We start from the raw sequence: 144,179 nt of genomic DNA, 5'->3' as shown, positions 1-144,179 counted from the left end.
AGTTTGGCTTCTATCTATTTGGGAAATAAGACTGTGTCATACTCTGCTGTCTCCGACTTCCTGAATTATGACTGATTTCTTAGTAATAATTCTGAGTTATTGCTCGGTTTATAAGCTCTCTCTGCCATCAAAATCTCTATTTGGCTTTTCTGATCTAACAGATACTTGCTTCCATGTCTCTTCAAAACCTGACCCAGCCTGGGCCCCTTTCCTCAAGAGTGCTCCTTTCCCATTATCTCTTTGGAACTCGACCTCTTTCTCTGAACAAATGAGTCACGTTTATCTCTAAACCTTACCTTTCAACTCTTTTTTCTTTTTTTTTTTGGCCTATGTTTGGGGCCTCTGGAAATATGAGCCTGGGGAAAAGAAAAACAAATACCCTGAACTTTTCCTTCCTCAGAATGCCTTGGCTATTACCCTTTCTGCGTCTCTGCAGCAGACACAAAGCCCCCACATCCATTTCACCTAGATCCCTCTCCCAGAGCTCTTTTATTCCAAAGTAGAGTGAAGAATTTATAGTCATCTGGTGAATTCCAACACTGTATTTCAATTTTTTAAATAGAAATTTTACTGCTTGATATTTTTGTGAGGCTTATCTTATTATCAATAATATGAATTATATCACTAATATTGACCAGTATCAGCTGATTATTTATATGTGCTAGTAGGCAGCTAAGTTTATAGACCCAGTTATGTGAGACATCTAAATTTATCAAATAACAATTACCCCCTCATTTTAGTCAATATTGTATTTTATGAGCCATGTTGCAGACAGTCAATAAAGCATGTTTAGGATCATGGTCCTTGGACCAGAGATCTGGGTTCAATTTTGTGTCTGCCAAGTGTACAAGTATGACTTGGCATAAATTATTAAACATTGGTTTATCCAACAAATATTTTTGAAAACATATGTCATTTATTTTTCAATGATTTTTTATTGAATTTATTGGGATGACATTGGTTAATAAAACCATACATATTTCAAGTATACAATTCTATAACACATCATCTGCACACTGAACCATGTGCTCACCACCCAAGTAAATTTTTAAAGTAATTTTAAAATTTAAAATTATTTGTTGAATGTATGTATTTCAGAACCAAATCCATACCATGAATCAAAAAAAAAAAAAATATCCAACTCATAGAGTTATTGTGAAGAATGAACAAGACATATATGCAAAAAACTTAGCTTAGTACTTGGCACATTCCAGTAGTCAATAAACTGTGTCTATCCTCCCCTCGTCCAGCACTTATTAAGCTGCTAACTTGTGGCTTCCTGGGGCCAGAAGTCGGCCATGAGCTCATGCTTCATGTAGGACAATATTTTATGACAATTTCTAGAATTAAACTGGCTAGGGTAGAAATGAAGTCATAATCAAATGAAAAATTATAGTTTAGATATATACTCAATCAATTTTAAAACAACTTCTAAATATTTACACTTTTTCATTTTATTTCCCAGAGAAAATCATTGTGGTTAATCATGGGCCTGATTCTCTCCTTTCAGATAAAATTTAAAAGGTAAAGGCACCGAGGATGGGAATAACTATTGGCTAGTCCCACGGTTTACATTCTCAAAACACAATAGAAGAAGAGGGCTGTATGCTTAGAAAATTTTGAGAAGAGTAGCTCAGGAGCATACAATAAATGCTGCTTCATAATGATATTAGGCATCTCTAATATGTCAAAGAACAAAGATAAGGAAGCAGTTTTTTTTCTTTTTTCTCCTTAATTATAATTGTTAAAATCAGGTCCAAACACCTAAACACCGAATTCAAATTTCCAGCCTGCTTTTCATATTTTTCTATATTTTCCCATGCAACACATCCAGGCTGGACCACTTGTTCCTCTGCGAATGTATTATACAAGTTGATTTTTGTAAAACATGCAAATGACGCACTATGTCAGGATTTCCCCCCCCCACCCCACCCGAGCTCTTTGTTAACATTCCACTCATCTTTCAAAGTTTAGGTCAAGGCCTGCAACCCCTTCTTTTCCATTTCTCCTCAGCAACCTTGCTGTTCATATTCCCATAGCAGTTAGGGCTGCATCTCTAGTATGGCATTTATTTGAGTCTGTCTTTTCTTATGATTTCTTAAATGGAAAATCTGAGTAGTGTATAACATTTATAGAAATGAAGTCATTGGTTAATTTCCCCACAAAGAAAACAAGTGCACTGTGTTGAGTATTTTTTCCTACCTCAGTCTCTCTATGGATATCCTATGTCTATAGCTGTGCTTTGCAATTTGGTACCTACTATGTACATACAGTTATTCACCTCTTGAAACATGGCTAGTCTGCATTGAAGTGCACTGTACGCATAAAATACAATACTGTATTTCAAAGACAATATAAAAATTTCAAAATATCTTTGTGACCTAGGGACATGGACAACAGGGTAGGAATTGACTGTGGGAATGTGTTATGGGCTGGGCAGAGGAGGGCAAAGGGGGGAAAATTGGGACCACTGTTGTAGAATAACAATAGAAATGATTTAATAAAAAAGAAAGAAAAAATTCAAAACATCTTAATAATTTTTGATGACACAATGCTAATATATTGGATATAGTAGGTTAAACGAGCATATTATTAAAATTAGTTTTACTAGTTTCATAGTACCTTTTTAAATTGTGGCTACTAAAAAAATTTAAGACTTCATACGTGCCTCATTGAGTTGCATTACATTTCTAAAGGACCATTCTGGCCTAAATTAAAGTCGAGTTGAAGGGTGGAGATAGCACAAATGCTGGCGGAATGGAGGCAGCTGGGCTTTTCCTTTGTATTCGGCTGCAGCCATCACGCCTGAGAGGCTCCAGTTCGACAGGGTGAAAAGCCGGAGCTGAAGATGGAAGCCACGGAAGGTGTCCCATGGGAAGTTTCTGGTTCCTTTGGAGACTGAGTTGCTGCCACCATGGCTGCCTCAGATGGCAGCCAGATGAGGACTGTAGCTGGGGCCATGACTGTGATTCCTGGTGACTTCCACAGACCTCTTACATTTGGTGCTGGGCCTTTGAGGCTGGAACAGTAATCTCATTCTATTAACAGTTTTCTGTATGCTCATTAGACTGTAAGATTCTTGAGGAAGTCCTGTGTCTTACCATCTCAATTTTCTATTTCACACTAAGTTAACACAAAGTGTTTAATATGTATACAAGACATTTCAAACTATTTGCTGAATCAAATTGGAATTACTTCTTAGTTCAAAGCTTTTCATGGGACTATATTCTTAATTGTTCTTTATTCACTGCTACACTTTTTAAGAAAATAAGCAAGCAGGGCCCTTTATTTAGCTCCCCAGCAAGTCTCAAAATGGACAGACTCCTGTCACAAAGTTCAGTTCCATGGTGTGTTTAATGTTAATTGGCGACTTTGCAATTAATATCGTTATTATTTGTGTGTATTGAAGTCATTATTATTGTTTCTCAGCCTTTTGGCTAAGATCACGTGAAGTCATTGTTACACCAATTTTTCACAACCCTAATTAAGAATACTTTTTACATATTACGATCCATAATAATAATAACAGGTATATTTGACTGTCTTAGTTACTGAACAATAAATCATTTTGTCTCAGTCTTGTGCACCTACTCTTTTTTTTCTTGAATCTTCTTACACAGACATTGGTAAATTCACATATTTATTGGTGTTATTGAGCATCTACTCTATAAGGCTCCGTGAGGACTTAGAGATACACAGGGCATATTCTCCATCTTCAAGCTGTTTACTCTCTCACAGGGGAGTTAAACACACAACTTCAGTATGCACAGTGTGTCAAAATTCATGACTGTCAGATTGCCCAGGAAAGAACGATCTCTTCTACTTGAGATCAAAGTAAATATCATTGTTGAGATGACATGTGAACTGAATCTGAGATGGTAAGTGGAATTTGGGTAAGTGGAGAAGGTGAAGAGGGCATTTGTTGGCAGAGAGAAGAACATGAAATATGGCATACTTTTAGAACGATGACATTAAACTCTTTGAGGTGAGCAACAATTTTGAGGGCTTTTTCTCTTTGTAAATAAAAATAGTATTTGCTTTGTTAGGCACTAGAAAAGTACTAAAAACTGTTGTAAACGTGTGTTATGTGGTCAAAGCACTACTTCAGTAAGATAATGTAAAGTTGTTGAAATTTACTTAAGGAAACTTGAGAAGCTATTTTACAGGGGAGTGGTGTTAGGAGGATGAAATAAACATTTGGGGGAAACATGAAAACTGCTACCTGGAAAAAATTCACATCATTTAGAAAATGATTTTGATACTGGTGAAGTGGAGAACAAAGAGAAGATTATAAACAGAGATCTGAGACATAAACTAACCAGTGAAAAAATAGTTTTTTATTTTTAAATGCAGCCATCTATCCAAACTTTTATTAACACTAATTTTACCTTTAGTAGCAAACCTCTCTCTCCTTTTCCTTTTGCTTTTTAGGTTTTTTGTAAAATGGTTGTCTTCATTTATTATTTCTATTATTTCTCTTCCCATATATTTCAAAATCTGGTTTCCATCATGACTACGCCATCAAAATGTTTTAGGTAGAGTCTTTGATGATCTCTCTGTGACTTAATAAGAAAGATACTTTCTATTTCTTTTCTTCCTTGACCTCATTGACCTCATTGAGAATGATAGTTAATCCACCCTTTTGAATTCTCTGCTATCTTGGTTTCTGTGATACTACTATCTCTTTGTCTCATTCCTACACATCTGGCTCTTTGGAGAACAATGCTTTCTTAATTTGTCTCACACATGTTCATGTTCCCTAAGCTGTTTTCAGCCATTGTATATATTATTCTACCCTGTATTCTCATGGTTTCAACCATCACTTCTAATGCTTTTGGACAAGTATTTATTGAGCACCTATCTTTGCCAGGCATGTGTTGATGCCCTGTATCACCATCTCAGACTCAGCTCTTTTTTTTCTGAGCACCATATCCCTGATGCCCAGATGACCATCTGCTTTCTTGAGTTAATCTCCTGATTGTCTCCCACGCCCTACAAAGATAGCATTCTCCATTCTGATGCTCTTCTCCCTCTTTCTTCTTTACTAGTGAATGATAACATCATTCATCCAGCCCTAGCTAGGTAGGCGAGTTGATTGGAGGGTAGTCGCCATCCCGTACACCAAAATGTTGTGGATTTAATTCCTGGTAAAGGCACATACCTGGATTGTGCGTTTGATCCCCTGTTGGGGTGTATAGTTGGGGCAACCAGTGGATGTTTCTCTCTCACATTGATGTTCCTCTCTCTCTAAAATCAATATACATATCCTCAGGTGAGGATTAAAAAGTATACATATAAAAAATCATTCATCCAGTTGACCCAGTTAGAATCTCTGGAGCCTAGCTTGACTCTACATTTAAATAGATGACAACATAAACAATTACTAGTGGCCATAGACCAGATGTTTTTCTTTCATGACAAGGAGTTAAATAATCCGTGAAGAGAAAGAGGAGTAGAAGGAAGGAAGAAAAATTGTAAGTAGAAACCTTTTAAATTAGAAATAATCATTTTCTGTAGAATTGACTAAAGTATAATAATGGAGATTAAACATTGAGATTGAAGTGAATTACAGAAAAGTGTTACATTTTTGCTTGTCTGACTTCATTGTTTAAAGTTATGACTTAAATTACAATATACTTATTTTTTCATTAAATTTATTGGGTGATATTGGTTAATAAAATTATATAGGTTTCATGTGTACAATTCTATGATGCGTCATCTGTATATTATATTGTGTGCCAACCACCCAAAGTCAAATCTCCCATCACTGTATATTTGGCCCCAGTTACTATTTACTATCTCCCTACCCCCCTTCCCTCTGGTAACCACCATGTTGTCTGTGTCTATTAATTTTTTTGTTTGTTTTTATTGTTTGTTTATTTGTTGCTTTCAGTTTTATATTCCACATATGAGTGAAATCATATGGTTCTTGACTTTTTCTGTCGGACTTATTTCACTTAGCCTGATATTTTTAAGTTCCATCCATGTTGTTACAAATGGCAGTATTTCATCTTTTCGTATGGCTGAGGAGTATTCCATTGTATATATGCACTACATTTCTTTTTTCCAGTCATCTATCGAAGGACACTTTGGTTCTTTCCATGTCTTGGCTACAGTGAATCATGCTGCTAAGGACATATGTATGCATATTATCTTTGTAAATAAATGTTTTCAAATTTTTCAGGTAGCTACCCAGAAAAGGGGATGCTGGCTTGTATGGTAATTTAGTTTTTTGAGGAACCTCCATAATATTTTCCACAATGATTGTGCTGCTTTGCATTCCACCAGCAGTGAGTGAGGGTACCTTTTCCCCCCACAACTTTTCCATCACTTGCTATTACTTGTCTTGTTGATAATAGCCATTCTAACAGGTGTAAAGTGGTATCTAATATACTTCTGAATATGTTTCAGATGTTTCTCATAACACTTAGGATAAGGTCTCAAAATGTGAGATAGGACCCTTTACAACCTGTGTTATACTTCCCTCTCCAGCTTTATCCCTGTAGTCAACCTTTGCATCCTGCCCTTAAATAGACATGCTTTTTCTGACCTCTAGGGCTCTATATTTGATCTTAAACTTTCCTAGAAGATCCCTTAGCCAGTATTCCTTTGGTAATTCCCATTAAGTAACTTATAATCATTTACAGAATATCTATAAACATGTGCCTAGCATTATCTAGCACTGAAGTCACAAAGATGAAAAAGCAAAAACCTGTACTTTCAAGGAGCGTGTTACCTTTTGAGGTTCAGCAAAAAAGATAAGTGTATTATTGATAGAGAGGATATCAATAGAGACACATAATTGGTGGTGTCTCTGGAATTGAGGGAAAGGTCTTGATAGACTGATTTGAAGAGGTGAATATATGACAGGAGCCCATAGTATTTTTCCAAGTTTTAATGATCAGAAAGTTTTCTTTTTTTCCTGCATATACAAAGGGAAGGAGAATCAGGACCACATATTCAAGAGAAGAAAAATTATCACAGGTTAATGTTGTTATATATTGTAACTACAGTTTCAAATGCTTTTGGAATATATCATAAAAGTCAAGAATGGGAAATTTATTTTATACTATAATGAGGATATCAGAATTGATATATTAGAAAACCATTCCAGCTAAAGTGGTAAAGACAAAATCTTAATACTAGCAGTTGACACATGCATAGTGATAAAATGGTGGATGTTTGGATAGGAGAGAGATATAATACAGGTAATAATTTGCCAATGATTGGTGGGTAAAAACAGAGTTTATATTATATTCAGATCAAAATATATTTGTTAAAAATGCATATTTGTCAGATGACTAGCAATAATACATGGCAGAAAACAGTAAAAAAGAGTACTGGAGACTGATCTTCGGCAAAATAGAATGATATGGAATCCTTGCAAGTGTAAAATATTGGAGAGATTCAAGGTAACTTTTCATGTGGCATAAAGGAGAAAAAGAAAATAAATGGGGATACAGAGTCATATTGAGGTAGAAAGGGAATTAATTTAAAGTTTCTTAAATGGTCTCAATAAATTATAGAATCAGCCGAAGGTGGGTAAAGCGAGTATAGAAGTGGTGTAGGAGATTGAGATGGTGTATTTAATACCTTTTCTTAATGTAAAGACATTCAATACAGAGCCAGCAAGGTAGTAGTAATGATATATGACTTGTGATGTAGTCCTGAGGGCCCAGCTGATAGAGCATGACTCTGTGAACAGCCGTAGAGAACGTGGTCAGCTGGGATGCCCTGAGGAAAGAGCTTGTTTAGAAGGGAGGCACTGAATTAAGGACTAATTTGGACTATGATGAGTAAGTGAACAATGAGTGAATGGATTGAGAAATACAGTATAAAGATCCGTGGTAAATATATGAATAAAAACCAGGTTAGTAACTGTGAGGGTGACAGTAAAAAACACAAAATGACAGTTATAGTTAGTGAAAAGAGGGTGCCTTTGTTATTTGGTGAGTATTTTTCCACATTTTTGTTCCTCTAATGGTCCATATGAAAGTAGTATCATTAGATTCTCAGTGATTCCAAGACTTCTAGAGTTCATAAGTCAATAAAATTTCAAATTTTTCTGAGGTAAATTTGTCAGAAAAAAATTTTATCTTTGACAGTGAAAAACAATAAAAAAAGAACTGTCATTTGCTATCACTATAATATGCTAACATAAAATGCATTTAAATATAAATAAGCAGGAATGGCAGAATCTCAGTATAAAGAAAAAGAAAATATTTCCCAAGAAAACACAGCAGGAAATTATATTAATGTTTGAATTTAAATTCATATACACATGCAAATGTGTATATAGCCATCTATCTATCTTTATTGTTGTATCATTATTTCTGTAACCTATTTTTGCTTATTTTCTCATAAAAGCTTTGCCTTGGACTGATAACTAGAATTTGGGTCCTAAAGAAGTAGGTTTTCATCTGAATTCTGAAGGAAGAGACTTAATTTAAGTGTGTAGATATATTCCAGAAGAGTATCCCAGGTAGAAAAAACAGCAGTGTAAAAGCCCAATAGCAAGAGTGAGTATGGCAAGTTTGAGGAACTGAAAGAAGATGAATGTTACTGAAAGGTGAAGACTGGCATAAGATGAAGATGCAAAATCAACATTAAAAGGGATTGGGAGGTGAAATAGTCTGCTCATCTCTTCCACAATTAACAACCTTTTCTGACCATCCTGGGAATTTGAACGGTGAGGAGGTAGAGGGTGTACTTGGTTGAATAGTGTCCTCAAATATTGTTTACCCAGAATATAAGAATGTCTCTTTATTTGGAAATAGGGTCCTTGTAGATGTAATTAGTTAAGGTCGGATGATCTTGGTTTAGGGTAGGTCCTAAATCCAATATGACTGGTATCCTTATTAGAAGAGAAGATGTAGGCAGACACACAAGGAGAGTGTGTGTCTCACCCTAAGAAGAGTGAGGCAGATATTAGAGTTAAATATTTGTAGCCAAGGTACGCCAAGGATTGCTGGCAACCACCAGAAAATAAAAGACAAAGAGTCCTGCCCCTAGAGCCTTCAGACAGAGCATGTCCCTGCTGACACCTTACTTTCAGGCCTCTAGCTTCCAGGACTGTGTTATGTGTGTTGTTACAAACCACCCAGTTTGTGGTAATTTGTCATGGCAGCCTTAGGAAATTAATGCAGGGAGGTAAAAGCAGCAGGTTATTTCTTATTTGCACATTTTCATGTGCTTGCTTTGTATTCCCTTGGCCTACAGATGTTCAACACCGACGTTTTTTCCTTGCAAAGTACTGATGTGGATGCTTCAGGCCCACTGCTGACTTTCATCACCAGGGACCTCTCACCTCTGTCTTGACACAGGTGATATTTTCCCTTGTACTTGATTACTTTTGTCGGCTCTGGGAATCCAGGAAGTACTTTTAACTTCTCTCTGCTGCAGCCAGTTCACTTTTTTATTTTTATTTTTTTTGTGGGCACAGCCCTAACATGACTGCACCTACTGACTCTCGCTCATCTGTGGTCCTGATCTGGTCTATGGAAAACCCTCAAGTATCTTTTGCTTTACTGAATTCTGGAACTACAGGCCCATCTCAACTCAGCCACTTCCCTAACCTACCATCAAAGCCATTAGCCCCAGGATTTTTGCCTTTAACATTTTCTATGTGGGAGTAAAACACCATCTGCTGCAATTCTCATTGTTAAGGTGCACGTGTCAAGTTCTCTGAGGACACCCTTGTCATTAAATTAAGTTTGATGTTAGAGGCAGACACACCCTGCAAACACTTTCCACTGAAAACAAGGAGGGACACACAACACATCGGCAGTATTCTCTACTTTTGACCCCTTTCTACTCTTGAGGTAAGGAATTATGGGTTTTTATAAATGTTCTTTGAAAATTTTTATATTTGCCTTGCACGTCTCTTTGATATCTGATATCTGCCATTTTGAGGTGCTGGTTAAAGCTTCCACTTTTATCATCTTCTACTTTGGACCAGTTGCTTAATATTTGCTTTTTCCTTAGATTTTTACTTCTATGAGAGCAGAGACACTTTTTTCCCCTCCTAATAAATGTATTCCCAGTGCCATTTTAAATCCCTAATTTATGATAAGGCAATAAATATTTATTGAATGAATGAATGAAATTACAGAAAGAACACATTTCCCTTGTACTAAATTTTAAAATAAAAAGTTCATGTGATGCTTTAAAAGGAATATATTTAGAGATGGGTGATAGTCTCAACATCAGTATTTTAGAATTTCTAAGCTAATATAGCTTATTTTATACCTTATCCTTAGATCAAGTATTTCAAAGAGTGTATGCATGGTATGCCCATTAAAGTATATTTTCTGTATAGCTTCTCAGCCATGATTTTAAAAATCAGAAACAGATTTTGATATTTGTTTTCTTTGATGACTAAAATACGTTATATCTATAAAGTCGATGGATGGCAGACGCATGTTCTTTAGTAACTGGACTACCTGGTGATATTCTTTAACATTCCATTACGGATGTTGAGATACTGATACCAATAATTATCCTACATTAGGGAACATTTCACTCATGTAGGAAACTATTCAATGATGCATGACAAATAACCACCAAACTTAGAGGCTTAAAACAACAAACATTTATTATTTCATCCTTTTGGTGGGCCAAGAATCTGGGTCCAGCATAAACAGATTCCTGTGGCTCAAGATCTCTCATTAGGCTATTGTGAGGCTATTATTTGTGGCTGTGGCATCATCTGATGGTGTGATAGGGGTGGATATGGGGAGACAAGTTGCTTCCAATTTCACTCATGTGGTCATTAGTAGACCTCAGGTCTTCACCTTGGGGGCCTCTCTGTAGGCAGTTGAACAGCCTCACAGTGGGACAGCTGGTGATTCAAAAGAGAGAGCGAGAGAGTGTGAAAGGGAAAGCGTCTGAGATGGAGACAACAGTTATTTTATAACGCAAATTAGAAGTCATATCCCATTACTTCTATATTTTTCCCTCTGTCAGAGTACTGTGGACCCTAGGTTGCCAAAGTGATGTTGTTTGTTTAATTAGTTTATGACTAGTTTTTTATTTCTGGGCTTTGAGATTATACTGCTATCCTGAAAGACAGTACAATTCCATGCAGGCTTTTGTTTTAATTTTTAAAAGAGAATTTTATGACTTCCACTTGGATTCTCAGGCCACATCGGATATCTTTGTTACTCCCCTAGACTTTCCCAGGTATAGCGACTTTATTCCTCTCATCACTTTGGAGTTACGTCTTTATTTTTCTTGCTTTCTACATGGATCTCAGGTTTTATATATAAGTTCCTATATGTCCAAGGTTATGATCATATTACAAATGGATATTTAATCTGCAAACCCTAGAAATAAAGCTTTACCTGAGTCTGATAAGCCCCTGAACATTTACTGAATCACTTTACAAATCTCTGGTTTTCTTATTTCTCCTTTATTGCTGGCACCTAGAATTTCTCTCTCTTTAAGTTCATCTATATATATTTTCTTATTTTGATTATATATTATTTACTTATTTCTACTTTTATAGTTAGAGGGACTTTTTGTTAGTATAATCAGCCAAATTGCAGGAACTGAATTGAAAAAAAATAGAATAATTTGCTGTTCAACAGTTCCGTTATTTACCTTATTTATTAATGTCTATCTACATTCCCATTCTTGCAATTCCTTATTTTGTTTTGTCCCTATGCTTAGAGAACCTCATAATTCCAGATTCTGCCCTAAATAAAATCTCTGTCTATGTTTAGCTCTTTATTTCTCCTCACACACCAGTTAGTCCCTGTATGTGCCTATGCACCTACTGTATCATTTTTTCCCCTATAATTTAAAACCACATGCACAAAACACTTTAGAGTGAGAAGGCATAAATCCTTTCAGCTGAAAGAAATGCAATTAGTACTTCGGGGAGTTTGAGTGTCATTGCAAAATACTGGTCTGTAGAGTAGTGGTATGTTTTGGTATAAAGAGAAGTAATAGAAATACCCCTGACAGAGCCCTGGGATATAAAAGTCTCTTTGTATTTTTCATTACTAGGTCATTACTTGCCATTCTTTTACAAAGTAAACAGGAAAAGCCCTTTCCAGGTTCTAAAGTTCAAGAGTTTGGGGACAAACTTGGAAAATGAAAACTGAAGTATTTAAAAATAAAAGACTGCAATTGAGAAACAAAACATTTAAGATGGATATTTTTATATCAACAGAGATAGTGTTTCTATTTCTAAAAGCTGAAAGTATGCCTTAACATTTTCATTCGGAAAGCTACAGTAAACTGCATCTTTACAATTCATGCAACCGAAAGGTGGCAGTGTTCCATTTGATTTCCTTTAGAACCTAATCTTCTAGAGCTATAATTTTCAGATGTATCTGCCTCTAATTTACTTGTAAAACAAATACTAAGCAATATTATTGTTATCACATGTGCCAAAAGATAATTATGATTGAAAATAAAAACATTTTTGACAATAGGAGCTTTATAGAATGCTTTGATCTGAACAGCCTCCCCTAAAAAATACATTTTCAAAATCAGCATATGGGTGTTTCACATCTAAGATGTTTTGTTTGTTTTTAGATGATCCCTGTGCTGTTCTACTCTGTCTTGAATATTGATTGAGTCATTTTATAGCACTATGCAAACAGTGATTTATTTTCAGGTCTAACTAGTTAAATGAGGAAAACAGTTTGGCTTTTGTGTTCTTTGTGAACAATATATTTTCATCAGTATGATTACAAGTTTTCTTCAAGAAGCAAATAATGAGTATTTATGGCCATTGATGAGTAGGTGGAAAATATACGCAAATATATTAAGCTATTAGTATTATAGTGAAAGCAACTAAAATAAATAATTGAAAAGGATTCAATCCCGAATCCTAAATCTGTTCCAAAATCTTAAACGAAAGCCTACTTGAGGCAAAAATTTCTCTTTTACAAGTGTATCCTGGCAAGAATTGACCTAACAGCCAATTATTATAAACAAAGTCCAGGTTTCTTAATTAAAATACAAAATATTGGCTCTCCTACTTAGCTTGAAATAAGTTGTCTTAAGGAGACTGCAATTATGGTGGCGCCTTCTAATGCCACTGATGGTCGGAGCCTGTCAGTGTTTGTATAAAACCCCATTTTTTTTTTTAGAGCTTTGCAACAGTACTGTGGATTGTTACTCTGTTAGCTAAGGCTTGGCATCAAAATTTTAAAACAGAAGTTCAGGAATTTTGTTTTGAGTTTGGTCTGAACACCAAAAGACTTTCATTTTCATTCTCATAAATGTGGGAAAAAGTAAACTCTTCCATTTATTATGGTTACATATTTGGACTTGGGAATTTTATCTCTGTCCATCTACTCTATATAAATGTTATAATTGGCTATATTTGGCAAATAATTCCACGTACAAATTAATGAATCATTCACAGCATTTTGAAAACAACTTCTAAAGAAAGCCTTTATGTGTTTGAATGATAGCTGTTTTCAGTTGGTGAACCAGAATTGGTTTTATAAATTATTTTATTCACATGAATAAAAATATATTTTTCAGTTATCTGTGTTAGTGACAAAGTCTTTTTAAAGCCTTCACTCATTTTTTAGAAACTGCTTTACAACCTAAACTAAGGAACATTTTTAGGACAGAACAGGTTTGGCTAGCTTTAATTTTGTCTTTCTTCTCTTTCCTTGCCTTCGTATTGACAATTGTAATAGTCTACTGTTGATCAGTGAGAGGAAGCGAAAGAGTAAAAGTCATGAACTGATTTTTATATCCTGGAACTCAGACTATGTTTACTTTTATGTAGTATTTTCAAAGTATTTATGTAATTTGAAAAAGTAAAACCATACCTTTTCCGTTCAAGAAAATTGCTGTGAAAAACACATATTTTCCATTCCTTTTTGTTATAGTTCATCTTGTGTACTTGGCTGGGTTATAGGTCACGTTGGCATAAGAAAATGTTTTTAAGAGATGAGCATTTTTACCTTTTGTGTATTAAATTGAGAATTGCGTTTTGTTGAACTGTGTTACCAATATGATAACAATTTATATGGACCAGTCAAAATCATGACCTACATTTATTAGACTTGGATGCTATATTAGTAAAGTAATAAGATGGGTAAATATTTATTAATTTTTGTTTAACAGTTGTTATTGTTTAGCTACAGATAGAGGCTTAGTAGATATTTTTAAACAAATGAATGCACATTTATTCTATTGGGCACCTGGGAGCCAAACACTGCTAGGCATGAGGATACAGTGATAAGTAAGAAGGTCCTGTCCTCCAGAAAATGGTCATCAAGTAGTGAACGCTAATAGTACCTGACTTTTATTATATACAATAGTATGTGCCAGACCCTGTGCTAAGTCTTTTTACATTTTATTAGCTCATTTAATCTTCATAAAACCCTATGTGGTAAGAACTGTTATCCCCATTTTACCAACCGGGAAACTGAGGTGGAGCATTTTTACACAGCTAGGAAATAGTGGCGTCAGGATTCAGATTCAGTCTGGTTCATGAACAGAGACTTTTAATCACTGTTTTATCTTGCCTCTTCAATTAAATCAAGACACAGATTCATTCTTTCTCACAATGTGCTGGTTGAAGACAAGTTCTAGGATGTTTTGTACAAAACAGCCATCAGCTCCTTAAATAAATAGCTTCATGGTAAGATTTGTTTGGCAAATGCTGCACACTATCACTCCCTTCCATCACCACTGCCATTAAAATATCTTTGTTTATTCTAAAAGTACACTAACATGCTAAATGCTTTAGGCAACCTCTGTGTAAAGGTATGAAAATTGGTACACCTCTCAATGAAAGCGTTCTGAATAATAAATGTGACAAATGCTGCCACAATGATTGCTTTACACTTACGAGAGAATGTTCACGTACTGTGTCATTTAGAATCATAACAATCCTCTAAAATAAATATTATTACTGTCCCATTTACTTTAAGGTGAGGAAATTGAGACAAAGTGTTAAGTGAGCTTTCTTATGTGTAACAAAGTAGGCAGTACCAGAACTACTACTTGAATCAATTTTTCTAACACAAAACCAATACTGTAAATTGTGCAGTGTAAATGTCTCTATTTGGGAATACCACATCTTTGCAGGAGTGCTTATATGTTTTGGACAAGCCTTGTTCCCAGCCCTTGGTCATATGTTGCTTACTTGAGTCGAAGCTGAGCAAACCATCGCGTCCTCTCTCTTCACTCACCAAGTTCAGAGACAGACCACCTCCTTCACACTAATGGAAAACCTCAGTGTAGATATACATTTTACATTTTCCTCCTTGTGCAGTAAAGAAGGAGTTATATACTCAATCCATTTTTTTTCTTTTTTTTCTTTTTTGCTACTGCACTAGGATAAAAATAGGAACAGATTTGAGATGGACTGATAAAACAAGGAGGGGGGATATCACCAAGAAGAGAGATGCTTTATGTTTCAAGATGTTAGGAGATTGTGCATAAAGATAACAGCATAATATCCCTGGCTTTGTCTAACTTTGTATATCAGTAGACATAACAAGCCTTTTTTTTTTGTGAAGAACGATCTTTTCATCGTAATTCTCAAATGCTTTTCTCTCCATTAAGTGATTAAATAGGAATACAAACATTGAGTTTCAGTTTATCAATGTGCGCCAAACAATAGAAAAGCTTACAATAATCTAAATTCTACTGGGCCACATGCCCATGACAGTAAGTTATGAAACACACTGACTATTATGAAACATTTTCTCATAGATTCTCTCATTTTAATGGGTTCAACTACCCATGGTGAGGTATTGGTTTTTTCCCCCCACTTCACATATAAAGAAACTTAGATTGAAAAAGAGGACCTCTTCTTGTTACTCTCTATTTATATGATTCCAAAGTGACTTTTCCAAGGTCATTCAGACAGTAAGTGGCAAAAACAAGATATAAATGTAACTTCCTGGCTGACATTCTCTGAACACGTTTAGCGATAAGATGTAGTGATTACCTGTTAGAAAATTTAAGCATCCAGATGGCATATGAATACTTGCAAAGAAAATACAGGGGACAGCAGAAATAACACCTGCATGAGTGTGGTTTGCACGGTTATAATATGGGTGTAATAATTTATAGTTTTAATTTGAACATTTCATTTAAAATGTTATATGGTGTGCTTGAGTGTGATATTGTTATGTTACAGAATTACACGCTTAGGATTTTATCATAAAAGATTTTGAAATTAGAAAGGGGTGTTATTTGTGCTTGACCTTGTAGTATACATATTCCAGGGCAATGGATTTAATGAATTTTAAGCTTATGCCTTATAATCATTAGTTGTACTCTTCTAAATTCTGATTCCAGTGTATATAGATGATTCAGTACCTCTGTTTGGTAGAGGTATCATGCCAGCATGTTCTTGGGCTTACAATTATAGAACCATGCATCCATTAGCATATGTAAGTTTAGAACAGAAAAAGCCAGGATGACTGAATTGCTCCAGAGTTCCATGGAAATAACTTTTGCCACCTACAACATGCTCGAAAGCTTGACCAGTTGTGAATGTTAGCCTTGAAGCCACTCTTAATAGAGGTTGTCAAATTGCCTTTGTCTAATGATATTGAATGAGTCTTTCTCATGGATTTAAGAAGCATGTTTGAAATATGTGTAAGTTAGTGTGTGTACATATGAGTAATTCCTGGGTTGCATTAGAAATCGTAGAGCAGTTGGTCTAACTTTATTTTTAAAAAATGATTGGAAGGTAACATACAATTAATAGACATTATATCTAGGTAATTTTTTAGGATAATTCTTAAGGAGCGTTTTAGAAGACAGTATTCAATGGTAGTGCATATTCAAAAAGGACTTCCTCATAAGGGAAGTGTTTGATGTCAGAATATAAAAGTATTAGGAATAAGTCATTATGCTAGGTGTGGATTGTCATCAGAATTTAATTTCAGTAGCTATTTAGAGTATTTCCTTGTATTTGTGCTGTTATTTTTGTTGTTATTAAAAGTTGTGAATGTTTCAAAAGAATGTATATCTCCTTCTGAAAACACTGATCTAGTATTGGGTTGATAGGCTCCAAAATTTGCACTCCTTTCTACAGAAGCAACTTCATAGTAAAATGCATTTATCAGATGGGGAGAATATTATTATACTGCAACTTGATGTTATCACTGCCTTGCTAATGAACATGCAGTTATAGAAAATACAACACTTCTAGAAGAAAGAAGAAAAAACTAGAGATTAGGAGGGAGAAGGGTAGGATTACCCTGCAGGAAGAGAGAGGTGGTGAAAGGTGAGAGATAAAGAAAACAGTTACACACTTGAAAGCGAGTCCTAGATAAGAAAACTAGGGGGATAAGGCTTTTAAAAATGGAGACAGCTAGATAAAGGGTTTATTGTAAAATGGAGGAACAGGAGATATCAAGAGAATGCAAGGTTTAAGGAAAGAAAATCAATAGGTTTTTAAATATAGAAAGTAACAGGGAAAAGAAGATGGAAAGGAGACCCAGTGTAAGAGAGAGCTCCCGAAGCACATGCACACCCGAGGAATGCGTGCGTGCACATACACACTCACACACACTCACACACGTCTAAAACCCAGGAAGGCAGGAAATTTTCAGAACTGCACACATCTAGTATAGGCATGAAGGGAACCTGTTATGCCAGTTTAGATGACTATTTTCACATTGAATTTTAGAGAGTTGTATAACGGAACAGGCCTTGTAATTCACATTATATTATAATGCAAGAAACAACTACAAAGGAGAGCAAAGGGTAGTGTATGATAAACAGATGCCATTTTGAGTAATGTATTCTTATTTATTCTTGATACAATAGCATTTTAGTTATTAAAATACTACATTTTAAGGTCTGCACTCAAATATTATTATCTAAGGATTGTTGTAGAAAAAACAGACCTCTACATTTGGTAAGAGTAGGGGCTATGTATCTGCTTTATATATTGCTACAGTAGGTACTGAATAAGCTGTATTTAGTATATAAATGGGTGCAAAAGATCTTCCGGATGCAAGCATTGTGCATTTGTTTAAATAACAATTTATTGCTTATCATGGAATCTTAGCAGCAATACGGAAAAAATCAAAGGTCTTGTAATTTGGAAACTCTATTATGATACTGAAACATTCTCTTATTATATGTGTAATGGTTTAGATGTTGTCAAGAATATTTGTTAGGGGCTCTCAACTTTGGTGACATATTAATCAGTATTTAAAAATACAGATGCTTGGTCTCCTTCTTAAGAGTTATGACTTCATTGATCTTCGATGTGGTCCAGTCATTAATATTTCTTTAATGTTGCCCCTTTTCCCCATTTGTGATTGTAATGTGCAACCTGGTTTGAGCACCTTTGTGTTAGTGCAATATTATATGCTTACAGCTTGAGTATTATTAATAATTATTGCCCATCGTCTTCATTGTCAGTTATATTTCCCCAGTGTATTATGTTCTAGGAAACAGAGTCACATCACCCATCTCATGTTGTAGGGTATGAACGGGCCTTCGGTAACATGTGCACACATTTTCCTTCTGTTGCTGATAGACAATTTTTGTGACATAGTTGGGGCTAATTTGTTAGCCTCTAAATTTATCCTAAAGCTTTGATACTGATTCTTTGAAATATTGTTTGTTTCCTGGGGAGAAGAGATGATATGGAAAAGTAGAACTATTTAATTAAAAAATTAAAGATAATATCACATAGGCCATTGAAGCAATTTTGCATTAGGTAATTTTTAAATTTCCTTCAAATTGTCTCATTATGAACATATCATGATTAGTATGGTGTATAGATTTTATTTTCTACTGAGGATTAACTTGTTGTTCGGCGGAATTTGGGATAAACCTTTCATTGAACTATTTCATTCCTACAGATTTTTAATTTGTCAATGTGCTTACTGGTAAGATAACTTGTAGAGTCGTCTCTGTGCAAAAGTGTAAAGTATGAAAAGTGTGTATTTAAAGAGTTTTTGCTACTCTCCTACTTGTCTTATCAAGTACCTTTTCCCACACCCTAGGCACTGTCAGACCTCACCTCATCCCTGGGCCTACTGTGCATCTCAACTCCGTGTACAGTAGACCTCCCTTATCCGTGGTTTCACTTTCTGCATTTTCAGTACATGCAGTCAGCCATGGCTGAAAAGTGGAAAATTCCAGAAATATGCAATTCATAAGTTTTAAATTGCACACAATTCTGATTGGCGTAATGAAATCTCATGTTTTTCTGTACCATCCTTCCTGGGACATGTATTATCCCTTTGTCCAGTATATCCACACTGTATATACTACCTGCCTTTAGTGACGTAGGAACTGTCTCCATTATCTGATTGGCTGATATGGCTCTGCTGTGCCTGGGTTCCAGTACCCCTTATTTTTCTTAATCACGTCCCCAAAGCACAAAGTAGTGGTGATGGCATTTCGGATACTTGTATGCCAAAGAGAAGCTGAAAGGGCTTCCTTAAGTGAAAAGGTGATTACAGTACAAGATATTCTGAGAGGGACCACCTTCACATAACCTTTATCATAGTATACTTTTATGATTGTTCTATCTTCTTATTAATCATGTTACTGTGCCTCATTTATAAATTAAGCTTTACCACAAATATGTATGTATAGGAAAAAACATAGTATACAAGGTCTCTCCAGAAAGTATCTAGTCATGTAATATGAAAACTAAAGATATTTATTGAAGAAGATACAAGATACAAGAAACATTGTACATAGTACAGCGATGCCTTAGTCCCGTTCAGAGTAGGTGCCTTAGGACCTCACACAGTTCTCCCCATCACCATCAGCTGTCCCCTCGTATTTTCCTGAATCTCACTGATGGTCAGAGATCTCTTCCCTTTCAAAGGTGATTTTAGTTTTTGGAAAAGCCATTAAGTCTCAGGGCACCAAATCTGGTTTATAGAGGGGCTGAGTCACCTGGGTGATTTGATGGTTCATCATAATACTCTACCTGAGATGGGATGCACAGCAGGCACATTGCCATGCTGAAGCTGCCAATCAGCAGTTGCCCATAGTTTCGGCCTTCTGAATCATCCAAATAGTTTCCACAGAGGAATGTTCAAGCTTAATGCAAGATTTAATGCAGATTCATCCTTCTCCTCACTCGAACATTTTGAATGTGACAGCCACATAGTACACCTGCTCACTCAACTGCATCTACTGACCCCACTGACTACTACAGTGAAGTCATTTTTGTTCAAGCATGCTCATTCCAGTCCACTCTCCAGGTTACTTGGATGTTGTATAAACCATTCTCATTATATTAACAATGGCTGGACTTTTCCTGGACAGACCTCGTATAGGGTTCGGAACTATCAGGGTTTCAGGCATCCACTGGGGGTCTTGGCACATAACGCTGTGGAGAAAGGGAGGCTACTATATACCTGCTTGAACCTTAGCAGGTGTAGTGTTAATTGGTAATGTTTGTTAAACAAAAATTGTCACTTTTAGGGCTTCTCGCATTGTTATGTGGGCCATAAAAACAGCACCAAAATCATAAACAAAACAAGTAAGTCATTACAATCTGAGGAAATGAGATATTAATTGATAAGAGCAGAAGTTGCTCCTTTGGGTCAAGGGCCACTTTAATTCAATAGGCAATCACCTAATCAGTTCTCTCTGTAATGATGGACCAAGGTATTTTGCAAGTGCTAACATGATTCACTACACAATGCTTTTCCTTCTAGAGCATTATAATTACCTAGCATTGAGTAAAGTTAGCACTTCTGTTCATAACTGTGGGATTAGGCATTCAATAGCCAAGTTCCCTTATGAAAAGTAGGTAGGGTGAGCCAGCATAATGAGAGATATAGCAATTTGTCAACTAGTGTAGTGTGCCTAAAGAATCTTTATAGCTGTGCTTTCAGGGAGTACTGACCTTAAAACAAATCTCTGGACTATCATTCATGTTTGTTAAGAAAATTAGTTGTTCCACAAATTTTAATTGAGCTGCTAATACGTACTGTTTGAAACTGATGAACAAAATAAACTCACCGCCTACTTCTATGCAGTTTGCATTATAGTTAATCTCTCAGGAAAAAAGTAGAAATCTTAATTATAACCACATTTAAATCATTTGATGCCCTTAAATCAAGTGAAAGGATAATATCATGTGATTATAAACTCTGTTAAGGTCAAGAGCCTTGTTTGAACTTTTGTTGTTATCTAAAGCATATAAACATAGTAGTTACATAGCAGGCATTCAAGAAATATTTGTTAAATGAATAAATATCTCCAGGTGCTAAATTGTTTTGAATGAGTTTTTAAAAAATCTTCACCTGAGAATATGCTTACTGATTTTAGAGAGAAAGGAAGAGAGAGGGAGAGGGAGGGGGAGGGAGGGAGGGAGGAAGGGGGAGAACGAGAGCGAGACATTAATTGGTTGCCTCTCCTGCATACCCAGACTATGGATCAAACCTGTGACCTTTTATTGTATGGGATGATGCTGCAACCAACTGAGTCACCCAGCCAGGGCATGAACAATATTTTACATTATAATCTGCTCTACAAATGAGGATTTTTTAAATTATGGTTTAACTACATAATGACTTAATGGTCAACCTACTTAAAATATTGTCAATTTGGATGATGGATAAAACATCTGCTGTAATAATTTCACTGACCAAATGTTCAAAGGTCAGTTAATTGGAGTCTATTTTTTCAGATATAATCCTTAGACTGGTATTTTGTTAACAGTGTTTGATTTTTAATGATTAAAAGTTGGTTTATTATCCCTTAAGTAACTCAGTATCCCTTAGGATACTCAGTCTTTTAACACAATATAAAACAATCTTAGGAACATATAATAATACAAAACATATTGAAAAATCCACTGTTCCCTTAAAAATATTCTACAAAGTCATCATCCATTAAACATAATACCAAACATTTCAAAACAGTTTTGTTAACTGTATTTTGTTATTCATGTCTAAGTTTTCCCTAACAAGTTATTAATTAGATAGACAAAAAGTGTAGACTGCCCATGGTTACAATCCCTTTCAGGTTACAGCAAGCAAATTTAAGTCAGACGGTGGTGTTATAGCACCACTCTGTTTTCCTTTGGATCACTACTATGCACACCACATTCTCTGTTTATATATGCTATGTTTCTGGCTCAAGAAAAAAAAAAAAGAGTTAACTGAAGGCAATTTAATATCACAGATGCTGCTCTGTTCTGCACTTGTGCGTGTACTCACCCAAAAGATTCTGGACGGGGATGTCTTCTCTGACTTTTCCCTTTACTGCCAGCCTCTTCAACCTAAGTGGTCTCCTTCCCACACTTTTCCCTTACTCCCTCCAACACAATCTCAGATAGCTTTTGCCTAAGAATTTTATGATCATATTCAAATGATTTTGGATTGTTTTCCAAGCTTGAGAGATGATGTAGGAATGCAGACACCATTTATATTGGACATCTGTCTTTCACTGCAGTCATATCTTTTTAGTAGAAATTTTGTTTCATGGAGAAACCAACATAACAATGGAAAACAAAACCTAGAAATGAAATAGGAAAACCCTTCCAGAACAAAACAGATTTACAAATGCTGCAAATTTTTGTTGAGCAAGTTTCAAAAGAAACTTTTGTAGCCTTGAAAGGCTGGGAAATAAATAAAGTCAGTCTATCGAACATAGTCGGTTTACATATACATGGGCTAGTGTGTAAAATTTTAGGGAGGAAAAGGCAAAAATGAACAGAAGAAAATGGCAGTGGAGAAATATTTCTACATGCATCCAGTTGTCTTTGTTCCCCTCCAAAATGTCACGTATGTTAGTACGGACCCGAGTAAAGTAGTTACTTTTTGTGAGTTGAGTTTTTATGAAGAATATTTTTTGAAATGTACTCTTCTTGAAATGTACTTCTCCTTAGAAATAATTCTTGTATTGGCCTGGATGTTTCTCCTGTCTCGCCTTCTTTCTCAGCATATATTTATTCAGTATGTTCAATGACTTCTCCACCTTTTAAGTACATGCTCTGAAATTTGGAATGTTTATACCACTCAGTTGCAATTTGCTCTCATGTACTTTGGTACAAATCTACCTGCAAATCCAAATGATGTGGTAAAATACTTATAATTGAAAATGAATCTGACATTTCGTTTGGTGGTAAGCATTTACTCTTTATTCCTGGCAGTTTGTATCTTCTTTATTTTTTCTTCCTCATTGCACATGTTGATCTTCTTGAAAAATGAATGTTTGCCAAATCTAGTCTGAATTGGAAGGGAAGGTAGTGGGGGTGGGTGTATACTAAAAATTCTGACCAAGATTATTAACATTAATGACTGATTTCCAATATAGAGGTAGGCTATGTGCCTGGTTAAGCAATTAAATTACAGTTCTACTGGTTGATATTATACATCATGCTTTGGGAGTTTTTGAGACTTGTGACACCTAGACTCATTTTTATTTTTCACTGGTATCTTAAGGAAACAAGCAGCCCACATGAAGGATGCTAAGAGTGGATCCTTACTCTAGTGTGGCCAGTTTTTACTTGTAGCTCTGTGCTGTGTTCTAGAGACATGAGTAAATTTATAACCTTGATAAGTTATTTTAAAGTGTAGAGGAAAAACGTTGTGTATTTTATCTGGGATGTGTTTTATAAGTGCAGAGGAGAAACTTTTTGTCTCAAAGTGCTTGATTTGAATTTGCACAAATGACCAAAAAAAATTCTTCATTTGGTTTGGATATGAAAGAAGCAATTTCAAGAATTTTAATGGTTTAAACCATTTCTTCTTGAAATGATATTTCTTCCCTTCCAAAATGTCCTGCTATTCACGTGATATCAATTTTATAAAGGTGCTCTGTTTGTGTCACTATTTGGCTCTACTACTATGGCATCCTACATGGCTATTAATAAAGAGTTTTCAGTGAGGCAAATATTAAACGGCACCATCAAGTTTTAGTGCAGTTAGTTTGTGTAAGAAAAAATGACGTGTACAATAAGATTCTGCAAGCCTTTTCAGTATCTTGCTTTTACCAATAAACTGAAGATTTGTGAGAAATATGGCTTTGATTTAGGCACACACAGGAAATATTTTAAAAGATATTAAACAAGAAACCGGGTGCTTCAAGGCAGAGTAAAGGAAAAACATTAAAATTTCATAATCGTTCTAGAATTTACTTGATAAATCTACACTGGTATCAGAGTACTGTTCCAGACAATGAAAGCACTGTGAGCCCTAAGGTTAAGCAAGAGCTTGTAAGGAGAATTATAGCTGCACAAAAACATTGTAGACTTCCAAATTTTAAAGGCATTAAACATTAAGGATAAACACATACTTTGCTCATTTCCTCGGATTAAGTATGGCATTTTAAAAAGGTGTGCACTTTCCCCATTATACCCATCAAATTTAAAAAGGCAAATTTCAATCTGTATGTAGTGATGAAGAATATTTGACTTGTGTCTATTCACATGGGTTAAAACAAATCAAAGTACTAAGTAAAATTAATGAGAAGTACTACTTAATTTTTAAGTCTGTTTGCATTTCAACTAAAAGGACTTGAAAGTTAAGAATTATGACACTACATCTTAGGGTGTTTGTATTTCAACTGTACTGACTTAATAAGAGAAACATGAATATACTTTCTGCTTAAATTTTTGATATTTAAAGACCATTAAACCTAGGCTTTCTAATTACCATTATTAAATTATTATAACCACTGCTTTGATACCTAAAATATAATTACTGGTGATTAATTTTCTACTGTATTTTATTTTAAAAAGATCTGGCTGTAATTATAAAACACCAAATTAATCTCAATTTACAACTCCTCCTCTTTTTTTAAGAAGTAAACTTTAATAACTTATAAAAGCCAGAAGTAAACTCAAATATAGAACTGAGACATATCATGTTAATTTAGCCACAACCTGAGACTTAATATAGAAGTGTATTAAATATGTACTATTAAAAGAAAGATCTAAAAGAGTACTATATAAAATTAGTTGCAAAATTTTCAATCTGCTGCTTGAAAATTGGCTTTTTCCCCCTGTAGAATTTATATGCCCCATTCATCACTGTTCTGTGTTAGATGTGTGGCTATAAAATTGCGAAAATGGAGGCTTTTCTGGTAGCAAAAGGGTTAAGTTCTTTTTGCTTTACCAGTTTCAAATTACAATGAGAAGCCTCTTCTTTCCCAGCAGGGTTGTGCTTACATTACTCTTTAGATCTCCCTTGAAGAGGGCTGGTATATTTGTGCCTGTTGGAGGTGGAATTAACAGTAAGAAGGAGAAAGGGATTGAATGGACTTACAGGAAGGTTTTCAAGTAAATACAGGGAAACACATTTACTTGAATAGTACAACCTTGAGTCGTATTTTACACTAAGACGACACAAAAGATGTTAAAGTTATCACCAAGCTGCCGGACAAATATATATTCCAACACCAAGGTGCAGATCAGCATAGATCTGTGATTCAGAAATCAGGATTTGTCTTGGAAAGAGCTTCAGGGTTGAGAAGAACTCAAGAGCAAGTGAAGATAACTCTGGGAACTACAGCTTATCAGAAGATCAACTTTCATTAATTCAAATACCAAAGGCTTGATTATCATAAATTCATATAGGAATGCCTAGGTCATCTGATCAAATAATATTAACCATCTTCTGCTACATCAATGCAGCAAAAATTCTTAACAACTGTGGATAATTGGAAATTTGAGTTTCAGCTTTCTTAGAAATAACTACTCTTGACATTTTCCAAAATACTTCAAATAGGACAGGAAAAATCAGTGAGGATGTTGTGTTCAGAAATGTCACTGTCATGAAGAATAGGTAAATTTGTTTTTTCTGCTACTGGGAAATTGTACCTCCTAAGAACTTAGTGTTTTTTTTTTTTTTTTTTTTAAAGAGGACAAGAAGGACTAAAAACATCAACTTTGCTTCTGGACAAAAATGCCTCTGACTGTATTTTTATTTAGGGGTATTGTGGGCTTTCTCTGGAGCTGCTGGGTTCTACTGGGTTATGCAAAAGGAGGTTTGGGAGACAATCATGTTCACTCCAGTTTTATTTATAGAAGACTACGGAACCATGAAAGACGGGAAATACAGAGGGAAATTCTCTCTATCTTGGGTTTGCCTCACAGACCCAGACCATTTTCACCTGGAAAACAAGCTTCCTCTGCACCTCTCTTTATGCTGGACCTATACAATGCTATGGCCAGTGAAGAAAATCCTGAAGAGTCAGAATACTCAGTGAGGGCATCCCTGGCAGGAGAGACCAGAGGAGCAAGAAAGGGATACCCAGCCTCTCCCAATGGGTATCCTCGTCGCATACAGTCATCTCGAACGACTCCCCTGACCACCCAGAGCCCTCCTCTCGCCAGCCTACAGGACACCAACTTTCTGAATGATGCTGACATGGTCATGAGCTTTGTCAACTTAGGTATGTTGTTCGTTTATTTGTTAATCTGTGTTATTACAAAGTGGAAGTTTTTCTAATGGTAAAGTAGCTGCCTGCTAGGTGGTCATGTTTATATAAAGTCATTTTCTATAACTCCCCTCTCCAGCTTCTGTTTCCTTTCTTTCATTGAGGCAATGTAAGATTTTTGCCTTAGGCAACAAAATCATATAGAAATATAAATATGTATATATTTATATTTAATATCAAAAGCTAAACTTAAGCATTTATAGTTGGGGTGGATTTGGGTCTTTTCAGATCTTGTTAAAATATTAACCTTGCTTAATGTATAAATGTATGAATGGACAGGCAATAGTCTTTAAAAAAAGGAGAATTTACGAGGATAGCTATGCTAGGGGCACAAATAATAATAAAAATATTTTCGAAAAGCATTTATAGATGGAAAAGTAAAAGTGACATTCTGAACTATTTTTTCGTTAGTAACTTAGGAAACATATAAGTATATATTTATAGGCTACTTAAAAGCCCTCACTCAGGGGAGGTGACTACTGCAGAAATACTGACATGAAATTAATGAAGATCAAGTAATATTGTAAAAGATGATTATCAAATAGCTTTAGGGAGAGATTCTGAAATTCTCTGAAAAAATATTTTAGAAATGAAGTTTCAATCTGACATTTCCTAATTTAAGTGATTAAAATATACCATATCTATGTGATTTTTTTCAGAAGCAAGAGAACTGTAAATCATGCTATGATGTCTTTACCTATACAAAATTTCTTTTTATTTGAGATAAAAATTAATTGAAATTCTTTAATTAATAATATTATTATAGGGTAATTTTTACAATTATGTTTTACTCATTGCTAATACTTTCATGGCAGTTTTTAAGGATTGGCAATATCAAATAGTAAATTAATGCCTTATGTTTCATCTTGCATTGATATTAAAGAGTTTTCCAATTTAAAATTTTACAAGTGCTATAATTTTCTTTAAATGTTTTAATAGATGATGCAGGTGAAAATTTGCTATTTTCAGACATTCAAAATAATAATATAGAATATATTTATTTTTGAAGACTAAAATGTTATCAACAAATTTAATCAACTTGAAAGAACTGACTTTTTAATAAAAGAACTTCTAAAACTTTGTTTTAAAAATGCAATCTGCTTTGACTTAAAATTGACATTTGATTATATACTTAATTAAAAACTTCCTCACATATCTCAAAAATATTCTTTGAAAAGTCAGATAGCAGCAACTCCTAATAACACATGATGCTTTTATAATATATGTTGCTTAATGTGCTCTGCTCATTTGCTCTCAGCAGTCCTAGCATGAAGGATAAGGTGCATAATAAATCACATATTTCATGTTACTAGAGACAAAGCTCTCATTATTAAGTTTTAATAAGTCATCACTGGTTGCCCTAATTAGGTGTCCTGGACACCTTTTTTTCAACATGTAATTAACAGGTTTCATTTGGAACTTTTAAGCCATTAAAATATAGCTTAATTCTAAATTAGTTTGATTGTTTTTCCTCCAATAAGTAGCATGCAAATGTGGCTTATATTTTTACTTTGTATCAATTTCTAAAGTATATTAAATTATTTAAATAAATTTCAATAATTTTAACAAATATTTCAGTCTAGCATGATTTACATATTTGCAGAATAAATCACTGAAAAAATCAGTTCAGGACATAAAATCTGCCATAGGAAAATGTATTTTATTATATACTTTAAAACACAATAGCTCATTCATGAATCTGTTCTAATATATTTTATTATATTTGAATATTTTGATCATTTAAGAAAGAAGTGTATTTGTTTTTTAGAAAGGAATTAAGTATAATTTTTAAACCTGTATGCCATTACTTTCTATGAATGTACACGGAATAAGAAAACCAAAAACAATAATAAAGGGTTTTATTCAGTGACTTCTGGAACCAATTTTATTATTTAAGAATGAGTATATTTTTAAAATCAATGAAATTTTTGTTATATTGTTTGGCTTAAAATGACAAGTTAGTTCATTAACTATATCATGAAATATAATTATTCATTTTTCTCTAGAGAAACAATTGAATATAAACTTCAGAAAATTTTTTAAATTTATTTTTATTATGCTTGAACTGCTATGTAATGATTTAACCTCAATAATAAACCATGTTGGTGTTTTAAATTTAATGCTCCAACCTAAATATTTCACATTACCTTACTGATAAATTGATTCTGATACTGAGTTTCTCTAGTAGTCTCTAAGGAGGAGTGAACCACAATTTTGTTTTATTATCCTCAGACAATGCCTTCTAATATATCCAACACTTGCAACCTATAATTACTTAGTAAAAAGTTTCTCTGTATTTCTTCCATAGTAAAATAGGTCAAAGCATACTTACAAAAGGTAACACTGTAATATCATCATTAACTGCACTAAGAATTTTGAGTGTGCTTATGTAACATTCAATAGCAAATATTATCTGCAACCTTTTCATGTTCTCATAAAACTCAAGAGAAATTTATTTTATTTTTTAGTATCTTAAAAGATATGCATATGATGGGGACTAAGGGCAAATGATCAAATTAGCAATGGGCAAGGAATTTGTATTGAGGAAGTCACCTGGATATTTAAATATGTGGAAAGTATCTGTTGACATTTCCCATAAGAAGATAAATGATATAAAAGGGACCTAGTGACACCCTTTTTATTAATGCATGCATGTGTCATTTCAAGTCAAATAATAGATTTTCTATAATACTTGTCATTCAGAAAGATATTTTTTCCAGTGTAAGCTTTGCTCAAGAGCAATCAAACTTAATTTTATTTAACTCTGAATTCTATTTAACAAAATATCTATTTTTTTAAATTTCACATGAGGATAATTGTTTTGTCTATAAGTGAAAAACAGTTTAGGATTCACTAAATAAAAAAATAAAGTGTAAATAAATTGTGTTAGGGTCAATAAAAACAACTGTGAAAACTAAACACTTTATTTTGATCTTTAATTTTTTTTGTGATTTATTTTGAAGAAACAAATACTAATTATAATTGTGTGAAGAGAAACTTTCTACTCCATTATTCTTAGACCAACTTTCGTCACTTTCAGAGAATCTAGCTTTTACAGGTTGAATTCTTTGATTTGTCCTGAAAACTATTGAGTATCAGTGGGATTTTGTCTTAGTTAATGATACAATATTTTGTTAGAAACAAGAATATTTATAAAAAATTTGTTCTTTTTTAGCCATCTTTTTAAAAAAATATTGAGTTCTATATACCTATGCATATAAAATGAATAACTAGGTAATTTGCTTCCAAAACTTAAGCATATCTCCTGTTTATATAAACATAAACATGTAGTGCATGTCTAAGATCTTTTGGTTAGAAACCAATATTTGATTACTTGTTGAAAGTATAATTAAAATGACAAAATGGTTTAGAGGAATTACAAAAAAAACAGTAAATACAGGAAATTTATGTTCACATTATACTTAGCCTACATATAATTTTCTGATAATGAAGAGCTTTGGGTTAATTAATGATTTTTGACTTGCTGAAATACTTCTTAGATTATATTTCAAGAATATATATTAACTCTCAAACAGAAAAATATATAAATATAGTATTTAAATTTATTAATTTTATATATATATTTATATATTATTTAGCATGCTAAGATATGAAATAGAAAAAACTGCTTTCAGAACTTTAAATTAGACCCTTCTCATCTTACTTCCTCAAATCATTAAACTCTTCTGGTACTAGAAGAAAAAAAAAATCTTATGTACTTGACTGAAAGATTCGAAAGACATCATTGATATTTATAGTTGTTTTTGGCTGATTCAAGTGCTCAGTGGAGGGGAATTTATATACAGATCTACCTAAAGATGCCTATCTATGTAATCTCTCCAACAGGGTTATTAACACTCATGTAACATAAACATACCCATAAACACATGCAAGATTTTTTTTTTTTAAGGGAGGAGAAATGAGATGAGAGGAAAGATGATCTAAATCCATTATTGTACCTATTCGTGGATTATGTCTGGAATCACAAATGCTAATATTGGGCAAAAATATCATTCTTGAAAACTCTTAACTTTTTTATTGAATTTATTGTGGTGACATTGGTTAGGGGAGTAAAACTCTTAACTTCTGAAAAGAGATGTTGCTGTGGATGGAGAGCTTTTTCTCTCTTCTTCAGCAACCCTTTGCATTCATAAATGTGACCAAAGGGGTCCTTCTTTCCCTGCAAAGCTATTTTCTTGCTCAATGATGGGCATGGCTGCAGAGATACTTATCATTATCATTTAAGTAAAAGTTATTTTGAAAGCTTTAATGGTCACTTACAAATAGCCAATTTTAAAAGTTTAGTAAGTTAAGAGCTGGAAATAGGAAGGTCTGATAACACCCTCTAGGAAGGCTGGGGACTGCCTCACCCACCACCTCCGATTTCTACCCTGTCATTCTTCCATTTTCTAAAATATCTGCCTCCCTCTCTCCTTTCCCTTTGCCCCTCTCTCCCTTTTTTGGCCTTTCCTCTTTAGTTCTGTGGTCTCCCCTGCCTCCGGCTCTCTGGCACCCTTTTTCTTACTGCCCTCACCCTTCCTGGGGTCTGCCTTTGGTCCTGGTTTCTTCATAGCCGGAGGCTTAGATTAGCTGAAAATCAATTAGTTCCAGCGGGATCATTTAGGTACAGTGTCCTTTTTTCTCTTTAGTTGAGGAGGAAAAGGTTATGATGTGCCAATTACAGCCTCCACCCATGGGGAGAAAAGCTCCCCAGGGCACCAGGACTGCTCTGGCGGTTGCCATCCCTTGCAATTGTTGCCGGTACCCTCCCATTCTTCTTTGCCTCCTCACCTCTCCCTGATGCTCCCACTGACAGAATTTAATTGTTTTTGCCTTTACTATTTTATAACATACATTAAAATTGAAAAGAGGAACCTTAAGGGAAAGTAAAAAGAAAAGGGAAAAATAAAACATTGAACAAAAATCACAAAACAAAAACTCTAATCCAAAATCGGATTTTCTTTTAGATTATAAAAACACTTTTGCTTATATTATTTTTATTTAATATTTGTGTCACTTCTGTGAAGACATTTCCTTTTCTTAAGTTGAGAGGAGATGATGAGAGAGGACAAAGAGATCAAGAGTAACAGGTATGGCCCAATGAGAATGAGGTGGAGAAATAAATAGAATATTTTTTTAAAAGGCCTTTAAAGAAAGAAAATGAACAGAATGAGTCATTAGAGGCCGGTCTTTGGGTGTGCAGGTGGAGGGTGGGTTGGGAAATCCTCAGTCTACCTCACACTGACACAGCAGCTAATTCAACATCCCGGCAACATCAGCTCCAGGGGGAAACCTTTTCATCCTTCCCCACTAAAATACCGAAGTGGGGAAAAGAAAGGGGGGCTCTCAGTGTCTGTGTACAGGGAGCACACAGATGGGCTACTCACATGTACAGTCATAAATAATGTAGTAGCTCAGCTTGAAAAAACCACAGGTTAAAGGAAGAGGCTTTCCTGACTCACAGAGAAGGGCTGAGATCAGAGGAGCCACTGGAAGGGTCGGCTTGAAACAATGAATCCCTTGTTCTAAGCAATGTTTATGAGTGCTTCTTTGCACCTTAAGTTCATATTTTATTGGCTCAGCTGTGGGGTTTCCCCATTTGCTCATCTCTTAAAATAATACCCTTGGCCAAGATATTCTTTAAAAAACACAAGTCAGCTCTGACAACTGGCTCATTTATTTGTTGGGAAAAGTGATTCGTTTGGATTTTGATGTCAGATTTGGATATTTAAGATTCAGTTACGGATCTTAACGTTATGACAGCGAGATAAAAATACTAGTGGGAGTATTCACCTGCCTTTTTAGAGATGTTTACAAGAATTGGCGTAACCACATGGTGACCCTTTTTATGTCTTGTCTAAATGGTTGTGGTAAATCATAATCTACAAAGATAGAAACACAATCAATTGAACTGTAGAATATTAAAGTGTACAATATTAAAATGAGAAAAAAAATCATTTGTCGATTAGTAAGAAGGATTGTCGGTGGTTTAGGAAGGAAAGAAAACAACAAACCTTCATTACTAGAGACAATGCATATCCTGTACTTGCAAGCGGTGAATTACATAAATATTACATAAAACTCAGAAGCCAAGACCTTATATAATATTGAATAGCTTGGTATAAATATTAAACTAGGGTATGTGTTATTTTATGATGTCTAAGACAATGAAGATCTCTGTCTTTACAATGATGTGTTCTTTCATTTTTCTTTTCCTAAACAATGGAGTTATTTGTGCTTGCTTTAGAAGAAACAACTGTGTATTTTAAAAGTGAATAAATCTAGTTAGATTATCTCTTAGATATAGTGTTTATTTACCTTCTCCCTGGAAGCAAATAATGTTTTTTTTCTGTTCCTGTTGTTGGACAACTTTCCTAGAGTTTTTAGGAATAAAGAAAAATAGTTTTAAAAAGTTATGATTAACAGATATAAACCTCATTTAGATTTTAAGATTATGTGACATGTCAAAATCAAAAGGTTTGTTAACATTTATAAATGCCTTTAGCTATTCTTATGTTGATCATGATATGAGAAATTCAATATTATTTGTTTGGCACAGATTCTCTGTTCTTAATGTGACTGTTATTAGCCTTTCAATATTGGAGACACAGAATATTTTCAGAATCTTAAGTCCATGCCATAATACTGCTCAGGTAGATGTAATGGCTTTCCTTTCTGTGCTTCCATCACAAAAACAGAGTAGCATAGAAGCCAGAATGGCTGAATTGGAATCCCTTATTCTATAATTTCTAGCAGTGTGACCTCTGACAAGTTACCTAAATTTTCTCTGTGCCTCTGGTTCCTTACCTAAAAAGTGCCAGTAATAATAGCACCTTCTACCTTGAGTGTTGAAACGATTCAGTGAGTTAATATGCACCCATTTTTAACAACAGTATTTGGAACAGAGCGAGACCTCAGTAAAGGGCTGTTATTGTTAGTGGAGTTGCATTTGTTTCCAACATCTGTACCATATTTGCAGGAGTAGCTAAATAATTTGTGAAGCCCAATGCAAAATGAAAATGGGGGACTCCTTGCTGAAAAATTATCAATATTTCTGAGGTGATGGCAGCAGAGCAGTAGACCAAGCATGGGAGCTTTGAGTGCAGGGCTCTGTGTAACTGCATAGGTCACATGCTGGTGAAGCTAGTCCTGAAGTTCAATTACATGTTATGAGGGCAGGAACGATGACCTGTTCATCCTTTTTAATCCCCAGTGGTGTATTAGGGTCCTAGAAGGAAAGAGACAGCATAAGTAAAATGAATCATTTGTGGAAGTTTTAACTAATGTAATTTTAAAATGCTGCGGGCAGGGCGTTTTTTTTTTTTTTTTTTTTTTCTTTTTAAACAAAACAGGATAATGCAGCACCTGGACAGAAGGGAAGACTTCCTTCACTACTCCTGGGCACAGGGCATAAAACTCAGAGGAGTGTTTTCTGAGGAAGGTAGCTTGGCAGGAACGTGGTCTTTCTGAGAGAGATGCCATTTAGCCAACCCCTGACACTCAGCAGGGAGGGAGATTGAGGTATAAATACCTAGACCATACTTTTTTGTCATGTTTCCTATTGGAGAGTGGATCTTGATACGCAAACTGAAGATATTTGGCACAAATACATAAATAAATATTTGCTATGTAGTCAATGAGTGTTCTAGAATCATTTCAATTTCAGTATAAGTTACTCATATGTTAACTTTTGTTCTGATTCATTTACAAAATTCCAGAGATAATCATAAGTTAATGTGAGAGTTAATTCATGAGTTGTTGAAAGAAAGTGACAAAAATGAACATGGCACGTGAAAAAAAAACATGTTAAATTGCATTGTATGTGGATCAGTAATTTCATGGGATATGTTAAAACTATTTTAGATCAAACTGAACTTTAAAACAAAAACAAAAACCCAGGGAAAAGTAGCACTCTCAGATTACAATACAAACAGTAGACTGCAATTGCCAATCAAAAAACTCAGTATGGAAATTACTAGAGTGTATGCAAATATGTAGAGCAAATACAAAGAGCAATATATTTTCTTTAATCTTTAGACCTGTTCATTCTCAATCTGGTATCATTCTTCCTGAGATGACCCATGACTATCTTTTAAAGGTTTTGGAATTGAGTGGAATCATATGATATTCTCCAAAGTTAATGTCGCAAGCAGAAATAATGTTACGATGAGGTAAATTGAGATTATGATCTTTATTCTTGCTACTTTTCCTCTCCTCTGGCAGAGTTGTACATCTGGTGTGATGTACAGAGGCAGAATTTGATGGAGGAGCAGGTATGTCTGCTATTTAGCTCTCATAAATAATCAGCCACCAAGCCTGGAGGCCAGACCCTTACCCATGCCTTTTAATCATAGACAGCATTGAATAGAACAGCTCCTTCCCAGTATAGTCCGTGTTCTCTTTCAAAGTCACTAAGGATGGTAATTTTGAACTGATTTTCCTTCTATAATTATCAAAGGCAGAAGAAAAGATCATTAAACTTGGAAACTGTCTGGGCTTTTCTGCAAATAACCTTGATACAGGCCCCTAAAACTTGCTTAGTGAGGAAGAAGTGAAGGTCATTAAATAACCTTTATGGTTAATTTTTTTAGTAGAAAACATTTTTTTGCTTTTCATTTTCAAATTACGGGTGACATACAAAATTAGATTAGTTTAAGGTGTACAACATAGTGATAAGACATTTATATAACTTATGAAATACAGGTAATTACCCCAATAAATCTAGTACCCATCTGACATCATACATAATTATTATGATATTATTAACCATATCCCTGGTGCTGTATCCTCATGACTATTTTGTAACTACTGATTTGTACTTTTAATGACTTCACCTTTTTCTCCCATCCCCTACCCTCCTCCCATCTGGCACCTGGCAAATTATTCTCTGTATCCGTGAGTCTGTTTCTGTACTGTTTGTTTGTTTGTTTTAGATTCTACATATAAGTGAAATCATCTGGTATTTGTCTTTGTCAGTCTTATTTCACTTAGCATAATACCCTTTATGTCCATCCGTGTTTTTGCAAATGGCAATAGTTCATTTTTTCTTCGTTTTTTTAAATTTTATTTTAATTTATTTTTTCAAATACATTTGTCTCTGCCTCCCCCCCACCACTTTCCCTTGCCCCCTCCCTTCTTCCCTCCCTCAGCTCTTCCCCTTTGGTTTTGTCCATGAGTCCTTGCTATATGTTCCTTGACTTTCCCCTTTCCTTCCCTTTCCCTGCCCCCCCCCCCTTCTCTCTTGTCTCTGTTGATTTCTTTTCCTTTCAGTGTTGCTGGTCTTATTTTCCTTGCATCTTTGTATTGTTGGTTAGGTTCTGATTATAGGTGAGATCCTATGGTATTTGTCTTTCACCCCCTGGCTTATTTCACTTAGCATAATGCTCTCGAGTTCCATCCATGCTGTCGCGAAGTTTAGTAGTTCTTTTTTTCTTTCTGCTGCGTAGTATTCCATTGTGTATATGTACCATAATTTTTTGATCCAATCATCTACTGATGGGCATTTAGGTTGCTTCCAACACTTGGCTATTGTCAATTGTGCTGCTATGAACATTGGGGTGCATAGGTTCTTTTGTATTGGCGTTTTGGTGTTCTTAGGGTATAGTCCCAGCAGGGGAATCACTGGATCAAAAGGCAGTTCCATTTTCAGCTTTTTGAGGAAATTCCACACTGCTTTCCACAGTGGCTGCACCAGTCTGCATTCCCACCAACAGTGGACTAGGGTTCCCTTTTCTCCACAGCCTCGCCAGCACCTGTTGTTTGTGGATCTGTTTATGATGGCCATTCTGACCGGTGTGAGGTGATACCTCATGGTGGTTTTGATCTGCATTTCTCTGATGGCTAGTGATGCAGAGCATCCTTTCAAATGCCTCTGGGCCCTCTGTATCTCCTCCTTAGAAAAGCATCTGCCCAGGTCCTTTGCCCATTTTTTGATTGGATTGTTTGTTTTCTTGGAGTGGAGTCGAGTGAGTTCTTTCTATATCTTGGAGATCAGATCTCTATCTGATGTATCATTAGCGAATATATTTTCCCATAGGGTTGGCTCCCTTTTCATTTTGCTGATGTTTTCTTTAGCCGTGCAGAAGCTTCTTATTTTGATGAGGTCCCACTTGTTTATTCTTTCCTTTATGTCCCTTGCTTTAGGAGACATATCAGTGAAAAAGTTGCTGCGTGGGATATCTGAGAGTTTCCTGCCAATGTTCTCCTCAAGGACTTTTATGGTCTTTCTTTTTTAATATTAATTAATTTATTTTTCCAAATACTTTTGTCTCTACCTTCCCCCCATCACTTTCCCCTGCCCCCTCCCCCCTCTCGCTCCCTCAGTCCTTCCCCACTTTGGTTTTGTCCATGAGTCCTTGCTATATGTTCCTTGACTTGCCCCTTCCCTTCCTCTTCTCCCGCCCAATAGTTCATTTTTTATGGCTGAATCATATTCCATTGTAAATATGCACTGCTCCTTCTTTATCCATTCATCTGTTGATGGACACTTAGGTTGCTTCCATATCTTGCCTAAATAATGATGCAGTAAACATGGAGATATATACTTATATATTTTCAGTTAATGTTTTGTTATTTCTTTAAATGAATACCCAGAAGTGGAGTTGTTGGGCCGTTCTGTGCCTCTTGTTACATACAGCCTTTGTTTTAAAGTCTATTTTGTCTGGTATAAGTATTGTCATCCCAGCTTTTTTTGTTTGTTTCTGTTTTCATGAAATATCTTTTTCCATCCCTTTTCTTCCAGCCTGTGTGTCTCTTTGATCTGAAGTGAGTCTCTTGCAGGTAGCACATGTATGGGTCTTGTTTTCTTATCTCTTCGACAACCCTATATTCTTTGATTGAAGCATTTAAACAATTTACATGTAAAGTAACTATTGATAGTATGTAGTTATTGCCATTTTATTACATATTTTTGATTTTCTTCTTCTGAAAGAAGTTCCCTTAACATTTCTTGTAATATTGGTTTGGTGGTGATGAACTCCTCAGCGTTTTCTTAGCTGGGAAGCTCTTTTTCTGTCCTTCAGTGCTAAATGATAGCCTTGTCTTGTAGATTAATATTGTGTGTAGATCTTTGCTTTTTATCACTTTTAATATTTTGTGCCAGTCTCTTCTGGCCTACAGAGTTTCTGTTGAGAAATCAGTTGACACTCTTACGGGAGCTCCCTTGTGGGTAACTAACTGCTTTTATCTTGCCAGTTTTAAGATCCTCACTTTGTCTTTAATCTTTAGCATTTTAAATATGATGTTTCTTGATGTGGGTCTCTTTGAATTTATCTTGTTTAGAATCTGTCCTTTCTGGACTTGTATGTCTGTTTCCTTCACCAGGTTTAGAAAATTTTCTGTCATTTTTTTCAAATAAGTTATCAGTCCCTTGCTCTCTCTTTTCTCTTTCTGGTACTCCCATTAAGCATGGCATTAAACCATGCTGGTTTGCTTATTGTTGTCCCAAAGGCCGCTTAAACTATCTTCATTTTTCAAAATTATTTTGCTCTTATAATTAGGTATTTTCTACTTTCCACTCTTCCAAATTGCTGATATGATCCTCTGCTTTATCAACTGTACTGTTGATTCCCCATAATGTATTCTTTATTACAGTTATTGTATCTTCATTTCTGATTTTTTATGGTTCCATGGTTTTTTTATGCTGTTGAAAGTTCTCACTATGTTATACCTTGAGAATCCTTATGACTATTTTTTGAACTCTGTATCTGGTAGTATGCTTGCAACCATTTAATTTTGTTCTTTTTCTGAATATTTCTCCTGTTCTTTCATTTGGGAACAATTTCTTTATTTCCTCCTGTTGGCTGCTTCCCTGTGCTTGTTTCTATGTGTTTTGTGGAGCTGCTATGTCTCCCAGTCTTGGTAGAGTGGACTTATGTAGTAGGTATACTCTAAGGCCCAGTGGCATTGCTTCCCATCACTTGAGCTGGTTGCTCATGGTGCATCCTCTGTGTGGGCTGTGTGCACACTCCTATTGTTGTAGAGTCTTGATTGCTATTGGCATGTCACTGGGAGGGACTGATACCTTGCCCCCTGGGCCAATACGCTGGGAGAATCAGCTGTAACTACAGCAGAGGAACTGCTGTTCAGGGGTTGACTCCAGAGCAGGAATCCCTTCAGTGGGACTTTGGTGCGTACCATTCACCCCTTGAGCATGTTGTTTGTAGAGGTGGTTGAGTGGTGTTTTGATGTGGTCTGAAGCTATCCACCAGGTACACTGGCTCTGAAACCTCCTGGGAAGTATAGGCCGAGGTCAGCTCTGGCTGTGCTCTGCTCAGGGCCACCTGGCATGAGCTATATAGAGAGTGATCTGCAGATGGCTGGTGGCTTAGAAGTGCCCAGGAGAGACGAAGCTGCAAACTAAACCTAGCTGTTGCTAGTACCAGGCCTGGGGCCACTTATCAAGGGGTATAAGGTATGAAGAGGCCAGATTGCTGCTTGTTGGAGAGATAATTGGAAAATCCGAAGTGTGAGCCAAGAGAGTCCATTTTTATGGGAAAGCCTTGGGTGGGTCCCCAAGCTGGGTGAGGTATGGTCTCAAGGAATCATCAGGGTGGGACTAACAGTGTTAGCCAGGTTGATGGAGATACATATATGATGCCAGACTGCACCCAGGGGGAGGGCTCAGCAAAGGAACAATGTTCTCTGCTGTCACTCCTTAGAGAAACCTGCAGCTACAGCCTTCATTTTGAAACTAGGCATTTCGGTTCCTTTTCATATGCCCCTGGCACCTTTCAAGCTGCTCCTCCAGCACTGGAGCTCAGAGGTAGTGTGTCTGGGTAAATCAGAATGAGGGCCCAGGCAACCCTGGAACTCTAGAGGCCCTCCATCTCACTCAGCCACAATTTTTGCTGATTTTCACAGCCAAAAGTTATAGGGACTTCTCTTCCTGTCACTGGAACCCTGGGCTGGGGGTTCTGATGTGGGGTTAGGACCCATGGCTCCTCTGGGGAGATCTCCACAGCAGAGGTATCCCTGTGGGTGTGAGACTGGCCCCTTTCACTTCTTCACCTCTCCTACAAGTTTTAGCATGGCTTCTTCTGTATATTCTTAGTTATAAGACTTTTGTTCAGCTAGGTTTCAGGAAGTTCTGAATGGTTGTTCTGTAGTTTAATTGTAATTTTGATGTGATTGTAGGAGATTCTGAGTACCACATTCACCTTCACCATCATCTTGAATGAAAGTTTCTATGGTTAATGTATTGTAGATGTTTTCTTTGCTCAGAGATAGAGGGATTTTTAAAAATTTAATTAGAGTTGACATACAACATTATCTTAGTTTCAGGTGTACAGCATAGTGATTCAATATTTTTTATACATTGTTAAGTGATCACCACTATCTCTACTTATTTGTCGCCACATGTTTATTACAATATTATTGACTATATTTACTATTTTGTACATATTCATGATTCATTTAGTTTATAACCGAAAATTTGTAGCTCTTAATCCCCTTTATTTATTTCACCCATCCCCACCTTCTCCCCTCTGGGAGGATCAATTCATTCTCTGTATCTCTATAAGTCTGTTTTTAAATCTCCAAATATAAATGAATCATACTGTAATTGCTTTCTCTGCCTGACTGATTTCCCTTAGAATAATACCCTCTAGGTCCTTCTATGTTGTTGCAAGTGGTAAGGTGTCATTCATATTTACCGACTGATGGACACTTTTGTTTCTTCCATATCATGGCATTGTAAATAACACTGCAGTGAACATAGAGGTATCTATTTGAATTAGTGATTTTGATTTCTTTAGATAAATACCCAGAACTAGAATTGCTGGATCATATGTTAGTACCATTTTTAATTTTTTGAGAAATTGTATTACTATTTTCCATAGTGACTACCCATGTACATTTTCACCAATAATGTACTCCTTTCTCCACATTCTCACCAGCACTTGCTTTTCGTTGTCTTTTTAGTAACAGCCATTTTGACAGGTGTGAGGGTATACCTCCTTGTTTTTTATTGTATTTTTTCCATTACCATTTATTTCCCTTATATCACCCACCCCCAGCAATCACCACACTGTTGTCCATGTCCATGAGTCCTTTTTCCTTTTTGCTTGATCCTTCCAACCTCTAACCTCTATCTCTATAGCTGTCATTCTGCTCTCTATCTATGAATCTGCCTCTATTTTGTTTGTTAATTCAGTTTGTTCATTAGATTCTCCATATGGGTGCAATAATATGGTATTGTCTTTCTCTGACTGGCTCATTTCACTTAGAATAATGTTCTCCAGGCCTATCAATGCTATCAGAAAGAGTAAAAAGTTTTTTTTATAGCTGAGTAGTATTCCATTGTATAAATGTTTCATAGTTGTTTTATCCACTCATCTACTGATGGACACTTGGGCTGCTTCCATAGTTTGGCAATAGTAAATAATACTGAAATGAACATGGGGTGCTTATGTTCTTTTGAATTAGTGTTTTGGTTTTCTTTGCATATATTCCCATAAGTGTGATTGCTGGGTTAAAAGCACCCCATTGAATGGGAGAACATATTTGCCGATACATCTGATAAGTGGTTAATATCCAAAATTTATAAAAAACATATAAAACTCAACACCAAAAAACCAACACCACCACATAAACAGTCCAATTAAAAAATGGGCAAAGAACCTGAACAGGTACTTCTCTGAAAAGGGCATACAGATGACCAATATACATATGAAAAGATGTTCAATGTTGCTAATCATCAAAGATGCAAATTAAAACCACAGTGAAATATCATCTCACACCCATCAGAATGGCCATCATTAATAAATCAACAAACAACAAGTGCTGGTGAGGTGTGAAAAAGGGGGACACTTTTGCATTGTTGGCAGAAATGCAGATTGGTGCAGCCACTGTGGATAGCAGTGTGAAGATAATTAAAAAAATTTAATATGGATCCAGTTGTTTTGATTTGCATTTCCCTGATGATTAGTGACATTGACCATCTCTTCTTGTGCCTTTTGGTTATCTTTATATCTACTTTTTAAAAAAATGTTTATTTAGCCCTGGCCAGTGCAGCTCACTTGGTTGGAGCATCTTCCCCATAGCCTGAAGGTTCACAGGTTTTATTCTCAATCAGGGCACATACCCAGGTTGTGGGTTTGACCCCTGGTCTGGGCTTGTATGAGAAGGCAACCAATAGATGTTTCTTTCTCACATCAATGTCTCTCTCTCTCTCTCTCTCTCTCCCGCTCCCTCACCCCCCTTCCTTTTTCTCTGAAAGCAATGAAAAACTTCTTCTCAGGTGAGGATTAAAAAAAAGTCTATTTAGGCTTTCTGCCCATTTTTAAATCATATTGTTTTTTGATGTTAAGTTGTTTGAGTTTATATATTTTGATCTACTCCTTATTTAATATAGCATTTGCATATATCTTCTCCCATTCAGTAGGTTGCCTTTCATTTTGTTTCCTTCACTATGTAAAAACTCTTTAATTTGACCTAGTACCATTTGTTTATTTTTGCTTTTGTTGCCCTTGCCTTAGGAGACACATCCAAAAACAAACAAAAATATTGCTAAAGCCAGTGTCTAAGAATTTACTGCCTATGTTTTCTTCTAGAAGTTTTATAGTTTTGGGTCTTATACTTCATTCCTTAATCCATTATGAGTTTATTTTTGTATATGGTGCAGGAAAGTGGTCCAGTTTTATTCATTTGCATGTAGCTGTCTGGTTTTCCCAGCATTTTTTATTTAAAAGACTGTATTTTCCCCATTGTACATTTGTGCCTTCTTTGTCATAGGTTAGTTGGCCATATAAACATGGGTTTATTTCTGGCCTCTCTATTCTGTTCCATTGATCTGTGTTTTTATGCCAGTACCACACTATTTTGATTACTGTAGCTTTTCAATATATTTTGAAATAAGGTAGTGTGATACCTCCAGCTTTGTTCTTCCTTCTCAAAATTGCTTTGGCTATTTGGGTTCTTTTGGGTTCCATATAAATTTTAAGATTATTTGTTCTAGTTCTGTGAAAAAGACCATTGGAATTTTGATAGGGATTTCACTGGATCTGTAGATTGCTTGAGGACAGGCTACCCTGCCCAATAGTGAAAAGCTCAAAAAGCTTTTCCTCTAAGATGAAGAACAAGCCAAGGATGCTCTTGCCACTTTTATTCAACATAGCATTGGAAATCCTGGCCAGAAAATTGGACAACAAAAGTAATAAAAAGCATCGAAATTGGAAATAAAGAAGTAAAGCTGTCATTATTTGCAGATGACATGGCACAACTCTCTATATAGGAAACCCTAAAGACTCCACCAAAAAAATCTATTAGAAATAATAAGTTCAGTAAAATTGCAGTATATAAAATTAATGCACAGAAATCTGTTATATTTCTGTATATTATTAATGAACTATCACAGAGAGAAAAGAAAACAATTCCATTTCCAATTGCATAAAAAAGAATAAAACATTTAGGAATAAGTCTAAAAGAAGGTAAAAATCTGTACACTAAAAATCTAAGAGGAGGAATTACTTGGTTCTTTAACCATCTCAGTAAGGTTTAATTGTAAGGACTTTGGTGTCATAGTGGTTTGAATACCAGCTTTGCATAACAGCTGCATATTATCTAATAAATTATTTCACTTTATTGAAACTGTTTCCTCATCTATAAGGTAGAGATTATAATAGAGAATTGTTGTTAGGGTTTAAGTAAGTATATAGGCTTTTAAATCTACATGAGAAAGTGCTCACTTAATGGTTTCCATGGCCACTATAACTACTTCTACCAGAGCTGAATCTATGGCATTCTAATATTAGAGGAGAACGATCCCCAGTCCACTAGACTTTGTTAAATAAGTCCCTTTTCTAATATTGTGGAACAATATACACATGACTTTTTCTTTATCCAAAAGAAAATGAACCCTTAGATTTTGTTGACTGTTTCTTCAAGTTGGATTGTTGATTAGACTGTATTTCCTCATCTGGGTGTCCTGGAAAAGGTCAGTCTACAACGGAGCCTTCAGGCAACTGTGGGGCTTCCCTTTGAGCACCCAAAGGCAACATTTTCTGTGATGTGCTGCTGAAAGGTGCTATTCATATTACATTTGGTCAGATTCCTAGAACAAACTCATGGTTTTACTTTAGTTCCAGATATTACCAATTCCATTTCCTTGCTTGTTATAGTGAAGGAAACTGATTGCAGGCCAAAGTAATAATATACAATTAGAAAATATTTGGTTGTGAAGACCTGGGCACTCTCAAAATGACCCTTTGAATGAAGGGAAAACACTGTTGAAGAGTTTTAATACTTATTTTCATAAGCCAACTTGTTTATTTTTAGTTTTAATTTTTTTAAAAGTTGATTCATGATGAAAATCTTGTTGAGTAAACTCCTGATCTTTCAATGGGAGAGCCAGTCTGTTCAAACAATCATTCAGTCTGAAGGCTTTTGTATTATATGTAACTCAAATCATATTTAAATTTATGATTTTCTAAATTGAAGCTATTCTTATGACTATTGGTATCATTATTCTAATTCTGTTTCTGTTTAACACCATTGAACCTTAAGTTCTTTGACTTTCCTAGACTGTTTGGGCTGGGTTTTCTTTTCTTTTTTTACGATGATAAATGTATTTATTACTTTTATTGAATTGCTTTCTGTTATAATATTTTGGAGCAGTATGATAATTATAGATTTGATCCAAAAAGTCACACAAAAGGTCAAACATGCACTGTGGACATCTTCTATTTATAATATTCATATTGTGAAGTATTTACTTTTGATATTTTATAATATATTGAGTAGGAATACATGGATTTATTGGTTTTTAATTATTTGATAACATGCTGAAAAAGACAAGTCATTAGGATGATCTTTGCTAAATATTTAATCATGATGAGTAAAGTTCATATGATATGGATTCCAGCTGCATATATTAACATATTCAAATCAACACGTAAGATTTTATTTTTCATACTGCTGTGTCAAAACAATTATTCTACAGTTATCTACTTTGAAGAAGAATTTATCAGAATTAAGTGAAATATTATCTTTTGTGTGTATGTGATACATTTAAAGAATATGATTGTCAAGTACATACAATTTTAAACTATAGTATTCGTGTAGCTATATCAATCAAAGCAACAATAAAAACAATATGTATAATGCCTGTGCCAGAAACTGGACTAAGTGATTTGAATGCATGATTTAAATTAATTTGAATCTCAACTGTATGGGTAAACATTTTTCAATTTCCATTTTATTAATGTGAAAATTCAGGCTTTATCAGAGGTTAAATAACTTACAAATGTCACCCAGTTGATATATGGCAGAATCAGTTCTGGATCTTTGGTCTGTCTGGATATAGATTTGTTCATTGCCACTACTCTTTAACTTTGTAATCCACTTTTGGAAAATATTTTAAAATGTGCAACTTTTTAAAAATTTAATCTTTATTTTTTTCATTACCATTTAGTCCCCTTATACCTCCCTCCCTGTAACAATCACCACCCTGTTGTCCATGCCCATGAGTCCTTTTTCCTCTTTGCTCAATCCCTCCACCCCTAACTTCCCCCTCCAACTAGTGATTAATACTTTTTGAAAGCATCTTTATGTGCATTACATGCTTTTGTCTATAGTATTGCAGTTTATTGCACTCCAGGAGGTAGATATGATTCCACAATATACATCTGTGGATACTGGAAGTCTGAAAGGTTATTCATTCAGTCATTTGATAAATACAAGCTGATTACCTACTATTGGGCCAGGCACTGTGCGAAAGACTGTGCCTGTTTTGCTGCCAAAATTATAGGGCTAGAAGAGCCAGGCCTAGGCCCAGAACCCCTGATTCTTGTGCCAGGATTTTTTTGCTCAACGTCACATACTTTGCAGAAATCACATGAAAATTCCAGCACCAAATAAAATTAAAAGTACTAACAAACATTATATAAAAGAATGTGTTCTTTTGTTATTTAAATAACCAGGTAGAATTAAAATTAACCTCCTATGTATAGAGAAAATAGTTTAAACCTCCCTCCCTTTAAAGGAAAAGAAAAAATCCTGTTACCAGTAAATAGAACCTAAGGAAGCCTTTTAATCCAAAGGACATAGAGCAAAAGTAGAACCCAGCTTCAGCAAACCTTAGGGCCTCTGTCAGAAATCTGCTTGTGTAGCTGTAGGGCCTTAATAATATGGAAACTCCAGTGATTTTAAAGGAAATATCTAAAAAGAAGGTTTCTGTTGCCTACTGCACATTCCAGAGCATAAGTGTGGCTTAAACACTCATTATTTATTTGTGTTGTACTCAGGAAATAAGGGTAAAAGGTCATACATTTTTCAAAATTAAGTTGTTTGATCTGTCTAAATATTGACCCCTGACCCTTTCTTCCTTCTTCAATTGTGTGCTAACAAGGTTGTGTTCAGGGTTTACTTTGTTGCTGTGCACACTGAACTTGATGTGAATACAGGTTATAATAAGAGTTAATAGAGAAACATTTATAATGTGGAAAATAATGGAGAATTCCAAGAATTAACATAAAGACCTCTTTGATACATTGCTTTGAATCTACTCAGGATATTAGGCAGTAAGCAATTATTGCTTTAAGTTGATTGTTGAGAAAAATTAACCAGTATTTTACAACTGCTTTATTTTTTACCAAAGATCTATTGTGATTGTGAAATGAATATTGCAGCAAAATGTGGATCTAAGTACTCTGGTCTATCACCGCAGTTATTGGTGTTTACTTATCAATTCATATCAGGAAAACACCAGATTATCAAAGTCAACTAATAAAAGTAGAGGAATTTAAGACCTGTAATGATTGCTCTACTGCAAATTCAATCTCTTCCATTGGCAGCATGTATTCAGTGCTTATGAAGTACAAGACAGTGTGCAAACAGCATTTCAAGGGCAAAGTTATTTAATTCTCAACAAGTTATCCACTTTATAGATGAGCAAAGTAAGATGCAGAGATGTAGGTGATTTCGGCTCGTGAGAGGAAGAGCTGGGTTCAGAGTCCAGTCTAGTTGCTGCTGTGCTATGAAGTCTTTGTAAATGCTATTGGGAAAGTTGTCACTGGGACATAGTTTGAACTTTTCGTAAAGTTCTATGTAGTTTACTAACATTTCATGTTTTGGATTTGGAATATTTTCACCTCATCAGTAATGTCTTGTGTTTTAGGGAAATATCCCTACCAGTGGGTTCACCAAGAGTCTTATACTTGGAGTTGAGCTCCTACAAGCCTTCTGAATTGGGCTGCAGTGGCTTTTTGAAGAAGGCAAATTCAATACTCACAACGCAGAGGAAAAGAAGCACTTGGCAGACACTAAGGGTATTGCGTGCAACCTAATTGGTCATTACAGAGGAATTTAAAGGAGATCTGTATTGACTTTTATCTTAAAAGACTGGGCATGAACAGGAGTAACATTTGGCAAAAAAGAAAAGAGAAAGAATATTGAAATTGCGAACAAGTAAAAGGCCTCAAAAGCAGTGATTGGAGATTGGAACAAACTAATAATGAGTTCATTTAGGTGCTGGAAAACTACTAACATGTTGGCCAGTACAGAAGGCCACACAAGCAGACAGAGCTGCTCTGCAGTTAAATATAAGTCCTTGGCCGAATTTTTCTGACCCAACCCTGAACTAACCAGTGAATCTCCTGAGAAACCTGCTAAAGTGGAAGTTTGGGCTGCAGGGCCATCTATAACCTACAAGTTAGAAATTCCTGCTTCTTCAGATACAAACTCTGGCAGATAGCCTCTGCTTCATCTTGCTAGTTATGGCTGAAATCTCCTCTGTGTTCTACATAACATTGAACACTCCACATTTAATGCACATCTCTTGATTTGTAGCAGCTACAGTACTAATCTCTTGCATGTGTAAAATGAGTTCCTTTCACATAGCTCACTCTTTGCCCCTATGCCACACAAACTAAATATATTAGTTCTGTTCCTTCAGTATCTTATGAATTGAAGGCTAAGGCCTTTGGAAAATTACTTTTTTTTTCCCCAAAAGAAAATATTTCTGAGGAGACAATATTTCTTAAAGCAAAATGCTAAAGTACATGAGCACAATACAGTTGCACCCCTGCACTGCTCTCAAAATCAAGCAAGGGGAATAAAAAGAAGCGTCTTGAAAAGTAGGCATTATTGTTAATGCATCAACTTTTGTTTAACTGCCTGAGGACTAATCTTTGTTTTGAAAGCAAACCAAGAGGTAGCTGCAGAGTAAAGATAATAATTTAGGATACCATCTGCTGCTTTTCAAAAGTTTTATTGTTTTTCTCTCTTTTCTACCCCTTAACCTCTCCTACACAGTCTATCTACAGGCCAACTGCAAACTAAAAAGAAGTGTAAACAATCTCAATAATTGATTTTTAATCATTTTGACTGAAATCTCCTTAGGAAATCAAAATGATAAAATGATTGTTTACCAATAGGCCAACAATTATATTTAATTTTAGTTCCACTAACTCCATTGACATATATAGTAACTAAAGCACATACTAAATCATAATTACTTAAAACTCTTGGGCACTGTCAATCATTTACTTTTTTTACGCAGAATTCTTTGTCAGTATTTCCTAAAGTATATTTCATTGAAAGCATTTTTATGTCCTTTTAAGAGGTGTTATCTGAAATTTTGTAGTCAAATAAATTTGAGCACCACAGTGGAGCAGTAATTTAATAGGTTTTCATATTTCCAAGACGAGACTTCTCAGTATCTTTATTATGCAGATGGGTACTGTGAATCTCTGCAAGTAGAAATAGGTTATATAGTTTCATGTGAATACCAGACTCTGGAACTCTCCTAACAGAACACCTTAGGTACCTAGTATTACAGGAAACTCACTCTGAGAATCATTCTTCCATGTGGACATACCATTTTATAAATGCCATTTGGAAATATTGCAAGCAGAGCATGATCTAATTTGTTGACACTGTGGTCTCTTTATATCCAAAATTAAAAAGAAACAGCAAAAAATTTTTTAGTTTTATTATCTAGAACCAACAATTGTTGATTCTCTTGTGTTCCCATCTCTACTTTTAAAATATATTTTTCACAGTTTAGCTATGCTTATGTTTATATTATTTTTGATTTTTTTACTATATGGCTTTTCTCACTTGTTCATCTGCTCTTTGTGAGAACGTTTTTTAATGACAATAATGTTTTAGCTGAATAATCATTTATTATTCATAAATGGGAAACCACTTTCAAATACTTAAAAGTTTGAAAAACATACCACTCATATTCCATTTTAGAAAGAAATTCTCAAAAGTATACCGTTGGTGGGGTCCTATGGCGTGATGGTTACCACAATGAGCTCTAAGCTGAGAAAAGTATACTGTAGCTGGGTTAAAAATGTAAAAGAATGAGGAATTTATAATCTTCAAGGAAGCACAGTTTGAGAGTTAAAATCAATTGAACAAAGGGATTTGGTCTAAAAAACGTTATGCCCAGGTGATCTACTGTAATTTGATTATAAAACTTGAATTTACATATGACCTAAGAACAGTTGGAATGGGATAGATGTAATAAATAAATATATAAATTAGTATACTACTTGAAGGTGGTATTTTCACATTGGAGGGAGGGAATCCTAAGTAAATATGTGTATTATTTTTTTTTAACTGACTAGCGATTGTCAACATTTACCCACAAATAATGTGCTTGCTGGTTTAGTATCAAGTTTGATTTTTGAATCTAAGCCTTTTTCATAGAATCCCAAGATCCTTTGGAATCACTTCTGTCATAGCAGTTATGTTAATGATCACTGTGATGTGGAGTATTAACAGCTCACTTCCATCACCGGGATGTCTTCAGCACCTGCTGGGTTGCTAGCTGTATCTGAGGTTCGGAGAGAGTACCAGGGTTTGTCTGCATTTGTATTTTGGGTAAATGTAGTCTCTAAGTCTTGGGTTTTCCTTATACATGTTCATCATTATATTCACCTTTCTTAGCTTTGAAAATTATTGAATCATGCATAATAACTTTCTGAATCGCAGTGCTATATCATAGGGTAGTTTTATTAAAAAAACACAAGTAAAAGTTAGAAATCCAAATTTTAGTACAGTAGTATTTTTGCTAACTGCAAAAATAACTCAACTGAAGTAACAATCACAGAATAGATAAATTCTGAATCAAGGAGTAAGATATTTCAGGGAAACACAAGGAGAAGAAAACAGAGGTCACTAAAAAGAAAAACAGTTCAACAAAGCTCTAGCACTGCCATCTCTTTATATGGAAAGTAGCAAATCAAAATGCATAAAATAAAAACTTAGAACTGTATATAAAAATTGGCTGAAACCAAATTATAGTATGAATTCTTGTGACAATTAAAACTGCATGATAGAGCCCATGCATACATTTATAATGTACTTAAATAATACAGTTAATAAATGTATTAATAAATACAATTAATAAAGTTGAACTGACATATCTCAAGGATTATACTTTGAAATATATTGATGTGTCAAATTGTGTAGAGAATATACTTTTTTTGAGATTTTATGGAACATTTAAATACTAATCAGATGATATATAAATCTTAAAATATTATAAAAGATATGGATGGTCAAAAAGCACATAAAACCATATTCAATATCATCAGCCATTAGGGAAATGCTAATAAGAATCACAAAAGGATACTACTATACAACATGAAAATGGCTAAAATGGGAAAAGAAAAAAACAACAAAAACTCATAACACCATTGTTAACAAGGATTTGGAGTTCTCCAACACTGTTGGTTAGAATGCAGAATGATATAGTCACTTAGGAAAAATCTTGGCAGTTTCTTATAATATTACACATACACTTACCATTGTGACCCAGAGATCTCACTTCTAGGTATTTATGCTAGAGAAATGGCATCTTAGGTTCACACAAAAACCTGTACGTGAATGCTTTTAGATGGCCTGTTGATAGTTGGCCAAAAGTAGAAAGAACTAATTGTCCTCCAATGGCTGAATGGTGGAACAAACAGTGGCACATCCATCAATGGAATTCTTTATAATAAAAAGAAGAGAACTACTGAGAGATACTAATCCACAGATTAACCTAAAACACATTTTCCTAAGGAAAAAGTACTAAACCCAAATGGCTACATGTTGTATAATTTTATTCATATGAAATTCTATGGAAAGTAAACTATAGGGATGGAGAACAGATGAGTATTTGCCAAGGATTTAAGGTAGACAAGGGTTTGACTACCAAGGAGCTGCAAAACTGTGATGGGACTATTCCATGTCTTGGTTGTGATGGTGGGCACAGACAACTTCATTTGTCAAAAGCCAGGGAACTAATAGCAGTTTTTTTGTTTTTTTGTTTTTTTTGTTTTTTTTTTGGTAGAGTACGCTATAAAGAGGTAAGTCTTTTATATGCTATGCTATATTTACATTAAATATTCATAAAATATAGAATAGCTATCCTTTCTAAAATAAATCTCTTGACTAAAAAAATTCAATGTCTAAGAAACAAGATTTAGAAAACATTAGACAAAATTTTTATCAAAATTTAAGAGTGGTTACCAAAGCTATACTCTATGTGAAATACGCACCTTTAGAACTTTTGTTAAAAGCAAAAAGTTGATATGAACATAGATTAATAAATGATGCATACTATTCAATATGCCCCCATTAAATCCTGAAAGGACAACATACAGAAATAAAAACAAAATTTACTAAATTAGCAAACAAACTGTAGAATTAGTTAATCTAAGAGCTGTTATTTTGGAAGACCAAGTAATCAACAAGCTTCAAGGAAACATCAAAATAGAAAAACATAAATAAAAAGAGAAATGATATATAATTTTAAATATAGATTTAACATAGATTACTACATTAACTCTATGGCAATAAGTTAAAATATTAATGTGATGGCTTAGAAATTAGAAACATGAGTAGGTAAAAAAGTGGTAGTTATTGAAAACTGGCTCAAAGATATTTTTTAAAAGACTTGAGATAAGTCATTTTTTGGGTGTGGAGTTAAAAAAATATTAAGAAATAGAAAAGCAAATGCTATATTAACTGTTCCAGAATGCTACTAATGCCTACATCGTAATTTTTAATTTTTTAAATTTATTGATATTAGAAAGAGAGGGAGGATGGGGGAGGGAGAGAGAGAGAGAGAGAAACATCGATGTGAGATCAGTTGCCTCCCATACTCAACTTGATTGGGATTCAAACCTGCAACCTAGATATGGGTCCAGACCAGAAGTCAAACCCACAACATTTTGATGTACAGGACAACACCCCAACCAATTGAACTACATGGTCAGGGCTACAGAGTAATTTTTAGTAAATTAGAAAACTTGGATAGGAAAATATAAAAGAGATCTTTTATTGCATGACAGAAGTTTTAGTTAAAGTTATTTGCAAGTAAAAAATCAAAATCTTAATTAAAGTACTTGTGAATGGAAATTGAGTAATTTTGCATAGTCATTTATCTTTACCATTGAGTTAGATGATAGTAATGAAAGAATTATTTAGAGTCAGGAAATCTAGCAAATAAATTACATATTCTGAATTGATGCTTATTTAGAATATTAGTCAGAGTAGTTCATTTGAGCACCTCATTCCTCTGTGACAATTATTTTCAATAATCATGAAATAAATTGAGTAATATAACAAAGAAAGTACAGTTAAAATTTCTTTATTGAATTATATATAGTCATATAGTATACACTTATTTATGGATGTATGTCACTAAAATAAAAAATATAAAATACAGTATAGTAGAGAAAAGAGGTACTGGATTAACACTTTTAAATTATGCAGTGCCTTTTTTGAAATAAAGAAAAATAAAAAATACCAATGTCAACATTATAGTCAAACATATAAGAAATAATATTTGAGTTTGTTTTCAAAACTATAAATTTCTTGATTTTATTAAAAATCCTTGTATATTTATGTTCGGTACTAGCGTTGTCATTTTTGACAATTTGTCTTTATTGTTAATAAAAAATTTTTATAAGTTTCAGTTTCAAGTTCTTTTCATGTACAGAGATATGCAAAGTTGTTAAGGAAAGCTATAAATAAAAGGATAAATTAGTTTGAGATTCATAAGAAAAATCTCATTTTACCTTTCCAGAATTTGAAATATGTCTGCTTTTTTAATTACTTGTAATGGCTTTTAAGAGTTTTTATATTTGAAAATTCTCTGCTAGAATGCTCACACCAGAAAATTTATAATAAAATTGTTATATTTGGCAAAAACTTCTGAAATTCATAATGGTTTAGAATGGTTCAAGCTCGCTTTGGGTGTTGTTTGTGTCTCCAAATTTTGTGGTACTACACATTCCTGCATTTAAACAGTAAATTGGGTATAAAAGTGATACCACAGTGATTGTAAAGAAAAATAATGGCTTAAGTTCTTACTCATGTGCATTGAGGTTGACAGTATAACCAGCAGTTCTCCACATTAACTTCCACATAATGAAATAGTTATTAAAGTATAAATAATAAAAATGTGGTAATTTGAAGCTTACATATATTATGAAAATACAACAGTAACTGTAGCAATTCTTTTTTAATTTATTGATTTTGAGGGAGAGAGAAACATTGATTTGTTTTTCCACTTATTTATGTATTCATTAATTGATTCTTACAGGTGCCCAGTTCGGGAATTGAACCCACAACCTTAGCATATCAGGATGAAGCTCTGACCAATGGAGCTATATTTTTTAAACTTTGATTAACAAAATCTGAGAGGAGAATTTTATCACTGATGCTAGAATTGCTGAGGCATGGGGTTAATAAAAAGCAGAATGGCTTTATGGTTTGTTTTATTATTGTCACGCTGCTTGCTCTTGGTACACCAATGATAGAATTTAATAGCATCTGATAAAATCAATTCCTGATCCTGTTAGAGAGAGAGATGGGGGGAGGGAGAGAGAGAGTGTAAGGGAGGCAGAAAAAGGGAGGGAGGGACAGAGAAAGGGAGAGAGAGTAGGAGAGAGAGAGACACACACACACACACACACACACACACACGGATATATTTTACTCAGTAAAATCTATCACAGATCTGCAGCAAATATTTCAACACTAAAGGCCTATCTGTTTAAAAAATGACAAACTAAACAACAAAACCACAACAGCTAAAACAAATGTGTTGATTATCACCATCAATTATTGACATAGGTCTGGAAATTCTGAGAAATGCAATAAGTCTAATTATATACAATTAATGTTATTGCTTATTTTAGGAGTCAGCTGAAAAGGCACTGAAATAAATTGGTTTGGCAAAATGGACAGAAATAAAAACACACAGATTTCTTGAATATAAACAACTTGTGAGAAACTGTAATGAAATTATTATAATCCAATGAGAATAGAAGCAAAATCAAACAACAACAGACTAGTGTAAAAAGTTTAACTGGAACCCTTAGCGAGAGTGTATACAACCTTTATTACTGAACTTTACATAAATAAAAGATAAATTTAGAGATAAACCAGTTTTTAAATGAAAAAAGAGATGTAAAATACTGTCTTTCTAAATGCATGTAGATTTATTATTCTAATTAAAATTCTTAATTGGATCTTTGTTGGATGTTGACACATACACAAAAATTCATTTTGAAATAAAAATTAGTTAACATCTAGTTGAACAGGAAGTCTAGAAATTTTCCTTCCAAATTTTATTATACATGATATAGCCTTGCCAAGTATTATAATATATTAAAATGTTATAGTAGTAGAAACAGTGTAGTATCTGTATATATGGTATCCCTCCCTTATCTTCATGGGGTACCTTTCAAGACTCCTAGTGGACACCTGAAACTGCAGATAGTACCAAACCCCATATATACTATGTTTCTCCCTGTGTATACATAACTTTTTTAAATTTATTTTTTTATTTTTTCCATTAGCACTTATCCCTCCTATACCCTCCTCCACCTCTATCTACCCAACCCCCTGCAATCACCTCACTGTTGTCTGTATTCATAAGTCCTTTCTTTTTTTTTCTTTTTTGCTCAATTCACTCCTCACCCAACTACCCCCATCAAGCTGTCAGCCTGCTCTCTATCTATGAGTCTGTTTCTATTTTGCTTGTCAGTTGAGTTTTTTCATTAGATTCACATATGTGTGAACTCACATAGTACTTGTCTTTCTCTAAGGGACTTACTTCACTTAGCATGATGTTCTATAGGTCCATCCATGCTGTCCCAAAGGGTAAAATTTTCTTCTTTTTTACAGCTGAGTAGTATTCCATTGTGTAAATATACTATAGCTGCTTTAACCATTCATCTACTGATGGACACTAGAGCTGCTTCCAAATCTTGGCTATTGTAAAGAACTCTGCTATGAGCATAGGGATGCATATATCCTTTCAAATTAGTGAACCACAAAGGACCCTGAATAAGAACAGTGATCTTGAGAAAGAATAACAAAGTTGAAGAAATGATGCTACCTAATTATCAAACAATACTACAAGGCTTTAGTAATCAAAACAGCAGTGTACTGGCATAAAATCAGACATATAGATCAATGGAACAGAATAGAGAGCCCAGAAAGAAACCCACACCTTCATAGTCAATTAATATTTGACAAAGGAAGCAAAACATACAACAGGCTAAAGATAGCCCATTCAATAAATGGTGTTGGGAAAATTGAACAGATATGTACAAATAAATGAACTAGAACACCTTCTTACACCACACACAATAAACTCAAAATGAATTAAAGACTTAAATGTTAGATATAAAACCATAAAAATCCTAGAAGAAACATAGGCAATAAAATCTTGAACATTGTTCTTAGCAACATTTTTTTCTGATATATCTTTTTGGGCAAGGGAAATAAGAAAAAAAATAAACAAATGGGACTACATTAAACTAAAAACTTTTTGCACATCAAAGGAAACCATCAACAGAACTTTTCACTTAAAGAACTTCTCTTTGGATATCCGAATTGCCCGGTATTACTGTTCTTGCATTTTGGTGTCATAATTAAATAAAATAAAGGTTACTTGAACACAAGCACTGAGTCACTGTGACAGGCAATCTGATAACCGACATGGCTTCTCAGTGACTAATAGGTGTGCAGATAGTATCTACAGCACTGATAAACAGGACAAAGGGGTAATTCATGCCCCGGGCAAGGCGGAGCAGGGCGGTGTGAAATTTCATCAGACTACTTCGAATGATGTGCAATTTAAAACTTATAAATTGTTTATTTCTGGAATTCTCTATTTAATATTTTTGGACCACAGTAGACTCTGGGTAACTGAAACTGTGGAAAGCAAAACCACAGATACATGGGGACCCATATAACAGGATATACATCCATAAAACAGGATAGCTAAGAGAGGAATACTATCATACGTAATAATTTACAATAAATGTGGAATTACAAATCAGAATGGAAATAATATTTATTAGGTAATTAATTTATTAATGTTTACTTTTAACATATAACATCGTATTAGTTTTAGGTTTAAGACATAATAATGTGATATGCGTATACATTGAGAAATGATCACGATAATATATTTAATTAACATCCATCACCACACATAATTATAAAATTTGTTGTTGCGATGAGAACTTTTAACATCTCTTCTCTTAGCAACTATAGCCACCATGCTGTCCATATTAATGTTGACTTTGATGCACTCACTGGGGGAAGATGTTCTACTATTAATGAAAATGGAAAAAACCTTGGGAATAAATAACTAGATTTAACTATATTACAAATGAGTAATTAATTTCTCCACCCAAGAAAAGGGGAATAGATTTAGAAGACAACAATTAACTAGATAAGAAAATTAGGATAAATATAAAGTATAAACATTACATATTAAATGTATAACTATTTTCTATAAATTAACATCAGCTTCAAGACTAACAGATTAAAGAGCAGGGAATATAATACAGATTTGGGTCAAACTACTGTTGAGGAATATACAATCACTTATGCGTCTGTTTTGAAAATGTATCTCAAAAATGCCTGAGAAGAAATGAACCAACCTTATAATTAGCTTAATTTTGGGGAACTAAATTTATAGTGATTTCATAATTTTATTCTTTATTTTATATATGTTCCCAAGTGTTCGGCTTATATTTCTTCATTTTTTTCTTTTTTATTGAACACCTATTATTTGCAAAGTAAGATGTTTTTCATAACATGCTTCCCTGAATTGGATCAATTTCAATATAGTATGAGTAGATAGATATAGAATCAGAATAACTTTCTAAAAATTTTAATAAGAAATGCTTGGTATACACCAAAGTTTCTCTTTAAAAGTTTTTTTGGTAATGGGAGGCATCAAATTTTGAGTCAATGCCTTTTTTTTCTAAATTTACTGGAAAATTAATGGAAACTTCAATTCCCTTATAGATTCATAAACTCAAAATATTCTTGCAATGAAGATACTTCTTAAAACCTAACACTGTCCAAAACTACAAGAAGGCTTTTATACTTTTTAATATGTATTTTCTGTCATTTACCAGAGGAAGCAGGTAGATTTTTTTTTTTTTTTATCATATGCTTTCTATGACATCTGATCCAAGTAATAACATACTAGCCATGGCAAGTACCTTTTGTAGTATTTAATTCTTTTAGATGGATTTTTATTTTTTGTCAGAATTATACATCCACATGTTTTAAATCATGATATGAAGGCTTGTTAAGAAAAATAAGTGTTCTCTATTTTCCACACTCGCAGATTCCTTTAAAGACCGGTGACTCTGCTTCCCATCTCTCTCTCCAGAAATATTTCAATGATATTCCCTAGTGTTGGAAGCCTGCTTCCCATGCCCCTTCCAGAGACCCTGCTATTCTCTACCTCCATGAAGGAACTGGCTTTGGACCCTCTCCATAGTCTTGGGAAATCTTTCTGTTCTCTCCTGTTTCTCCTTAAAAGTTGATAGCTTCTCTCTTTCTTCAGTTCTAACATACCTAGCATAATCTCCTTAATGGCATTAAGTTATAGGCCAAAAAAGAGCCAGGAAGAGAGGTTACCTACACGTAACCTCTTTTATGTCATAAAACACAATCACCCCCAGAAGGAAAAGGTAGCACAAAGACCTGTTTAGCTGCTTGGAATAGGGAAAGGAAAATTCTTTAAGCCAAAATTATAAACAGCTTTTCTTTTCCTTATTCTATTAAGTTAGTCAAAGATGCAAACAAAGCACTGCACTAACAGTTCATGCCACTGTGCTCTAAGAAATGCAAAGAATTATGGGACACAAAACCGCCTTTAAGTTTATAGTCTGTTAGAAAGATACAAACAAGCCCCTGGCTAGTGTGGCTTGGTAGGGTGGAGCGTCTCCCCCCAGATGGAAGGGGTGCCGGTTTGATTCCCAGTAGGGGCACATACCCACGTTGTGTGTATCCTCTTATCCTCATATGAATATATACATGCATGTATACATGTATGAATATGTGTACATACATATGATGACGGTTGCCATGTGATGTTGCTCATCTATTTATCAGTTCTTAGTCATTGTTGTTATAGTTTTCGCCTGTAGACTATAAACCCCATAAGAACAGGAACTGCCAATTTTGTTCATTATTGTACACTGTGCCTTGCACATAGCAGGCTCACAATAAATATTTATTAGCCTAGAGAACGGAAAGATGCAGTGATGCTAATCATTATTTTCAAACATTTGAATTAGTTTTACAGAGAGGTGTTATGAGACATAACCTGGAATAATACTAATTTATTGGTAGTCACATCTGAGTTCGAGATGAGGAAGCATTTTGTGACAGTCCCAGCTGCCCAGACTGAAGGGGATTGTCCCAGGTAGTGTTCATTCCATTACCAAAGATATTCAAGCAGCATCCACATGATTTCTCAGTTAAGATTTAGAAGGGATCGTCGTGCTCAGACAGGATTAGCTTTAAGAGCTTATTTAACTACGTTCTTTTGTGACTAACAGAAGAAAAAACATGACCCCTACAGCATCTTTTCTCACATCTGATATATGACTTGTATTTAGAATCATAACATTTTAGAGCTGAGAAGTAAGAGTTCTTATAGAAAATGAAGTTGAAAGATAGGAAATAATATTATCCCTGCAGTGAAACCCTCTGTGGACACCCAGAGATCACAGCATGAAGTCCCAGCCCTTCAGTTATTGGCAACTATTTGCTGAGGTCCAGATATGTACCAGGCACTCTTTTCAACCCTGGGGTTATATCAGGACAGGAGATAAACAAGGACTTTCTTCTCACTGTGATTCCATCCATCATCTTGGAGCTAGACTTTCATATATGTATATACATTGACTTTATGAATATGAATATATTGAATTATGAGCAGTGTAGCCATCAGCTAAGGTTTATGTGTTATTTCTAAATGACAAAGATAGAGAATAAAATGTAGTGACAGGGATGCAGTGCTTTCTTTGTTTAAAAATTTGCATTCTTTTGGTCTTCCAATGATTACAGCAAACTGCCAGCAACTGGTCAACCAGAACCAGGACTCAGACAATTTTTTGCAGGATATTTATTCCTACATTAGGGTGGTCTTCCAGGAAACAGAACAACAAACAGAACATTTTACAAGCAGTGTTATAGAAATATACACAAAGAACCATTATGGTTAAAAGCAGAAATTTTTGGCCTCACACAGGGAAGTCTACATCTAATTTAGGCTACACCAGCAGTTTTGACTAAGAAAAGTAAGTTGGCATCTTTAAAAAGTTTTTTTTTTTTGAAAAAGTAATGACTTAAGAATTAAACTGCGTATGTTAGAATCATTTATCCTTCTAAGGAAAATTAACTGTAGTAGAATTAAAAAGCGTCTTTCTCTGAGAATATTAGGGATCTCTTTGAAAAAAAGAAAAACTATAGGAGTGATGTGATTTGCCCTAAATGTCTTTTTTTGAAATTCTGGAGTGCAGTTTTTATTTTCACAATATTGAGATATATCATTGATATAATAATGAACATTCTACACAAAGAAGAACTTTCTGCTTCTTGCATAAATTTCTAACCCCCTACTGAATGTTCTCAGAGATAAAAAAATCAAAACCTAGGATACAAACCCATTTAACCTTAAAATAAAAACATTACCACATTTTTACATATATTGATTTCTCTATTAACATATCTATCTTGTAAGTTAAAGGATGATTGTGTTTTTTTGTGTTTGTCTGGTATTTTAAGTAGCACCATTTTCCATTTTTATAAGTAATATGGTTAATTGCAGTGCAACTATATCAGCCTACAGTTGAGGCTATTGTATTCCATGTGATGTAAATTCTGACTGTTCCTACTATACTCATAAGTTACTTTATAATAATGATTTTATTTTGATGTTTCAGAAACTATGAGGGTGGGTAGGATACATTATCTATGAGTGTCATTTCATGATAGAAAATAACATATTACAAAACATTATTTAGCATGACAGGAAGAGTTGATTCTATGTGGGCTAAATGAAAGGATGAGATGAGAATTCATAGATTTCATCTTGGGTCTAGAACAGATACCTAGAGTGTCTCTGGTATATTTTTAGAATGCATTTTATTTCGAATCTCAGTTCCACTACTTCCTAGCTGAGCAGACTTGTGTAAATAAATATCTTGGAACCTCAGATTTCACGTGTATAAAATTGGAGCTGTAACTCCCACTGTATGAGATAACTGTGGGTCTACAATGCTTGGGACAAGTCTGATCCACAGTTAACATTCATGGTTACCAATCCCTGCCTAACAACAGTGATATCATCTTGAAATTATCTTTTAACTGTAAAAGTTTATCCTTGAAATGAAAGTTGTGAAAATTTAATCTCCCTATACATAATTATAAAGTATGAGCTAATGCTAAAATGTAATATAAAAGAATAAAAACAATTTATTTTTAAATATTATGTATTTAAATATATAAACACTTGGGTTTTCAGTAGATGAAACAATGAGATAGTTGCCCATACCGACTTCAAAAATATTTGAATTTAAGAGATGTAATATAGGAAGACATTCCATTCGAAAAATACATTGAAATGAAAGAGCAGACATTCAGGGAAATATGTAAATTAGTGTTAGGATAAATAATAAGAAACTGAGCCATTTACACATCATAAGAGAAAGAGGATGGTAATATGTGTGTGGAAAAAGGCAAGTTTAATTGAAGGCAAGGACGCATGCAAAAAAAATCAACTATGGAGGTGGAGAAACTGAGAGACATATTATCAAGAAAAATATGTTCAGCATCTCTTATCTTTAACTGCATTTTGTAATTTCACACAGCTCAAAAAAAGCTTTAACAAATATTTACATATACAGAAACCACAGAAAGAGCAAATCCTCTTCTGTTGGACTGTTTCGTAAAAATACATTAATAGAGAAAATGTTAGTAATCTTTTCTAGTAGATACTAATACCATGGTAGTTATGGGAATGGAATTTGACTAATTTTCCCAGTGTAATATGTTCACTTAGAGATCCTTTAATAATTATTATTTCAGTTGATTTTAACATTATCTAAATTAGACTGTTTTAAATATTGTCTAAAACAAAAAAATAAGAAAAACAGAAATACTTAATAGACTAGATTGTACCTTGGTAGAATAGTTTAATTCTAATAACAACAAAAGTTAGATACCAGTTTTTGAGGTGAAGTTTTATATAATTAGTTATTTAATAAAATGGGCAAATTATTCTTCACACCGTACAGGGAATTAATTTGATATTCAGAGAGAGAAAAATAACAAATCATAAAAAGCAAAGTGACTTATATGGCATGCTATCAAATCCAATGCATTTTGAAACATAGAATTAACTTGATAAATAGATTTAGAAGAAACAAACAAGCTTTTCAATACTGCCTGAGCCAAGACTCAAAGCAAATTCGTCTGATTCCAAAACCAGTGCTCTTAATAATCCTACCCTGAGTATATCCTTAATATCCTGTAAAGAAACATATTTTTTAAATTATTTAAAAAGTGAGCTTACGGTATCTTCCCCCATCATCCTTTGGAAAAAGCCTTATGTTATATATGCGAACATAACAGGAGCCTAGGAGTTGATTGTTCCCGCTTCTCAATTAAGCCATTTCCCCCCACTAAGATACTGTATTCAGAAGAGGACTAGCAAGCAGATTTTGGAGATGATCCACTTATAATGTATCAGTTCTTTTAACTGCTGTCATCATGCCATCATGCCTCATTAATCCAATTTTGATTGTGATAACTGAATTAAAATATTGACAGGGTTTTTTTTCTCTTTTCAACATCAGCTTAAAGACAGAATTATTTAAAAAAATTAAAAACAAAAGCTATTAGCAGAGGGAAGATATTTTATCATGAAGTCACAATTTTATAGTTACAACAGACTACACATATTTATAAGCTCATTTTTAATGTTATGTATTTTTAACTAGGAGTATTTTCCTTTTTATAACACACTTCTGTCTTTGGCAGTTATTTCTGGAGTTCTACAAATTAGCAGATTACATTGTTTCCCAAACATCAGACTCACAGCAGATCTTTAAATTTCAATGGATATTCAATAAAGGTATACCAATAATTTTATGAACAATTTTATAAATAACATAATTTACTGAAAATTTGATGCTTGTCCTTTAAAATCTAGTAAACGTACAGTTTAACTCTTGCTGTAAGTAATTTTGAAATTCTACAGAGGAACACTTATATTTTCATACCAAATGAAATTCAAGGTGTAAAACTTAAGAAAAAAGTATTAATTCTATTTAACATTTGCCAAAATATTTTCTAAAAAAATCTAAATATTTTTAGATGTTTAGCTAAAAATGTACATTTTGAAATATTGACTTTGACATGTTCAATTCATTCTATGTTTATTTCAAAAGCAAAAAGAGAGACACCTTGTATATATCATATAGCTTCAGCTTAATTCACCATGTACATGACTGTGAGTTGTATTGATTATTTCCTAAACGCATGAAAAATAATAAACAAATACTATTCTACAAGATATTTGAAACACACTAAAATCTGACATCCCCTAGAGGACATTCACCAAATCTCATGGCTAATATCTCACTGCACATGCGCACAGAAGGGAACAGAGCTGTCATATTTACTTTATTCAACATTTATAATGACATTTATATTTTTGCCCCAAAATTCAAGTTTTACTACAAGTCAGATATGCTGAAAAAATGAAAAATAAATGTGGAACTTTATGATTTATTACAAGATGTGATTTTACCATACAAACTACTTGACATCTGCAAGTAACTAACTCATTGCAGCAAATTCACCTGAAATCTAAAATAGACCTGGGTGGTACTCTTACTCTTTCAAGAGTTACTACTCTTGAAACAAAATTATGTCTGGATGATTTGTGTTAGTGATATAATCAGAAGGTGGAAGGGTTTTCATGGAACGTGAAAATGTGCAATACTTCATTTATCATAGAGATGAGTGTCTCCTACCAGCTTTAAGATTTTTTTTTTTACTTATTATACAAAGCTATGCAAGATAACAATAGTGTACTGTAGACCCTCTGTATTCTTGCATTCCACCAATCATGGAATGAAAATATTCGGAAAAAAGTGTTACTCTATTGCTGACATGTGCTATGTTGTTAAGCCTAGGATGGTTATGTCTGTACTGAACACATATAATTTTTCTTGTCATTTTTTTCCCTTAAACAGTATAGTATAAAGTATTTAGGAAGACAGACACAAAATCCAACTTCCTCTTGTCCTTGACCTCATCCCCTACTATTCACATAGTATTTTTTTATTGTGTTAGATTTTATAAGTAATCTAGAAATGATTTAAACTACAAGGGAGGGCGTGCACAGGTTATATGCAAATATTATTAAAGGATTTGAGCAACTGAATGTGTGGATTTTGGTACTGTGGGGGCAGAGAGTGGGTCCTGGAACTAATTTCCCATCCCCCAATCCAGAGGATGGTTTATGCTATTACTTTATAGTCAATATGCTTACCTGGATTAAAATATGAGGTTGAACTATCATAAAACCATGGCGAGAAGCCTTTCAGAGGAACACAGGGAAGTGGGAATTTGTTCCTCTCATACAGGAAATAGGCTATGGTGTTTTGTCCCTCGGTGATTTGGAGGGCACGCTATGACCGCCCTGGGCTTTATATTCTCCTATGTCATCTTGGAACATATGTATTACAGTTTTAGGCAGCTATTTTAGCTCCTCATTCTCATATTTTCATTGAACAAAGTATTTGGGAAAAAGGATACCAAATCCAATTTCCTCTTTTCTAGGACCCCACCCCTGACCCCTGATGTTCTAAGCCACAGGAAATCTCACAGGAAGCAATCCTGTGCCGAGAGACAGTTTTGGTTATTTACAGAGCCTTGACATTTAGCAGCAAAAGCAAGACAAGTATCCCTCACAGGGAAGAATTGTCTTGGGCTGCACACGGCCTTTGAATAGCCACCAGACTAAACCTCTATAAACGTAAAATGGTCATTCTTTAGTACATAGTAATATTGAAGAGTTTTTACAAGAACTTACATGAAATATCAGTAATTCAGCAAAATTCAGCAATGGAGAGGGAAGTGTAAGTAGAATAAAGACATTGTCTTGAAATTATTCCATGATTTACTTGCTACTCTATACCCAAGTTGATATATATTGAAATGTCATGTGGCAATAGTAAATTAAATGGAACGGGAAATACCAGCACTGATTGGATCATTTTTTGTTAATATTTTACATATTATTACTAAAAATACATGGTAGTTGCTTGGGATGGTACTGTGTACATATTTGAAAGATGTTGTGCCAAAGTAGTTTAAAAAGATGACAATCTGCCCTGGCTGGTGTGGCTCAGTGGATTGAGCACTAGCCTGCAAACCAAAAGGTCGCTGGTTCAATTCCCAGTCAGGGCACAGGCCTGGGCTGTGGCCAGGTCCCCAGTGGGAGGTGCCCAGAGGCAACCACATACCATCTTAACCTAAGTCTAGGTTAAGTCTAAGTCATAATCATCATGATTATGATTGATAATCATAAATTTACACAGAGGTCTGGCAACAAAATCACCATGAAAATATGTGATTCTATAGATATTTCTGTGGAGTAACAATAGAATAGAGCAATATTTTTTAAAAAGATGTAAATAACTTAGAAAAGTCCAGATCTGGAGAACACCCCAGGAGTTTTTAAGAGGTATTTTAAGAGGAGTTTTTAGAGACTGGAAAGATTTAGCCCAAAGTAAACTACCTACTTATCTATCATCTATCTATCTATCATCTATCTATCTATCTATCTATCTATCTATCTATCTATCTATCTATCATCATCTATCATATATCCATCTATCATCTATCACCTATCCATCTATTATCTATCACCTATCATCTATTTATTTATCTATCATCTATATATCTAAATTAGTTACAAAAGATACAAACAATTCTTTTAAAATTTGTGCTAGTTATAGTTTTTACCAGTTTTTCCTATACTTTCAACACCAAAACTAACACAATAGTTTGTCTTACAAATTTGACGAATTTTGCTTTTGGTTAATTTATTATTTCATTATTAATTTATTATCCACAACATTTCTTCCAAAGTTAATTTTTATACCCTTCAAGTTTGATATAATACATGTTTTTAAATTATAGTGTGAAATAATATTTAAATAGATTTATGGGTTTCCTAACATTGATGTTTCACAGAAGAACATGAAATTGCAAAAGTACAGCTACATGGCTTTGAGATTGGTAGTGTTCTCTGGAATACATTAGTTGGCACCAGTTTGGAGAGAGAGGGGGCAAACGAGGTAATCTGGGAGGTCTCCCACTGATACCTCCTTATGTGTTTGGGTGGGGAGTTTAAGGTACCTACAGCCTAGAGCCTGTCATCTGGGAATCTATATAATAGTCAGTAGACAAAAATTTCATTCTTACTACCATTCATCGAATAATTTGGATCACCAAGACTTACAAAGTTAGATATTTTTGTGCTAGACAATGGAACTATTATTCCCAGACCTAAAGCCCTTTAGAGTGATGAGGGAAGGCTTTTGTTTGTTTGTTTTGGCTTTTGAAATCAGCTCTCTAGTCACTGCAAAATAGTTCTATGTCTGTATGTGTTCCAGAAATTGGTTAATGTTTACTACTTAATGCTAAAAAATTTGTTGCAATAATTCAATAACAATCAATTTTAAGGTTATTTGGAATTTTTGTTATAGATTTTTATATAGTGTTTCATAAAATGTGTCTTAATTCATTGCATGTCAGACTTTAAATGATCAGTAAACACCAACTGTAATTCTAATAATTGTTCATTCATTCTCTGATATTTTTATGAGAATGTTAGATATTTTAATCAAGTTCACAAGTGTGTTAATCTTTGACTTTTGTTTTCATTGGGGAAATTGAGCAGCCTGCACTTAAATTAAAAAAAAAATGAGATGGTGTCATGATTTCATTTAATATTTAAGAAAGAACAAATTCAGTACTTCATTTGCTAAATCAAAACATATTAAATATATATCAGCAGTGGTGTACATTGTATACCTATTCTCCTATACTAGTACTGTTTAACTTTAAATTCATCTCTCACTTTGGTTTTAAATTTAAATTGAAAACTTTGTAACACTTTTCTTCAAATAGTTTCTGGCCGAAAATGTCTTAGTCCCTTGCCACTGAAGTGTTTTCCATGTTTTGAAAATCTGTTCTATCTATTGCCTTTTCTCTTGAACACAATGGAGACTATAGTTGGAATTCTACAAAGAAAAAAAAATGGTTTAATGGAAATTGGACAGAGTCCAAGCCGCAGACAGAGGGAGATGGGAAATGGAACTATATGCCCCTGAGCCCTAGTAAGGTAGTTTAGTTTTAAACACAAGAATAGTGTCTATGTATGTATTTGGCTCCCCCTCACCCTACAACTTCAAATTGAGCACTTTGTACAAAATAGGTACTCAGTAAATATGAATGAAATAAGATTTGCAATATGAGTTTATTTTTAAGGCAACGTATAGTACAAAAGGTAAAAGAACATAGCTTAACCAAGTCAAAGTTTTTCTGTACACACACATTTTAAATCAGAGATGAGCCTACTCGGTTAGGAACTTTTGCCTCATCTATGTTATACCCCTGCTTTGGATGAAATCTTGGGTTTTCTTATCTTTTCATTGATAGGAATTTGGTTGGGTGCATTTTGGATAGGCCCTTGGTTCTCATTCAATTATATTTTAGATATTATATTAACGATACAGTGAATATTTCCCTCTAAATGGGGTTGTGTCAAAACACTAAATAGGGACCACTATTCACAAGAAAATGTTTTCAAACTAATCATACCCAGAATTTTTTTGGTATATTCTGAGTGCCTACAGAATCTGTTACTGAAATTTCATCTGTGCTGTCAACTTAAACGTGTTCTTTTATTTATTTTTTAGATAAATCAAAAAGGTGTATAAACCATGAGTTTCACTATTTTGGGGGCAGGGATATATTTCCCATGACACCTAGTATACATAGTATCTGCCACATGCAAAGATTAATGAAATGATAGTTAATTGAATTTTTATAGCCATAACCTAAAGGAATGGATATAAACCTGCAAACAGAAACATGGACTAGCCAAGTACAAGTTTTCTTTTGGGACAATTAAGAATCCTACTAAAATAAACACACCCCCTGTCTCATAGGCAAGAGGCAAGTGATATTGAACACATGAGTATGTAGTTTTATTTATGCAGATAACAGACTGGTGCAGCCATTGTGGAAAGCAGTGTGGAATTTCCTCAAAAAGCTGAAAATGGAACTGCCTTTTGATCCAGTGATTCCTCTGCTGGGACTGTACCCTAAGAATCCCAAAACGCCAATTCAAAAGAACCTATGCACCCCAATGTTCATAGCAGCACAATTTACAATAGCCAAGTGTTGGAAGCAACCTAAATGCCCATCAGTAGATGTTTGGATGAAAAAACTATGGTACATTTACACAATGGGATATTATGCAGCAGAAAGAAAAAAAGAACTACTACACTTCGCGACAGCATGGATGGAACTGGAGAGCATTATGCTAAGCGAAATAAGCCAGGGGGCAAAAAACAAATACCATATGATCTCACCTATAAGTGGAACCTAACCAACAATACAAAGATGCAAGGGAAATAAGACCAGCAGCACTGAAAAGAAAGGAAACCAACAGAGACAAGAGGGAAGGAGCGGGGAAGTGTGGGGGGAAAAGGAAGGGAAAGGGCAAGTCAAGGAACATATAGCAAGGACTCATGGACAAAACCAAAGGGGAAGGGTTGAGGGAGGGATGTGGGGAGGGGGCAGGGGAAAGTGGTGGGGGGAAGGCTGAGACAAATGTATTTGTTTTTTTTTTATCATTTTTTTTTAAATTAGTTTATTTACTTTTTAAATACATTTGTCTCTGCCTTCCCCCCACCTCTTTCCCTTGCCCCCTCCCACCTTCCCTCCCTCAGCTCTTCCCCTTTGGTTTTGTCCATGAGTCCTTGCTATATGTTCCTTGACTTTCCCCTTTGAAAAAAAATAATTAATTTAAAAAAAGATTTATTTTTATGAAATTATTTTCTCAAAATATAGCTAGAAGTGAATGAAAAGCAGGGTTCAAGGACAGAGAAAAGGAAATATCTGTTCATGAAATTAAAATGCAAGTGGCTAGTTACAGGGACAACTGTGTGGCAATTGCATGGAGAAGGGAGAGAATGGAAGTGGAAGAGGGTATAGGTGGATAAATGGCATTAGAAATAATACAGTAAAATAATATTAAAATATAATAAAATACAAGAGAACAGATCATTTCATATTTCAAAAAGTAAGACACTAATCACAGATGAAAAAATGTTCTCATTAACATTCGTTTCATGCTAGGTATAAATTTAACGATATATATTTTTTTTTCCAGAATTAAGATACCTCAGATAATAGACAGTTGCAGTCTGGTTCTCTATCTCCCCCCTCCTCTCTGTTCTCCATCTTCTCTGCCTAAAATAGTGGCTAAATAATAAACATTCAGTAAGTCTAGCTAAATATCTTTTTCTTCCTTCACTAAATACATATTGTATTAAATAAGATTATGTGCATTTTTAGTATGTCGTAAATATTAGTAGGTATAATTTTTATAATAATTACTGAATCTATGAATATTATAAGATTTGTAAATATATATCTAAGCTTTATAAATTCATTAGTATTCCATAATTGAATACAGAATATCTTCTGTTATTTTGAGTAAGAGGGAGACGCTATGCTTCTAATTCCTTTTTTTAAATATCTTACAGTGTTTTTTTTTTTGTAAATTATACCTTAATAAAGCTGGAGAATAATTCAACTCATAATCAACTCAATAAAAAAGGTACAGAAAATGTGGAAAGGCATCTCAACTAATGTGACATACAAATAGCCAATAAACCCAGGAGAAAATTATAGCTTCTAATTTATGTCCCATCCTCATTATAGTTAATGACAGATTTTGTTTATTCTTTTGAGCGTGCTTTCCTAGCTACATGTTCTGTGACATTCCTTGCTTGCATTTATCAGATAATGGATATTAATGTGTTTTATTAATCCATTACTCTCTCAGATGCATCCTGTTCCTCTTCCAAAATAAGTTCCCTTATCCATTTCCATCAACATTGTCAGCCCTCTTCTATTTAATAATGATTTACTTTGCTATTTTCAGTGTTAGCTGCTTTTCTTCAAAAGCAAAAAAAGAAAACTAGTCATAACTGGAAATATGCTTTGAGATAACTTTTGTGTTCACTATGAGTTAAGTGCAATGTCTAGTAGACTGCTCTTACTAATGTTCATTTGCTTTCAGGGTTGTGCCTTTTTGCCCTTGTGAACACACACTTGAGGGGTGAGAAATACAATGGAGCATCAATTGTTATATACTGTTTATGTACAGGAGCGATGTACTGTGATCCATGAAGATTACTTAAAATCTTCCCTAGTGGGTGATATTTCAAATCACTCTATAATTATTTGTAAATGAGAGATGTATAAAGAAAAAGTGAGAAACAGTAAAAATTTTGAATTAGTATAGAAACTGAGGCAAAGCATAAAGATAAAAGTTCAAAAAATAAATTTAATAGGCTCTTGGAACTTTTTTTTTTCTGTTATTCTCCTTTCTATTTTTTAATCATTTTTTTGTTTTTTTTTCTGTTACATTTTGTCCCAATTTTCCCACTTTGTCCTCCTCTGCCCATCCCACCCCCTTCTCCCACAGTCAGTCCCCACACTATTGTCCGTGTCCGTGGGTCATTCCTACATGGTTTTTGACTAGTCACATCCCCTTCTTCCCACCATTGTCCCCCTCACCTCCCTCCCCTCCAGTCACTGTCAGTCTGTTCCATGTTTCCATGTCTGTGGTTCTATTTTGTTTGTTAGTTTATTTTGGTATTAGATTCCTCTTGTAGGTAAGTTCATATGGTATTTGTCTTTCACCAACTAGCTTATTTCACTTGTCATAATATCCTGTAGTTCCATCCATGCTGTCGCAAAAGGTAGGAGCTCCTTCTCTTTCTGCTGCATAGTATTCCATTGTGTAAATGTATCCCAGTTTTTTTGATCCACTCACCTGCTGATGGGCACATAGGCTTTTTCCAGCACTTGGCTATTGTATATAGTGCTGCTATGAACATAAGGGTGCATAAGTTCTTTTGAATTGCTGATTTGGGATTCTTAGGGTATAATCCCAGTAGTAGAATCTCTGAGTCAAAAGGCAGTTCTATTTTTAGTTTTTTGAGGAAAATCCATACTGTTTTCCACAGTGGTTGCTCCAGTCTGCCTTCCCATTAACAGTGCACTAGGGTTCTCTTTTCTCCACATTCTCACTAGTATTTGTTGTTTGTTGATTTGTTTATGATGGCCATTCTGACAGGTGTGAGGAGACATCTGATTGTGATTTTAATTTGCATTTCTCTGATGGTAAGTGATGCTGAGCATCTTTTCATATATATATGGGCCAGCCATATGTCCTCCTTGGAGAAGTGTCTATTCAGGTCCTTTGCCCAATTTTTAATTGGATTTTTTGTCTTCCTGCTGTTGAGTTGGATGTGTTCTTTGTATATTTTGGAGATCAAACCCTTGTCCAATGTATCACTGACAAATATGTTCTACCACATGATCGGTTCCCTTTTCATTTTAATGATGGGTTCTTTAGAGTTATTGATGTGGTCAGCTCTAGATTTGAAATCACACTCCATGGATTACTATCTATATCAACTTGGATGCCATTTTTCTCTACTTCAATTACATCTTTTATATTTTATCAGATATATTTCACATGTGAATAAATATAAAACCAATTATAATTAAAACTAATAGAAAGCATAAAGCTGGATATTTAAGTAAAAGTGTTTAGTGCTTCCAGAAGGTAAGCTAAACATAACTACTAAATAAAATTCTGATTTAGTTTGCTTGACAGTTGTTAAAGATTCCTTTCTGTGTTATCCTGGGGATTTTGGGGGTGTTTGAATGTGGTGGGGCTCAGTATGGTCCAGTCAAGTGAAACTTGGTGAGAGATCTTTTTTCTAATGGCAGCTTCTAGGCTCACCATAGTCAACAGTCAATTCTGAGGATAATTGCAAAAAAAAAAAAAGATGAAAAAAAAGTAGGAAAAAAAACCATTTCTATGGGAAGAAATGAGTATTCTTAGATGACCCAGGCAGCAAGATTTTGAGGAGAGAGCAGGGACTTCATAAATATGTGTCTAGAAAGCTACTTAGAGTTGCAAATCTGGTTCGGCCTCACCTAGTCTTTGTAAGGTTCAAAGGATGGTACCAGATCTTTGTGTTATTAGCCGTAACACATCTTTCTGTTGAGTCACATCACTCCAATATGGACTGTTTGCCTTCAATGCCTGGAGCATGACTGACATTCTGAAATCTCCCTTCATCATCATCATTCTGGGAATTATCTTTGTTTCTCTGTTTCTCTTGTGTTAAACCTTCTATTTCTAATACCCATGACTTCAGCTCCTTTCTAGCTTTCTTGTTTTGGCAGATCAAATTCCTGAAAAATTTTTTGGGAGTCAAATTTGTGGTATCTTTCATGTTTGAAAGTGTCCTTATTATACCTTTATATTTGATAGATCATTTAGTTGAATATGATATTCCAGGGTAGAAATAATTTATCCTCATGATTTTGAAGGCATTTTTGCCTTGTCTTCTGGATTTTGGTTTTGTTTTTGAGATGCCCCAATCCATTTTGATACCTGATTTCTCCTCTCTACATGATTTCTATTTTGTCTCTGGAAGCTTATTGAATCTTCTGTTTGTCCGCAAAGCAGACATTTTCAATCTTAAAACTTGTACTTTGGAGCAGAGAACTGAATTATTTCTTTGATGGATTTCCTCTTTTTTCCCCCTGATCTCTCTTTATGGAATAATTATTATTAGGGCTCATTTGAAACCAATACCTTCCTTCCTTCATCTTCTATTTTCCACTCTAAGTAACTGCTCTCCTTTTTTGAAAATTTCTTCAAATTAATCTTTCAAACTAAGATTGATTTTCAGCTTTATTTCTAAAAGATGTTTTAGCATTGATTTTTTTTTACAGTATCTTCTTCATGTTTCATGGGCGCAAAACTTCACTTAGCTCTCAAAGAGCATTAACTAATTTTTTAGTGTTTTTTTCAAAGTTCTTTCAAAGTTTTTACTTCAAAAAAAATCTGCTTTTGACTCTGTATTTCAAAGTGGAGAATTTTCTCAGATATCGGTGATCTTTGCCAGTCTTCTCTGATTTAACAGTGAAAAACCAAAAACCTAATTAGCAGCTTTTAACATATGGGTAGAACTTAGTATCGTTTTCTCTATAAGATATTCTTGCTTTACCATTTTTGTGGAAACTTAGTCTTCCTTCTTGGAATGGTCATATTTCAATGACAGGACTCTTTTATTCTCTTTTCCGGAAGGTACAGGCCTGGTTATCAATATTCTGGGAACTAAGTGGGGAAAGAGGCCTGGGAACTTAGGATATATAGGTGATGTGTATGTATGTATAATGTGTATATATATATAAGTGAATGGTGATGCCACCATTCTCCTCCCCTCAGAAAACTTCCAATCTGCTCATGTGGAGAAGAGCAGTCACTCAGCAACACAGGTGTGGAGAATGAGCTAAGAAATCACTTGCTTTTTAAAAAAAATTAATTGATTTTGAGAGAGAGAGGAGAGAGAGAAACATAAATGTGTTGTTCCACTTATTTATGCATTCATTGGTTGATTCTTATATATTCCTGTCCTGGAATTGAACCACAACCTTTGTGTATCAGTAAGATGCTCTAAGCAACTGAGCTTCTTAAACATCTAATACTTAATCATCCTTTTTTTAACCCTGTACTCATACCTGCTCTTTATGCTCACTTCTAGATATTACATAGATATCATCAGTTCCTGACCATTTTGAGATGGTGTAATTACGGTTAATACTGAGCTTTTCTTATTGCTGAATTTAGCTCTTTATATAATAGTACACATTAATAGTTGGGTGGAGGATTAAATGTAATTAAGTCAAACTTTTAGCAACAAAAGCATCAGAAAACATCCATCTGATAAAATTGGATTGGCTACTTGAGCAGTTATTACACTTGAATCTAAAATGAAGTCGTCTGACCAGGAGCTCAGAATATTTACTGTTCCAGGTGTGCATCTTAAGAAATTTGGAGGATTTGTGTAGTCTGAACTTAAAACCAGATACGGCTCAATGATTCTTAGCTAAGTTTTGCTCTGAGTTTTGTGGTTGACACAAAATCCCAATACAAAGGAAAAGCCCAAGGGTGTGAAACCAGATCAACCAAAATATGAGACTATTCATATGAATGAATATTTTTTGTCCTGAAACCACTAAGGATCCCTTGACTCACTCTAATTACAATGTGGTCTCATTCACTATTGTGTGGTTTCTTTACTGATTTTGACAACTGTTACATCTTTACTAAATCCAGCACAAGTTCCAATGATAGAAAACATCTTTTAATACAATGTATTGATTCATATAACAATTTTAATACTGTGTTATGAAGGAATGTAAGCAAGTCATGTATTACGTATTCTAGTTTCTATCTGTACATATATATACTGATGAAATAAATTTTCACTTTCAAGGATAACATTAGAAAAACATACCATATAAAAGTGACTATAATAAATATTTAAAACAAAAAAGAAATGAAAACAAATCATTTCCTAAGAGAAAAACTATTTTTAATATTTTAGGAAGAAGATGATTAAAACTTTATGGGCACACTACCAAAAATTTTATCTTTCATATATTTATTGTGGAGGAATAGAATTCTTAAGTGTTTTACATAGAGAAAAATAAATAATAATATAGGAATTTTTATATTATATTCTAAAAATGTTTAAATATTATCTTCTATAACACTTGATTTATACTGCAAATTATTTTAAATATATTTCTATTAATAATGATAAAATAAGAATAATGTTATTTAACTCTTCTATTACTTTTTAAAACATTTTTTAAGATTTAATTATCTATTCTTAGAGAGAGGGGAAGGGAGGGAAAAAGAGAAGGAGAGGAACATCAATCAGTTGCCTCTCATACGTGTGCCCCAAACAGGGACTTGGATTGCAACCCAGACATGTACCCTGACCAGGAATCGAACTGGCGACCTTCTGCTTTGCAGCATGATGCCAAACCAACTTAGCTACACCAGTCACGGAATCTATTCCTTTTTTATCCGTTGCCAAGAGTAATATATCTGTTTAAGCATCATAAAGATTCTATTATTCTAACATATGTTTTTAAGTATCAAGATAGCTAATAGAAACTGAAAATAGATATATAAACATTAGGATTCTAAGTTAACAAGTTTTCATTATTTATTTAAATTATTTTCAAAGAAGAATGGAAAAAAGTACATCATTAGGAATAATAGTATTTTGTCACATGAGCAGGATTCATTTAAGAATAAATGGTCAAGGGGTCTTGCTTTTGGCTAAGTTGGATTAACAGGGTCACCATTTACTCTTTCTTCTGAAACAACCTAAACAAAACAAGACAAAAAGGAACCAGAATCAGACTTACATTTTTATATTCATGTATTCCACATATATATTAGATGCATGCTGGGTGCCAGATACTGAGTTAGGAGCCGACTGTACAGTAATAAGCCAAGTAAAAATGCTGCTGTTGTCAAGCTTGAAATCTAGTGGGGAGACAGAAGCAAATAGTCACTTCTTAGGAAAAAAACATAGGTCACCGATAGCCACTTGTGGTTTCTTGCCTAAGCAGAATAGGTAAATCAGCTAACCTTTTATCGCTCTAGAGTATATATGTAATATATTCTTATACATCATTTTATTCCTTTTCTTAAAAACCTATACAACCAAGTAATTGTGTCTCTAATAATGTTACACATCATTAAGTATAACCACATTTCTCCATGACCTCCTTCCATGTACCAAACTTCACTGATACAACTCATTTGGTGGGAAAAAAATTATAGTTTGCTTTTGTTTCAAAATGACAGATTGAACCACAGATTGAACTTCAGTGAACTCTATAAAACTTATACCGATTTAAAATATAAAGCAGTAAATTTGAGACATTTATTTGCTCAGCTACAAAAACCTCATATCTTTTATACTAAGCAAACTGTGTCTTAAACCTCCTTCATTTTTTTCCCCACAGAGAAATTCCAAACACACTTAACATAAAAGTTTTCTAGTTTTGCTTCCTTTCCATTAAGTATAATTTTTTTTTTTTGGATAAAATGTTTCTAAAATTCCCCAAAATGAGCATTGAGTACACTGAAAATATGCTGTAAATTTTTTTCTTTAGTATATAATAAAAATATATAAGTCCTAAGTACTGAGGGTGAGCAGCTTCACTTTGACATCATGTGTACAAGCATAAACAGATTATCTCCAAATTGTAAGCAGAGGAAGTGAGACTGGATTTCGGGCTTGGGGAGCAGCTATTAAGGGGATAATAGACTTTTGATGTCTGCCTTCTCACAGTAGCACAATAGCTAATTCCTGTGCCTCCTGACCTTTTAGTGTCTCCTAACCAAGTATTGGCATTAATCTAGGGCTTATCTGTCACCCACCACATTTGATAGTCCCAGTCTCTGTTTTCAATTATCAGTCATTAGAGAAGGCACTGAGCAATTTCAGAAGAAAACTCACAAAACCTTTGACCTGTTTTTGTCAGATAACCACAAATATTCGCTGCAGATAAACTATCATTTCATTGTATTCAAGATGTAAGGGAAGGTTTTTGCTGTATATTGATTTACTGTGACCTCTGTCACCTTCAGGTGGTTAAAATGGATTTTTTTTTTAAACTTATGGAGCAGAAGAATTCACAAAGTAATTCAGTGAAATCTGGTGAGATTAGTTGACCTCTAGCTGCCAGGCAATCTATAAAACCCACAGATATTTCCACTAAAGACAACATGAGAAATAAATATTTACCAAATGGTGATTCTCAGACAGTGTGCCTTCACATTGATATGTTACAGGCAAAAACACATTTCTCAAATATCTGCACATAGTGTGATTAAAACACATTATTTATATATTAAATGTATTTTCTCATCATTAAGTAATCATTTTTTATTTTACAAAACAAATTAATCATGCATCACCTTCTGTATTTAATCTAAACTAATTCTTGAAATTTAATACTAATATTCAACATAAAAGTTACATATTGTTTTAAATTTCAATAATTTCCTAAATAAATACCTATAAAATAGATACATATATATTTTTTACTTCGGGGTACATTGTTGCTTCAGGGATAAAAATAGCTAAGTGACTAACACACCTGTTTAAAGAAAAGTTGTGTTGGAATAAGCACATTTTATTGAGCTGGTGGGCAACATGTAAACATCAAAATATGTGCTCCTTTGTTCTTAACTTTGTATATGTGAAATAATTAACAAGGTATAGAGTAAATACAATTATTTTCTATCTTTCCAGTGTTGTAGAAATCCAGGCTGAAGATTTTTTTAACTTCACTATAACAACTATTTTTTAAAAATCAACAACATAAATCCCCTTTAATAATCCTATATTTCTGATAAAGAAATTGACATTTTGATAATCAAAATGGCTGTGTTTTAGGACAAGTAGCAATTTCATATACTTAAACTTTATTGATCACTTACTATACAAAAAGTCCTGTTTGAGATATGTGAAGAAATACAAAGAAACAACAACAACAACAAAAAAGGATATTTCTCTGAAGTATCTTCCTTATGAGATGAATATAAAGTGGCATAATAATTACAATGCAAATGGAAAGCTATTTCTTTCAGAGATCTTTCTGTGTTCTAGACCCTGTGCTAACATTCCGTCTCTCAAGTATCATTTAAACTTCAGAGCACACTGTGAAGTAGCCCTTTTATCTACCTGCATTTTAAAGATGGGTAAATAAAGACATAGGGATCAGTAGATTTCTTAGTATCACATTTATTAAGGTAGAGAACTAAGATTGAATTCAAGTTTTTCTCCCTTCATAACTGGGACTCTTAACTATGGTACATATCATCTCCATTACCAAAGGGAAACACAGAAAAAGTGCTTTTGGGTTCCCAGAAGGAAAATTAATTTGGATAGGAATAGTCAAAGTTGTCTTTGTGGGATTAAACTGCAAAGTTTAAGTAGAGGTAGAATTTGGATCTCTGAAAATCAGAAAAAATTTTTGGTTACTGGAAAGGATAAACAAAGCTATGAAGTTAGGTAAGGGAGATAATTATTGAGGAATCATTAATTCATTCAATTTTCATAACAATTTGAGTTGACCTGTGTGCTTGCTTGTGCTAGATGATAATGATTAAAAAATAAGTTCCTGTCATTAATTACTATAGAATGCATCAATGGGATGGGAGTACTGGAAAATATTGATCAATTCCCATACAACTCTTACTATTCCTCATATTCCACCACTGACCCCATAGATCCCATAATGTGCATTGACAATTAAGTATTTATTTTTTACTTCTTTGGCCATAAGCTATCACTTCTCTTTCTATCTATATGAACTCTTTTCTATACCTAGCATAATTTTTTAAGACCAAGCTCAAAATGATCTCCTTTGAAGCCTCATGTTTAACGTTTTGGTGCGTTTTATTCTGCCTTGCATTACACATATCCCTTATGAGCCTCACCACAATTATATCATACCTGTACTTTTCATGTCTATTTTTTTTTAAATCCTGAGCTCCTATCTCTTTGCTTCTTATATCTCCTTAACTATTAGGGTTTGGGCCAGTTAGGCAATAAATATTTTGGGAATGAATAAATGTGGAAGTAGAGTAGCTATTTTTAGGACGATCAAGGTTAGTACATACGGGGGGTGAGAAAGAGAAAGGCAGCCTCCTGACAGACAAGAGGTAGACGGAACCTGTCAGCCGGGACTTGGAGTTGCTAGGAGCTGGCCCAGCCCTCACAGTTCTCCTGGGGCACATGCTGGACAAGGCCATTCCATGATCACAAAGGAGGAGGTGAAAATTAGGAACATTTCACAGTCATATCAAAGTACGTGTTAAAAAAGACCAGTGTTCAAATCTTGAAAATGACCCTTTCCTGGATATCATTAATAACTGCTGCTCCTTTGCCAATTCTACTTCTTTATTCTACTTCTCTTCCTCCAAAATCCTAGAAAAACTTACTAAAATACCAAATGTTACCTTTGCTTCCTGAGGGCACCCAGTTCCAGAGTAAAGCCCTGCTTCTTGGAATCGTTGCCCAAGTCACTCTACACCAATACCAATGAATTCTTTCTAACAGCTCTTACCAAGGACCTTTACGGCGTCTGTCCCATGACATATGTTGAAACAAGTCAATAATCCCAATTGTGTTCATCTATGTAGGTATATTTCTAGTGTTCTATTGTCTGGAGTATTGTAGAGAGAGAACTTGAACATGCAGGAGAAAATTTGCTAAGAATGAGCACAGGAAATGGGGAGCAACGCTCAAGTGGAAATAATGGCCTTGGAATGAAAGAAAAAACTTTAGCCTTTAGACAGGAGTAGCAGCCATTGATAGTGCACTGAACATAAATTGGAGTCATACAACTGAGATACTCTTCCTGGCTTTGTATTCAATAGTTAACTCTGACATTGAGGAGATCAGTATTTTGTTTTTTTATCTGTGCTGTGGAGGAGATAATGGAGGCTCTACCTATTACTTCAAAGAAGGGAGCAGAAACAAAAAATTGAAATATATTAATTTTATGAAATCAACAATTCATTTTTAATATATTAATTAGAGATATCAGTTTTCATACCAATGTTTGATATGTGTAGCTGCTATTGTTACAGCATTCTAAATAACCACTGAGGGCTGAGTGCTGAACCCATCCAATCTAAGGAAGTAGACCATGAGACATCTTCATCCCAATTATTCTAAAGCTCTCTTTATATAAGACTTCACTCTTTGTGTCTCTAAATTGGTTATTTTTTTAAAGCAAAATAATAACAAATACCAGATCATTAATTACATTTTTTAAATTTATGCACTGTATTTTAAATTGATTAAAAAATTAATGTGTTTTTCCAATTATAATATTTAAATTATTTAACCATCTCACCTTTCTTTTGAGATCTTTTTTCTTTATAAAACTATATTCATGAACCATTTATAAGTATAAGTAAGAGTATTTTAACTATTTTAACATTTGAAAGTACACTGAAATTGTTCTTTGAAACAAAACATTTAGGGGGACAATTTTCTCTCCTCCAGGTCATACTTTGTTGTGGTGTTAAAAGGCTGTTAGGGTTTCTGGAATCTGGAGTTTACCACACTCTCTGGAATGGTTATTCATTCAAAGAAACATGTAATGTGCATTTACTGACCAGTGAATAGACCTTTATAGGACCAAGTTTATGTTTCTCAGTGGACTAGTGGGTGAGACGAGGAGGTTTTGCAAAGTGACACATTTTGGTAGACACATGATATATTTGCTTTTTTTTTTCTTTTACTTTAAAATGCAACAGAGGTAAGTAATAATTCTATGAATAATCTCTTAATGATTTTCTGCACTCAGCAGCAAACAGTGATGTGTATTCTTTCAACAGCTGGCTAGGCTCCTGGGAGAATGCTATCTTTGCTTTTCAGCTACTGATTCTATTTGTGTCTTCCAAGTTACAGCCCTTGTGTGGGAGATTAAGATTGATTGTCCATGAATGCATCTCCTTAAAAATGTAGATAAATCACTCCAGAGATAAAACTGCAATTCTCTGTTAATTACTTTTACTCTTCAGATATTGTGGACTTGAAAATATGTAGTCATGACATTTCTATCTAATTTCTATTAATGATAAAGTCATTCACAGAGGTGTTTTTTGGGAAAAAGACTGTAATCAGTCATTAACTTCTGTTAAGTTATATCTCAACAATAAAAGGTTTCAGTGTATGTCTTTAACCACAAGAAGTTTAATCTTTGCAGAACTCTGGCAATTTAGAGTGCTTAGAATGCAGTTTGATGCTTATGTAAAGGGAATCCTGTGTCTTTTCACTATCAGCCCATTAATCAGGGAATGTGAATCCTTTGATTCATATTTTATCTCTTGTATGCTTTGATGTTGCCACTTTTTCAAACCAAAAAATAATAAATTCATTCTCCGGTCATGTCAGTGTAGGTGAGCTTTCAGTTGTTTTAGTAGTTCACATAGATGGAAAAGTTTGGTGCACACAAAAACCTGCTTCCTCAAAACAGAAGCAAGTATATTCACCACCATCATTATGACTGTGTTTTGAGTGGTGAACTAGTGAGCTGTATAAATATTGCTGAATTTTTGATGGTTTATTTTCAGTGAGGTTGGGTGTTATGTATATGCAGCAAAGCAAATCTTTTCAATTTTTGTAGAGAGCACTCTTGGAAACCATCAGCTCAAAAAAAAATAAGCAACTCTGTTGACGAAATTATTTTATTTTAATGGTGATTTTCATTGGAGTATACTTACTCTTCAAAATAAGCATGTATCATAAGTGACAATGAGAGAGGAGCATGTGGAGTTAAGTGCAATGTGTGTGGGACTGGCGAAATATAGCCTTTTGATCTTGTTAGATATGTAAGCAGACGGAAAACAGCAGTCTGAGCAGGTCATTGTATACTCTTTTTAAATACAGTTTCCATAGGTGAATTTACTGGTACAATATGGGTGTTGTAAATCTAGTCACATTTGTTTCTAAATTCTCTTTCCACTTCATATGAGGAAAATGATATCTGTGGTATGGGACAAACAAATGGTCTCCACTGGAGAAAAGTGATAAATAACCTTCCCATCTTACTATGTTTTAACACCCATCATTCTATCTCCTTGACAAGTCTGGGTTATAACTTGAATGAGCTCACCACCCTGCTGTTTTTTTTTATTTGTTTTTCATCCTTTTGTTCAGTAATTAGGAGAGTCTTTTCTACTACAAAGATTTCTAATGAGCTTTAGAAAACAGACATCTGTTACCACCTGGCTGTCATCACCCAATTTCTCATTCTTAAGTCAGGGATATTAATATTTGATCCTCCTTAGCATTACTCTTTGAGGTAACTGAGATTACCTTGTGAATATTTGTGAGCATCATTAGGAATGCAAAGCTATATAAATACAAATTTTATTCCATTACTCACTCCAACATGTCCCATGAAATTTACTAGTGAAATTATAATTCAAAGCAGTAGGATATAGGATTTTGAATCACTGGACAAATCTCTACTGCAACTTTATTCTGTGTGGTATATTTAATATAAATTTTTATTAAACTCTTTGAAAATTTGCCCCCTTAAGGGGTTAGGTTAAATAGCCTGGATTATAAAGCTGAAATTTTATAATAACAGCTGAAATTCTAGCTTTCCACTTTATTACACTAACATCTCACAGGGGATTCCAGAACAGTAGATGACTTTACATAATATGTATTCAAAACTCATCTGCATTATCCAGGTGCACACTTTAGACTGGATCCTAACAAACTCATGACTCAGCCCTTATTTCCAGGGCTTTAGTTATTTTGGTCTAAATTTCAAATATAAAATAGATTGTTAATGAAAAATGTTACCACTTAGAATTTTGAATATTTACTTTCAAAATAGAGAAAATATACTTCTGAATGGCTGGTTGGTGTATATATCATAAAGTATGGAACTCCTTCAGCAGAGCTGGGGCAGTGCCACCTCGTCAAACAAATGAACATTTCTGCAGCAAAGCAATAAATATTCATATTAAAGTGGAATAAATAGAAACTTTAAATGACCTCAAATCAGTTAATTTCCAACTTTTCTGCCAAATGAATGTGAAGCCAAGCTTTTCATTTTCAGAGCTTTTTGGATTTTGAACTTGTGAATGTGAGGTTTTAGATCTTTATTAAAGCATAAATACTTCATAAATTAGGACAAAGTAATAAATAGTATATAAGCAGAAGTAATATATTTGACATTTAAGAACCATAGCCCAGTGGCACTGAATGCTTGTGTTCAAACTTTTTGGCAAGGTACTCATTCTCTATACCTCCTCAGTGTCTTCATCTTCAAAATGAGGATAATGATGCAATCGGCCTCATAGGTTGTTATGAAGTGTAACATGTTACTGTTTAAAAATACTTAGAAGAGTGCCTGGAATCTAAATTAGTGCTATTCACAGCTGTTTCATAGAAAACATGACTGTTTCATAATGTCGTCTACTTTACTTAAATTAAGATCAGAGGATATGAGTTTACATTGAATTAAATTTAGTTCTCTCTAAACAAAAGTTGTGGCTAGCTTTCTATTCACACATGCACTTTTAGTTACTAGATAAGGGGTTTCTAGGGTTTTAGGTGTCTTCTGTCCTTATGGTTTCCCTCTTACACGACTCAGTCAGGAGAACAGACAAATGGAGACGAAGGAGCCAAGTTCATGGCAGTCTACACTATTGCCAGCAGAAGTTTACATAGAAAATAGGTTTAAATTATGGACCAAAATAGGATTCTAAAAATAAGGGATCTTCCTTATTTAAAGAAAAGTTGATAAATAATCTTTCTGGGAATGTGCCTCTCTTAGGACTAAAACAATGATATTTTAAGAAAATGAAACTCCATGGGTCATGTGATGTGTTAAAGTGAGCCGGACAGCCCAGGAGCAGCATCCTTGCCAAGCTCCATAGAACAGAAATGCTTCTGAGTATAGCTTCTGTTTTTCCCTTTGCTGGCTGAGGAATCTGTGGTGGAGGTGGGGATGAGATCCTCGCTCTCCTGAACCACTGCCTACTCTTTTGGGGAAAGTAAACCAGAGATTATTTTGGATGATGAAGGCAAAGAATTGTGAGGGCCTTTGTCATGAGCTTCCTCTCAGATGTGGCACGCATCTGGCACAGGCGCCCAGAGCTCTAACAGCCTCCGCTCCCACTGTCATTCCCGGCTGGTCACGGCTCTCTTCTCCCTTTCTTAATCTTAACCCTTTCTCTAGTTTAGGATCCCAAGTTTTAGATATTCATAGTAATGTTAACATAACTTCAATTAACCTCTTAAAGACATGTTTTTATCTTAATCCAATTTTTGAACTTGGTAAATTTATTTATATAGCATAAATTTTCTTAACTTTTTTTGGAACACAACTTTAGCAATGAAACATGTCACTAGAAACATTTTTAAAAATATCGTAGGCTGTCATTGTGAGACACTTGCATACAGTGTTTTGGAGTGGACTTTTTTGTAATCCCGTTCTATATTATCCTACATAACTGAGATTTTGAGAAATTTACTGATGCTGAGAAACTGAACTCCATCAAATGATATCACATTACTGAAAATGAACCTTTTGAATAGGTATTTTTTAAGAAAGTTTTTGGTACCCAGTAGAATAGACTGTATCAAATAATAAACTATTTTACAAAGCCAGATTAATAATATGCTGGATGCCTACTCAGCTGAATTCTTCAACATCCCTTAATATTCCCCAAAGGAAATGTTCTTGGACTTTATTTGATAGAAAAGTTGCTGAACAGGGAACATATATCCCCCTCTCAATTCTGAGTATGAGCACAGAGAGGTCTTTGTGAGGCTGTATGCTGTAGCACAGGTAAGCAGGTTATACTAGACAATCTATAGGAACTAATGAAAGTGCGTATTAAAAAATTCATTTGCTGAAAGAAGAAAAACTCTTCTGGGGATGACATTTGAACAATAATCTTTATTCTGAAAATGAATTTGTTTTATGTACTTGACCTCTAAAATGTCATAAACACTGTCTTTGTGTGCCTGCAGTTTCTCGGTTTGTCTTCCTATTTTCCTCCCTTGGCTGTGCTAAATCTCACCACCACCTTCACCTGGAACTCTGGAATGTTTTGTAACATAGTCCTAATTATTGTATGAACCCTCTGTGTTCTTGTACTTGATACATACTAGTAATCACTTTACAATCTTCATTTTTAAGAAATATTTTTGGATTGCCTTTCCGTTTAGGACCCAGGAATTTGTATAAAACCACAGAGGTTATGTTGCTTTTGAAGTAATGGTTGTTGGTTTGTAGAGTTTCCTTCAACTGGAAACACATATAAACCTGTGGTTTTAGTGTTTTCCCAGTTTTATAATATCCTGCTTGCTTGTCTTAATTACAAAGCTGGAGAATTTACCATTAATTTCCATATTTTATAAAGGACTCACTTTTTTCTCTTTCCTTTTTCTTTTCTTTTACAGTTGAAAGAGACAAAGATTTTTCTCACCAGAGAAGGCATTACAAAGAATTCCGGTTTGATCTTACTCAAATTCCTCATGGAGAAGCAGTTACAGCAGCTGAATTCCGGATATACAAGGACCGGAGCAACAATAGATTTGAAAATGAAACAATTAAGATTAGCATATATCAGATCATCAAGGAATATGCAAATAGGTATGGACTTCATATCTAACTTACTTTAGCAAACAAGTATTAACTGTAGTAGAATCCGTTGGTAACCCATGTGGTCTATCACATCTTTGGGTGCAATGACATTGAGGGCCAGGTACAGATACATTAAAAGTAGTTGATCTGGAAAGTGTCTTCTACTACATTCTGCAGTTTTTCCCTAGTTCTGACACCAATCTCTGCATGCTGCATGGTTGCATGCTCCCACATGTGGGCTTTTCCAGGCCTCTTGTGTCATTTTGTAAGTGAGAAAACTTCCATTTTATTCTACACACACGAACTTCATAATTAAGATGATTTGAATCACTTGGTGTTTTGTAGGTTAGCCAAGAGTGACTTTAGTTTTCACTGGCATTAAATGTAAATTGTATGTGTTACTATGCATATTTTAATTTAAATTTATTGGGGAGACATTAGTTAATACAATTGCATAGGTTTCAAGTGTACAATTCTAAAATAAATTATTTGTATATTGCACTGTATGTTTACCATCCAAAGTCAAATCTCCTTCCGTTATCATATATTTGACCCTATTTACCCTTTATTAACTTTCTCCCAGCTCCCTTTCCCTCTAGTAACTACCATATTGTTGTCTGGGTCTATGAGTTTTTGTTTGTTCCTTTGTCTTGTTTGTTCTTCATTTTGGATGAGAGAAGAAATAAACAAAGAGATCAAAAGATCCGTACAAAAAAATGAGAATGACAATATGACATATCAAAACTTTTGGGATGCAACCCTGTACAGTGTGGCTCACTTGGTTGGTGTGTGGTACCATAAATCAAAAGGTTGGGGATTCGATTCTTGGTCAGCGCACATACTTAGGTTGTAGGTTTGATCGCAGGTCATGGTGCATAGGGGAGGCAACCGATCCAACCCACTGATGTTTCTTTCTCATATTGATGTTTCTCCTCTGAAATCAGTAAATGTATTGAAAAATAAAAAAAAATCTTTTGGGATGCAGCAAAAGCAGTAATAGGAAGCAAGTCTTATTATTATAGGACTATTTCAAGAAACAATAAAAATCCCAAGTAAAAAACCTAAAGTTACATCTTAAAAAAAAACTAGAAAAAGAACAAATGCACCTCAACATCAGCAGAAGGAAGGAAATAATAAAAATTAAAGCAGAATTAAATAAAATAGAGAACAAAAAGGCAATACAAAAATTAATGCAACCAAGAGCTTAATAAAGAGATTAGTAAAATTGACATACCTCTGGCTAGAGTCACTAAGGGAAAAAAAGAGACAAAATCAGAAAAGTGGATAAGTTATGAAAGTCACCACAGAAATACAAAGGATAATACAAGAATACTATAAAAGATTATCTGCCACCAAATTCAGTAACCTAGAAGGAATGGACAAGTTCTTATAAATATATAACCTTCCCAGACTGAGTCACAAAGAACTGGAAAATCTAGATTGAACATGATGGATGTTTTTGATGTAAGACATATTTGCAATAGGTTTGGTAGTTAATGTATATCTTCTCTTTCTAAAGTATTTAATTCAAAATGGTACAAAAATGAACAGAGAATCTGAAATACTAAATGTACAAAAATCTCCATTGAAAATTACTGCAAATGAACCATCAAATAAAAGAGTAAAGCAGGAAGTTTATCAGTGTTTTCAGACTCTTCACAAACTGATAAAGTTGCTTGCATAACACCTTTCATAAGTGATTTGCCACCTTTGTTGGACAGTTCTTACTTTTTAAAAAAACTGTATTGAAATGTTATATTGAGATAAAATCCATCTCTGGTACCTTCTATGCATTAGATCTAGATCTGCCCTTTAGTGAAATACAATGTCCTTTTTTTGATGACAAATATTTAAAGAGAGCTACCCCAACCCATCTAAGGCCCCTTTGTTTCCTTGTTGAATGTTCCTTGTTCCTGACATTTACATTTTTCTTGGTCTTTTAAGTGCCAGTTTCCCAATGGGTGTTCCATAGAATACTACCCCCTTAACAATATTCACTGAATAAAAATAAATAAAAAATCTGAGGTCAATTGCATTTGAAAAGTCTACCAGTTAGACCATCCTTTAAGAGATTCACAATGCATATTAGAATATTAAAGTCTTGGAAAAGCTTTGTAATAAAGAGGCCTACCTAGTCTTGCTCAAAACATATTTGACTGTGGAATCTTTTTCTTTGGGTGTGTAATGCTTAATATCCTATGAACCACTGGTTCAGCATGGCATATTTTAAAAAATACTGCTCTATATAAGAGGTCCGTCCTAAAAAAGTCCAGCCATTGTTAATATAACAAGAATAGTTTGCATGACATTATGTAACCTGGCAGCCAAGGAGAGTGGGCTGGAATGCGTATGCATGAACAACGATGACTTCACTGTACTAGTCAGTGGGGGCAGTAGATGCCATTGAGTGAGCATGTGTACTGTGTGGCCATCCCACTCAGAGTGACTGAATGAGTAGAGGAATGAATCGGCATCCAATTTTGTGTTAAGCCTGACCACTTTTCCGAGGGAACTATTCAGATGATTCAGAAAGACACAGCTATGGGCAACTGATGATTGGCAGCTTCATAACAACAATGTGCCCATTCATACATCACATCTGGTGCAGCATTTTTTGGCAAAACATCAAATCACCCCCCTTAGTCCAGATTTGGCGCCCTGTGACTTCTGGCTTTTCCCAAAACTAAAATCACCTTTGAAAGGAAGAGATTTCAGACCGTCAGTAAGATTCAGGAAAATATGATGGGGAAGCTCACGGTGATGGGGAGAACTGTGTGAAGTCTCAAAGTGCCTACTTTGAAGGGAACTGAGGTGTCATCTTCCTATGTACAATGTTTCTTGTATTTTGTATCTTTTTCAATAAGTGTCTCTATTTCTCATATGACATGGTTGGATATCTTCTGGACAGACCTCATACAGTATTATTTTAAGACCAGTAATTCCAAGGCTTAATGTTCCTTTATCAGTTTTTAACAAATTAACAATTACTAGCTATCTGTCTTTGGGTGATTCATTTTTTTTTTAATCTTAATCCAGTAGTTCCATTTATAAAATGGGGATACTAATTTCTCTTTCTCAGAGACAGGGCCTGGCATATTATGTTATGTTTAATACTATTGATGGCATCTTGCAAAATAAAGTGACAAGAATTAAAAATAATACTCCAAATATATATTTCTGTGTCTGTTTTTCCATTTGGACTGTCAGCTGCTTAAAAAGAGATAGTGTCTTAAATAATTTTACTGTTGATATTATGCCCAGCACTACAAATTTGTTTGGTAGGCTTTAAAGTTTTGAAATCATTATTAGCCATGCTTGGAGTACTGCTTCCACTAACATATTCTAAAATTCTTGAGTTATCTTTATTTTTGGTGACTCATATTACATTTTTATGCATGTTGAATTTTCAAATGGTTATTTAAAATACAAAGTTTTTTTTTCTTTTTTTTTAAAAAACAAGAATGGTTGTTATGACAGGTCTCTAGTCTCTGGAATATATTTACTGATTTTTTAAAAATCTATACACAGACTTTTACATTGATCACAATTAAAGGTCTTAACTTTTATTTAGGTCTATTGTTCTATCTTCTTAGGATATTTTTTGATTATCATCCATTGAACTAGCTACCCCTTTGAACTTTTTAAAGGATGTGAACTGTATAATTTAAGACATAACAGTGATGAGAATAAGGACTAATAGAAGAGGTTATTCATAGTAATTTGTAGATTTATTTCTGAATGAATCCATGCAGATTTTTACTAATAATACTTTTGTGGCATATTTATGATTTTTGATCATTAGCTTTTTACACTTCATAGTTTTATGAAATGGAATTTCTCTTAAAATATGGGACAAATATATATCTTGAAAATTTGGTCTTTCTTCAGTTATACCTATTTATAAAATATTGCTCTCATTTTTTTTCCTACAACTACATCTACATGTTCCTAAGTGGTGTTGGGTATAATTTGGCTAAGTCTTTACATACTTATTTTTAATTTTTAATTAAATTTACTGGGGTAACATTGGTTAATAAGATCACATAGGTTTCATTTGTACAGAGAGTGCAATACACAGATCATATAGAAATACACTCCATGTATTTTTCACATGCTTAAATCTACTCTAATATCTAAAATTTTAATGACATTTTCCTGAATTTTTCAAAAGTGATTTCTAAAATCTAAAGTACATCTATATCTTCAATTGGTGTTCTCTTGCTTTGCCATTTCAAACTCTCAATGGCATAGATTGAGTCGATTCTATCCAATATACAGAATATTATTTTGAAAAATTAATTTTGTAAATTCAATTTGGTATATATTCAAGTCCACCAAGTTCACATTTTTACACATTTGCTATTATGTAAATGTGTAATGTGTAAATGTATGGTGGCTACATTATTATTTTCATTCTGTAGGTTTATGCTGTACTTATTGTCTTCTGTGGTATTTGTTTTTACTAATGTTTATGGGCTTTTTTTATCCCAATTATCTTTTTCAATCTCTGAAACATACAAACTCACACATGCATACCCTTCATTTCAATTTTACATAGCATTGATCAGGTGAGAGAATCTCTGACAAAATACTTCCATTGTCTTTGAAATAATCATTCATTCATTGCCAGAGATTCATGAATCTGCAGGATTAGAAAATGCAATCTTCTGCCTATTATGTTTATAGGTCTAGGGCTCACTTTTGGCACTTCACTTTCTCTTCCAAAGAAAGATATATAAGGAATAAAAAAAATATAGAAATAGCACAAATGCCTCTTAGAATATTTCAGGTTTCTACATAGGATTCCAATGTCACCATAGAAAATGGTAATGTATAGCAATAAGAGCATAAACTTTACAATTCATACATGATAAAGTTGCTGTACATCTTGGAGTCTTAGTTTATAAATCTGAAAAGAATAGAAACAAAAATAAGCATTTCAGAACAACGAATGATATTTCCGATCTTTGGACAGGACTAATGTTTATCACAGTGTGAAGATCATGGTTCACAATTAATAAATACATTCGTTAATATATAGTATATCATATGGTTTAATAGGAGCATCTATATCAGTAGGGTTTAGAGGTCTGTATACATAGGGTAAACATAACTAGGTGGTTCTTATAATAACAGTAGCTAATATTTGCTGACACCTACTTTTTTTTAAAAGACGAAGTAAGCAAAATGATACTAGGTGCCATTACTTAATAAAAAAATTACATGATGTTTGATTCATATGGAAGGAATTGCTATGTTTTTATACCTAATAATGAAATTAACACCACCCAACTTAATAGCAATACTATTGGAGTTATCTGTGAACTTGTCCCTGAAAACATGTTTTAGATAAAGTCAAACTCTTCTATAAAATACAGTGGACATGATATGGGGATTGGAAACTGCTTATTTATAATTTATTTTACAGAAATATCATAGATCTAGAAAGGTAAGACAATTTATGTATAAATGTTTATCCCAGTATTACTGTTTATCATTGCATAAATTGAGAACACAAGTTTTAAACAGGAAAGAAAAAGTTACACTTCATTTCCTGAAAAATGGAAATGGTATGCTTTATATAGCAAGTGGAAATTGTGTTTTAAATATATCTAGTAACTGTCCTGGCTGGTGTGGCTCAGTGGATTGAGCATTAGCCTGTGAACCGAAAAGTCACTGGTTCAATTCCCAGTCAGGGCACATGCCTAGGTTGTGGGCCTGGTCCCCAGGTGCAGGCGTACAAGAGTCAACCAGTCAATGTTTCTCTCCCACATCAATGTTTCTCTCCCTCTCTTTCTCCCTCCCCTCCCTCTAAAAAACAAATAAAATCTTTAAAAAAATATTTAGTTACCTTGGAAAGTGCTCAGACTGTAATGTTAATTGACCAAAGACAAGAAATCTAATTATACACATTATTATATTAATTTTAAATAAATTCATGTGGAAAACAGATTGGAAGGAAGAATCAAGTGCTCATTGCAGGCTTATGGGTAATTTTAAATTTTAATTTCCCCCCTTTCCTCACTTTCTAAATTTTTATAATAAACATTATTATTATAATCAGAAACATGCATAATTATAATTGAGAGAAAGATAATGAAACAACTTTATATTATGTATTTCTTTATAAGTTAGCATCCCCATTTGCCCAGTTCAAAATATACAAAAATCAAAACAAAACAAATAAAAACCATGATTTCAAAATAAATTGCTCATAGTTTTTCTGAAGCTATGGAAGGCATTGTTTTCCCCACAGATAATGACTAAATAAATACTGTTTTTTCTTTCTATGGAAAAATTTTTTGCCATTTACGAACCTTGACTTCAATTCTCTGAAAGGAGGAGAAATAAGTGAAAAATACTCCATTTATATTTCTTACATGATTGTAATGAAAGTTTAATTTGAAAAAATAATTTTAAAATCTGATTGTTATTGATAACCTGTGGTTTCATATATTTCTTAAATCAAGAAGTAAAATGGAAGGAGAAGAAACTAGCACCTCTGCCACGTTCAAGTCCAGGATCACTTCTTAAACATCTATCTTCAAACTTGTGAATTTTATCTACTTAGTGTTTTCAATTAAACTCAGAAACAATTGAAAAGTCAGTGCAGACTGTGCTCTTTAATGCAGTGTATTTGACAGTGCATATATGTGTGTATGTATTTATGTATATATATTTGAACTCTTGCAATAATTTAACTGATGTTTTTTTAGGTATGTTTTATATTGAAGACATGGATCTATTATCCATCTAGTCGAGTTATTCTTTGCCAGTGTTATATAATCAAGTAAGAAAGAACAATTATGCCATCTTTTTTACATATTTATCTTAGTGAGGCTTAAGACTCTTAAAATTATGTATTTTATTTTACATCTACCACCTCCCCCAGATCCTTCCTCATCGTTAAATGTGTGTAATTTAAAGGAGTGTTCTGATATCTATCCAAATCTTTATTTTTCTTGGTCAAAAGTTAACACACTTTGCATCATTTCACTTATTTAATCTTTTCATAAAGGTTGACAGCCCCAAATTCTATATAGAAGGCATTGCTCTTCAGTCACACCTCATATATCTGGTGTTATTGGGAAATGAGGTTTCCACATGATTGAGTTTTCCAGATAATTCAGCTGAGTCCGGCATGCTTTTGCTGAGTGCCTACCATGTGGCAAGGGCAGGGGCATAGGCCTAGTAAGTAAGATCTCAAAAGCTCATAGCCCGAGAGCTGGGGGCTGTGGTAGGCCTGCTGCACACAGACTTTAATAACTATAATACAATGTGCTAAGCATTATGATGTAAGTATGCACTAAGTGTTGTGGAAATACACATGAAGGGAAAATTAATTCTTCACGTGGGAGGGTAAGGGACCTCAGGGGAACCCACTGAGTGGTGTTTACCCTCGTTCGGTCTTTTGAGATGAGTAAGAACTGGTGGGGGCGGGGGAGAGAGAGCGTGCGAGCGAGTGCTGTATCTTAGAAGAAATATTCCTGCGTTTGAAAATGTTTAAATTTATAAAAAATTAAATTATCAATACCAGTAATACTACTACAGTGAACAACAGCTAGCAGTTACCCGTTTAACAGGCACTCTCCATGTGTCTGGCACTGTGCTAAGTGCTTTACTTGAATTAATTTTTTCACAAATATATGTATTTATATATTCCCCAAAGAAAATCTGCTATGTATAACTCAGCCTTTTCCTAATGCTCTGCTATGAATATAAATTTCTGTACTCCATTGTAAAAACATTTTAAGCTAGCTTGCTCGATGTCATTAGCCACCTTTACTACTTGGATATATTTAGTTAAGCTGTCATCATTCCAGTTCACAGTCAGCTTCATATTTACATCATCTCCCCACTCCTGCTTCTCGAAGATTTGTGTTTCTTCTGTGGACATACTTCAGATTGTGCATTGACAACTTCTACTCAGAAGGACTTCATGGGCTCTGGAGAGTAGTATTGCAGAGCAGGACACTCAGATGGTCGATGACATTTGTTCTGAGTATACAGGACAGCACAGCAACACATCTTGTGTTTCTTCAGTGTGCTGGGATCATGCTCTATTTCAGTGGTTCTCAAATGGGGGGGAGTTGGCCCCCGGAGGACATTTAGCAATGTCTAGAGACATTTTTGGTTGTCGTAATTGCTGATTCTAACACTTTTAAGCTAAAGCTGCTCATGAGGGAAACTTTTGACATTATAAACTCCAGAGAACACCATTTATTAATTTGTATTCCCTTGTTAATGTGTTCCATCATGGAGCTGTAACTGAGTTCCTTAAATGGTGTGGTGGTATTTATGTAAAGGCCCAGAGAAAGATGTATGCTTTCTCTGTGGGTGGCCATCATTACATTTTTACCAGACTTAATAAACTCTTCAAAGATAAAAGGAGATGGAAGGAGGTGAAATAGCTATAATAGTAGAAATTTCGGGAATAGTGGATATGTCACTGTGGACTGTAAGGCTCATTTCTAATGAAAATGGAGTAGTAGTACAATCTTTCCTCTAAAATTTATCCATGTATCTTCCACACAATTTCCCAAAGAAAGTTTTTCTTGGCCAGGTGTACATAATGGTTTTACTCTTCAACTGTTTCCTCTCTCTCTCTCTCTGTATGTGTGTGTATATATATATATTTGTGCATATATATATTTGCACATATATAGGTGTATATATACACATTTATGAAATGTGCAAATGTGTATGTATACATTTGCACATACAGATATATATATATGCATACATATAATTGAAAACTATATCAAACTGAAGAATATTTCTCTTTATCTTTTATTGTTTACTATATAAATAATTTTTACTTCTCTTTGATTAGTTTTCAACTTAATTTTTTTCTATTGAATTTAGAGACAAAGTTTTACTATGGATCACATGTATCAATAAATGTCAGTAAAGTTAAAGAAAATGAATATGTTCCTATATGCAAAATTTGTTATTAAAGACATTTATGAGTAATAATTGCATAAATCACTCTGACCCTAATTTTGCCAGCAAGTATAATGGACATACACTTAAATGACATAAATATATTTTGATAAGAAAATTGCAATTACAGTAATTTGCATAGTATTTTTATTTGTATATCTTATCTCTGCCATAGACTTACAAGGTAGATATCATTTTAATATTAATTTAAAGAATAAATAGAAGTTCAGAAAAGTGACTTAATTATTTTTTTCTAATATCAAGCAAAGCCTAAGTATAGGAAGTCATTGTTCAAACTAAACAGATACCAACTTTAACTATAACTATGATTCTTTGCTGTATAAAAGTAAAGTTATAATGAGGCTCCTCAAGGATCTCTGAGTCCTATAACTTTCTGTTCAAGCAATAAAAGATACCAGTAAGAAATGTTTGCTAATCATATTTAGAAACAAGCAAGATAATTTATTTGCCACAAGTCTATGATACAAAACCCTTGATAATACTGATTTCAGCCAAAGATAAAAGGGGTTCCATCTAAGGACACATCCAGTGCATGTTAGTTTATCCAATCCCCTTGCTAAGAAGTGATTTAACTTATGAAGATATTTTACATGTGAACTCCAAGGATAGTGTCACAGAAAGGTTACAAAGTATATATTTATACTTATTTTGGAAACTTCAATGTTGTCTCTGAACATTTCTTCCTGTGTTGAAATAATGCTAGATGTTCTATTTTATAAATATGAATTTAAGTGTGTTCTGTAAATATCTTCATGTTTCTTGCATTAACTAAAATCTCACTACTTGGTTCTGTGTTCTCCTACCACCCCAAACCGCACAGTACTTTGCTTCTTCATATCTTAGCCAAGCTCACAGTTTGGAGGTTCTATATGCAAATTTAAGGTGTTTTAAGAGGATACTCCCACCAGTCCTGTAGGTGGGAATTCTTTTTTGCCTATTCCATCTTCTGGTAGTCACAGAAGTTCCTTGGTTTGGTTTGACATAGTTTTCATTTCTGTCTTCTTTTGATATGCTGTCTTCCACTATGTGTTTCTATCACTGTGTCTCTTCTGCTGCTTCTTAAAGTGATAGCAGCCATTATGGATTAGAACCCGCCCTAATGACCTTCTCTTAACTTGATTACAACTGCAAAGACCGTATTTCCAAATAAAATCACATTCACAGGAATTAGGACTTCCATGTATCTTTTTGAAGGACAAAATACAACCCATACCAGGGAGCATGTCAAGTAGTGTTCGTTGAGAAAAAGAATGTCATTGTGAATGAAAAGGAATAAGGGTTTATTACAGTGATCTGATTTTCTAATATTGTGAGACCCAGTTAAACAGTTCATATAAGGCTGCTGCTTTTGCATGTGGTATTGGTGTAAAGGTTTGGAGCACAAAATTTTTTGGCCTCATAAAAAGGGAATATTTGGATACTGAGGCATACACATTGAAGGAAGATATGAAAACACATGAAGAAGACAGCAAACTGTAAGCCAAGGAGGGAGGCCTAGAACACCTTCTCTCACAGTCCTCGAAGCAACCAATCATGCCAATACCTTAATTTTGGACTCCAAGCTTCCATAACAGAGATAATACATTTCTGTTGTTTAAACCACCCAATCCCTGGAACTTTATTAAGGCAGCCTTAGGAAGGTAACGAAATATTTGCTCATATAGAGGGTTCGGCAAAAGTAACGCCCACGTGAGTGTGGTTGGTAAGGTGATAATATGGGTGAAATAATTTATAGATTCAGTTTGAACATTTCACCTAAAATGTCATAGGGTGTGCTTGAGTGTGATATTGTTATGTTACAGAATTACATGCTTATGATTTTGTAATAAAAGATTTTGTAATAAAAGGGCATTATTTTGGTGGACCCTGTACCCCCATGTAAATGGATTTTTTTTTGGCTGGAATGCAGACTTTAATTTTAGTTTCATTATTATAATCGTACAAAATATAAAGAAATTGTATTATGGACTTAATTATACTATAAATGAATATATTTTACTACATATATTTTCTCTCTACTGTATTCCTTTTAAATGCATTAATATTTTAAATTTTTAAATAAAAGACAATTTGCAGATGTTTCTTTTTAATACAAGTATATTTGTAATAATATCTTTTTAGTACAAGAAAATTTGTAAAAATTTCTTTTGAAATGTCAGGTAAAAATAGTAAGACAGGGAAACTTTAACAAGTTTATTTTATATTGTTCATAGGAATTATTTAGTATATTCTACTATTTCCAGTGAGATAAATGTTATTCCTTAGTGGAGTAATTTTATACTTCATAAGAAAAAATCTACAGAATGGGTGGGGATTTATTTTAATATGCTGTATGAAAGTTGCTAAATGAGTGAAAATGATGGAATTATTACCATTGTAATATTAATAAAACACTGATCTCCTGAAGCATATTCTATTGTCTATAGATAATTCAGAAGGGCTTCTTATATAAGAGGAGAGATTAAAGAATGCATATTATCAAAAATAATATTTTTTCAAAAAGTAAAAATAAAGTAGCTTTGCTCAAGAATAGGAAACTATAAAGCTTATGAAAGCAATTGAAACTTTACAACTTTTCAGAGGTGAACTAAAAATACATAATTTTTTTAAACATACTATTTGCCTAGGTTTACATTCCAGTGAATTGGGATTTATATCACTAAAATTCAGATATTTAGGAGTTGCTTGAATACTTTGGTTTATGCTTTTAAAAAATATATCTATTAAAACTGGAACCATTTTTCCTATAGACATGCTTGACAGTTTTGAGACTTAAAAATGGATTCTCTGGGGATTATGTTTTTCCTAGAAAAATAGAACAATTTAAAAATCATAGAAAATACCACCTTAATAGCTACCTAAAGATATTTGTTGAAACTGTTGTCAAAATTTACCTTTGTTCTTCTTTGTTTTTCAGGGGTTTACTTATATCATGCCAAGGGATGTTATTATAAGTTTTGTGGGATTTATTAGAACACTTTTACCATGTTTCAGTTGAAAGCAGGGTAGCACTTGGGTATTTCCCCAACATGCAAGATGACTCCTCTTTTGTTTAAGGAGCTAATAATATGATTAATTTAATTCTAAGATTAAAGTCTCAAAGATATTTATTAAATATTTCAAAATCGTAAGGATAACCTTCCATTGGAGCTTGTTTATTTCGTGAGTTTTCCAAGATAGAAGTAAGGGGGAGAATTTGACAGTCCAGCATACTGTGAATATCATGGATTCTTGAAATTCAAGTGGGAACTTTTTGAAACTTTTCATTGCCTTGTGGCACATGATTGTTCTATGTCAGCAGTATCTCAAACTGAGTCACATACTGAATAAAAAAAGTGCCTGCAACCTTCCTTAGGTAAACACTATGATGAAAATTGTGAAGGAGAATGAAAGTTGCATAGTTTGGAGTAGGTTAGCTGGACAATTTAATTGATCGCAATAAATTTATTTTATCTTCTCTAGGTTAATGGAGGAATGGCATAAATCTAGTTGAAATAAAGAAATGAAATGTGGGCTCTAAAATACTGACTGAGATTTTTCACTTCTGTTAAAAAAGTTTAATTTTTAATTATAGAACATTTATCTAAAAAATTAACATATGTGCATGATTTAGTTTTATTCAAAATTCACTTTCTACATTTTATAAGTTGCCTTTGAAATGACTTCTATGATGCAGATAGATGGTAAATGCAGTAAAACAGTATTTAACATAGCTTATTATGACATAGTTCTGATTTTCCTCATATATATAATAAGCTCTTTAACAGATTCAGTACAGTATAAAAGGTCATAAAATGCATAATAGTATATTTATATTTTGCTTTGAAGGTCTTCCAGTGTTTTACCATTAACCTATATGAGCCTCAATTTCATCAGTCTAAAAGAGCTGCTGTAAAGATTAAATGTCAGAAATATGTGACATTTAGCTCAGAGGCTGCCTGTAGTAAGAATAAAATAAATAAAATAATTCAACATAATTCAACAAGTATTCATACAGTTGTAAATTTAATGCTAAAGTTAAGTGATAAATGCTAATATCAATAACATTATGGAGATTTTTCTTTAACATTCAAGTTCATATTCATAGCTATTACTGTCCTCAGCAGACTTATGCATGTAGGAGATGTTAAAGCAAATCAGGGTAGATTTTTCACTCAATTCATGGAATTTACCCCTTAATCAAATAGTGCACTCTTTGACCTGCTCTTAAACTTCTGGTATCATAAAATAATTTACATATAAAACTGGAGAATAAAGTAAAAATTAAAAATATGTATAACAAAATGGAAAAATATATAATGAAAATTGACACAAATGGATAACTTTCTCTGGGTTCTATCCCTTGGAGAATCCACATTCATCCAACCCAGAGAAATTACTTTCCCTTCCACCTCTACTCAGTTTAATCCTTGCCTGTGAACTTGCTAGTGAGAGCTATTTACAGACAGTGGTTTCAGGGAACATTGATTATCAGGAACCAAATCAGGCTCACTAAGTCAGTTTGTTAAGGCCAGTGAAGAGCAGGAAAATGAAAATTACTTTCAGATATTACTAATCTGCACCAGGTTTGGGTTAGCAGTCTAGCAATAAAAAAGTTTCTGTATCTTATTACTCATCATTCGAGTCCCTTCTTTCCCTTGTTCTTTAATTAACTCCTGTTATTTTACAAAGTGATTTTGTAATGTTTTCACTTAAGAATAGGAAGTGATGGTTTTCGTTCAAACCTTTAACTTTTTTTTATTGTTGTTCTTTTCTCCTTAGGGATGCAGATCTGTTTTTGTTAGACACAAGAAAGGCCCAAGCTTTAGATGTGGGTTGGCTTGTCTTTGACATCACTGTGACCAGCAATCACTGGGTGATTAATCCACAGAACAATTTGGGTTTACAGCTCTGTGCAGAAACAGGAGATGGTAAGCACTGGATTTCATGTACTTTGTGGTGTTGGTTTTGACACATTGAGAGTTAGTTTTTTTCTGTTGTTCAATTTAATCAATATGTTTTATACTTACAATGTGCAAGGTAGGTAGTATATTCCATAAGATAGTGCACTATATTAATTAATTAATTGGTTTATTGATGCATTGACTCAACATACATCATCAAGCTCTGTGGTGGGGGTGATGAGATAAAAACAAAGTAGGTGCTATTCCTTCTCTCAAGGAGGTTAATCTTGTATTGAAAACCTGTATGCAAACAAGGAGAAATAATGTAATACAATAATACCAAAAAATACTATATGCAAAGTGCAAGGGACCTATATCTTGCTTGGAGTGGTGGTAACAAAATTATATAATTTATAAACATGAATTGAATTATACATTAAGTAAGAATGAGTATTACTATATACATTACCTCTCAAAATCTGACTAAAAACAACAAAGAAATATATAGTTAAAGGGTGCTAGGGAAATAGACAAAAGAGCTACTAGGAACAATGCAAGGTGGAAGGGAGGTTGGGGATAGAACAAAAGAGTCACAAAACAACACCACCACCACCACAGAGAATAAAAATAATACCAACCTAGCTTTTAACATATTATGATATTTGGTCAAACACAACAGATCCAGAATCACTTATGGGATAGGTCTGTAGGAAATCTTCATTTTTAAGAAACCCCAAAAGTTATTCTTATGCTCACAAGCATTCTTTGAGCAACCATGTGCTATGTGCTTGGCTAGATGCCAGAGATGAAACGGTAAGCAAATGCAGAGGTGGCCTCATAAAGCTTGCTGAGGCACAAGGTGGTGACCACATAATAATGTTGTTGAATGTATGTCACTACACACTGAGTAGAGTCTGAAAGACTCATGAGTATTGAGCAGTGAGAAAATTCAAGCTATAACCTTCAAAATTAGGAAGATGTGGTTAGGAAAACAAGGGTAGCCATTTCAGACAAATAGAAAAGAATTTACAAGCTGTGGTAAAAAGGGCCTCGGCACATTTGATTAGGATGTCAGGGAAGTCAAGGCCAGTTTGTCAGAGCATTGTTGGCCTTTGATCACTCAAAGAGTCAAAAATTTTAAAATTCACGAGACAACTGTAATAGAGTAAACATGATTTATAAATTAAAAAAAATAAAAAAATCAGAATTGAAAAACAAATTTTTTTAAATTCAAATCTGGACTTCCAGGTTATTTAAAATTATATTTGTCATGATAGGATGTTAGAACATAATTTATTTAATGATTTCTTGGTTTACTTCATATTTTTAAAAATAAAAATATTTTTTAAAAGTAGTCCGACATTGTGTTCTTGCCCCATACCCTGCAAATGTTAGGGTCAGGCCGAGGGAGGGTATTGGGTTGTCCTAAAAGTCCATTTAGTTCTTTCTGTAAAATAAAATACACATTTTTCATCTTTACCAATAACTTTATTAATTTGGATATTTGAGTATGTTGGCTATCTCCTGCATGGTATTATGTTGATTGTTCTCAGTTAATGTCTTCATTTGATGACTATCAACTTCAACTGGTCTACCTGACTGTGGAGCATAGTCCAGTGAGAAATCTCCAGCATGAAACTTTGCAAACCACTTGACATTTCAGTCAGTGACAGCACCTTCTCCATAGACTGCACAAATCTTTTTTTTGTGTTTCTGTTCTATTTTTATCTTTCTTGACATAATAAAGCATAATATACTGAAAATGTTGCATATTTTCTTCCATCTTCATTATTAAAATGGCTACACAAAAATCTACCAGTTTTGAAAAACTCATGCTAAGTGACATAAGCCGGGCAGTGAAAGACAAATACCATATAATCTCACCTGTAAGTGGAACCTAATCAACAAAATAAAACTGGAGACATGTAAATAAAGAACAAACTGACAGTAACCAGAGGGGAGGGGGGAAGGGGATAACAGGGGAAAGAAGGGAAAGTCAAGTCAAGGAACTTGTATAAAGGACCCAAGGACAAAGACAATGGGGGAAGAATTGATTGCGGGAGGTTGGGGGTAGGGTAGGGGAGAGTAATGGGGGGAAAATGGGGACAACTGTAATTGGACAACAATAAAAAAATTTAAAAAAATAAAAGAGAAAAAATGTGAGCTGGTATAACAGCTGTCAAATACAATCTAACAAAATTGTTTTAAATGAAGATAAAGACAACTAAGCACTACTAGAGCCATCTTGGGCGGGGCGGAGGAGGGGGAAACCAATGAACTTGTGGCCAACCCCGTAGTTTTCAAAGGGATGATAATTAGAAAACATACCTCATTAGATTTTACTGATTTTAGTTTTTCACAAGATCAGGCAATAGAAACATTAATCATAGAATCTGTCGCACTCATTTCTCCTTGCCTTGTTTACTGAACTACAGTTAAGCATAAGATGTGTCTGTCTTCGATCTCTTTTAAGGGGGTTCATTACTGTAAGCAATAGGACTTCTTGTGCTATTGTTTGACTTATAAGCAAATTCACAGCCTAAGAATAATACCATAACAAATGTTGTCACTCCAGGGTTTTGTATATGGAATGAGGTTGACAGCCATAAGTTAAGTATATTCCAGAGTTAAATCTTGTGGTTTCATGGGCCTCAGATCTTGAAAAAGAATGTTTTGCTGAACGTGTTATAGGCAAGTTTCAGACCCTTCCTTAATCTAGACTTTCCACTGATTTTAATTACAATGCTGAATTTTTTAATAAACAATTTAAATATTTTGAATGATAGGTTATTTTTTGGTTATGGCTTTGAGATCAATATTAAGTATTTTTGGAATTCAAGCATCATAAATGTGGACTGAAAAAAAACTCCTATTTAAATGATCTTTCAAAAATCCTTGCAATGTTAAGCTATTGTACATTTATGGTGAGAAATGTGACTGGGAAATTGGCAGTGTTGGGGTGAGCCAGTTGTTTCTTCCCTGGTATGTGTCCCAAACAAAAAAATTTTAAATTAGTGGTATGTGCTTCTCCCAGTCTTCTCTTTGGGGAGATGCTTGAAATGTCTGTCTAACAACTCAAGAGATCTATGAAATATGATCAGCCTGTTTCCTTTTAATTCCCTCTCCTACCCACTTGAAAATTCTAAAATTTGTCTTTTGTTTTTTCACTCCTCTTATATTGGTTCTATTTCCCTTGCTATCTATATAATTTAGCTTCTATCTGCTTCCAATTTATCTTTTTCTCTGCCAGAATTATTTCCTATTTTGAGCTTCCCTCCCCTCTTGATTTATTTCTCTTATATTTTGAGCATAAATTTACTTTAAATTACTGTTATTACTTATGTTTCTTAAGACCCTAAAATAAACTAACATTTCATGTCTTTCAAAGATTTCCAAAATCCTTAAGAATTAAGTTTGATATATACAGCATTTTGTTGCTCTTTTTTGTCTCTTTAATATGATGTACTATAAAAATATTAACATGATTAAATGTGCTAGACAAGTTGGCTTTTTGCATTTAAACAATACTTAAAACAGGTTTTAACCAGAAGTAGAGCATACGGGGCCTTAGCAAAGCAAGTGACCTTCTCAGTGCCTTAATTTTATTAATGGCAACCTCATGGAAGAATATGTATGTGATGTTTCTCTATAAATATGGATAACCAGATGCTTCATTCATTACTGCTGTTGATGTTCTCAGCAAAATATTGTGCTATTGCTTCAAACAGGACAGACTCACCATCTTTTATTTGAAATAATGGATTCTAAATATGTTTACTTCTTAGCAAAAGTAATTGGAAGTTATAAAAGATGGTATTCAGAAACGTCTGTTTTCAAACTCATTTTTTGACTATTTTTCATTTATTTGTTCAACGTAAAATTGCTAAGTGCCTGTATATGCAGACGAAAGTTAACTGTCAATATAACTTGGGAGATGCAGACATATGTAGTGAATCTTGGAAAGAATAAGGTACTATAAATGCTAAAAAAAATGTGATATCATCAAGACACTGTAAGAAAAAGAAAAGAGATGGTTAAATCTAAATGGGACCCAGACAAAAAGACCATGATTCAGGTGACATTTAAACTGGGTCAGCTAGGTAAGATTTCAAGAAATGGAGTGAGAAAGGAGGGCGTTGTGGCAGTATATGGAGTGATGGTGAGACCAGGAGGGGAGAATTCGCTCCTGGATGAGGAAGCAATGCAAGTAAATAGATAAAATGGGAAAAGGGCATGGGATAGTCTGGAAAAAGCCAATAGTCCAGAGCTGGCTAGAACCACTTTCATGTGTAAAATATGATTGCAGATGCTATTAGGAAAGTGATTTGGAGACAAATCATGGAAGGCACATGAAATTTAACTTATATAAAATATATTCTTGTAGCTTGCTCACACTTCATAAAAGAACTAGACTTGCCGCTTTAATCAATCACAGCAACACCATCATGATTACATGTTGGAATGAATATCGGTTTCATGAAGTCATGGGATGTGTATTTCTTGTTCACAATTACACCCTCAGTGCTTAGTACAATGCAGATTGGAGGTATTAAAAACACGTCTTGAATGACCATTGAATGAGTTTGTGATTTAAAAGGCTCTTTCAGACCACCTGACACTGAACATGTTACTCTGAAAAAGACATTCCAAACTGTAAATTTTGGGTGATTATTAACCAAACCAGTTTGGTGTAACACAGGAGAAGAATTTTGTACCACAAACACAGTACAGCAGTTAAAATAGTTTCAATCATAAGGTGAGGAGAAATTCACTGATGAATATTATTAAATTTTATTTATCCTGCTTTTGCAAAAGAAAAAAATCATGGAGGCCTAAATATATTTTGGAAATCAAAAGACTGTTGAAATCAAAAGTAGCATTATGATTTCTCAGAGGACCTGTGGAAAATACGTTCGTTTGTGAAATGTTCTTTTTAGAAATCTGACAAATGAACTGCCATAGATTTGTCAGGAGAGTTTAAGAATATTTTATTGATTTTTTTTTCATGCAGAGTAGATCATTCTCTGAGTTTTACAGGTCTGTTTCAGCAAAATAAAGCAAGCATAGGAACAAGTAAACAAGCAAAAATCTGCTGCTCTTTAATGGACAAATATAGAGATTTCAGACAAGTAGTTGTATCCAATTATGCAAAATCAATTTCAAAGTTCTCAAGCAGTCACTTGTGGTGATTAGTAAACCTCCATGATAAAATAGGTACTCCTTTTTTAGTAGCAAATAAGTATGCTTAGGCCTGTCTTATAATTTATTGTTAGATGTTCAGTCGGCTAAATTATACAAATATATATTAATTATATGAATTAGGACTTTATGAAAGTTGTTATTGAAAATTGGTAAGTATTAATATTGTACTTTACACGTATATACACTCAGGATTTATTACACAGCAGTTTAATCCAGGTTGAAGATGAGGTTTTCATCCTAAATGCTATAATTTTCCATTGTGTGTTGCTCTATATAGTTTAACCTTCCAAGTAAATTAATTCTTTTTTCAAACTTGGGTTCATAGAAAAATTTAGAGATGGAAAAACAAAGATAGTATTTTTGGGATCATTAGACTGTCTTTTAAGAAACCCTATGTTTTCAGACATTTTAGGTTTGGCAATACTCAGAATGAATTTTGCCAATGACTTTTTTCTTCCCTATTCAAACCCACTTATATGTCAAGGAAAATTCAATCCGTATGTTTCTGATTCATTTGTATTCAAGTCATCAAAGTGTTGTTTTGTAAAGGTATTGTTTAATGTCCAAGAAACATTGTAAGGTTCTTTTTTTTAAAAATAAGACTCTAAAATCCATTTTTCTTCAAACAAAGTTATGGCATAATTTCCAAGTATATAAAGGTAAAAATTCAGATTTAAAGCAAGAGATTTCAAAGTTTTACTAAATTTTTCAGCCAAATCAAGAAAAAAGAAAGATTTCAGAAATATAACTGTCAAATTAAATTCCAATTGATGCTTAAATATAATTTGATTAAATTTATAGTCATTGCTACAGATAACTTAGAATTTAAAAGTTTTGATGCCTAATTTGATTAAGAAGGATAAATAAATAGGATAAATAGCTCTATTCTGGAAGTATAAATTCTAAGATGAAATCATTAGGAAAGCTAGATTTAAATATGGGCTTTTATAAAATATTTCGTATTTTAGCCATAGTATCAATAAAATGAGTGGTAATTATCTTACAAGGACAGTGTGAGGCTCTATTAGATGATAAGGTCTAAGTACAGTATAATAGGACAGGGATGCAGGTCTTTATGCTCAGTTGTCTATACAGTAGCTCATGGGGGCTTTTTATTCACTCCAGGTGGCATTCCTTTAACTTAGGATCAGTTTCATGTATGTTTTAAGGAAGTTTTAGATAAATTCACAAAGATAGTCCACCAAAGACAGGTAAGATTATTGACATACGTTCTTAAACTTTGAGTTGGCAGCACAATGTCTAGGCAGTTACTAATAACTTTGTTTGATGAAATGATTACTGATAAGAAACTTTTAAATATATTCTTATCTAGGGTATGAAGCCAATAGAAATGAATGTTCAGAGATATGTGTCAAGATCAATTGCTTGCTTATATTGGATAGGTATTGATAGACACCAATGAATATCAAATTATTAGTGCTAAATAAGGTACGTGAGTCCCAACCATTTTATCCTTAGAAAAAAATTGCATAGTTATTTTGGGGATAACTAATTACATAAAAAATATAAGGGAAACAAGCTTCTTGTCACTCAACAGGGTTATTTATAGACATAATTACCATCAGGAAAATTTGACAGTCCAGAGATGCCTCAGTGTAAATTATTATTATTTGGCTAGTAAACCTATTAGCAAGACTTACATATCAACATGACTTCTTACAGAGATAGAGAATTACAAGCAGTATTTTAATACTGATGAAACACACAGTTAAAGAAATAATAACAGTCTGCTAAAGAATGGTGGCCTGATAGTTTCTATATACGAATGTTGTGTTGATAGTCATAGAAAATTGCATAAAACCACTTATTATATAAATATTTCCTATAAAAGAATCAGAAAACCAAAGCTACCATGAAATGATTGGAAGAACATCAGAGAAGATATCAAGGGAAAAAACCACTGTAATGGTTGTCTCCCTCAGACCATAAACCCTGTTGGTCATCAGTTGTATCTCTCAGACATTGTAAAGGGGTAAAGTTACAGCATTTTTTTCTGCTTGTTGATACACAAGAGTTTTCTCTATTTTATTTTTTTAACATTATATATATGTGTCAGAGCTTCCCTAAAAGCCCCAGGGATTTAATCCTCTTATTTTCCTCAATATTATTGTGAAAATTTTACTCAGGGTTTTTTCATGTTATCTGCTCTTTGACTTGTGAGGTTTTTCATTGCTGTCATTCATTCCTAGAAATTGACAGCTGCTACATCTACATTAATAGGAAGGAATGGATTTGTCATTTTTCTACACTCTTGAGGTGTTTTTTATTCCTATTGTTCTTCACTACTTACAGAGTATTTAACATACTGATTAAAATTTTCTTCAAAATTGCAGTATTCTCTGATATCTCCTGAATGTGCTATTGATAAAAGAAAGTATTTTGTTAAAGACAATCTTTATTTTTTACCTTAGGGGAAAATTTCCAGATTAAGCCACTGTGTTGTCAGATGACTATTTGTGTCAAGAGTCAAATGATCAATGTGGCTGGTTAATCTGAATATCAGTTTATGCAGTTCTAATAAGTAACAAAAGAAATTCAGAGGTCAATGGTGATATATATTTTGTCCTACTGTTTTGACTGTAGTTTCTCATTATTATTTATCTAAGTTCAGAAAGTTAATTTATATCCACTTAGCAGAGGATCTTTTAAACATTTTGAGATTTGATAATATTCTCTTCCCTTATCTGAACTTGCTTATGAAGCAATTAAGTCATTTTTGTTCATAAAAACATATGGCTCCTTTTTGCTGGATTTATGGTGATGACAATTGCTTTCAAATAAATAAATGAGAGAGACTCCATCAGTGAAACTGCAAGAATCACATATTTTGCAAAATGTTCTGGAAGGAAAAAGGAACATACACCCTATGATTTTTCTAGGTAAATATTAGTATAAAAGAAGTAGTTCTTTATGTATTGTTTAATGTTAAGGATAATCACAGCATACTTGCTTGACTTTTGGATGAAAGGGGAAAGAAAGGGAAGGGTCAAGTCAAGGAACATGTGTAAAGGACCCATGGACAAAGACAATGGAGGGGAGGATTGAATATAGGAAAATGGGGGGAGGGTAAGGTGGGGAGAGTAATGAGGAAAAAATGGGACAACTGTAATTGAACAACAATAAAATAAATAAATAAAAGAATAAATTGAGAGAATAGATAAGAAATATTCATTTCCGAACACTTAACTAAGTAAAATGAATAAGTAAAGTTGGATTTTTTTCCAAGTAGTCTAGGAATTAAATCAGTGTGTAAAATGACAAGATTTAAAGCACAAGAAAAACAATGCTTAAGAAATGGAAATTAATGGCGATGAATCCGTTTGCACTGAGAAGGAATGAGCTACATGTGGCTGGAAGAATTCACCATTTATTTGACCTTTTGTCTTGGGATCATCATATTGCATGAAATAATTTATCAGGTAGTTATAATTTAGAAGCATATACTTACACTTTAATCATTATACATATGTATATATTATTTTCAGAGAGGGTATGGTCAATAGAAATATGTTGTCATAAAGGTGCTTGATACTAATTACTTTCAAACTCAAACTCAAGATATATAAAATCAGAGATGGAGAGACTGGTAAAGGGAAGCAACACATTCTATGCATTTTTTTTTTCCAGGGTAAGTGTGTGTGTGTGTGTGTGTGTGTGTGTGTGTGTGTGTGTGTGTATAGAAAGAGAATATCCAGGCAGAAACACATTCACAAGTTATCATGTGAGAGATCAGGTGTAAGTTCATAGTTGAAAATATATCATTATTAAGTTTTCTTGAGTGCTCTTATTAAAGCATTTAGTGTATTTCCTTTTCCTTTTTTTCTCTTTTACTTTAAGTGCCACAGAAATTTTTTTAGTATCATAACAGCAAAATCTATTTTTTCCAGAGCATGTTAGAGTTACATACACTTTGCATTTCTGTAAAATTTCAAAACACTACAACATAAACTAATTTATGGCAATATATCCCTTTCTAAAATTGTTGGTTTTTGTATGAATCAAACCGTGTAGAGAGTTTTAATATATAGCTAAGTGTACATTGGTCATTTCATGTGAATGATTCAGAAAACTTGAGAATTCCTCTATTTTTATGGTAAAAATGACTAGATTTCTACTGAAAATACATATGATATAGACTTTCCTTGGTGTTGAAAAATATATGTTGATTTTCCAAACCCATGTAAGCTGTGACCTATGGGTATTCTAATTCGTATGACATCTTGACGAGCATCAAAGAACATAAATTTTCTTGTATGCTTTAGATTTTTGCTATTTCCTGTTGCATAAAGATGAGCAAAATCATCAATATACGTTTCATGACTAGAGTAACTAAACGTAAATATTGAAGCACTATTAAATTTCTACTTTGTTCAACCCAAGATCTTATTATTCTCTTATTAATCATGTAAGATTTTCATAAACTGTATTTTATTTTCAAACTCTATCAAAACTTATATTCTGTCTAATTGAAAATCTGCTGTTTATATACCCTGATTTTTATAGTACTTTTTATCAACATCAATTATTCTCCCATGCTAATATTTCATATTTTTTTACTTTTTTGTGATTAAATCTAGGTTTTACTTCCTAGGTATATCTTTAGTTCATTTTAAATAAATATTCAAACCATGCATTTGCTGTGAGGGTCAAGCAAGATAATTTTAATAACTAAAAGAAACTAACATTTCCTGAGAGCTTACTAAACGCCATGCACTTTGCTAAGCTCTTTAAGTGGAATGTCTACTTTATTTTAATTATAATTCCATTTTGTGCATGAGTACACTTAGCCTTAGTTTAAGAATCTTGCCCATGAGTCTAACGATGATTTATTTTCAGAGCCAGGTTTTAGATGCTGTGACTCTCACAAATTATATGAAGTTTGTGTAAATTCTAAATAAAAAACAATGCATTTTTATAACTTCCAAATAAAACAATGCTATTACTAATTATTGTTATGTGTCACAATTAAATTTTATGTCAGCTATGTTGGGAATTACCTATGGGCTTTTATGTTTTCTATCTGGAATTTAAATGCGACCTGGCCCGAAAAAGGTAATAGCAATTTTATCATTTTTTTTGTTTTCTCAATCTAACTACAGACTTCAATAGTTCTCTTAGCTCCTTACACAATTAAAGTTAATTTGATATATTCATAAATTGAAAAGAAGAAAAAGTAACTTTTGTCAGAGGTTGACTTCAATGTGTAATTAAATTTAGCCAAATTTGATTTCTTTATTTTTAATTTGATCGCTAACTTCCCCCTTCCTTTGTGCCCTTGTGTTTCTCACTAATGCATGTTGATAGATTCTCCTCTCCTTGTTTTCTCTCCTTCTCTGCTTTAGTCTCCCTTAACCCATACTCTCCATCATGGAATCCTTGTATCTACCTCTCCCCCACTCTTTTCAAGTATCAACTGGTACTCATGTTTGTGATTTAAAACAGGGTTCGCCAAACTCACCCTGAGTCTAGTCAAGAATGCAGTTTCCAAAAAAAGTATTAGTTTATTATTTTGCAAAAGGTCAGTGTGAAATCAGTTCTTTCTCTCATCAGACCATCCCTTCTCTCAGCATCAAAGTTGAAAGTGAATTGGTATTGTTCCAACTTTAAAGAGGTTTTGTACCACCTGAACTGTGTTTTGGGAAACAAAACACTGAGGCAATTTTTAATAAAAGAAAGATCTCTGGCAATGAAACACATTTTTAATTTGTCAGTGTGCTTAGCTCTCCCTGCAACCCATAAGCAGAGCTTCATTGGATGAACCAGTACTGCTTTTTTAAAAACCTCATATTTCACATGAAATTGTTTCAACCTTCTAATTTATAGATAGCTTACGTCTATTGATAAAGAAGAATCATGATTCTGATTTCTTATTCAATGTCTATGCCTATTTTTGATATCTATTATTATATTTTTCTTCAGTTAGAACTTTGTAATGGGCCTTTCATAGCCTAGTTTGCTCTTGTGTAATAATTTGTAGTGAGAAAATAATTTTCCTTTATAAACAGATGTTAATTATAGAATATATTCAGTAATAACTTGTAAAACTTGACTTTGCTCTTTTACCATGTCCACTTTATACACAGTTTCAAAACTAGGTTTTAAAGGCCATTTCCTTTGTTTTAATTTATATTCTGTTTATATTTGAGTGAGAGCTACCTGCTAAACATAATTTGCTTATCCAAATTTTAGAATCACAACCCAAAAACATGCATAAAAAAAGAGTTTTGAAATCAATGATTTAAAAGTGAGCAGAGACAAAGAGGAGTTAGTCTTGCTTCATTATTGGGTGCAAGATGTATTTTACCATCTTTTAGATTTCCCTTAATAAAAATGGATATGGAAGTGTTTGGCTACATCTGTATTTCTGTTTGTGATTTTCTCTAATTCAGAACAGCACCAATCTTGCCCAACAAATGCCAATGTCAGGAACATATTCCAGTTTTTGTTGTTTGTTATATTCTTCATTCTAGAGTCGCATCACCCTGGTTTAACTAATAATCTGAGGGGTAAATAATTTCATGCTTATATCGACTTAGGACCATGAAGACTATGAAATCCTCCTTATTTTCGCCGTACACTAGCAAAAACTCTGTTTTCCCCATCATGCTTTCCACTGTAAGCTTAACTTATTGTTGGTACGTATTTCTTAAAGACATACTGTGAAAATAACAGTGGTGCTGGTTTTGCATCATGAGCAGGGAGCACAATGGGAAGAAAAGAGAACCTTTAGTCAGTGTAAGGTATTAGGGGTCGCAGTGGTTCTGTGTTGTGAAGAGTGAAACTGGCATACCCGGTGTGAGCTCACAGGGGAGGAAAAAAGGAAAACAGAAACAAAAACATCTAACAAGCAAGCTCAATAGTATATATCGTAAGTGGTGATCAAAATTGAAAATTAGAGGGGAATTATTTTGATAGGGGAATTTGCATGCCCGAGCTTCTTAAAGGTAAATGCACACTAATTTCTTTGTAGTGTGACAAGTTTCAATTTGAGTGGAATAGAAACCAGGGAAACCACCTGCCCTTTCATGGCTAGCAAAGAGTGTCTGATTTTGAACTTAAAACAAACAGCTATAACGCTGTTCTTGACAGACACAGTTTGGGGGTCACTGACAGACCTATGAGATGGATGGTTTTCCTCTAGTCTTAAGGTGAAAAGCAGAGGCCTGAGATGAAAGCATCAGCCCTGAACAATCCCTAACAAAGGGAAACACTGTATATTTAAAGGACTAACATAGTACTATAGGGTTGACAGGGTTGAGTTAAACATATGACCCTACATGAGCTTTTATTCATTTGAAATGTAGCCATTGTTTTGTTATGAGTAAGTATGATAATGTATGTAAATCAACATACCTAACTTCAATAGATGACAGCTGCTGCTTCTCTCTTAACTGCAGAAGTATTAATTTAGCTAACCTTCTCAATTCCCAGTTTCTCTGATCCTTTTGAAAGACATGCTTGTTATCACTTATGGGTACCAGCTATAATCAAATGATTTCTCTGTGAAGTAATACAACGGATAGATATATGAAAGTTCTAGTTATACCATGAGGTCAATGATGCTGATGACCCAAGCTGACCAAAAGGTGAACACTCTAGAAATCCAACTGTCATTCTGCATGTGGACAGCTCAGAAGGATGCTTTTGTTCTGGGGGCCACCATGGAATCAAGGTGGTGTGAGATCTCATCTTGGGACTGGTCCTTACGTGGGACAGGCCAGTTTACATTCTTGCCATGGCCAAAGATAGGAGAAGTTGAAGAAAAGTTCTGTTTTCTTGTCACTTGGAAGAATTTTTTGTGTCCAGTTTTCATATGCGTAAGAAATAATTAAGTCCCAAATGCCTTAACTCAATTTTTTCTTGGTAAAAGTAGACACTTATCATGGCATATGCATTAGACATCTCAGTATCTGTTCTTTACTGAAAATTTGGGAAAATACCTTTTTTCTTTTCACTCTTTCTCTTCATTAGGTGTCAAAATAATATATTTCTCTTCCATTGTGGTAGTGCTAGTCTGTTGTAAAGATTCTACAAGTATAATAGCTTGAGGTCATTTCACAAGTTCATGTGTCAAATTGAAAGGGAAAGTCAAATATTTAATGAAACATGCTTTTCTGTATGATAAAAAGTGTTTTGCATAATATATCACATAAACTGCTAAAAAATAATGTTTTCTTTAGACATGCATAAATTTCCCAAGCAACTGCATTAAGTTCATTTTGAAGACCACTTTCTTCCACTATAGATAAAATGCAGAGAATGAAATTAATTTCACTGCTATGAAACAAACAAATATGAGTTTGAAGTCTAAAAGCTTTTCTTTACTGATATATATATTAACGCATAAAATAGTTGGTAAAGGTCCTGTTTGATTTCTGCTGAAAATATGCATCTTTATATTCATTTAAATCTTGTATGATTTTAAAGGAAAGAAGTGCATGCATTTTTAATTTTAAAAAGTCACATAGTAATGGGAAGGAAAACTAAAAATAATTCACTTTTTCCCATGGTTTTTTGAAAAGAATGTTTCTGCTTTCTTAAGATAAATGAGGGCTGTAAGCCTAACTGCTAACCAGCCTTCTGGGGCATATGACAAATGCCATCTGTAAAGCTTGTAGGGCCTCTGGGGAAAGGCACTATATATGGAGAGGCAAAAGCAGGTTTACAGTTGTTCATATGGAAAATAATACAATAATCAATAATACAAAAATAAACTCTGTGTCTTGCATACTCACAGCTGTAAACCTACTTTTGTCCCATCCTGCATAAAGAGAAGAACTATTAAAAAATTAGTGCTTCCCTGGCTGATGTGGCTCTGTTGGTCGGAGCCTTACATCATAATCTAGAAGGTCACAGGTTTGATTCCTGGTCAGGGAACATACCTCAGTTGCAGGTTTGACCCCTGGTTGGGGCACCTATGAGGGGCAACTGGTTGATGTTTCTCTCTCACATCAACGTTTTCCTCCTCCTGTCTCTCTCTCCCCTCCTCCCTCTAAAATTAGTAAGCATCTCCTTGGGTGAAGATAAAAAAAAAAAAAGTAAGGTAGTAAGCAGTCCTTATGTGTTATGTGAACGTAAACTGAAATTCTTAGTTTGAGATTTATATTCAACTATCTGAAAATAGAGCCCAAGTAAAAAGGTACTTGTTGGGGTTGTCATGCCTGAGATAGTCTGCTTCCTCCTCTCAGACTGATGTTCCATGAAAAGAGACTAATGGTTTTCCCTCACCTCAGCCTCTCCCTGAGTGCATAAAACATTTGAGCGTTCTGGACAGCTTCCACAGCTAGGCACGCACCTCTGGCCTTGCCCCTTTATGGTCCTCAGCCTTTTTTTCCCCAGCCATTCCTCCTGGAGTTCCATGAGCTTTGGTTCTCAACGGTCTGTATTTTTTTTCCCCATCAATCCTGCCGTTAGTCAGCATGCTGAGATGTTTCTGACCAAATAATCCACTTTTCTAATCTCCACCATGTTTTCAAACTGTATGGCTTTATAGTCCCATTTGCAAAATTCTTAAAAGGAATTTCAACTTTTAAAAAAAGTATCTTCCTCCTTTGAACTTGCCTATCTCTCACATACCCCAATCATACAGGAAAATGGATTCCTTCTCCTGTCATTTTACCAGGAATTACAGCCACATTTCTTATCTGCAGGTGACTCTCAACTCACATTTCATGTCAGTGCATCAGGATACAGTTCCCAGTTGCCCTCAGTGAATTGCATGCCTCCAATGTGTCTTTTCTTCTTTAATATCAGCCACAGACTCTTACCCTTACTCACACATATTGTTACATTTGTTCCTTCCTTCCTTTGTTTTTGATCTTTTTTATACTAACTATAGAATTGTACATATATAGTATTTAATATAAAATAAAGTTTCAATTTACTCTTTTAAATATCACTATAAAGAAGAGAATGGGAAGCTCTCGCACGGGCATTGCATGAAGAGCTTGGTTTGTTAGAACTCCAGAATTACTATAAAGAATCACTCAAAAATCTTACTACCTTACACTCTGTTACCACAATACATTTAAATTAAAAAAATATTTCTAAATACCACTTAAGTGTGAGTTTCCAGCACCACTAAAATAATTTAATATCTGAGCCTTTGTTTTTGAATTTACAAGGCAATGTAAACCAGTGTTGGGGGTGGGGGTGGGCTTGCCAGGGGAGAGTAATGGGGGGGAAATGGAGACAACTGTAACTGAACAGCAATAAAAAAAAATAAGCAAGTTCTGAGCACAAATGTAGAATTCTGTTTGTGATATTTCAAATCCATATGCTTATATCTGGCAATAAGCCTGTGCTTTTGCTATAAAGTAGAAACTATGCAAATTCTTTATCAAATTATAACAGTTGCAATTCAGAGCTAGATTGTAATGTGTTTAATTTAAGGCTACCTTGAGTTAAAGTGTATATGGAATTTAAATAGACAAAATGTATCTTCCCCACATTCCTTAATATCTGATATAAAATGATTTAGTCTATATACTGGCTAGAGAATTATGCACATTTTAAATCATCTGTTTCTAAAAGGGTTAAAATTCCAGTAAAATTTAGAATTACAGAAACTATAATTTAAGAGCACCAGAATCAAATTTAATCACAGATTGAAAATAAGCAAAAATCAGGAGGCTATGTGAGTGAGAAACAATGCATTGATTTGTTTTCTATGAGATCGTTTATAAAGGATGCTGCAAGAATCTCTTTTGAAATGAAGGAAATATAATTTGTGCACAAGTTTCATCACAGGTGTTTTGGGTTAAGCAGTCAATTACTGTGGGTTTATGGGAGAAAAAAAAACAAACTGGAATTTATGCTTAACATTGTAGAGCGATATGAACGTTTAGACTCTGATAAAGCCTCAAATGAATGTTTTCCAAACTGTATATTCTGGAGGGAAACTAAATGCTCCTATTTGGAACCACTTATCCTTGTAACATCAACATGTCTCTAAAGAGCTGTTTTATGTCAGAGTCTCCTTTAATAACCCTGTTTTTAAAGAAATAAACATTTTGAAAGTCACATTTTCCAAAAAGAATGGTCTGAAATACAAAACCAGTGAGTTTGGGATGGATCTTTGGTTGGCCAGCTTACTTTCTCTATGACTCTAAAATGTGAAAGAGTGTGTCCTTAGGCAGATGCAAATACAATTCTCTGACCCCAGTGCTTAAACAAAATTGTAAGGGTCAGAGTAGTAGATCTGAAGTCTTGAGTCTCCAGCTTCAGTTATGACATTTGGTAGGTATGAACCCCAGCATTACATGCTTCCGTCTTCTTTGCTGTGTGAAGAGAATCATTCTTTCTTTTTAGAAGATATCATCCTAGCTCTGTCTTCATTCACTCTGTAGCTAATACAACTGAGAAATTATAAGACCAAATATTTGCTGTTCAAATTGTTTTTCTTCCTTTGGTTCTTGCATGATCATTTTGAGAGAAAATAAGATGGCCAAGATATGAAGTAGTCCTAAAAGTTTTTTACATGCAAATATTTAAGAAGTGTTCTTTGTAATAAATACAAAGACAAATACCTCTGCCAATACCAAAATCTGGACTTCCATTTTTGTTACTATTACCCCTTTCAGCTTATAATCCAAGAATTCTGTGATACACAAACCTGGGATAATTGGGCACAAACAATGTTTCTTTGGGTCTAGCTGCCATCAGTGAAATCACTGGATTTCTGGTATATTCTTCAAAGAAACTTTCCTTTCTCCTCCCTCCTCCCATTTGTGTGGAAGACCCCAATTGTACTTAAGCTGGAACAACTTCCAGCAGCCAAATTCTTCCCCTGCTCTTGTTATCATCCTACCCATTGAACAAATCACCTCCCTGTCATCTGCCTACTGTACGACATTAAGGCATGGATACTATGCAGCAGAAGTGTCCTCTTGATCTAACATCCACTTCATGCCGTCACTGGCACTGTCTCTCACTGTGGTACCGTCGTTGGTGCACCTTAAAAGCCCCAATGTTCTTCTCACCTTTGAACTGCTGCCCCTCTCCGAAGCTCGTGCAAATGCTGGCTATGGTGCAGGAGATAATCTTGGACCCGCATTCTCTCATCCTGTACCAACGTGGAGAAGCTGGCAGGCCTCTCTTCTGACATGGGGAGAACCTTTGTTTCACCATTTGTGTCACATTATTATCCAAGCTCCAAGTAGTGATGCCTTGTTTTCCCAGTATTTTACAGGGACTTCTGGTAAAAGCAGTTCTATTAGGTTTTCTTGAATTCTCTATGTTCTTTAGGAGTTAGTCATGCAAACTTATTGGAGCTGCACAGGAAGGAACTCTGAGCTACAGACGTAAAACCACGGATTCCTTATACCCACTGGGGCACTGTTCTGAATCTATGAATTAAGGATTCACCTTTTCCTTGGGATGACTTTCCCATGAGGTTGCTCTGTCCTCATTCAAATATTTGCCTAGTGAATTAAGCCTACCAGTGTTTTGGCTATGCCTACGTATGTCTGTATCCTAAGGTGACTAAGCTTGGGATCAAACTGGTGTTTTCCCCAACCTTTTAATGTAATACTCTTTTTATTATCTCTTCCCATTTTTATTTTCATTGTATAGTCAATGTTTAATCTTTACATATTATCTACCTATCTATCATCTATCTATCATCTATCATCTATCTATTATTATGTGCATTTTAAACTAGAAACCAAAAATAAGGATCAGCTCTTAAAAGTAAATCCATGGTGATATACAACTCCATATAGTTTTCCTAGATCAAAATGTTTAAGGTAGGCTTCTTCATTTATATATTTGCAATATCTAAAACATACTGTACATTTAATAATAAAATTCAACATGTTCAACTACATTTGATAAAAGATTCTCTGTTTTCAATACATGTAATGCAGTCTGGGTTTCCATTAGCGCTTCTAACAAAAGCAAGTGTTCAGCCATTTAAAAGGTTTAGTCTACATAATCAATGTAGGTATATTGTGTCTGAAGGGCTAGGTCAAATAGTTAAGCCACGGTGTAGCTCAAGACCAAGAGTAACTGAGCAAGTATTAACTTATGGAATCTTAATAGTCACCTCATTGCTGAAGTAAAAAGGAAACCAAGAGGAAACTTAATAATATCAAAAGTTATTTTAAAGGGAGTTCACATTGGTGTGAAGGGTACTTTGCTTCACACACAATATCCACCTTTGTAAAGCCCACGAAACCCCTATTTGTAACATACACACATCCCTACAGTTTTCAGAACATAAATCTTTAGAGCGGTATTATTTCTCTACAGATAAAAATTAAAATATTGAAAGTCTTTAGAATAATAATAAAAGAAACCCTCTAGAAAACCAAAGGAAACTTGGAACTTTGTGTTAAGTGCTTATTTAACTATAAAAGAGTCTGTGTGTGTTGTAATGAATGGAAAACCAATTTTACTGCATTCCATTTGTGAACATCTTGCAGCAACCTACTTCAGTATTAGAAAGATCATATATTAAAAATGATTTCTGCAGTCATCAGTGTATACAAGTAAAAATTTAGTTTCTGTTAAATTAACACTTCATTAAAAAATCAAAATAAAATCTCAACAAATACTTTTTATGTTGTACTCCAAGACAGGGAAAGAAATCAGAAATTTGAAGAACAGATTGCCAGTTATTCTATTCCATAACAGTTAAGTTTCTCAGTTCTTTTTTTTTTTCTTTTGCCGCGCTCTCTGTCACTGGAAACATCTTAAACCAATTTCAAGTGCTACACCTGAATAAACATGTTGTAAAAGTGTTTATGTATTGAAGTGGGTCAGTTCAAGGTATGGTATTTGGCTGGAACTTCTAATTTCTCTTTTTACAGCAAAAGGGCTGCCAGAAGGAGGAAGTCTGAGCTGAATTAATACATTTGTTACAGTGGAAGTAGAATGGAAACTGCTCTGACCACAAATCAAACTGCCTCTTTCATTTATGCCAGTGATAGAGTTTTTCTAAGAAATATAGACTCTGGCATAAAGCCACTGTAAGTTTGCATTTAAAAGAGAAAACTATATGCTTATTTGTTTAAGGTTTACTGCTTTGATTATTTGTAGGTTCATTCTTCAGTAGGATTGCGTGTAGTGGCATTTGTGAGGTGGGATGCCATTTTAATACTTGTAGGAACTGAACGGTTTTTGCCAACATGTTGTAGAGTAATTGTTGAGGACCCTGATGCTGCCCGGATTGGTGAATGCTTTTATTTTTAAATCAATACCTCCAGATTTAAAGGACCTCTGTGTCTGTCTCGACAGCTGCACAGCCTCATATGACACGGTCTCATTTTCCGACGGTAGAAGGTCTCTGCACAATACAAGTATACACAAAAGTGTTTATGCTGCCAAAATAAATTTTGTTAAGAGCAAGAGTTTACTTGCTAAAATGCCATTGATGCCTTTTCAGGGACTTGTTTTCCTTTTCTTTTTTCTAAGGTGGGTCAGACCTTATAATGGACTGAGGTTGCTCCACACTCTTTACTGAATAAATATTTTAAGAAAACATGCACATCCCCCATGGGGCAAAGCAGAGTCAATCATGCACATATTCCAAACCACATTATATATTACTCTTCAAAGATTGCTAATTTCTGCATGTCGAGTAGAAAATTTGCATGAGTTTTGAATAGTTCTCAACTAAATTTACAACGTAAGATTACAGAGTTCATTCTCCTTGGGTGATTTTTATGGACTAGATATCAGCCAATGGTTTTCTTCATATGTATTATAGTATTGATATATTATATGTTTATATTACATATATTTTTAGTGATTACTTTAAACTAGAGCAGATAACAAGAGTGGATTTTAAAAAAGGGAAATAATAATATGCAACCCCTCTTTGTAGAATCAAATAATGCATGCAAAGCAGTAAAATGCCTAGCACACGCATAGCAAGTGCTCCAAAACACTTGGCATTATTATAATTACAAATATCATTACCAGCCCAATGGGAAAGGTACTTCATTAAGATCTACTTCTGGTCTCTAGGACACCTTGACTTCTAACTTACTCCTGTATAGGCCCTCCTTCTCCCATATGCGACCACACCGTTTGGTTCAGAAAGGTCTGGGATGCAGGCGGGTTGAGGCACAAAGGTCAGTCTTCAAGCCCACCTGGCATTTTTCTCCTTTCTGAAAGTCTCCAGGCTTGGTTTGCTTCTTCTGAGATCCTTTCAGTAAACATTCAGTTATGTCAAAACTCTGAAGGGGAAATTCTGAAATTTTCATGTTTATTTCAAACTATTTCACATTGAGAAAATACTGGCATTTAAAACAAGGCTCTGTCCCCAGCAGGCGCTTCGGGAATGACCTTTGAAGAGCTTGAAGGAGAGCACAGCTTTGTAAAGTCTGCTGGCCACAGGCCAGAGGTGATGGGGGAGGCCATCAGCACTAATTAATGCTTAAAAGGCTTGAAAGAAGCTGGAGAAAGTAGAAACATCCAGCCAGCCATTCAGCTTTTATCGCTTAAAGGAAAATTATAGGGAATTTAATGCAAAAGAGCCCATAGCTAATATTTTGAAATTGTTACTTAATGTGGACGTTTCCAGGCTGATGGTAGTGAAGCCTTCCCACGGATAGCATTGCCGACTTCCAGGTCTGAGAATATGTGTTAGCGGAGGCAGCCCGAGGGTGTTCTGTGGTGGAAGAATGATGCAAAATGAAAATCCAAGCGTGGATAATTGTCTGTAATAGTAAACTCTCAATGTTTATAAGACTATTTGGCCTTATAACAGAATGTTATAACTTTTTAAATAACATTTCTTTATAACAAAGAAAACATGCAGATAACGTTCTAAAACTTTTTTCTCAAGGTACCCTCAGAATTCATTCATATCAGGTAAACATCTTTTTTCATAAACCAAGTGCCTGTTCATTTTCTCCTAGGACGCAGCATCAATGTAAAATCTGCTGGTCTTGTGGGGAGACATGGGCCGCAGTCAAAGCAACCATTCATGGTGGCTTTCTTCAAGGCAAGTGAGGTACTTCTTCGATCTGTGAGAGCAGCCAACAAACGAAAAAACCAAAACCGCAGTAAATCCAGCTCTCATCAGGACTCCTCCAGAATGTCCAGTGTTGGAGGTAAGTTAAAACCAGAGCAGAATTTGCGCACAGAGAGTTATGGGGTCACATGTTGCAAATCAAGTAGCCACAATAAATTTATCCTCTGGATATACCTTTATTTGGTTTATTAAATCATGCAGCAATGCTTCTAGCATCCCCAGAATGTTTCATCAGTGAATCACTCAGTAATTCATTTTAAAATAAGTATGGCTTGCCTTCATATGTTGAAAGATTCAGTTCAAATTAAAATCAAGCTGGCAGTAATAAAATTATGAAATGGCTACATCAACAAAGTCTAGCCAAAAACGAATTGCGCAACTTGCTGAGCTGACTTCCCCAGAGCCCCTCAAATATGGAGAGGTAACCAGGTAAATTCAACGTGAAAATATTTCTTTAGTACTTAAAACAATACATGTGAATAGGCAGCTTAAATTTTTTCTGACATTAGAAGCAGAAATTAACATATTTCCATTAATTATTTGGAGGGCTATTATCTAGATAATCTGCTTTAAGTGTGTGTATGTACACACACATATATGTAAACTCTAACAATGAAATATTAGAAATGCACAATTGACCCCAATGAGCTTGCAATTTAATCCATTGTTTGGTAGAAGGGAGATAAAGGTACAGTTGATCTAACTGTGTCTAACTGCCAAAATCTGAAGTGATTTCATCATATTATTTAGGCCAATAAGTGCCTCATTTGGTCCAGGCTACAGAGAGATTTTCATAAGCTGTTTTTAGATAAAAATGATGGCTATTTTATTCCAAGAACTTATCTTGATATATAAAAAGTAAGTCTATTTGAAGGCGAAGACTTACCCTGGAACATCTCAACTTAGTTTTTAACATGTGGGTTCATTTGTAAAATGTATATCCTTCTATGTTAATGGCCACCGCATGTGAAGCACAAAAGATGAGCTGGCGAATAAAACAGACATAATCCCTGCACACGTTTTTTCAGCAAATTAGAATGCCTCATTCTCTCAAAAAGACACATTCAGACAGTGTTTGCCATGACTCCTGAAATCTTCACTTTTTCCCTAAGTCATTTGAAACTGATAACTCATAAGAACACATAAATTATTTGTTTGTTTGTTTGTTTTAAGTCTGGGGCTCTCAGCAAAAAATACTAAGTGAAATTCATTGGAAACTTCATGGAGAATCATGTTGGAAAAAAATCTATTGGGTGTATTTAGCAACAGAAGCACAGGGGATGTTTCTATACAGAAATACATTATACTGAATTATAAAGTGATGTTGTAAAATAATTTTCCAACAAAGAAGTTTAAACATCTTTTTCACTTGAAAATAAAGCATGATAGTAGTGTCTTATTACCAAACTATTTTATGAAGATCTTCACAAGATCTTTATATTTAGTTTGGCAAAAATTGTAATTGGCTAATATGAAAGATGGAGAAAAATAACTTTCTAAGACCTTTCCTTCCTTATAAATACTAGCCTGTCAAAGTTGTATATTTTTCTTTTCATGTAGAATGGTCTGAAATTGGCTGAAATGTTTTTAATTTAATGTAGCAGACTGCATTAAGAAAAAGGTTTGTTAAGCCTTGAATAGGATAGTAAATATTTTTTTGAGAAAATTACAAAGGGAAAAGCACAAGTCGCATACTTATTATTGGAACTCATAACGACTCTGACAGGGGCGTTCTAGAGACTGAAATCATCAAAGTCCTTTTCCCTATTGGTGAACTCTATTTATCTTCTCTTCCTGACCACAAGTAACAAATGTACTTCTATAACTAGAGATGAATAAAACATATGGAGCAGAAATCACGTAACTTTTCACCAGTTTCCTAACACCATTTAGAGTACAAAATTATTCTAATATAGACCAATATTTTCTTTTTAAAAAGTTTGTCATTGGCAACCATTTCTGTGAAATATGTGGTAGATGGTTTTGGAGCGAGTTCATATTTTGATAATAAAAAGGAAGAAAGTAGCTGGTTTGTGTCTATGAGACTTAACCTTTCAATAGGTAGTAATCAAGCAGACGGGGAAAAAGTCTCATAGAATTTGGCCTAAAAGACAGGGCTTTAAGGAAAGGGAATGCTAGTATAAACACAAAATTTGATACTTCAGAGACTTGAAATGCCAGCGAAATTTTAAAATTATCCAAATATAAATAATAAATGCTGTAACAGTACTGGGCTTTTACAATAAAATACTGTGCAAAGACTCTAAGACTAAGAAAAAAGGGAGGACTGAGTTTTAGTAGATGTTTGCCTGATTGCATTTCTTTTTTCTGCAAGTCAAATAATCAAATGTTGAAAGTCTGAATTAGTGCAGGGGAATTAAAATCCAGGTTATTCTGTCTTTACCCCATTTTTTTCTTACTTCAACGTTTCTTGCCTCCCAACATCTCAATACATCTTTTTTCTTTTATATTCCTATGGGAGAGCCTAGAACCATGTCTAGCATAAAACAGAAAGCCCCAAAATACTTGTTATTCAAGTTAATGTGTTGACCGTATGGGAAAAACTAACGTCCTCCTTTAGGTGAATATATACTGAACGACAGCTCCCAGGTTTTCTGCAAAAACTGTCCTTTGTTGCTCTCAGTTTTCTGGCAAGAAGATGAAGCAGACATGTTATGGGAGAAATAGCTGCTTCATGATGGGGCAGCAATGGATATTTATTTGAATTTGGGTGTGGGGGAAAATGGAAACTATAGATAAATCTTAGGTTGGCCACTCTTTAAGATACAAAGGCACTGGGATGGTAAAACTTTAAAGAACCTACTGAGAGAGAGATTCTGTCCTATATCACTGCTGACAAGAGAGCATTAAGAATTTTGAAAAACTAAGAGGGCAAATGGTAAGTCCAGGTTCCCTGCAGAACTGCTTGGAAAGATTACTTATTGTGTGTTCCATACTAGAGACCTTTGAAGGCAAATCCAGTCATTGATGGCCCTGACTGAAACTAACATGATTTCTTAGCACAAGTCTTTCAAAGAAGTCATTAAAATGAAAATATTGTGTACTTATTGTCAACTTCAGTAGGCACTATCTCTTGCCTAATAGATGAAATGTAAAATAAGGCCTCTTGGAAAAACTTATTATTCAAAACCAAAAGAAAAATTAATTGGAATTAATTGTTTAGAATGTTTTATATTATGTAATTAATATATATTTATTATTTAAAATAATCAAGTCACAAATAAGGCTCAAATTTTCCTTTCATCACTTAATCCTTTTGAGATAGCTTACCCTGACATAGATATCAACAAGGTACATGTGCTTCCAACCTTGTCTTCCATATATAGTCCCATTTGGAGAATATATTTTTGTTATGGGTTTTTAACTATACAGTTGATGAGATTGATGTATTTTTAAAGACTTTTTAAGAGTAGTTTTAGGTTCATAAAAAAATTGAGAGGACGTTACAGATTTCCTATGTACTCCTCTCCACTCATGCATAACCTTCCCCATTAATAAAATCACTTACCAGAATGGTACATTTGTTACCAAAGATGAACCCACATTGACACATTATAATCACCCAAAGTCCATAAGTTACCTTAGGGTTCTTTCCTGGTGTCGTACATTCTGTAGGTTTGGACAATGTGTAATGGACATATATCCATTGTTATAATATGATATGGAGTATTTTCACTGCCCAAAGAATCCTCTGTCCTGCCTATTCATCCCTCCCTCTAGCAACCATCAATCTTTTTATTGTCCCTATAGTTTTGCCTTGTTCAGAATGCCATATATACTTGGCTTTATCTATTGTTTTTTAACAGAAAATCTCCACTATCTTTCAAACTGGTGACCTCATTCTTGGTAACCTCTGATGCAATATATTCAATAGTGCTTGTATCAGAGTTTATTTAATCATGTCACTCTTAAAAGATTTTTGATTGTTTCTAAATCAGGGCTCTCAAAATCAATGTTGCAATGAAAATCCTGCAAGCTATACAACCTAAGAATGTTTCTAATCCACATGATTCTTACAGAAATTAACACTCAATGCTTATATCTGTGCCTGAGTCATGCAAAATTTTGGAAATCCCTCCCAAAACAACAATTATTTTGGTGAACATAATATCTCACTCACTCTGTCTACGCACCAATCTATCTATACAGTTATCTATCACATAATTATCGTTGCATCATTTAATCTTGGGTCCACTACTTACTAGTTGTATGATCTTGGACTAGTTGTATAATCTATGTCACTTCTCTGCTTCTGATTCTTCATAGGTACAATGAGAATGTTAACAGAACTTGCCCCACAGGGTAAGACTACATGGGTTGTTATAATTAAATGACTTATGATGTACAAAGAACTGAGAACCATGGTATGATACATTCTTATTATAGTGTTAGCCATTATCATTGTTACATATGGTTTCATGTTTCAGAACTGGTGCATAAAGAACTCCCATTCTTTTTTTTTAATTTTTTAAATTTCTTTATATTTTACATTAAAAAAAAGTTGGTTATTCTATTACAGTTGTCCCAATGTCTTTTTCTTTCCCTTTTGCCATCTTCCACCCACCCAACTTCTCTTGCCCACAGTCAATTCCCTCCCTGTTGCCCATGTCCATGAGTCATTCATACATGATCTTTGACTAGTCCCTTCCCCCTTCTTCCACCATTCGCCCTCTCCCTCCTACAGCTATCAGTCTTTTCCATGTCTCAGGTTCTATTTTTTTCATTAGTTATTTTATTAATTAAATTCAGGTTATAAGTGAGGTTATATGGTATTTTTGTCTTTCACTGACTGGCTTATGTCACTTAGCATAATAGTCTCCAGTTCCATCCATGCTTTTGCAAAAGGTAGGATGACTTCACAAGTGAATTTTACCAAACATTCAAAGAAGAACTTATACCTATCTTTCTCAAACTATCCCAAAGAATTCAAGAAAAGGGGAGACTCCCAAGCTCTTTTTACAAGGCCAGTATTATCCAAATTCCACAACCAGGTAAAGGCACAACAAAGAAAGAAAATTATAGGCCAATATCTCTGATAAATATAGATGATGAAGTCCTCAAGTCCTCAAGATCTCTGATTCTTGATCAGAGAAAACTAGACATTCCTTCTCTCTCTCTCTCTCTCTTTTTCTCTTTAATAAGTAGCCACCCCTTGTCACTTATTAGGATTTCTTGAGAGTTCAGGAGCAAGAGAGATTTTAGAATCTTTAACCTAATTTGGCCAATCTATCTGAGCAATTAATTACATAATATAAAAAAAAACTTGTCACTAGATATTAGCACATTGTTTCTGTTATCAAGTCTCTGCCTAAAAACAATCCACAGAAAAAATACAATGACATGATTTATTATAAAATAATATTCACTTAATATTAAATAATTATACATTACGGTGACAAGCCTAGTATTAACTGTATGTTGATAAAATGGGTAACATAAGAACTTTCCTTCTTAAAAAGCGTCTCATAGACAGTGGGACAGATATGCATATCAGTAATTATTGAGAAACCAATTCTATTAGAGTAGGTATATGGTAGTATGACAGACATAAGTTTAGGGAACCTAAGCAAGTGCTGCCCTGGTGCAGCACAGACTTCATGAGGCATTTATATGAGAATAGATATTTTCCAGAAATGGAGCAGTGGATGAAGCCATTTTAGACTGATATGCACAGTTATAAAGTCAAGTACCAGTGTCAGATGGCTGGTTATGCAATTATTCCCCTGTGAGAGGAATGTGCTATCAGTGAGAAAATTAAGAAGAAAGCAAGTCACAAAAAGTAGGTATGTGGTGATGATAAGGAGCTATGGTGTCTTCATATAGGCAATTAATAAAGGAGAGTCATAACAAGATATGCGTTTTTAAAAGTTAAATTTGGCATGAGAGTGAAGGATGGAATGCCAAGAGAGGAAACTGAAATCCCAAATATGATTAGGGGCCTAGTCCAACACCCCAAGCAATAAAGATTATAGATTGGAGAGAGTGAAAGTGGAAACCAAAACATGTGGAATGAAGCCAACTGGGGCTGGGTGAAAATGGGGCTCTGGAGATGGGAGTTTCCAGAATAAGTGGAAGGTGTAGAAACAGATGTAGATATGAGCCCAAATGGTAAGACGAAGCATAGGACTTGACAGTACCATAGAAAACAAAGAAAGGAAGAAAAAAATAAGGATGGAGTTTTCAGTGGGAACATCAGCACTGCAAGTATAAAATAAAGAGAAAAAGTAATTGTCTGAAAGAGACCAATGACTGACAGAGATACAGAAGAGAAGGGATAAAGTGTTACCCTACATTAAGTTACCAGAAAAAGACATTGAAGGAGTTTAAGATAACCAAGTGTGTACCAACAGGTTAACTGGTCTAGAAATGAGTCAGTTTAGTGAGGCTTTGTGGACCAATTTAATGAAGGATATAAGGGAGAAAGAAAGAAAACCAAAAAGCGTAAGTGAATTTTCTGGTTTGGGCCACTAGATTACTAGTGATCCTGTTAATCAACATAGTAAACATCGAAGGAGTGAAGTCAGAAGTAAAAATAGTGAGTAGGAGGCATCTGGCAAACTTGTATTTAGAGATGTCTGGAAGGCAGTCTGAAATGCAGGTTTGTGGGCAGGTTTTTATGTCAGTGAGCTCCAAGGTGAGAAGGTTGAATCATCCACATAGATGCTTTGCTAAGCAAGTTAAGCAAACACACCAGAGAGTTATTATTTTGTGGTGTCTGTTCTGCATCACACATTCATACAGAGAAAAACACAGTTATTCCTTCACAAATAAATAACACTAATTCCTACTGGGTTGTGCATACAGTCAAGTGAGGAGTTCACTGGATTTTGAAATCCCTCATCTTTGGGGGGAATTGATATTTTGGGGGTTTATCATGAATTTCTCTACCCCTCAGACCAAAACAAAATGTACTGTTTCTGCTGCTTTACCTCTTCTTGTATCTTCATTTGTCATTTCTACTTTCTCTAAGTTAATTAAAATCCTGATGCTGCAGGTCCTAACTTCCTTCTGTCCTCTTCCTTTTGGGAACTGAGCATGGGAATGCTAATATCTTCTCTTTCACCTTGAAACACAGTATCTCATATTTGGCTTAAGCTGCTGCTGTGCTTAAATGCTAAATTCTATTTTGGATATTTTTCTTTTTTCAACAGATTTACCTATATATTTCATCACTTAGAGAAGCTAATACTAGATTTTAAAGAAAAGGAAAACCATTTTGGTATATAGTTTTTGGGACATGATCTTCTTTTGTACACTTCATAGCAATGCTAGCCTCTCTGTTTCTGTATCTGATTGCTTAATTTCAGGCATGAGGACACAGACTATTAAAGCTCTATATAGACCTCAGAACTTTTTTTAGCCACTTTTAATTTCCATGTATTTTATTTTAATTTTTTGCAATTTTTTTCTAGAACAAAATATTTTTTTAAAAATCAAACTAGGAAAAAATTGAATTTTTCCTCTTTTCAGAAACGGAATATAAAGAAATTGCCATAAAGTACTTAACAATGCTTTCAATATTTTGGCACAGACTTCCCAATATTATTTCCATAAAGAGACAAAACAGAGAGATGCTGTTTTTTAAGATAGCTGCGTTGTGGTTGAGGAATGTTAGCAAATTTTTCTAGTGTTGGCTGTGGCACCAGAATGTTTTTGTAATTTCTGGCACGACTCTTCATTTGTGGGCAGGTTCATCAACAGTAGCATTCTGTCCACTTTATTTTAATATCTGAAGGGTTGCCAATCAATATTTTTTAAAGATATAAATCTCATTTCCCTCCCTTCCTCCTACAGTTTATTCAGCCAGCCATTTATAGTAAACCTAACAGCAGACTTTGCTGGTTTGGGTACAACCTTTACTTCACTCAGTATCCATTAATTTTTATTTCTGACAGAACAAGCATATGGTCCTAACGCTCTATGAAATCAGATTCTTGGAACTGGGTTCTGTTATAAATTTCATTGCTCGTTACCTTTATGCGATGTTACATTATATACATCACTTAGACTGCATGAAAAGCTGCATAGATGGAACAGATATATTTTGACATTTAAGTTTTACTTTCCTTTTTTTTATAAACATGGAATTGAAATAACCACATGCATAGCTTATGACTTTTCACATATACTTGTGTGTGTTATTGGCTACAATGTCTTTATTCATATTCAATGTTTTTAATTAAGACAAGGATAAAAGAATAAATATTTCCCTTATTGTCTAACACAAGAGTTGGCAAAATAAGGTCTGAGAGCCAAATTCAGCCCATTGCCTGTTTTTGTACAGCCCAATTGCTAAGAATATTTTTTATATTTTTAAATGTTTGAAAAAGATTCAAAAAAGAATACTTTTTATCTAGATTTCATATAAAATTCAAATTTTAGTATCTATAAGTGAAGCTTTATTGGAATATAGCCATATCCATGCATCTACATATTAACTGTGGGTGGTGCTTTCACATTATAGCAGCAATGTTGAGTTGTTGCAAAGGAGGAGACCCCATGGCCTAAAATATTCACTATCTGTCTTTTTAAAAAAATATTTGCTGACCTATTGTTTAATGCATAGCTGACTTTCTTTTATCCTAAGTATCAAGAAGCTTATATAATCAAACTAATGCCATAACTAATTTTTCCCTAAAAATATATGTAAGGAACATATCCATTTCATGGTATTGCGCATAGTGTTATAATATGCCTGTCCATTGCCTTAAGAAAGTTAAACTGTGTTATTCTGATTAAGGGAGCGGTTTACCCAAAGAATGAGAGTGCTGAGCTTCAAATAAATTCTCTTTCATCCATCTTCCATCATTATCAACATATTTGATTTGTTTAATGAAGATTATTGTGCTGTAGGAATAACTGTGAACTAGAAGGCAAAGTGTCTCTAGGCTCAAAATTTAATCATCTTATTTTCTAGACTAACATGAAATAAATAATGAGTTGAAGGAACTGTGAAAAGCAGATGACAAGGTCTGCTAAGACTGGTTCCTGGGATCTTTGATGTGCCTACATTTTCTTTAGAGGTTGAGGATAATTAAACTGAAAGGAGATACCTTATGACAGACTGCTCTGTATACTAAACGGCTACAGTGATTTTCCAGAGATGACTGTCAGAGTAAATGTAAGCACTTATTCCTAGAAGAAAAACTTAGCTGTCATCCCTGAGAATAAATTATTTTGCTGGCTCCTTTACCCTAAATCTTTCCCTCTTTCATATTTCATATTGGAAATAATCAAAATGGGTTAGCTTTTAAAATACTGTTGGTACGAAGTATGAACAAACTTTAGGACAATAAAGAAACCCATGGACACAGACAACAGTGTGGTGATGGCCAGAGGGAAAAAGGAGTTGGGGATGGGAGGAGGGGGGACAAAGGGAGAGAAAACGGGGTCATCTGTAATAGTGTCAACAATAAAAATAGAGGGGAAAAAGGAAAAAAAGATAATATAGAAAGATTTTCTGAAAAGTTCCTTATTGCTCAATATTTTATTTTATTCCAAAAGCAAGGTGAGGGCTCTCCATTTATCCTTAAATATATTAAGTAATTATAAAAAGTTATGGGTTTTTAAGGTTATATTCCAAAATATGTACTGGAAATAACGTATTTTCTTTGCTTCAAATTATTTGTGGGACACTCTAGTTCATTCATTAATGCTTCAAATATGTATTGAGTACTTTCTGTGTGCCAGGCACTGTTTCTGACACTTGAGATACACCAGTGACCTAAACATAATTAAATGAGATTTTTGCCCTTCTAGAGTTGACAGTTTAGCAGGGGGAAATAGACAAGAACCAGAGTACATAATAAACAAGTAAATCACATAGCACATTAAGAAGGATAAGTGAAATGGAAAAAAATTAGAGCAGAGGGAGAGAGACCAGGACTATCCAGCTTGTTTAAGGTAGTACCTGAAGCCCTCATTTACAAGATGATGCTTAAGTGAGGAGCTGAACAAGCTATATAGGTATTAGCTATATAGATATCCAAAGGCAGAGCATTTCAGAGAGAAGGGATAGTGAGTGTGAAGGCCCTAAGGAGAGAGAAGGCTAGCATGTGTGTGAAACAGCAAGGAGGTGTCATGGCTAGAGTGGAATAAAGGAGAGGAGAAGAAGGAAATGAGTCAGAGAAGCAATGGAGCCAAATCACATAGCCTTGTAAACCGCTGCGAGGGTATTTCATTTTTGTGGTCATGGGGAACCATCATGGGGCTTTTTTCGAGGGAGTGATAAAGTTTAGTTGACTTATTAAAAGGTCTGCTTGAGCTGCTTTGTTATGGGGGAGCCAGGGCAGAAGCTGGGAACATATTAATGGGAATACTGCAGTAACTCAGGTGAGGGGCGATGGTGGCTCGCACAAGGACCTTCCATGGTGGGGGTGGGGGTGGGTGGGTTTTGGATGTATTCAGAGGTAAAATGTGTAGGATTTCCCGAATGATTGGATGTGGGAGAGAAAACAGGGAGTTTTTTTTTTTTTTTTTAACTTCAAATTGTTTTTTGTTTTTTTGTAAACAACACTGCCATCCGTTAAGAGTGGAGAGGTGGGACTGGTTTTGGGATGACAATTGACAGGCCAACTTCGGGTAGCCTGAGTTTAAAATGTTTATTAAAATAAAATCAACTCTGTATGATCCCTCGTGGTACTTTCCCTATGTCTGCCTCATTGACGATGGTAAAAACCATTGTACAGATGTTTAATATATATAAATGTATTAAGTGTTACTATGGTGCGCACAAATTAATGAATGGGCACTCACTGAGAAGCTAGTATTCAACAAGTGGCAGGCATTAGGCTGTGTACCATCACATAGAGGGAGATCTAAACAAATTCTTGTTAGAACCCCACAAGGTAAATGGTATTGTCTACACTTTACAGAAGAAGAAACTCAAGACAGGTGACCTACCTGAAGTTCACATGGCTGGCAAGTTGCTTTAGCTTTAAGATTCGAACTCATATTGCAACTTCAAATACAGCCTCTTTTTAATCAGTGACCTTACAAAAGAAATATTACTAGTATACCTGATAAACTGCTATTTGTTTAAAATCTGATTTTTATCTTCAGATTATAATACAAGTGAACAAAAACAAGCCTGTAAAAAGCATGAACTCTACGTGAGCTTCCGGGATCTGGGATGGCAGGTAAGAATGATCGATTTAGATGCTTCTGTTCTGCATTAAGATAAATCCTGACTATTCAATATATGGATTATTGACATCATTTTTATTTATCCATTATTCTTTCACTATTGAAACATAATTATTAGTTTTTACAGCAAAAAGAAAAACTGTTGAAGAAGAAATGATGTTTATAATATTTAGGAAGTAAAAAAGGTACTGTTGTCTAAATATTCCAAACTTTTCATTTTAAAACTATTTTTTTCAGATTAACTTGAGCAATTTCCTCTGCTACCAGTGTTCCAAAACTATCAGTCTAGGGCATAGAATTCTCAACTATACTGCCTCTGTCATACAAAAAAAAATCAGACAAAAATTTTTTCCTGAGCTTAAACCTTTTGGCTCTCTTTTACATACGCTTCATAAACATATGATCAGCTTCACAAAAAGGGTGAAAACCTCTGGGACACTAAGTGAGAGACTCCAAACAGTCTTCATAATAATCATTTAAATTGAAATTTTTGGGTTATATTGTCCTATTACAATGATCTTCAGAATATGGGCTATTTTTATTGGGAAGTTATACTAAAATGGAAACATTTTCAAATTTTACATTTGAGCCAAGTTTTACCTCTCTGGAAAAAAAATTAGGGCAATTATTACATATGCCAATTTTTTAGCTTCCTAAAATTTTTAATGTTCAATTTTGAGGAATTTGCTTCGATTCATTTCTTCTAAAGAGGCTATAAAGTTAATTCACAGATTAAAAAAAAGAAAAAAACAGTCCAAGGACCAAATATTCAAGCTTCAGGAGGTTGTCAAGCTTCTGAAACCAGGAATGAATTATTAAGAAGTGATGAGAATTATCTCAAGTTTATATTTTTTTTTTCTGGTTCACTTGAACTTTCCAGAGTTCATCATTTCCTGTTTAAAGAATATTTAGAATGCTATTTCATGATTATGGTTTTATTCATGAATGCATGGGTTTATACATACTATGAATATTGTACATAGCAATCTCTTGGGAGAAATTACAGAGGACATTTTCTTGTGAAAATATTTATATTTTTTTTCTGTAAACTTCAACTTAGAAATAAATCAAAGCCTGGAGGAGGCTATCCTATTAGACTAATTGTTGAACCAAGAAGAAACCTATCAAGATTTACATATATTTGAGTATTTTTAAGAATTGTTTTTTGGTGATATTACTTTTTTCTTCTTTTTTGTGCATTTTAGGACTGGATTATAGCACCAGAAGGATATGCTGCATTTTATTGTGATGGAGAATGTTCTTTTCCACTCAATGCCCATATGAATGCCACCAATCATGCCATCGTTCAAACCCTGGTATGCTTTATTTTTGTAGGATTGAAACTGGTTTAAAATGAAAGATTCGTATGAAGTTATTTTAAAGGAAAGCATCCATTTGTAGTTATCAATGCATTATTTTCTCTTCTCAAACTCCTTTGGCACTTTTTAGAGCCAAAGTAACAAATTATGGGTATAGTCAGAAAATTCAGGTTGATTTAAAGAATAATCCTGATTCCAGATTGGGGAAGGATAACATGATGTGGTCATTCTGCCCTGATTTCTTCACTATGCAAGATGATGAATCACATAGGTTCCCAGCGACTGTTTTTAACCTAGCAATTCATTAGTAATCATCACAAAAACATTGCATAATAGCTGTAGTGAATTTCATCTGAGGCCTTTTACTTTAATTATTTAAGGATGTTCCATAACAAACTGTGGCATTATGAAAGTTCTTAATGTAGCATATAAGTAGAAGACACATTTCTATTTCTTGATACTTTTTTTTCCCTGTAATCTTTAAGGTGGAAATTAATCTTCATTTTTTCCCCCAGATTTAGGAATTCAGTAATGATTTAATCTGTAATAATCTAGGCTTATTTTTTCAAAACGATAATGAAATGTTGATTTCATGGTCTCTAAATGGTTGTACTGTATTTAATGAGCTCATGAAATCTCTTGAGAGTCTGATGTACATGTCTTACGGTGTGTAACTTACTGATGTGGCAGAGGGAAGACCTGTGAGAGGCTCTTAGAAGGTGCAATAGACTGTATGATATAATTCCAAATTAATATTTTGGTTAATATGAAAATTTTTTGTAATTAGGTGAGAAAGAAAGGAATAAATTATTTTAGATTCCAGACGTAATGATAGAAATGGTGTTATTTGGTGGATGGCAGTAAGAGAGCTATTGGGAAAAAGAAAACAAAACAAAACAAAAACCTACCTTTGTGGATAAGGCTCGGTTATAACAAAAAAAAAAGAGTAACTATTAGAATTTGTGAGGAGTTGACTCTTCAGGGAGTTACTTTATTTTTCACAATTAATTTAAAATTTAAAGTCGATGAAAAGAGTACCTTAGTTCCCTTCTGAATAAGGAATGGTGTGTGTATATATATATATTTTTTTACCATTATATATACACACATATATATAATTTATACATATACATATATATAATTTTATAGAGAGAGAGAGAGAGAGAGAGAGAGAGAGAGAGGCAGATTAAATTTTTGAATGCCAGTGTTTTGCTGGTGTCTTCACTGACTTCATAGGTACTACAGAATAGCTAGACACCAAAGACACATCTATAACAACTAAACCCTGGCATTGTCAAAAGCTGGAAAAAAACATGGTATCAGAGAAACAGAGACATAAAATATATATGTATTTTGAAAGGTAGTCATTTATAAATTTTCTTCTTTTTCTGAGTCTTAACTAATAAGATCACCTACTTCTGTGCCATATACAAAGTACAGAGAATATTCCTGGAGGAATTTTAAGGTTCGGTATGCCTTGTCTTTGCGATCTGTAAAAATAAGTACTTCATGATACACAATAACATTTCTGGGGGATGGGCAGCAGGTATGCTCTCTAAGGATGGGTGTTTGTATATTCATACTTCCACTAGTAAAAGAAAGATCTCTGTGAAATCTAGCTTTTTATCCACATCTATGAAAATTCACATTGACTGAAAGCTGATCATATTGGGAGAATGCTGCCGTTTCATTCCTTAAAGGGACAGCCACGATCACTGTCTTTCTGTAATGTCACAGAGGAACAGCCACTATCACCTATAAAAAAAATGCCACTTAATTTCTCAGAAACTTCTTTGCCTATTTTTTACTGTCATTCCAATGACTTAGAAGTAGACTTTTGCTTCCTAAGATATGTATGTAAGGTATCAATGTTTCCCTCAGGCTAAGCAATGCTTAATTATTGAAAAAAAAACAGTAAATATTACCCTTTCTCTTCTTTTTCTTTGTTTTCTTATAAATATACAATTACATATTGTCAGCCTTTAGGGCTGAAGTCTAGAAGGCAGTGTTGAAAAACAAACATTAAAAAAAATCTGACGTGCACTTGGAACAAGGCCCTGCTCTGCATCACTGTCCTGGGATGTGGGACATAAGTCATCACAAAACTTGAAGCGTACATGGGAAGTTTGATTTTTTTTCCTGGCATTGTGCACTCTCTATGTTTGTTCTATGAAGGACGTAAAACAAGAAGACAGGCATGTTTGTTGTTAAAAGAGAGCATGTTTGTGACTAACATGTTTGAGAAACCATTCAAGAACAATCCATTTTTTTCACAGTGACTGCTTGGTAAGGCAGCCAAGCTCCGTTGAAATGAGGTTATCAATCATATGTGTGTGTGTTAAGGAAGATAAAACTGATGAGGGACACAAGCTGCATCTGAAACTTGTAGAAACTATCCAACTTTTAGCTTTGTGAGGTCTTAGGAAATTTCAAGTTCATGTCAGATCACCTCATTTTTCCTGCTGTTTCTGTCCACATTCAGGGCTCTTATATCATTTCAGCCAAGACATTGTACAGCCAAGCTCTAAGAGGCTATATTTGCTTTTTGTAGATCCCTTAGGACTCATCAGTGGGGCTTCCCATAAACTCCTCTGAGGGAAGGACGAAGGTAGATGGGGAGGAAAGGGAGAACCAGGCCCTGGCTCCTTGCTCAAACCACAGGCGGACTGCCAGTCTGATCAGAATGAGAATGAACCCTTTACTTCAGCATTTCACTTTCCATGTACAGCCACCTTTTTTAAGCTTAAAAAGTGAATTGTGGGTATTCAATTTGTAAAATATCTAGGCTCTTTATTTCTCATTTAGCTTAGCCTGCTTTCCAGAGTTAGTCTGGAGGGGAAAGGACCTAAAAGGATATTAAACTCCGGCCAATCTGCTAAAAAATTCTGTGGAGATACTCATGAACCAACAATAACTTAGTAAAAGAATATCTCTTTATGGTAGTAAGTTAAAAAAATTCTGTGGAGAAGAGTTGGAATCATGGCTTTAAAGTGAGTATTGGATGATACCTGGAGTTAATTTTGCTGCGATATTTAAGCCTGCTTTACCACAAAAAATTAAGTGTTGGCATACATTTTATCACTTGTTCAATTATCCTTTTAGAAATAACTTATAGGCCCAAATCTTTCTACAGTCCAATTGTGTGGCTTTTTTGATTTGCACTTATACCTTCTGTATTTCTCATGAAGTAAACAGAAGCTGTTTTAACCAAAAGCAATTCAGTGCTAGTCGCCACGTTCTTTTTCCTAGGAAAATTTCCACTGCTTTTTTCACAAAGGGAATTTTCCTAACTTGTTTGAACATTTGTCAAGACTCCAACACATAATTAGAACTGCTGGTTAGATTCTAGGCATTAATGCATAAGAATATATCCTTTACTAGCAGTTCCCCACCCCACCCCAGCTATTGAACACAAAGAGAACAGTGGTCAGCTGGAGGGTGGGCCCAATTGTGAGGGGTAAGACAAGCATATTATTTTAAAGCTGCAGACAAAATATCTACCACATTTCTTAAAAGTAAAAACAATTTTTCTTTCCCAGGTTCATCTGATGTTTCCTGACCACGTACCAAAGCCCTGCTGTGCTCCAACCAAATTAAACGCCATCTCTGTGCTGTACTTTGATGACAGCTCCAATGTCATTTTGAAAAAATACAGAAATATGGTAGTGCGCTCATGCGGCTGTCACTAATGTTAAATAATGGGGATAAGAAAAAGATCTGTATTTAGGGTTATGAATATAATAAAAAGTATACTTTCAGACAAAAGGAGAATTTTGTAAAATTAGTCTGGCTCATTTCATCTCTCTACCTATGTACAATATCATGTATATAGTTACTTTTATTTATTTAAAGGTATATATTCTCCTTTGTGGATGCCTTATCATTAAAATCTATTTTATAGGTCACTGCATTATACAATGGATTACCCACTCTAACTTTCAATGAGATATGCTAAGTCCAATTCAATTCCATTTCAACATTTTTTCTAATACAATTTTTATAGAACATTTTTAAATCAGAACTCATTTGACTGTTAAATAATGTTGAAGTAAATTGAATGCATTTGGTTATGTTGCACAAATGAAAACTACAGTAGGATATTCACTTAGAAGTCAAACATAAAAAATAACCCAAAGAAAAATATTTAAACACATTTTTTTGAGTTTCTGCTTCCTTAGATAAAGTGAATGTTGAACTGGATTTGAAAAAATAAATGGTAGGCAGAACATAGAACCTGAAAGATTGCCCATGATTGTTTTAACTGTTTGCTTTAAGAGAACTGGTGTAACTGTAGGAGCGTGTTCCCTTCTTGGCTTGTGACCTGTAGATTTTGCAAAGAGCTCAGAGCTTCAGGAACTCTGCAGAGGCAGGCTTGAGCCTGAGTCCCTAACTTTCCCAGTGAATACTAAAAAATTGCAGTACAACCTTCTTACCTCAAATAAATCATGTCTGCCTATTATCTAGAACACTGCTGCTGCAGAGTTTTTTTCCTGATTTAAAAGGAGTCCAAAATAAAGAAAAATTTACTTGTGCTCCACTTTGCTCCCCACAGACGAGAGTCACTGCGTGCATAAAATATGCTGGAGCAAGATGCCGACAGAGCCATTTTCTTTAGCTCTCCTTTATAACTGAGTCCGCTGATTGATGTGATGCAAGGGATTTTATTTAGAGTAAAAGCACTGAAACTAAACTGGAGGAAATTACCCAAAATCCCAGAATGGCTTTGACAGAATTGCCATTTCGAAAGAACAGCTGAAATCCATTTTTCATATCTTTGAGAATGAGCTCAATGAAAACCTTATTTTGTAAAGGGATTTTGTAAACCCTCCTCCAAGCACAAATAATTCCAAATGGGAAGGTTCTGTTGTGTATATGTGCATGTGTGTTCTTCCCTCTGAAATTAATTTATTTTCTCTCTCCGTTTCTCTCTCTGCCTTCTAAGGCTTTTCTTTAACACACACTGATTTCTTAAAGAATGACATTTGGATGGATAACTTGTTATTTATGGTGGCTCCATGGTTAGGCCTATTTATAGTTCATCTATGAGGGGGGACCCCAGAAAAACCAGATTTATCTTCTGGAGGGCAAGCCCCTTGTATAGGCTTTTACCACTAAGTGAGCTAGGAGCCCACCGGCTTCAGTGTAAAAGCTGGCATTGTTGTGAGAGGCTGCATTTGGGCTCAGTTTGTTTTTTTGTTTTTGATGACTCTTTCACTGTGTTTGCCCATGTCATGATGGGCAATTCATGAGTGCACCTGCATATGTCTTGCTGAGTGTTCAGCAGTTTTTGACCAAAAACGGCATGACCCCTGTGCCCCACCTTCCCTATTCACCTAATCTTGCCCCAAGCACCTTTCCCCGCCCCTGCCGCCCCTGCCCGTCCCCCCCCCACCCCCGCCGCGCCCCGCCCCTGCCGCCGCTTCCCTGGATGAAAAAAGTGCTCAAAGGAAACATTTTGCCCATGTGGAAGAGGTGAAACAAAAAAAGGCAGAAGCACTAAAATCCATCAAAATCAACACGTTCAAAAACGGTTTTGAGCAGTGGAAAATATATCTTGATGGGTATATTGTCAAACGGAGAGTACTTTGAAGGTGACTGGAGTTTAAACATGTAAGAATAAATACACAATTTTTAATAAATAAATTCTGAGTTTTTTGGGTCCCCCCTTGTAGAATAGTCATAAAGCACCCTTTATTAATCACTTTTTTGGATCTTTCAAATAAACATAGAAATAGCTTCAAAATGTTATGGGTTTGTTTGTAATTCAGGTATATTGCAATGTTGTTTTAAAATACAGTTTATCTTAAAGATTTGATAATAACTATGTTGGGGCTACTTTAAGTAATATATTTTTTAATTAATGGTGTACCATTGTAAGAATAAAAAACAAAGTCTATTATATTATTCTTTAAATGTGCTGTTTAAATATATTTCTATATTTTAAAATATATTAAACTTGTAATGCTAGTTTCCATTGTGCTTCTTGATTTGACTCTTCATTTAAGAGTGATACAACATGTAAGTATGTCATAAACTGAAACCATAAGAATAGCAAATATACAAATATAAAAATTATGTGGATTACATGATTCTTATACTGTTCTGAATTGCTGAAACTAATTTTGTGTTAATAAATAACTCTCTGTTAAATAAGCAAAGCAAAATTTGATGAATTAATTTTTTTCTTAACCTGTTCAAACAACAAAGAAATATTTTAAAGAGTAAAAACAATTAGAATGGGAAACTACCTCATTTGTTCTATTTCATTTAAGAAGGGAGATTACTGGCAGCAGTATTTTCATATTTTTCAAATTATGTATATATGTGTATATATGCATATATGCACATATCCAGTCACATATTCTCCATATTCTCCAGTCACATAAGAAATTGTAGTAATTTCTTAGTTTTACTTTGGTTGTACTCAAGCTATTACTAGAAATTAGAATAATTTGGCCTATTTTATTAGGATCCAATCTACTTAAGGATTTTTAGATAGTTATATATTTACTTGTTATGTGTTTGCTTCTAATTTTTATACTTTACACATTTTTGCTTTATAATATGTCCCTAATCCTTTTTGAAAAAAGAAGGGCATAAGTCATAAATACTCAATTTCTTTAAAACTAAGGCAAAAATGAATGTCTATATTGAACTAAAGAAAAAAGAAAAACACAAGAAAGAAAATTCAAAAAATTTTTTCTCATTTTATAATTCCTGCATCACCGTGATCGAATCTGAGCCAGAGTCTACTGGCTATTATACAGTCTGGCAAGTATCATCTCCCAAGACATTTACAATGAATAATTAGCTCATGCTGCAGCTCCATTCAAGGCAGAAGAAATCCTCATTCCCAAACACAAGTCACCGACTCATAACCATTCAGTCAGGTGCTCAATCTATCATCCAATTTCCATCTTGGATTACCTCCTTTTTCTATGTTTCTCTTTGCATTTTTTTTGGCTTCAAACTTTTTAAAGTTATAAGTGAAGATGACTTTTCTGATAAAGTGTATTCAATGCTAAGTATATATCTATACATCTGCATTTTATCAAGTTTGGTTAAGATCATAACTTAAGAGAAAGTAGGAAAATAGATGTCAGTATTTTTTCTTATTTAGGCATAAAAGTGACACTGTATCCAAGTTAGCAATTTAAAAAGAGCAAAGGTTCTGCAAAAATTACTTCAAAGTCAGCTGCAATATTTGTTAAAGGCTTTTTGAAAGATGGGAATTTCAGAGACAGGAGAAGCCAGATTAGATATAGCCATTAAAAATGACAAAGAAATGTTAGGAATTTAAAAACTTGCACCTTAACCTTTGCATCTTAGTTTCAACGTGACAGAGGCAGGTAACCTCAAAGCTAGCTAGCCTCCAGGTCAATGTACTGAATATGTACACAATGGGGAGTGGATGGGTAGATGCACCACAGCTTCAGAGTCTGCATTCTGTAGATAGGAAGATGAGAGATAACACTACATAAACAGCCTTGAGACTTAACCAGTCTCAAAACAGGACCTAAACCCATGATGTAGTCGGGTACGACTACTACTACCTGGTGAGATAACAGAAGAGAACCTACTTAAAAAGCCGGATGGTGTTTACTTCTCTGCAGGTACCTATAGAAAAAGCCCAAATAGGAAAATAATTTTCTACCTTGGACCACAAGGCAACTATGATGTCTTAGATTATATGTTTTTATACTCTCATGAAACACATGCATATATACAGAGCATAAATGAGTGTATTTTATGTGTTTTAGAGACAAGAGCATTGAAACATGAATATGAAATACAGGGTGGGGAAAACATAGGTTTTAGTTGTGATGATGTGAAACACAGAGTTTATTCTTGTATTATTATTGATTAATTATTGCATAATTTTCCTTACAAACAATTGTAAACCTACTTTTGCCCCACCCTCTATTGTAAATGAACCACTAGAACCTCTGAGAAGGAACAATTTAATACTTACTTTGAACACCATGGGATGTGTTAAATAGCGGCTTGGATGTTACTGATGAGAAAAAAATACTGAGCTGCAAGATAGGTATGAAAATATTATCCAAAAGGCAGCACTGAGATAGATAAACTGATGCAAAATTTAGAAGGCCTCGATATACATGGGGACAGTAAGGAGTTATCCATTGAATGAGCATTCCAGAGGGTTAGGGACAATTTGGGGGCTAACGGCTGACCTTTCTATCAAAGCCAACTTCTCAATTTGGAATTTAGTCAAAATATAATTGACACCTTCTAACTGCTGAGGAAAAATAACTGTCAATTAGAATTCTGTATCCAGCAAAATGATGTTAAAAATTAGGGCAAAATAAAAAACATTCTCAGGAAAATAAAACTGATACAAAAATTTACTATCAAGAGCTAAGCCACAGCTATGATCACACCTCAGAAAGAAAAAAAAATCACAAAACAAAAAACATACAAAAATGATGAGCAAGATAAATGGAGGGTATACATAAATAATGTCTAACAATTGTTTTAACAAGCGGAGGAGAAGCAAGTTAACATTAAATAAGGTTAACTATAGTAAAGCACAGTACAATTATAGAATGTATGATGGGAGGTAGATGGATGAAATACAGGTTTTGCATTTTACTTGATAACAATGATGATATTAGACTCACTAACCTCAGAACACAAAATAGTATGTGTATTTTAAACCAGGATTGACAAAGTGTTTCTGTGAAGGACATGATAGTAAATATTTTAGGCTCTGTGCTTCTCATATAACTGCTCAACTTTTCTGCTGCAGTGTGAAGGCAGCCATAGACAAGATGTACACTTATATGTACAGTTATATTCCAATTAAACCTTATTTACAAAAACTGCTGGTGGGTGGGATTTGGCCCATAGGCTCTAGTGTGCTGACCCATAGATTCTAGTGTGCAATTATTCCCTCTCAGCCAGTAGAGGGAATAATTGCAGTGTGGTAAAATGCAATCAATTCAACAAGCCACAAAAATGTAAAAGGATAAAAGAAACATAACAGGGGGGGAATATTACCTGTAATGATTTATATAGAATTAAAACCAGATGTTGTCATTTAACATTATGTGTAAATTAACTAAAAAGATCACTATTTCTGATTGGATTTAAAATAATAACATCAACAGCTAGCTCCATTCTCCAAAAGAGGAACACCTGCAACTATAAACATAGGCAGGTTGAAAGTAAAATGAAGGTAAAATACATACCAAGACAATATCCAACATAGGAAAGCTGGGTTAATCATGTTAATAAAGTATATTTACACTTTAATACATGACAGTCATTACAAAATAAATGAGAATCACAATACATCAGTAACACTTTTAATCACTTCTAATTTCTAAGCTTATATGTAAGACATAGTATTCTGTCTTAGAACTATATAAAGTGAAAATTGTTAGAACAAAAAGATGAAATTAAAAGTGCACCATTTCAGTGAGCAGTTTTAGCAAACTTCTCTCATTAATTGATAGATTAAGAGAAAAAAAAAAGATCCATGAGGATAGACCAGATATGCAGATATGCCTGATTAACAAACATGACTTAATAGATATGCATAGAACATCAAAGAATATGCATTATTTTCCAGCAAATATGGAAAATGTATGAAATTTGATCTTTTTAACCCACATCAAAAAATAATTTTATGAAGCCAAACCATTTTGGTGATAAGAATAAGTGCATTGCAGCAATTTATTTCTTCATTGTCCTTTTTATTTGAAACATGCAAGCAAAAATGAACAGTGTGTATCCTTTAGAAGGATCATACCTGGGAGCACAGATTGCCCTCTTTTTGAATAGAAGGACTTTTGAATATACTGTTGTTGCCTATTCAATTTTTGTCATACCACTCATAATATAGTTTCTAAGTGGCTTTTAAATTACCTGTTTAAAATTAATGGAAAAGAATTTTGTGTTGGCATATGGTATTCCTTTCTTAAGGTTATTTCTTTTTTTTTTAAAGAGAGGCAGATTTTGCTTTTATTTTATTTTTTTTTGAAGTGAATACTTTTTTTTTTCAAATACATTTGTCTCTGCCTTCCCCCCACCACTTTCCCCTGCACCCTCCCTCCTCCCTCCCTCAATCCTTCTTTGGTTTTGTCCATGAGACCTTGCTACACATTCCTCGACCCTCCCCTTCCCTTCCTTTTCCCCCGTCCCCCCCTCCCTCCATCCTTCTTGTCTCTGTTCGTTTCTTTTACTTTCAGTGTTGCTGGTCTTATTTTCCTTGCATCTTTGTATTGTTGGTTAGGTTCCACTTATAGGTGAGATCATACGGTATTTGTCTTTCGCCCCCTGGCTTACTTCGCTTAGCATAATGCTCTCTAGTTGCACCCATGCTGTCGCGAAGTTTAGTAGTTTTTTTCCTTTCTGCTGCGTAGTATTCTATTGTGTAAATGTACCATAGTTTTTTGATTCAATCATCTACTGATGGGCATTTAGGTTGCTTCCAACACTTGGCTATTGTCAATTGTGCTGCTATGAACATTGGGGTGCATAGGTTCTTTTGAATTGGCGTTTTGGGATTCTTAGGGTATAGTCCCAGCAGGGGGATCGGTATTCCTTTCTTAAGATTATTAAGACTTGCAATTTGAAAGCTACCTATATGAAGGATGAAAGTCTACAATATTGTACTCACAATACATGGCTGATGTCAGTAAGCCATTTAAGGTGTTCTACTTAGGAAATGAAATAAAACCTGAGTGAGTATAAAAGCATTTCTCCAAAGATGTTATGATGTAAAAGAGGACTATTTTTAAAATCTTGGCTATTGAACATAACAGGTCCCATAAAATCTCATCTCACACTAACCCGCTAGACCTATTATTATTATTATTATTATTATTATTAATCACCAGTGGACATGCTTATTGACCTTAGAGAGGGGAAAGAGGGACAGAAATATTGATGTGAGAGAGACATATCAATCCATTGACTCTCCTCTGCACCCTGACCAGGGACTGAACCTGCAACCTAGGCATGTGCTCTGACTTGGAATCAAACCCACAACCTTTAGGTTTATGTGATGAGCAACACCAGCTAGGACCCTAGGACAATTATTAAGTAAAAATGAATTAAAATATTTTATGTACATTAAGCTTTGATAAGATTTTCCATTCTCCTGGAATGCCCTCCCAAAATTCTGCCTGCTGATAGTCTACTGATTCCTGGAGGCTCCTCTCATTTGCTGCTTCCTCCTGAAAGACCAAGTACATGAAACCCGATGGGTATGATCCTACTAATACACCACTGCAGCACTCCTGCTTCTGGAACATGTATCACATTATGCTAGCTACTGTAGTTATTTGGAAAAAATTTAATATTCTTACATTGTAAGATGAAGAAATCCTACCAAGTTCATTCATTTTTTAAGTCCTCAAAAATCATTATGTTCTCGAAGTTGTTCTGTAAGTGCTTTGGAAACAAATAGAAAATGACTTAATTTATTGTTTTAATAGAAAATAAATAGTGAACAAAAACAAATACTTTCAAAATCAAAACGTTAAGGAGACTTAATTTTTTTATTTTAAAATGAATGTCCCCAAGGTATCTTTCACTTTGAGGGCATTTAATCACATTTTATTAAGGTTCTCCTCCCCCAAGTTTAATCTTATTTTGTTTGAAACATATTCCTGGGTGGAGGTGGACCAAGGGTGAGAGGGGAAATGGGGACATCTATAATAGTGTCAACAATAAATTTAAAAAAAACAAAGAAACACACTTATTTTTGCTTGATTCTCTGTGTTGGTGTCTATGCATGAGATAAAGCAGCCACCTCTGCCAGTCTTGAAGGGTTCACCTTGTGCAGATGAAACTTACTGCTCAACGTTGCCCCAGTTCTTGGTTGTTCTCAAACCTTTGTAGTTGTCTAAGCAATCTATTTTATTTTTAATAGCTCCCAGGAATTAAGGGTGTGCCAAGACCATTCAGTGCCCAAAGATGAGGATCTCAGTCAGCACCTAGATTCAGGCTGATTGGAAGCTATAGCATCAGACAGCGGCTTTTTAAACAGTGCAAATATATACAGTCCTCTAGTACCTCAAGTCTAAATGGCCCCCAGGCCACAAGACCAGGTGATGTAGTGGTATCCTCTGACAGCGGCTGCAGAAATCAGGGCACCAGACAAGATTATAAGCTCCTTTCTGGAAGATACTAGCAAGCAGGAAAGAGGCAGGAGAGCACAAAAGTTAGCCTTCCGCAAGTGTGCTACCCCAGCACCCTGCTCCTCAGGCCAAAGCTTTTTGGACAAGATATAGGCTTCTTTCACAGAAAGACTGAGGGTTTGCTTTCATCTGTGGTCTGTGCAGAGCTCTGGCGTGATAGGCTGCTAAGAACTATTTCTCCAACTGTTATTATCCCCCCGGGGGTCTTCAGAGGTAGGTAATCAAAGGGTGTCCCCGGGGAGGCAGCTGAGAAAACCTGATCTCCTGACATAAAAACCTGGTCAGGAGAGAAACGTAGTAGAAGTTCCTGTCTGGGCAATACTGGCCCTCTGGAGAGCGCAGTGATGGTGCCACAGCTGGAGCACATCAGGGCAGGACTGCAACAGATGGCACTTGCTGAAAAGGGCAGAAAAAAAAAAGA

At 34.3% G+C, this 144,179-nt stretch overlaps 1 protein-coding gene across 1 annotated transcript; it reads left to right on the top strand.

Moving 5' to 3' along the window:
- Positions 1-25,838: 25,838 nt before the first annotated feature.
- BMP5 (bone morphogenetic protein 5) lies at positions 25,839-135,343 on the top strand. Its single transcript, XM_054569503.1, has 7 exons — positions 25,839-26,328; positions 83,868-84,060; positions 97,777-97,925; positions 118,988-119,182; positions 130,186-130,262; positions 131,475-131,585; positions 135,128-135,343. The coding sequence occupies exons 1-7, from the start codon at positions 25,839-25,841 to the stop codon at positions 135,275-135,277; spliced, it is 1,365 nt and encodes a 454-aa protein (XP_054425478.1). The 3' UTR covers positions 135,278-135,343.
- Positions 135,344-144,179: the final 8,836 nt, after the last annotated feature.

The sequence above is a fragment of the Pteronotus mesoamericanus genome, unplaced genomic scaffold (assembly GCF_021234165.1).
Source record: "Pteronotus mesoamericanus isolate MK-2021 breed Mesoamerican mustached bat unplaced genomic scaffold, CSHL_Meso_final contig_20, whole genome shotgun sequence".
NCBI classification, from domain to species: domain Eukaryota; kingdom Metazoa; phylum Chordata; class Mammalia; order Chiroptera; family Mormoopidae; genus Pteronotus; species Pteronotus mesoamericanus.
This window is presented reverse-complemented; position numbering and strand designations above follow the sequence as displayed.

Coding starts and splice junctions, on each gene's coding strand:
- BMP5 (XM_054569503.1), top strand. CDS start 25,839: ATGCCTCTGACTGTATTTTTATTTAGGGGTATTGTGGGCTTTCTCTGG. Junction 97,926..118,987: donor CTGTGCAGAAACAGGAGATG/GTAAGCACTGGA, acceptor ATTTTCTCCTAG/GACGCAGCATCAATGTAAAA. Junction 131,586..135,127: donor ATGCCATCGTTCAAACCCTG/GTATGCTTTATT, acceptor TTTCTTTCCCAG/GTTCATCTGATGTTTCCTGA.